Genomic DNA, 117,610 nt, shown 5'->3' with positions numbered 1-117,610 from the left:
TTGACTTTTGGTCTTTCTTTATTGAAATATTCTCAATTCATTTAAAAAACTCACCCCCCCTCCTAAAATAAAAAAATAAAAATATATCCTGTACTGCATACATGTACCATACTCATCTTTCCATCTACCACATGATACAAATCACCACAAAAACACACAAAACCCTCTCCTACAACCGTATATCCAAATCATCTTCCCCAGCAATACAGACAGCCCCCCCCCAACACACCATATCTCCTCAAACATCTCCACACATTTGATCATTTTATAGAACTCAAACTCAACCCTAAGGCGCAGAGACCATCCCATTAAACAGTAGTAAAGGGTCTGTTATCCCCCCCACCTTTGACCCTGTTCCTCCTTGTTAGCCAAATAGCTAACTTTGCCTGAGCAAACAAAAAATTCAACAAAACACATTTTTCTTTCTCCTTACTCGAATACCTGTATCCCATTATAAACATCCCAACAGCAAAACCACCCCCAACCTGTCACACAGACATTCCAACAGAGACATTAATGGCATTAACCTGGTGCACACAGAAAACACATGAATTACAGTTTCTATCATTTGACAGAAAGGACACCCTGCCCAATTCCCGGATCAACCCGTGCCAACCAGCTGTTAGTGGCCAGGGCTCCATGAAGAACCCTCCACTGGAGGTCCCCTGACCTCTTTGGTACTGGGGGTTTGTAGAGCGCCCTCCATCTAAAACCCACCATACTCTCCGCCCCACATTCCCCCTGCCACTGATGTGCCTTCACTCCTGTTAGGCTTCTAATGTTCCTTACCTTAACGCAGAGGTTGTAGAGGGCTTTACCTCCCACATCCTCAAACTCCCCAGGCTCGGAGTGTTAAAATCTAACAAGTCCTCCAGACCCCCTTGCCAGTCCCCAGTCTCTGCCGTCACCTGCAGTGGCGGGAACATTGGTGGCCCTCTCCCTTTGGCCTCTCAAACACCCCCTTACCGGCTCAGACAGTGCCTCCTGGACCTCCTCCAGGAATCTCTCCAGCAGCCTAAGAGACGTTATTCCTGTTTGTTGCGCCAAGATCTCCGGGTTTTCCACCCCTCCTCTCCCAGCAGTCTCAGGTCACCCAGCCTTTGTAAACCCCTGCCATCAGTTGCCTCTGCAGGGTGGCCGACTGAACCGATCTCAAAGGGATGGCTGGGTTGTGGAAGATAGGCTCCTCCCACACCCACTGCCCAGGCTCCACTCCCCTTCTCGTGTGGGCCTTAGCAGCTGCCAGGCCCTCAGCACCGCAGAGTAAAACTCTGAGAGACCTGCTGTACTCAGCCTCCAGCTTCATGAGGAACAGCTGCCGGTCCAACCCTAATCCGCCAGCTCTCCTCAGCAGCGCATGCTGGTTCCCTCCAGCCAACATCAGTGTGGTACAGCAGTCTCTGCACCGCCTTTAGTCGGAAAGCAGCCATCCTGCTCTCCAGTTCCACCAGGCCCTGTCCTCCTTCGTGGACGGTCATGTACAAAACTGCTGCCTTCAGCCAGTGATGTCCCGACCAAAAGAAGTCCACCAGCTTGCGTTGCAGGTCTGCAAGCAGACCGGCGGGGGTTGAGGACAGCCAGTTTATGCCATAAGGAAGATGCCACCAGGTTGTTGATTATCAGCACCCTCCTCTATATGACACTTGGGACAGGAGCCACCTCCACCTGGCCAGTCTTGACACCACTGCCTGTGACAGCCCCTCCCAATTCTTGCTGACCCACCTCTCCGAGCCCAGGTACACCCCCAACACTTTAAGCCCTTCACAACCCCACTGCAAACCCCCTGGAAGCAGAGGAGGAGCCCTATCCCCCCATAACAGAGCTTTGCTCTTTCCCCAGTTTACCTTAGCTGATGAAGCTCCCTCGTACACCTTCAGACTGGTCTCTAGTTCCTGCATATCTTGCCCATCCCTGACCATCACAGAAACATCATCTGCATATGCTGAGACTGCTATTCCTGTCACCACATCCATGCCTGTCCAGCACACTCCCTGCAGTCTCCTGCGTAGCAGTCCTAAAAAAGGCTCAATGGCTAGTGTGTACAGCTGCCCAGATAGAGGGCATCCTTGTCTAATGCCCCGTCTCACCCAGACTGGCCTACTGAGCCCCCCTCCCACCTTAACCATACATGACGCCCCAGCATACAACAGCTTCACACAGGTCACAAAACTCTTCCCAAACCCAAACACAGACATCACATTAAACAGATACTCATGATCCACTCTATCAAAAGCCTTCTCTTGATCTAAAGAGACCAGTCCAAAGTTCACATTAGAACTCTCGACAAGTCCAACATGTCCCTAATCAAGAACAAGTTGTCCGTGATTGAGCGTCCCGGTACACAATATGTCTGGTCCTTGTGTATTATAGAGTCCAGATGGGACTTCAGTCTGTTAGAGAGGACCTTGGCAAAAATCTTGTAGTCCGCACAGAGTAATGCCACAGGCCTCCAGTTCTTAAGTTCACACAAGTCCCCTTTTTTTTTGGGCAGGAGAGTCAGAGCGCCCGACGGCAGCTCATCGGCAACTCTCCTACCCCGACGCATTCTCGCAACACGCAAAAGAAATCCTGTCCAATTGTTCCCAGAATTTTTGTAAAATTCCACTGGAAGTCCATCGACCCCGGGTGCACGACCGGGGACATCTGGCTTACTGCCTCTGCCAGTTCATGTGACAACAGAGGAATGTCCATTTCATCCCTCTGTGCCCGAGAGAGCTTAGGGAGTCCTGCGAACAAGACCTGAGCACACATAGGATCACACATTTCTGCCCTATACAATTCAGTATAAAACTCCACAGTCCGCTCCCGCATCTCCCCCACCACAGAGGTCACCCGCCCATCAGACAGCCGTAGACAATGCATACCCTTGGCTTCACTGCTCTGTCTTTCCAAACCAAAGAAGAAGGAGCTGGGAGCATCCATCTCCTTGAGCATGGAGAACCTAGCTCTTACAAGTGCTCCCTTTGCTTTAACCTGGAAAAAACTGCCCAGGTCCCTACGTAATTCGGCTAAGTTAGCCTGGAGGCCTACATTGCCTTGCCCCACCATCTCTACCTCCATCTCACTAATACACCGCTCTAGTTCCCCCAATACTCTCCTAGCCTCTGAGGATGAGAGAGCTGTGTACTGTTGACAGAAAAGCCGAATTTGCACTTTCCCCACATCCCACCATTGACTCAGAGACTCATACTCCTCTCTTCGCTGCCCCCATCTTTCCCAAAAAGTCTGGAAACCTGAGCAAAAAGTGGCATCTTGTAAGAGCTTTACATTGAACTTCCAATAAGATGCCTGCCGGGGCCCTGGTGAAATAGACAGCCGAGCCATGGTTATGTGGTGATCCGAAAACCCTACTGGGAGAATGGTAGCACCCAGCAGCCTATTGCTCTGATTCCTGGACATGTAAAAACGATCAAGTCGAGCTGCACTCACCCTAGCCCCAAAAACCTTCACCCACGTATACTGTCTTGTGTTTGGATGTTTAGTTCTCCAAACATCCACTAGGTCAAACTGATTAAAAATGTCCCTTAACACTCCCACTGACACTGAATGAGGCTCTTCCCCATTTCTGTCTTTGTAAAATCCATTGTACAGTTCCAGTCACCTCCGATCACCAGCGTCTCCTCAGGCGCTACTTGTGAGAGTTCCTGTCTAAGACTCCCAAATAGAACCCCTCTTTCTCTCCCTGTGTTAGGCGCATACACATTTATAAAGACAAAACACATGTTGTTAATTTCTGCTTTAACAACAAGCAACCTACCCTACACACCTCCTTTGAGGATCAAATTTTTACAGCCAGACCCGGTGCAAAAAGGACTGCCACACCTGCACTAAGATTTGTCCCATGGCTCAACACACTTGCCCCTTTCCACCAGAGCCCCCAATCAACTTCATTCACTACATCACTATGCGTCTCCTGCAGAAACAACACCTGTACTTTTTTTTTTGTTTTACATATTCACCCAACACACTCCTCTTTCCCGCATCTCTGGCGCCATTTATATTGAGCGAGCCTACCCGAAGAGTCTCCATAAGAATTGGGAGAAAAGCAAGCAGAGAAATAGACCAATAGCAAAGCTCAAAAAGCCCCAGTGTCAGTAAGAAATTAAACATTTAAACAGTGTCTGAAGGTAAACCTTTACGCACTGTTGTGACCCACTTCCTCAACCTAAACCGTTTCCTGGGTGAGAGGACACCATGCCCCTCATTTCTCATAGCATGTTGTACTGATCTTACAAACTTTCTAGGATCAGGAAAAAAAAGCCTCAAGATTAACTTTTTCCCCTTAGTCTCATTCAGGAACCTTGTCAGTTCTCTCAACGTGTACTTAGACCCCTCTGGTTGACTAGCTGTCAGCTCCGGGCCAATTGAAGAGGAGTCTGAAAAAAATAACTCCTCATCCTCTTCCTCAGACTCACTTTCCTCCTCTTCTCTATCTCCCACCCTGACCACCTGCTCTTTCTCTCTGGTTAGGGCCTCACCCACAGCAACAGGCAACATTTCCATGGTGCCTTTGTTCACACCCTTTTTCCTTTTCCTCTTGACACCCTCCTCCTCCCCCCCTAATCTCTTACACTTCCCCACTATACTCTCCTCATCCACTAGAATAACCTGACTAGACGCAATATCATCTGCACCACCCTCCATAGCATGACTAGGGCCAGCCTCAGCTACACCACCCTCCATAGCATGACTAGGCCCAGATTAGGGCCAGCCTCAGCTACACCACCCTCCATAGCATGTCTAGGCCCAGCCTCTGCTTCTCCACCATCTCTAGCCTGACTAGGGCCAGCCTCTGCTTCTCCACCATCTCTAGCCTGACTAGACCCAGCCTCTGCTTCTCCACCATCTCTAGCCTGACTAGGGCCAGCCTCTGCTTCTCCACCACCTAGCCTGACTAGGGCCAGCCTCTACACCACCATCTCTAGACTGACTAGGCCCAGCCTCTGCTGTCTGCATCTCCTTACCCCCTGCATTTTGACCTCGATTTCCCCACTTGCGTTTGTACCCTCACCTTTTCTATGGCCTTTATGTGGGCACGCAAAGCTCTTGTGCCCCAAATCCCCACATTCAAAACACCGTAGACTATCTGTGCTGGCAAAACCTGCATAGAGCCCCTCCCCATGCCTCACTTTAAAATGCACATTTAGCTGTTGCTCATTATTGTTCAGAAACATAAACACTTGCCTCCTGAATGAAACAACGTGCTTAACGGCATCTGCATGAAAACCTGCTGACAGTACACGGAAACCGCTAGCAAACTTACCAAAACGACTCAACTCTTTCCTAATTTGATCATCAGTAATAAACGGAGGCAAATTTGCCACTACAACTCTTGTTGAAGGGGTAGAGAGAGGTGAAATTGACACCAACACATCCCTTACAAATATTCCGCTAGCAATTAGCCTACCGACCAAATTAGCCCTTTTCATGAACACAACCACAGCTTTGTTCATTCTAGAAGCAGAATGTATAAACTCAGCTCCTACCTGTTCACCGACCGCGAGCAGAACCTCCTCCACCTTAACTCCGTTCTCAGGAACACACCTGAATCCATGCTGTATCGACAGCGTCTCCTCCGCGCTAGGCTGAGAAGCCATTGCGCACACTACACCTTCCAACCCCCAGGAAAGTTACTCTGTCCTCTTCCACCCTAACTTTGAAAAGAAAAACTTTGGATACCGCTAAAAACAAATATTGCATTAACCCTCCACCATAGAAAATAACATGTAAAGAAAAGAATCAAGAAAGTTAGTTAGGATAGAGCTTCCCACACCAAACACTCAAACTCCAAAAACACCCAGCATGCACCGAGAGAGAGAGAGAGCGAGAGCGAGAGAGTGAGCGAGAGAGTGAGAGCGAGACAGACAGAGTGCGAGCGAGAAAGAGAGAAACAGAGATATATATATATACATACAGAGAGAGAGAGCGAGAGCGAGAGATACCGAGAGAGAGAAAAAGAGAGAGAAAGAAAAAGAGAGGAGAGATACAGAGAAAGGGAGATACAGAGAGAGTTAGAGAGAGAAAAATACACACAGACAAAGAGAGATGCAGATATATATATATATATATATATATATAAAGAGACAGATACAGTTGAAGTCGAAAGTTTACATACACTTAGGTTGGCGTCATTAAAACTCGTTTTTCAACTACTACACAAATTTCTTGTTAACAAACTATAGTTTGGACATGACACAAGTAATCTTTCCAACAATTGTTTACAGACATATTATTTCACTTATATTTCACTGTATCACAATTCCAGTGGGTCAGAAGTTTACATACACTAAGTTGACTGTGCCTTTAAACAGCTTGGAAAATTCCAGAAAATGATGTCATGGCTTTAGAAGCTTCTGTCAGGCTAATTCTCATCATTTGAGTCAATTGGAGGTGTACTTGTGGATGTATTTCAAGGCCTACCTTCGAACTCAGTGCCTCTTTGCTTGACATCATGGGAAAATCAAAATAAATCAGCCAAGATCTCGGAAAAGAAGTGTAGACCTCCACAAGTCTGGTTCAAACGCCTGAAGGAACCACGTTCATCTGTACAAACAATAGTACGCAAGTATAAACACCATGGGACCACGCAGCCGTCATACCGCTCAGGAAGGAGACGTGTTCTGTCTCCTAGAGATTAACATACTTTGGTGCGAAAAGTGCAAATCAATCCCAAAACAACAGCAAAGGACCTTGTGAAGATGCTGGAGGAAACAGGTACAAAAGTATCTATATCCACAGTTAACGTCTTGGGACAGGGGGCAGTATTTTCACGTCGAAATGAAAAGCATGTCCAAAGTAAACGGCCTGCTACTCAGACCCAGAAACTAAGATATGCATACTATTAGTAGATTTGGATAGAAAACACTCTGAAGTTTCTAAAACTGTTTGAATCATGTCTGTGAGTATAACAGAACTTACTTGGCAGGCGAAACCCCGAGGACAAACGTTCAGATTTTTATTTTTTGAGGTCACTCTCTTTTCAATGAGTTTTCATTGGGAATCCAGATTTCTAATCGACTTCCCTGCAGTTCCTATCGCTTCCACTGGATATCAACAGTCTTTAGAAATTGGTTGAGGTTTTTCCTTTGAGAAATGAAGAAGTAACACTGTTCAGAATGAAGGTAGAGAGATGTGTACTATTTGATAGAGGCGCGTGACCTGAAAAGCTCGCTCCACTTTGTTTTCCTCCGGTATTGACACAGATCATCCAGTCTTCAATTTTATTGATTATTTACATTAACAAACACCTAAAGTTGTATTAAGAAAGTAGTTTGACATGTTTGGACAAAGCTTACAGGTAACTTATGAGACATTCTGTAGTCAGGTTGCGACTTGGAACCAGTGTTTCTCTGGATCAAATGCGCCAAATAAATGGACATTTTGGATATATATCGACGGAATTAATCGAACAGAAGGACCATTTGTGATGTGTATCGGACATATTGGAGTGCCAACAGAAGACGCTCGTCATAAGTAAGGCATGAATTCTATCTTTATTTCTGCGTTTCGTGTCGCGCCTGCAGGGTTGAAATATGCTTTTCTGTCTTTGTTTACTGCCATCCTCAGATAACAGCATCGCTCGCCGAAAAGCTTTTTGGAAATCTGACACGTTGGCTGGATTCACTACAAGTGTCGCTTTCATTTGGTATCTTGAATGTGTGATTTCATGAAAGTTAAAATGTTAGTCATTTATTTGAATTTGGTGCTCTGCATTTTCACTGGATGTTGGCCAGTTGGGACGCTACTGTCCCGCATATCCGAGAGAGGTTAAACGAGGAAGAGGCTACTGCTCCAAAACCACCATAAAAAAAGTCAAACTACGGTTTGCAACTGCACACGGAGACAAAGGTCGTATTTTTTGGAGAAATGTCCTCTGGTCTGATGAAACAAAAATAGAACTCTTTGCCCATAATGGCCATCGGAAAAAGGGGGAGGTTTGTTAAGCCGAAGAACACCATCCCAACCGTGAAGCACGGGGTGCAAATCAATCCCATCATGTTGTGGGGGTGCTGTGCTGCAGGAGGGACTGGTGCACTTCACAAAATAGATGGCATCACGACAAAAGAAAATTATGTGGATATATTGAAGCAACATCTCAAGACATCAGTCAGGAAGTTAAAGCTCAGTTGCAAATGGGTCTTCCAAATGGACAATGACCCCAAGCATACTTCCAAAGTTGTGGCAAAATGGCCTAAGGACAACAAAGTCAAGGTATTGGAGTGGCCGTCATAAAGCCCTGACCTCAATCCTATAGAAAACGTGTGGGCAGAACTGAAAAAGTGTGTGCGAGCAAGGAGGCCTACAAACCTGACTCATTTACACCAGATCTGTCAGGAGGAATGAGCCAAAAATGACCCAACTTATTGTGTAAAGCTTGTGGAAGGCTACCCGAAACATTTGACCCAAGTTAAACATGTACGTATGTACACTTCTGACCCACTGGGAATGTGATGAAAGAAATAAAAGCTGAAATAAATCACTCTCTCTACTATTATTCTGACATTTCACATTCTTAAAATAAAGTGGTGATCCGAACTGACCTAAGACAGGAAATTTTCACTAGGATTAAATGTCAGGAACTGTGAAAAACTGAGTTTAAATGTATTTGGCTAAGGTGTGTGTAAACTTCCGACTTCAACTGTAGATACACAGAGGGAGAGATACACACAGAGAGAGAGAGAGAGAGAGAGAGAGAGAGAGAGAGAGAGACAGTTAATTGACCGTGGTGTCGTTCACTGTTCGAGTCAATCTGCATCTTCCTCAGTATTAACTAATTTCTTTAAAGTGACACTCACCTTGGCCAGCCTCTCTCCATCCTCTCTCTTCACCACCCTCTGCTGTGTGGCATCAGCCTGGGAAGAGATCAGAAAAAGAAAAGCAAGAGAGAGAGAGATGAGAAAGGTAGAGATTCTCTGATACCACCATACCACCACCATGCATGACCAGCCTCAGTCTCACTATCATCAATGCAGGGGCTTGTCTTAAAAATCACCTTGTTCCAGAAGGGTTACGTAATGGAAAACAACATATTCCGTACAGAATATGGGATCAGACCTACAATTCTTAATGAGTCTAGATTATGTGTGAGCTTTCTAATGAGCGGATGATTCCCGGTGTGTGGGGACTGTTTAGATTAGACTAAACTTCTGGACCAAGCATCTGTTCCTTGTTCTAGCAGTATGTGGATGGGACTTATTTATAGTAGCAGTGATTTGTTACATCCCTCCTTCATATGTGCTGATCTGGTGTTGTGTCTGTGTTGTTATCTGGCAGCAGATGTGTCAGGGTTAGAAGCAATTCCAGTAGACTAGAGATAACTTTATTGTTCCAATGGACATTTGAATCAGGAAGTAGACACTGAAGTACTCATAGAACATATATAAGTGAATCCGGTTACTAAGTAGGCTCAGATTGATGCTCAATGTTAAAACCAGAATGATTGCAACCTGCCTACATGTTGTTTTAAAGTACAATAGACCAACACAGCTACTGTATTAGGTCAAAGCTGTGTGTTGGAAAACCTTGGTAGAGCATGGGTGGAGTGGGCATTGTGGTGCTCATTTGAATTTCCTTTCTTGTTGAGCTTCAGAAAAATGCGTATTCTCATTTAAAAGGTAGATTTAGTGTTTAGTGTTACACTATGAGGATATACTGTGAATAGATCCTCCAAGTCCTGGGCTACGTTTATACTGTACAGTTGTTTTAGTTTCTCTGTTTATGGCTGTTGTGTCTGTCTGTCTGTCTGTCTGTCTGTCTGTCTGTCTGTCTGTCTGTCTGTCTGTCTGTCTGTCTGTCTTTCTGTCTGTTGTGTCTGGGCTGCCGTCTGATGTGGCTGCAGGTGTGTCTGTCTGGGTTCAGGCCTAACCCAGGAAACCTCACCTTGTTTCCCAGCAGCATCAGGACCACATCCTGCTGGGCGTAATCATGGATCTCAGTCAGCCAGGCCTGGGGTGGAGATGACAACAAGAGGAGAGACATGATAAGGAAACACTCAGGATTCAGAGTGGAGAGTCACTCAGGATACAGAGAGGAGTGTCACTCAGGATACAGAGACAGAGAGGAGAGATACTCAGGATACAGAGAAAGAGAGGAGAGACACCCAGGATACAGAGAGAGAGAGAGAGGAGAGACACTCAGGATACAGAGTGGAGAGTCACTCAGGATAGAGAGAGGATAATCACTCAGGATACAGAGAGGAGAGACACTCAGGATACAGAGAAAGAGAGGAGAGACACTCAGGATACAGAGAGAGAGAGAGGAGAGACATGATAAGGAAACACTCAGGATTCAGAGTGGAGAGTCACTCAGGATACAGAGAGGAGAGTCACTCAGGATACAGAGACAGAGAGGAGAGATACTCAGGATACAGAGAAAGAGAGGAGAGACACCCAGGATACAGAGAGAGAGAGAGGAGAGACACTCAGGATACAGAGTGGAGAGTCACTCAGGATAGAGAGAGGATAATCACTCAGGATACAGAGAGGAGAGACACTCAGGATACAGAGAAAGAGAGGAGAGACACTCAGGATACAGAGAAAGAGAGGAGAGACACTCAGGATACAGAGAAAGAGAGGAGAGACACTCAGGATACAGAGAAATAGAGGAGAGACACTCAGGATACAGAGAAATAGAGGAGAGACACTCAGGATACAGAGAAATAGAGGAGAGACACTCAGGATACAGAGAAAGTGAGGAGAGACGCTCGGGATACAGAGAAAGAGAGGAGAGACACTCAGGATACAGAAAAATAGAGGAGAGACACTCAGGATACAGAGAGAGAGAGGAGAGACACTCAGGATACAGAGAAAGAGAGAGGAGAGACACTCAGGATACAGAGAGAGAGGAGAGACACTCGGGATACAGAGAGGGAGAGGAGAGACACTCAGGATACAGAGAAATAGAGGAGAAACGCTCAGGATACAGAGAGAGAGAGAGGAGAGACACTCAGGATACAGAGAGAGAGAGAGAGGAGAGACACTCGGGATACAGAGAGGGAGAGGAGAGACACTCAGGATACAGAGAGAGAGGGGAGAGACACTCAGGATACAGAGAGAGAGAAAGAGGAGAGACACTCAGGATACAGAGAGAGAGAGGAGAGACACTCAGGATACAGAGAGAGAGAGAGGAGAGACACTCAGGATACAGAGATGGAGGGAGAGGAGATACACTCAGGATACAGAGAGAGAGAGGAGAGACACTCAGGATACAGAGAGAGAGAGAGAGGAGAGACACTCAGGATACAGAGAGAGAGAGAGGAGAGACACTCAGGATACAGAGTGGAGAGTCACTCAGGATACACACAGAGAGAGAGAGGAGAGACACTCAGGATACAGAGAGGATAATCACTCAGGATACAGAGAGGATAATCACTCAGGATACAGAGAGGAGAGTCACTCAGGATACAGAGAGGATAATCACTCAGGATACAGAGAGGATAATCACTCAGGATACAGAGAGGAGAGTCACTCAGGATACAGAGAAAGAGAGGAGAGACACTCAGGATACAGAGAAAGAGAGGAGAGACACTCAGGATACAGAGAAAGAGAGGAGAGATGCTCGGGATACAGAGAGAAGAGAAAGAGAGGAGCTCGGGATACAATGCTCGGGATACAGAGAGAGAGGAGAGACGCTCGGGATACAGAGAGAGAGAGGAGAGACACTCAGGATACAGAGAGAGAGAGGAGAGACACTCAGGATACAGAGGGAGAGAGGAGAGACACTCAGGATACAGAGAAAGAGAGGAGAGACACTCAGGATACAGAGAAATAGAGGAGAGACGCTCAGGATACAGAGAAAGAGAGGAGAGACGCTCGGGATACAGAGAGAGAGGAGAGACACTCGGGATACAGAGAGAGAGAGGAGAGACACTCAGGATACAGAGAGAGAGAGAGGAGAGACACTCATGATACAGAGAGAGAGAGAGAGAGAGAGGAGACACTCATGATACAGAGAGAGAGAGAGGAGAGACACTCAGGATACAGAGAGAGAGAGGGGAGAGACACTCAGGATACAGAGAGAGAGGAGAGACACTCAGGATACAGAGAGAGAGAGGAGAGATGGAGGGAGAGAGAGACAGAGGGAGAGTATTGGGCAGAAGAAGTACAGTCCAAACAGCATCAGCAGTAATAAACCCCTGTAGAGACAAGGCCTGGACAAGGCATAAGGGAAATAATAAAAAGCTTTATTACACACCAGCCCATATAATCACCGTCACCTGGCAACCCAATGCCTCATCATCACAACAACAACAACAGTAACCCTTCTGACCACTGAGCAGCAAGAAGGCCAGGCCATATATCCATGCCATCGTTAATAGGTTTTTAAATCGACTGGGGCATAGATCCACCCCTCGCCAACATAATATCCCTCATCTCAGCTGTATTCTGTGCAGAGCACCACTATAATGATGCTTAATTGCTCCATCCCAGTGAAAAAGTCCACATTGGCTTTCTGACTGCACCGCAATCAATCCTCCTTTCTGTTAGAACATGGAGACAAGAGTCTGGTTCTCCAAGTTGAGACTCTTCTAATTACATCTGGAGATGACCTGGTGGGTGTATGACCTTTAACCCCTCGGTCACATGGAGATGACCTGGTGGGTGTAACGATTTATCCGTGTACCCCTCGGTCACATGGAGATGACCTGGTGGGTGTAACGATTTAACCCCTCGGTCACATGGAGATGACCTGGTCACATGGAGATGTTGGGTGTGATTTAACCCCTCGGTCATGGAGACATATCAACCTGGTCACATGGAGATGACCTGGTGGTGTAACGATTCAACCCCATGGAGATCGGTCACATGGAGATGACCTGGTGGGTGTAAGAGATTCAACCCATTAGAGACCTTGGAAATGGGTGATGACCTGGTGTTGGCACATATTAAGGAGATTCAAGTGACCTATCCTCGGTCACATGGATGATGACCTGGTGGGTGTAACGATTCAACCCCTCGGTCACATGGAGATGATGACTTTAACCCCTGCGGTCACATGGAGATGTGGTCATGTTGGGTGTAACGACTGTTCAAACCCCTCGGTCACATGGAGATGAGTCTGGTGGGTGTAAGAGATTCAATCCCCTCGGTCACATGGAGATGACCTGGTGGGTGTAACGATTCAATCCCCTCGGTCACATGGAGATGACCTGGTGGGTGTAAGAGATTCAACCCCTGCCCTCGGTCAGGTGAAGTCATCATGGAGATGACCTCTGAGAGAATAGTGATGAAGGTGAAGTCAGTGGTCATGTTGGGGTAAGTGTTCAATCCATCCATGCCCTCTGGCAGAATAGTGATGAAGAATAGTGATGGTGTGGTGTAAGAGACTGTTCAATCCCCTCAGAATGTGAGATGAACAGTGGTCTGTCAATCCATCCATGTGCAGAATAGTAGGTGAAGTCAGTGGTCATGTTGGGGGGAAAGAGACTGTTCAATCCATCCATGCACTCTCACATGGAGATGACCTGTGGGAGAATAGTGATGAAGGTGAAGTCAGTGGTCATGTTGGGGTTCAATCCATCCATGCCCTCTGGCAGAATGTGAAGTCAGTGGTCATGTTGGGGTGTTTAATCCATGCCCTCTGGCAGTAGTGATGAAGGTGTGTGTGTCATGTTGGGATAAGAGACTGTTCAATCCAGGAATAGTGAGGAGAAAGAGACTGTTCAATCCATCCATGCCCTCCCAGTGGTCATATTGGGGGAAAGAGACTGTTCAATCCATCCATGCCCTCTGGGAGAATAGTGATGAAGGTGAAGTCAGTGGTCATGTTGGGGGAAGAGACTGATCCATCCATGCCCTCTGACAGAATAGGTGAACCCATTAGAGACCTTACAGGGAAATGGGTGATGACATCAGGTTAACCATGGTCCATGTTGAGCACATATTAGTAGGTCAGACTGTTAAATAGTGACCTATCTGATAACATCTGTGTCACATACTGATGACCTGTTAGTTAGGTACCAATAAAGTGGTCATGGGGGATGTCCATCCATGCCCCTAATGAACAGATCTAGGATCAGCTTCCTGCATATCCTAACCTGGGGGGAACCATTAGTGGGGGAAAAGATCAGTGGTCATGTTGGGGAAACATGTTCAATCCATCCTTCTACCAGATAAAGTCCTCTGACGTCAGTGGTCATGTTGGGGGAAAGAGACTGTTCAATCCATCCATGCCTCTGGCAGAATAGTGATGAAGGTGAAGTCAGTGGTCAGTGATGTTCCAATCCATCCATGCCCTCTGGCAGAATAGTGATGAAGGTGAAGTCAGTGGTCATGTTGGGGGTAAGAGACTGTTCAATCCATCCATGCCCTCTGGCAGAATAGTGATGAAGGTGAAGTCAGTGGTCATGTTGAAAGGGGGTCCATCCAGAGACTGTTCAATCCATCCATGCCCTCTGGCAGAATAGTGATGAAGGTGAAGTCAGTGGTCATGTTGGGGGAAAGAGACTGTTCAATCCATCCATGCCCTCTGGCAGAATAGTGATGAAGGTGAAGTCAGTGGTCATGTTGGGGGAAAGAGACTGTTCAATCCATCCATGCCCTCTGGAATAGTGTTGAGAATAGTGATGAAGGTGAAGTCAGTGGTCATGTTGGGGGAAAGAGACTGTTCAATCCATCCATGCCCTCTGGCAGAATAGTGATGAAGGTGAAGTCAGTGGTCATGTTGGGGGGAAAGAGACTGTTCAATCCATCCATGCCCTCTGGGAGACTGGTGTTCCAGGCAATGCTGACACTTATCCCATCCTTTACAAAACATCATGAATGTGCAACTAGCGTACTGTTTGGGAGAAGAGTGGAGAATCAGGACGTATCCTTTGCCTTAATCTGATGACACACTAGTGTGGAGTTGTCTGGACAACTTTTGTCCAACTGGGGGTGGAGTTTCCATCTTCAAAGCCTCTCATTCCCATTCAACCCCATCATCACCTCTGTAAGGCAATGCCCACATCTGATAGAATAAGGGATGAGGACGCTCTGCAGCCAAATGACCCCCCACCCATCTGCAGCATGTATACACCAGCCCATTGCCACGGCACCCCATCCCCTCACCTGGATCAGCAGCAGAACTGGGTTCAAAATGTTTCAAATACTTAAGATCGATTGAGCTTGCCTTGACACAATTTAACCAATGGAGTAGTCCCAAAACTCCACCCACTCCAGGTAGGCTAACGCTAACTCAGAGTGTTCTAATACTACAGCATTTGAAGCCAGGTCTCAGATCAGCTCCACCTCCAAACAAAGGAAGAAAGCCTGGCTCCCAGCTCTGCCCATCCAGCCACATCTAACACAATGATATCTGAGCCACAATAAAGCAAATTTGCATTGGATGGCCAAACTCAAAGCAGATGCCACAGCACAACAACACTCTATGCTGTGCTGCTCTTTTTCAAATGTTGAAGGCCTATGTCTGGACTTGGTAAGCTTGCTTTGACGTTTAATGTTGTACTGTGCCTTTAAACTGTGAAGCTAAAGGATAAAAGATACTTGATTTGATATCTAATCAAACTTCAATGGATAGTTCAACCAAATGACATATTGGTTTCCTTACTCTGAATCCTGTTTTCTTTGTAATGGGTTCACTATTCCTTTAACTATCCGATAAACCTCTGAAACACATCCCACTGGGCAAAAAACGTATTGAATCAATGTTGTTTCCACATCATTTCAACCCACAAATTCAATGTGATGATGTTCAATGAAAGTGGAAAACTGATTTAATCTATGTAAGATAATTTTGTATTTTTGTCACCTAACTTTGAACCGAAATACAATGACATGGTGATCATTTGGGGGGGATTTCAGGTTGAATTCACGTCATTTGACAACTCAACCTAATGTACGTCAAAACTAGACGTTGAACTGACATCTGCGCCCAGTGGGATGCCATTAGTCAGTCACTCATACAGAATAATAGTGATAAAGGTGAAGTCATTCACTCATTAGAGCACATTGGATACCATGTCAACACTTGAATGAACCTAATGTGAGTCTGTGCGTCTTTAATAGACAACGGGTCTCTCATAGACTCCAGTGGAGTTACTGACAAAACATCTCCATGACTGTACACAGGGTGGGATCAGCTGATCCAAGATCTGTTTGTGTCTTGCCAACTCCTAAGGTCATTGTCATGTTTGGACACAAACAGATCCTGGACCAGGCTAACTCCTCAGCCCAACTGTAAGCGCTGCGTTGTCATCAGCGTTGTGTCAGTGCGACGTTCTAGCTGCTACACAGAGCGTGTTGTTTTGAGGAATGGAAGAGTACCTTTATGTTCCCTACTGTACTGCATCATACTCAGCTAAACCGCGCTAGTCAATGTAGCTAGCTAGCTTGAGTTTCTGCTAGCTGGAAGCTTCTTGACGTCACAAATCTTAGTAAAATAGCCAGTGGTGTCTAGTGGAGGCCATATGCAACCAAAATCAACTTTATTTCTCATTATTTCAATATATCCAATAGAATGAACCTGCATCAGCCTTACATTTTTATTTGAACCTCCGCCATTCTTGAGCTTGGATGCTGCCGTTGGACGTGACGCAACATGGGCAGTATAGCGGCTTTCATTGATTTCAAAGAAAGCCTTCCCCTCAATGGTTTGATGGCTGTAGTGTAGCAGCGTAGCATAGCCACAATGCCCAGTTTGAACATAAAGGGAGGTGGAAACAAGGTGTTCAATTAACGTCTGAGCAAAAAACCTTCTGTGGTGTTGTGAATTTCCACTTCAGCTGTAACCAGAATTAGCATGCACTTTGAAAATCCACTTTGCAAACTCCATAGCACGTCCCTGTGCGATGGTTGAATGTTCATTTTTACATAAAAGGGCATTACTCAGTGCAGCATTACTCAGTGCAGCATTGTGTGAGGACATCCAGGAGAATAGGGTTTCGATGGACTGCTATTTTACATACAGAGTTGAATTCTCCCTTCTCTCCCTCACCCTCTCTCTATCCCCCTCTCTTCCTCCCCATTTCTCTCCCCCTCTCACATCTTGTATTGTGTGGTTGATGGCTATTGTAAAAGGCTTTACGTTAGGCCCAACCAGGAGCGCTAGCCATATTCCCATCAGTATGTCTATCAATGTGTTGTTAAGCCCAGACAGTTATTACTAACTAAATCCAGATGGTTGAGTCTTCGTACACTACAGCCAGGTGTTTTCCATTACCAACCACCAAGGGAAGGCTGCTCTGTTCATGTTGTAATTTGTCTGTGTTTTATTTGTATAGTAATTGAGTGAGTTTGGGTCCCTCTGGTGTGTCTGTAGAGTGTAGAGGTGTAAAGTAATTAGTAACACAGGGTTGAATTGGTGAACGACAGACATTATATGGAGTCTGAAGTATATTGAAGTCTGGCAACTTTATGGTTTAATGCACTTTATTTTGTATTGCTTTTTTATCTTTTCACTTTAATTGCTTTGAATGTTTAATTTAATTTCAAATGTTAATATTATATTTATTTTTTTTACAAATACTTACATTTAAAAATTTTTTTACAGATGTGCCTTCTTGTCTTAGTTCCTACTGTACATTCATTTCCTCACTTTCTATAATGCATGGAAAATATCACGTGTAAACAACGTTCAGGTAACCTTACTGAAATTAGCTAATTGTCAGGGTCAATGTTTTTATTTAACTCAATTACTTTTACTCTACGCACTTTTTATATGAGTCATTCCAGTAATTTTCCATCTACTTCAGTAGGGTATTTCGGTACTTTTTCCAACCCTGGTAGTGTGTAGTGTGCATGGCCATGCATGTTTTTTATTTTTTATTTATTTATTTCACCTTTATTTAACCAGGTAGGCAAGTTGAGAACAAGTCAAGTTCTCATTTACAATTGCAACCTGGCCAAGATAAAGCAAAGCAGTTCGACACATACAACGACACAGAGTTACACATGGAGCAAAACAAACATACAGTCAATAATACAGTATAAACAAGTCTATATACGATGTGAGCAAATGAGGTGAGATAAGGGAGGTAAAGGCAAAAAAAGGCCATGGTGGCAAAGTAAATACAATATAGCAAGTAAAACACTGGAATGGTAGATTTGCAATGGAAGAATGTGCAAAGTAGAAATAAAAATAATGGGGTGCAAAGGAGCAAAATAAATAAATAAATTAAATACAGTTGGGAAAGAGGTAGTTGTTTGGGCTAAAATATAGGTGGGCTATGTACAGGTGCAGTATTCTGTGAGCTGCTCTGACAGTTGGTGCTTAAAGCTAGTGAGGGAGATAAGTGTTTCCAGTTTCAGTGCTTTTTGTAGTTTGTTCCAGTCATTGGCAGCAGAGAACTGGAAGGAGAGGCGGCCAAAGAAAGAATTGGTTTTGGGGGTGACTAGAGAGATATACCTGCTGGAGCGTGTGCTACAGGTGGGAGATGCTATGGTGACCAGCGAGCTGAGATAAGGGGGGACTTTACCTAGCAGGGTCTTGTAGATGACATGGAGCCAGTGGGTTTGGAGACGAGTATGAAGCGGCCATCTGTGTGTGAAAACACCTTCTAACCTCTGTAATGCCCATTAGGACAGACGATGGTCGGCTAGAAGAAGAAAACTCCATGTATTATCTGTATTCAACACTCATTCCTCCTCAGTCCGTTAGGAGAGAAGCCGTCCCTTTGTCTGAGTGGCTTTTAGCCTCCGAGTTCACTATAGGAAATCGGATTTGTGTTTTAATGTACTCAGTGCTAATGAGGTCAGGGATGTTTAGGCAGGGCTCAGTTCATTAGGCTACAAGATAGAAGAAAACAAACTTTTTGGAATACCTTGACTCGTCAATAAGAAACGCTAATTTCCGTTGTTTGGTGCAAAGCGTTTTAAAATGTTTTCCTTTGTGTGCCCTAATATACACAACCCAGGTAATAACCCAGGAGAGAGGCACCATGGGCCAAGGAAGGGAGGAGACCCTGCCCCCAGGTCACCTCTTCAGGCTAATGAATACCATCAGAGCCTGCCTGAGAGTACACAACCTTACTCACCCAGATAAACAGGGAGGCAGATGGAGACAGAGGATGTTAGAGGGGCCATTTACTTGTGTTTACAATGTAAACCAAGAAGCCATTAAAACAGTCATGTCTATGGTTGAGATCATGATTGGGGTCAATTCAATTTCAACTCAGTCAATTCAGGAAGTAAACTGAAATCTAAATGAGGAATTGACTTCCTCAATTGACATAATTGAGTTAAACTTGAGTCATCTTTTTGAATATTATAGAACAGAGTGATTGAGAAGGGTAGAGTGTGTAATACCCAATTCAGAACAGTGTACAAGGTCCCCCACAGTAAATGTGTTCCCCACTTATTTACATTTTACATGACCAACTGTCATTTACTCAATTGAGCACTTTGCTACTTATCGACTAGATGTGAGTACATGGATACAGACCTGAGTAATCGGTGATGGATCGACATATTTTGATTTGAATGTTGTACTATTGATTCATTCTTGCCACTTTATTGCTTGGAACTTGACTGGAAAAGACACAGTGTCACATTGCTCATGGTCAACACAACTCACTCCCCATCAGGGCAACAGAGTAACAAACAGAACTGAGTCGTTGGCTCTCCTTAACCTTGTCTGACTAGTAAAGCACTGCATTTCCGATTGGTGCACCACAGAACAGTACATCACTGCAGAACACCACGAGGGTCCTTATTCCTAACCAGACCAGTTGAGCCAGGGGTAAATAACTCTTATTCTTCAACCTGGCATCCCCGGACATGACCAAACTGGCAACCCTGAATATGGCAACCTTCATGTGTCATAACCTGTTATTCTCAAACAAGAAAAGTTTTAATGGAATACAACTTCTCCTTCTATTGAATAGCTGAGAATAAGGACCATGGTTAGGATATACTCCAACCTGGCAACCTCGAACACAAGGACCTTCGTATCTCAGTCTCATAACAAGAAATCCAGTTTGCCGGAATAAAACCTCTTCTTCTAGATCATGAGGATCTAGAACCGGGCAACCCTGAACACGACCAACCCTCAACACAAGTATCTTTGTGTATCATAACTTGTGTATCATAAGAAATTGTTATTTTCAAACCTGGCCTCCCTAAACATTTATATAACAAGACATTTCTCCAACATGGCAACCTTGAACACACGGCCCTTCATGTCTCATAACCATTCTCCAACAATAAATCATGTTGACTGGAACACAACCTCCCCCCTCTATTCGACAGCTTGCCTATAAATGTCCTTTGGACCCATTTTGACTTGTAATTAACCAAAACCAGTAATTAACCATTATTGAGCTGTTTACGGCTGGTTCCCCCTCGTGGGAATTTCACCACCAAAGCCACAACCATAATTCTTTCCAGGTGACATCTCGTCCCCATCTATCCCGGGGAATGGTAGAACAACAACATCCTTCAGCATGCGGGGGAGGATAAAGTCACTAGTGAAATGGAAAGATACACAGAGAGATTGGATATTAATACTGTCAGGCTGGAATTTAATTCAACAGGGCCAAAAAACTAAATATAATTGACAAATACACTATAGGAGTTGTGAAAACAGAACAAACAGATCTGGGACCAGGCTAGAGGATGACACCAGCAGAAACAGATCTGGGACCAGGTTAGAGGATGAAGACAGGACAAACAGATCTGGGACCAGGCTAGAGGATGAAGACAGGACTAACAGATCTGGGACCAGGTTAGAGGATGACACCAGCACAAACAGATCTGGGACCAGGCTAGAGGATGAAGACAGGACAAACAGATCTGGGACCAGGCTAGAGGATGAAGACAGGACAAACAGATCTGGGACCAGGTTAGAGGATGACACCAGCACAAACAGATCTGGGACCAGGCTAGAGGATGAAGACAGGACAAACAGATCTGGGACCAGGTTAGAGGATGACACCAGCACAAACAGATCTGGGACCAGGCTAGAGGATGAAGACAGGACAAACAGATCTGGGACCAGGCTAGAGGATGAAGACAGGACAAACAGATCTGGGACCAGGCTAGAGGATGAAGACAGGACAAACAGATCTGGGACCAGGCTAGAGGATGAAGACACCAGTGATACAGAGAGACACACAGTGGAGTTCTGCTCTCGGGCTGGAATGTAATTCAAAGCCCAGTATATGTATTCCAACCCCGAAGCACCAGGTATACAGGATACAGTGTAGGCAGACAGCCTGAAGGAAAACATACGAATCCTGACTTTGGAGACAGGTCTTTGATATAAGAAGTGTTTGATATAAGAAGTGACTGGTCACCTGCTAAGGCATTTAGCACACACTGACTACGACTAGCAGGACAGACAATGCTGCTATGTAGAACATCCTGTGACTCATGACAGCTCAAGACTAGAAGAATATAAAGCTTAAAGGGAGGGAGAGAGAGAGAGAGAAAGGGCAGAAAAGAGAGAATGATAAAGAGTGAGCGATTGAATGAGAAAACGAACAGACATTGTAATTAACCTCTCCTTTACCAGTGTTGGAACGTGGGTGTGATGACAGGCCCTAGACGGATAGGAGCCGCGTGATTAACAGCCTATTAGGAAAGGAGACACAGTGGCCTGGTGAATACTAAACAACCACAGGCATTTAGAGATACGGCTAGCTATGCTACAGCCACACAGGGATGATTTAGACAGCAAAGGGCTGTTCCACATTAAAAAGCACTTTAGGGCCCTAAACGAGTGAAACACAAAGAGAGACAAACCTAACCAAATCTAAAATGTTCTCTATTTCACCCTCCCTCTCCGCCTGTTTCTGTATTTATACAAACAAACTGGTATATTTGTATTGCCACTGCAACAGACATTAGCATACTGTTTGAGTAAATAAGCACCATCTCTCCAGCCTAGTGGTGGTCATGACCTGTGTTCATTAAAACAAAGTAAATACCAAACATACTTACAGTTCAGAGAACGTTTCTCTTTTCTTTTCCAGATGAACCTCAAAGGGTATTTTGTGAAGTCGGTTCTCATTCCATTCAACAATTATCCGAAGCTAAGTCAGGACATCTCCCTCCCCTCCCTCCCGCTCCCTCTCTCTCTGGCACTCACTCTTCCACAGTGTTGACACCAATCCATTTTCCACAGCAGCTTTAACATGTTACACATCCTTTATGTCCAATTACACACCTGCTTATCAACCTGTTGGAGAGAGGAGAGACTTTTTACCAGCCGTTAGGACGGTGTAAATAATTCAACGCACTGAATTGAGGTCCTGCTCTCCAATGGTTTCCATTGAACTGAATTGACAAAAGGTAACACCTTCAGCACTGGACAGAGAATACTGATTCTCTTCATGATTAAATGAAATGTCATTTTAATAAAGTGTTATATCAAGCAGAGAGACGTTGGCAGACATATTGTTGGAGGTCAGTCTTCAAAGTCTACAGCTAGTTCACTGAGGAGAAGGTTCTTGAAGAACCTTATGGCTCTTTCTCAGTGGAGAAGGTTCTTGAAGCTAACTAGTTATTCATCTTTCCTCAAGACCTCTCTCCTTGCCTCCTTCTCAAAACACATTGGAGGAGGAGATTCAAGGTCTCTTCCCTTAGGTCTTCTCATCCAATGCATTTTGAGAAGGTGGCTAGGAGAAAGGACACAAGTAACCAAGGAAAGACAAACTGAGAAAGGAGTTACTCCTCCAATAACCCACAATGCACCTGGCATGCTAATGATTCTCTCATTCCTAGGAGGAAATTACATGTTCGTATGGTGCAATCTGGCCCCACCATAAGTGGTTCACCCCGCTGGCAGGAAGTGATGCGCAGGAGGGGGTTATCAGTGTGGTCCAATCAGAACAGCAGGACTCAGTTGGACACCACTTATCCCAGGGGGAGTTATAAACTACACCTCAGACTATGGGTTTAAGGGGATATAGGCACTCCATCATAGGGTTCAAGTCTAATTCTGGTACGGCCAAACGCATATGCAGCCAAATGGCAAATTATTAGGTGACAGAGGGTGGCAGAGGGGGTGATCTATTTCTGGGACCCTGGCTGGCATCAACCCTCCAGCCTTGGAATCAATCCTCCAACCATCCAACAGACAAGGGGAGAGAGAAAAGGGTAGAAGGTGGGGGGGGGGGTAGAGGGTGTGGGGAGAGAGAATGGTAGAGTGTGGGGGAGAGAGAAGGTTAGAGGGTGTGGGGAGAGAGAAGGGTAGAGGGTGTGGGGAGAGAGAATGGTAGAGTGTGGGGGAGAGAGAGGGTAGAGTGTGGGTGAGAGAGAAGGGTAGAGGGTGGGGGCGAGAGAGAAGGGTAGAGGGTTGGGGAGAGAGAGAAGGGTAGAGGGTGGGGGAGAGAGAGAAGGGGAGAGTGTGGGGAGAGAGAGAAAAGGATAGAGTGTGTGGAGAGAGAGAAGGGTAGAGGGTTGGGGGAGAGAGAAAGGGTAGAGGGTGGGGGAGAAAGAGAAGGGGAGAGTGTGGGGAGAGAGAGAAAAGGATAGAGTGTGTGGAGAGAGAGAAGGGTAGAGGGTTGGGGAGGGAGAGAATGGTAGAGTGTGGGGAGAGAGAAGGGTAGAGGGTTGGGGGAGAGAGAAGGGTAGAGGGTGGGGGGAGAGAGAAGGGTAGAGGGTGGGGGGAGGGAGAAGAGTAGAGGGTGGGAAGAGAGAAGGGTAGAGGGTTGGGGAGAGAGAGAAGGGTAGAGGGTTGGGGAGAGAGAGAAGGGTAGAGGGTTGGGGAGAGAAAGGGGTAGAGTGTGTGGGGAGACAGAAGGTTAGAGGGTGGGGGGAGAGAGAATGGTAGAGTGTGGGGGAGAGAGAGGGTAGAGTGTGTGGGGAGAGAGAAGGTTAGAGGGTGGGGGGGAGAGAGAATGGTAGCGTGTGGGGGAGAGAGAGGGTAGAGTGTGGGGGAGAGAGAGGGTAGAGTGTGGGGGAGAGAGAGAAGGGTAGAGGGTGAGGGAGAGAGAGAAGGGTAGAGGGTGGGGGAGAGAGAGAGGGGTAGAGGGTGGGGGAGAGAGAGAAGGGTAGAGGGTGGGGGAGAGAGAGAAGGGTAGAGGGTGGGGGGAGAGAGAAAAGGATAGAGTGTGTGGAGAGAGAGAGAAGGGTAGAGTGTGGGGAGAGAGAGAAGGGTAGAGGGTTGGGGAGAGAGAGAAGAGTAGAGGGTTGGGGAGAGAGAGAAGGGTAGAGTGTGGGGAGAGAGAGAAGGGTAGAGTGTGGGGAGAGAGAAGGGGAAAGGGTGGGGGAGAGAAATTAGAAAAAAGAGAGAGATCTAGCAAAATAGAGAGACTGAAGGGGAAAGAGAAGGTGAGACAGGTGGATGCAGAAAGGAGGAGAAGGAGAGAGAAAGACAGAAAGAGAAAATAGGATGATTGAAAAGGTGAGAAAGGGGTGTTTTTGGTGGCATGTTGTGAACCTGACAGGGGTGTGTCGTGGAGTGACAGGTGGGAGAACGTGAGGGCACTGCAGATACCATGTTTGTTGTTGTTTGTCCTACTTTGCTTTGATGGGAGGGCAGGGTGACAATGTCCCGGGTTTGCCATTGGTTACAGCAACCTTTAATCGATTGTACAGTACAGAGCCAAAAGACATTGCTGTGTTACTCAGTGTTATACGGCATCATACCAAACTCCCAGATGTTTGTGTCCCACTGTTGTGTAAATCTCTGAGGGGATTTCCCCTCGCTGACTGACAGTGCTGTTCTGCCTGCTCTTTGATCATCTAAGTTTCTTCATAAACAGACAGACAGCACTGTGTAATCTGGCTGCTCTTTGATCATCTAAGTTTCTTCATAAACAGACAGACAGCACTGTATAATCTGGCTGCTCTTTGATCATCTAAATTTCTTCATAAACAGACAGACAGCCCTGTGTAATCTGGCTGCTCTTTGATCATCTACATTACTTCATAAACATACAGACAGCACTGTGTAACCTGGCTGCTCTTTGATCATCTAAATTTCTTCATAAACAGACAGACAGCCCTGTGTAATCTGTCTGCTCTTTGATCATCTAAATTTCTTCATAAACAGACAGACAGCACTGTGTAATCTGGCTGCTCTTTGATCATCTAAATTTCTTCATAAACAGACAGACAGCACTGTGTAATCTGGCTGCTCTTTGATCATCTACATTACTTCATAAACAGAGAGACAGCACTGTGTAATCTAGCTGCTCTTTGATCATCTACATTACTTCATAAACAGAGAGACAGCACTGTGTAATCTAGCTGCTCTTTGATCATCTACATTACTTCATAAACAGACAGACAGCACTGTGTAATCTAGCTGCTCTTTGATCCTCTAAATTTCTTCATAAACAGACAGACAGCACTGTGTAATCTGTCTGCTCTTTGATCATCTAAGTTTCTTCATAAACAGACAGACAGCACTGTGTAATCTGGCTGCTCTTTGATCATCTACATTTCTTCATAAACAGACAGACAGAACTGTGTAATCTGGCTGCTCTTTGATCATCTAAGTTTCTTCATAAACAGACAGACAGCACTGTGTAATCTGGCTGCTCTTTGATCATCTAAGTTTCTTCATAAACAGACAGACAGCACTGTGTAATCTGGCTGCTCTTTGATCATCTAAATTTCTTCATAAACAGACAGACAGCCCTGTGTAATCTGGCTGCTCTTTGATCATCTACATTACTTCATAAACATACAGACAGCACTGTGTAACCTGGCTGCTCTTTGATCATCTAAATTTCTTCATAAACAGACAGACAGCCCTGTGTAATCTGTCTGCTCTTTGATCATCTAAATTTCTTCATAAACAGACAGACAGCACTGTGTAATCTGGCTGCTCTTTGATCATCTAAATTTCTTCATAAACAGACAGACAGCACTGTGTAATCTGGCTGCTCTTTGATCATCTACATTACTTCATAAACAGAGAGACAGCACTGTGTAATCTAGCTGCTCTTTGATCATCTACATTACTTCATAAACAGAGAGACAGCACTGTGTAATCTAGCTGCTCTTTGATCATCTACATTACTTCATAAACAGACAGACAGCACTGTGTAATCTAGCTGCTCTTTGATCCTCTAAATTTCTTCATAAACAGACAGACAGCACTGTGTAATCTGTCTGCTCTTTGATCATCTAAGTTTCTTCATAAACAGACAGACAGCACTGTGTAATCTGGCTGCTCTTTGATCATCTACATTTCTTCATAAACAGACAGACAGAACTGTGTAATCTGGCTGCTCTTTGATCATCTAAGTTTCTTCATAAACAGACAGACAGAACTGTGTAATCTGGCTGCTCTTTGATCATCTAAGTTTCTTCATAAACAGACAGACAGAACTGTGTAATCTGGCTGCTCTTTGATCATCTAAGTTTCTTCATAAACAGACAGACAGAACTGTGTAATCTGGCTGCTCTTTGATCATCTAAGTTTCTTCATAAACAGACAGACAGAACTGTGTAATCTGGCTGCTCTTTGATCATCTAAATTTCTTCATAAACAGACAGACAGCACTGTGTAATCTGGCTGCTCTTTGATCATCTAAGTTTCTTCATAAACAGACAGACAGAACTGTGTAATCTGGCTGCTCTTTGATCATCTAAGTTTCTTCATAAACAGACAGACAGAACTGTGTAATCTGGCTGCTCTTTGATCATCTAAGTTTCTTCATAAACAGACAGACAGAACTGTGTAATCTGGCTGCTCTTTGATCATCTAAGTTTCTTCATAAACAGACAGACAGAACTGTGTAATCTAGCTGCTCTTTGATCATCTAAGTTTCTTCATAAACAGACAGACAGCACTGTGTAATCTGGCTGCTCTTTGATCATCTAAGTTTCTTCATAAACAGACAGACAGAACTGTGTAATCTGGCTGCTCTTTGATCATCTAAGTTTCTTCATAAACAGACAGAACTGTGTAATCTGGCTCACAGAAACAGGCACAGTCACGGTAAAACGGCTCTGAAGAAAGCACTCGCTAGTTAAATTGTCTGCATCCCAAATGGCACCCTATTCCCTTTATAGGGCCCCTTGGTTTGAAAAGCAGTGCACCATATGGGGACCATGGTGCCATTTTGGACACAGATCATGTAGAGAATCTAGGCCTCATCTCCAGGGAGGGGAACATGATCGACATGAAAGCTAGGATAAACCTAGCGAAGAAAAGAAAGTCACTTGTTGAGATTACCATGTTTCAGGACATGCTGTTAGTGCTGGTGTATAAGTGCTCTCTACTGCACGTGTATCCCCTCTCACACACACACACACACACACACACACACACACACACACACACACACACACACACACACACACACACACACACACACACACACACACACACACACACACACACACACACACACACACACACCAAACAGTAACTGCTGGTAAACTGTAGCTCATGGTAAACAGTAGCTCATGGTAGACAGTAGCTCATGGTAGACAGTAGCTCATGGTAGACAGTATCTGAGCAGAATGACTGAATGCTCAGTGGAATCAGCCGGAATCACTACATTACACTGCAAATTTTACAAATAGGAAGTAAAAACACATCTAATGACATTTATTCACCTGCCTACAGAAAAAACCTGCAACACAAAACAAAAACTGAAAACAACAAAGTCATCTCCCTCATTGTCTAATTTCTCTGGCCAGGGGCGGCAGCGGAACAAAAGATATTATCGTGTTCATAAAAAAAGAGCTGGCTGATGCTTGAATCTGCTGAGAGGGATGAGAGTGGAGTCTGACCAACCTGCCTTTGACTGAAGAGTTTATGAAGAGTGATGGGAGCTGCCATAGTGTGTGTGTGTGTGTGTGTGTCCGTACAGGCTCTCTCATGTCTCCTCTCCTCTCTTAAGGCAGTATCCAATCAGCAGTCTAGGACAAGTTTAACGACATCCATCCCAAGTTCACTTCTCAGAGGGAAAAGTCCCCGTGGGTGACTGATATTATCAGCATTTTTTCCTAGGTCAAAGAGTAGACCCACTATTAATGGTCTTCAGAGCCACATTAAATCGACTCACGGGACATATTCAGCTCGTGGGTCACAGGTTTGAGATCCAATCAACAAGTAATTGGCCTCCGAGTGAAGTGAAACTGAAAACCAATTCCCTCCCTCCCGCTCTCACCCCCCTGCTCCCTCTCTCTCCCCCTGCTCCCTCTCTCTCCTCCTACTCCCCCTCTCTCCCCCTGCTCCGTCTCTTTCTCCCCTTGCTCCTTCTCCCCTGCTCCCTCTCCCCCTGCTCCCTCTCTCTCGCTCCCTCTGCTCCCTCTCTCTCTGCTCTCTCGCTCCCCTGCTCCCTCTCTCTCTGCTCTCTCGCTCCCCTGCTCCCTCTCTCTCTATATATATATATATATATATTCATAGTTGTGGAGGAGAAACCACCCCAGAGACAAGCATTAGGAAAGTTGAACTTGTCAAAGAGAGGAATAGACCTTGAACAGTAGATGAGAGAGAGAGAGAGACCATACAGACCATTTAAAATGCCTGTATTATTTTGAAAGTCTGGTTGTGAAAAAGAGAGAGAGAAACAGAGACCAAGAGAGAGAGGGCACGATTTATTCCTCCGCTTAGAGACAGCCTTGACAGAGCAACAGAAGGTCTAGCACCCTGTTCACGTTGCATGCCTTTTAGAACCTAAACAAGTAAAAATCTATGCAGAGCACAGTTTAACCCCAACGTCTCACTATCGCCCCAACCTCACAGAGGAGACTACAAAGGACCAGGCTGACTTAAAATAGACTTGACGTGGGATCAAGGAGTGATCAAGACCAACCTCATCACAGAGAGAAATAGGGGAAGAGAGAGAGAGCTAATGAGAGAGAAATATAAAGGGGAGTGATTCAACAAAGGGGTGAGGAGGAAGATAGAGGGGGGTAGAAAGGTAGAGGGAAAGTGATTCTGTAAGAGGGGGATGAAGAGGGAAGAGAGAAAGAAAGAAATATATAATGTCGGTAGATATGGGAGGGGTTGGATTTAGCTTTGCTATTCATTGCTTCCTCTCCTCTCCTCCTTCTTAAAATTCCACACATTCCACATAGGTTGTAATCAATTAACAATCAGTGCACCAAACACACTGCCGCCTGTCCCCAGGCATGCTATCACATGTAACATGATCCTACACCCCCTCATGTTGGTGTCAGCCCCTCAGTGGCACGCTATCACATGTAACATGATCCTACACCCCCTCATGTCAATGTCAGCCCCTCAGTGGCATGCTATCACACGTAGCATGATCCTACACCGCCTCATATTGGTGTCAGCCCCTCAGTGGCATGCTATCACACGTAGCATGATCTCTACACCCCCTCATGTTGGTGTCAGACCCTCAGTGGCATGCTATCACATGTAACATGATCCTACACCCCCTCATGTTGGTGTCAGCCCCTCAGTGGCATGCTATCACACGTAGCATGATCCTACACCCCTTCATGTTGGTGTCAGCCCCTCAGTGGCATGCTATCACATGTAACATGATCCTACACCCCCTCATGTTGGTGTCAGCCCCTCAGTGGCATGCTATCACACGTAGCATGATCTCTACACCCCCTCATGTCAATGTCAGCCCCTCAGTGGCATGCTATCACACGTAGCATGATCTCTACACCCCCTCATATTGGTGTCAGCCCCTCAGTGGCATGCTATCACATGTAACATGATCCTACACCCCCTCATGTTGGTGTCAGCCCCTCAGTGGCATGCTATCACATGTAACATGATCCTACACCCCCTCATATTGGTGTCAGCCCCTCAGTGGCATGCTATCACACGTAACATGATCTCTACACCCCCTCATGTTGGTGTCAGCCCCTCAGTGGCATGCTATCACATGTAACATGATCCTACACCCCCTCATGTTGGTGTCAGCCCCTCAGTGGCATGCTATCACATGTAACATGATCCTACACCCCCTCATGTCAATGTCAGCCCCTCAGTGGCATGCTATCACATGTAGCATGATCTCTACACCCCCTCATGTTGGTGTCAGCCCCTCAGTGGCATGCTATCACACGTAGCATGATCTCTACATCCCCTCATGTTGGTGTCAGCCCCTCAGTGGCATGCTATCACACGTAGCATGATCCTACACCCCCTCATGTTGGTGTCAGCCCCTCAGTGGCATGCTATCACACGTAGCATGATCTCTACATCCCCTCATGTTGGTGTCAGCCCCTCAGTGGCATGCTATCACACGTAGCATGATCTCTACATCCCCTCATGTTGGTGTCAGCACCTCAGTGGCATGCTATCACACGTAACATGATCTCTACACCCCCTCATGTCGGTGTCAGCACCTCAGTGGCATGCTATCACACGTAACATGATCTCTACACCCCCTCATGTTGGTGTCAGCCCCTCAGTGGCATGCTATCACACGTAGCATGATCTCTACACCCCCTCATGTCGGTGTCAGCACCTCAGTGGCATGCTATCACACGTAACATGATCTCTACACCCCCTCATGTTGGTGTCAGCCCCTCAGTCAGTGGCATGCGTCCTCTTCATGGGCCTTATTGAAGCAGGTGTAAATAAAAAAAGTCCTGCATCAGCGCCTGTTATGAGTTACACACACTGACAGTGATGGGCAATTATACTGCAGGAATGTATCAGTTCACAAAGCCTTATGTCTGCATCCCACATGACACCCTATTCTCTACATAGTGCACTACTTCTGACCAGAGCCCCATGGGTCCTGGTCAAAAGTAGTGCGCTACATAGGGTGTCATTTGGGACAAAAGCTATGTCCTTGGCAGAGCACGAGACGCGTTATTACAGTGAATAGGTTTTTCCCCTAATAGGGAATGTATTCACACAAAGTTGGAAACTAATATTTGAAAGTTTTCACACATTTCACACATGCCAAACGTTGAACATTTTAAAATATGTCAGTTCAGTGTCTCTCCAAGTAAGTTGGTTGAATAAAGTGTACCTGGTTAAAGACCTTTACGTTTGAGCTAACCTAGACTGTTGTCTGGTAACAGTTTACTGTAGCTCCCACTCATAAAGTGTACCTGGTTAAAGACCTTTAAGTTTGAGCTTACCTAGACTGTTGTCTGGTAACAGTTTACTGTAGCCCCCACTCATAAAGTGTACCTGGTTAAAGACCTTTAAGTTTGAGCTAACCTAGACTGTTGTCTGGTAACAGTTTACTGTAGCCCCCACTCATAAAGTGCACTTTGTTATGCACTGTAGTGCTGTAAATTATGTACAGAAATATGTGCTCCTCCTTCTCTGAGACACACACATGGTTATTTCAAATGGTTATTTAGCAACGTCTGGCTGCAAATATTGACATAATAGCAATCATATCGAAGTAAACTTGGAGTCACGCGATGACATGTTCTGTGTGGTCCTCCCACTACGTCTCGTCGGAAATCGTACAGTTTATTTTAAGCTACAAATGAAATAAGTTAAGATGAACTTGCAAGGTGATGAACTTGATGCTCCTTTCCAATACATATTGAGGGTGTTATTCTGGTGACATGATAGATATCCCCCTAAAAACTATCTATCTGTCTCTCCACTGTAAGCAAACACATTACGAGACTGATAGATCATTTTGAGGGGGATATTTTATAGTGCCAAGAGTGTTTACCAAGGGTACACGATGAGGAAGGAAACAGCTGTACAGCACAATGACCAGTCAGTACCCAGAACTCTGTCTTGACTTCTGAATATTCACCCCTCATCATTATACAAGGAAAAAAAAAACTTTATTGGCAACAACAGAAGGTGCATTACTGAGCAAATCGAAGACATAACTGCCTCACCAACCTATGTTCAGAGATTAGCCTAGACAGTGCCTGCCAGAACTCTGTCTTGACCTTTTCTAAATATTCATGTTTCATCATTATATGCCTACAAGGAAGAAAAAAAAGACTTTATTGGCAACGGTAGGTACATTATTGAGCAAATCGAAGAGAACTGCCAGACTGACCTCGGATTACAACAATGCTCACCATTCAACTTCCCTCTGCTGGGCTGGAATACAGTCCTAAACACATACTGAGGGGACAGGACAGATGCAACGTCTTCTGGAATTACTGTGAAACCTTCATTGGCACTGTTGGCACAGTCCAAGGCATATTTTAAAACATTTTATATAGATAGCACCTAGATATTTCCAGTTTTTTGGTGAGAGATATTAAGCAAATTAGAGGCCGACCGATTATGATTTTTCAACGCCAATACTGTTTATTGGAGGACCAAAAAAAAGCCAATACCGATTAAAATTGGCCGATTTTTATAGATATATATTAGTTATAATGACAATTACAACAATACTGAATGAACACTTTTATTTTAACTTAAGATAATACATCAAAAAAGTCAATTCAGTCTCAAATAAATAATGAAACATGTTAAATTTGGTTTAAATAATGCAAAAACAAAGTGTTGGAGAAGAAAGTAAAAGTGCAATATATGTAAAAAAGCTCAAGTTTAAGTTCCTTGCTCAGAACATGAGAACAAATGAAAGCTGGTGGTTCCTTTTAACATGAGTCTTCAATATTCCCAGGTAAGAAGTTTTAGGTTGAATTTTTTTATAGGAATTATGACGCGCCGACTATTTCTCTCTGTACCATTTGTATTTCATATACCTTTGACTATTGGATGTTCTTATAGGCACTTTAGTATTGCCAGCCTAATCTCGGGAGTAGATAGGCATGAAGTCATAAACAGCACTGTGCTTCAAGCATTGCGAAGAGCTGCTGGCAAATGCAGGAAAGTGCTGTTTGAATGAATGTTTACGAGCCTGCTGCTGCCTACCACCGCTCAGTCAGACTGCTCTATCAAATATCAAATCATATACTTAACTATAATATAATAAACACACAGAAATAAGAGCCTTAGGTCATTAAATTATCATTTCGAAAACAAAACGTTTATTCTTTCAGTGAAATACGGAATCGTTACATATTTTATCAAACGGGTGGCAATGCTAAATGTCAATATTGCTGTTACATTGCACAACCTTCAATGTCATAATAATGTAAAATTCTGGCAAATGAAGTATGATCTTTGTTAGGAAGAAATGGTCTTCACACAGTTCGCAACGAGCCAGGCGGCCCAAACTGCTGCATATACCCTGACTACGCTTGCACTGAAGGCAAGCGAAGTGACAATTTCCCTAGTTATTATTGCCTGCTAACATTAATTTATTTTAACTAAATATGCAGGTTTAAAAATATGTAGTTGTGTATTGATTTTAAGAAAGGCATTGATTGTGCTTTTTTTTCGCGAATGCACTTTTGTTATATCATCACCTGTTTGGCGAAGTCGGCTGTGATTCGATGATAAATTGCCGATTAATTAGGTCGACCTCTAATGCAAATGTCAAAATGGGTGTAACCTTCACCACCCTGCTGTTCTCACCAATCACTGGCTCACTAATCACTGGCTCACTAAGCAGACAAAGTGCTACACTCTCAGTGATCGTCACACCCTGGAAACACACTCAGCTGGGTCCACACGCTAGTTCATTCCTCACACAAAAACAAATTGAGCTGGTGACTAAAATCAAGTGACATCTTATGAGGAGTCTCCAGACACCCTGTGTGTGTGTGTGTGTGTGTGTGTGTGTGTGTGTGTGTGTGTGTGTGTGTGTGTGTGTGTGTGTGTGTGTGTGTGTGTGTGTGTGTGTGTGTGTGTGTGTTGTGTGTGTGTGTGTGTGTGTGTGTGTGTGTGTGTGTGTGTGTGTGTGTGTGTGTGTGTGTGTGTGTGTGTGTGTGTGTGTGTGTTTGTTTGTTTGTGTGTGTGTGTGTGTGTGTGTGTGTGTGTGTGTGTGTGTGTGTGTGTGTGTGTGTGTGTGTGTGTGTGTGTGTGTGTGTGTGTGTGTGTGTGTGTGTGTGTGTTGTGTGTGTGTGTGTGTGTGTGTGTGTGTGTGTGTGTGTGTGTGTGTGTGTGTGTGTGTGTGTGTGTGTGTGTGTGTGTGTGTGTGTGTGTGTGTGTGTGTGTGTGTGTGTGTGTGTGTGTGTGTGTGTTTGTGTGTGTGTGTGTGTGTGTGTGTGTGTGTGTGTGTGTGTGTGTGTGTGTGTGTGTGTGTGTGTGTGTGTGTGTGTGTGTGTGTGTGTGAAGTGCCATGTTTCACCCCGAGGCTGACGTAAAGGGAAATGGAACTATCCACAGGAGGAACTGTTAGTCATGGGGGATCAATTCTCTGTGACAAAACCCTTTTTGGGATTCTCTCTGTCCATGCATTCAATCAATCAGTCAAGGACATGCAACCATAAGAAGAGGCTATGGAACAGACATGCTAATGACGGTTGGAGCCGGATGTTCTAATCTATAGGATCTATACTGGATCCTTAACTATTATGTTGATAAGTGACACGGTAATGAGCACCGGACGTTACAGTGTTGGGTAATGACACGTCATTAAATGAAATCTGTGTCTCAGTGCTTTGATTTGCCCACAAGCATTATGATGCTACTTCTCAAACAGTTTTACGATCCACCGTCTCCTCAACATCTATTTCCACATGTCTTTTTGACAGGACTCTACCTCCATAAATCAGGGGGAACTCTGTAACTGGATATACAGCACATCATTAACCTATTAAATAACACAAACAGAGCCTGGAAAGGTGAGAACTGCACAGACCAACATCTATTCAATTCTCCTGGAAGCCTCTACTACTCTGTTAGACAGACTAACACTGTTCACTCTGAAACAGCAGGCGGGCATCTGACAGGGTGGCCTGACATTTAAATAAGTGTGCAGAGAAACATGCAGTATTTTAAACTTGAAGGTAGCCCCATGGCCCCCGGGGCACTGTGAGAATGAAGGAAACCTTAGAACAAAAGGTTTCAATTCTGCTGCTGTTACCTTCAGTGGTCTCTCCTCTGCCTGAAGAGTGTGCACACATGCAGGCAGGTGCAAGCACACACAAACACAAACAGACGCAGACAAACACAGTCACACAGCCTCAGTGCAGATAGAACATCTGGAGGGTGAACAGTGCTGATTCAAATTGCACAAGAAAAAAGGTGCAGTTTATTCCGATTGAGTATTCCCAATTCAATTTGGAGACATTGATTGGTCATGTGGTTCTAAAGCAGAGTGGCTTTGATGCTGTGAGCAGAGCAGATACCTGGATCAATGCCAGGTCACAGCACAGCCACCTCTCCATGCACCCTGGGGGAAGAAACTCCAAATGAAAAGCTGGACAGAACAACATTAGGCTCAGTAGCTCTTTTTCTTTATGGTTGAACACAATCACAGATGGGTTTTACTGTAAAAACAAAACAGAATACCTACTGTTAGGTAAACTCCCCATACAGGTAGATGTTTCCAGCCTTGAAAATAAGCCCTGTGTTCATAGGAAGTAAGCTAGTTGGACAACAAAGATAATGCATAGACATTACTATAGCTGGTTGGTTGATATTCCAGCCTGTAACGGCCCTTACTGGACCAGCCTCATCAACAGAACTACTGTACACCATTACATACAGGAATAGGACCACTGACAGTGGACTGCATTTTACAGCAGCAAAGAGACAAATGGACTCTTATTCAGGACTGGATTATGATCTTGTTTCACACACAACCTTACTGACTCGATTAAAAACTGTACAATTGGTTCCATACATATGTCAGATCATGCATGAATTACTTTGGACATGCTTGTTTATATAACCCTAGATGTTCCTCCTTCAAACCTGTCTTCTGATCTAAAAACATTCCTCTGCTGATGGGTCACTGAGGGGTTCTTCCCATTAACATGTCTGAAAGTCACGTATTTGTCCTCTGGTCAGTTTAATAAGGAAAACAATCCTGATTTATAGCAGCACTGACCACAGTAACTAGCGATACGTCTCTGTGGGTCCAACCAGTGATGTAGTGAAGGGTAAACGCAGGTCAACGCTGTATATTTTGCTTGACCCCTTCTTCTAACCTTAAAGAAAAGCTCTTGACTAAAGAATGTATAACATCCATTTATACACTGGAAAGATGCTGGAGATCATGAATATGATGTTAAAAAATGGGCAAAGTGCCCTTCTAAAGGAATTTTAGCAATACCACTTGCTTAGGGATGGATCGACATTTACAGAATGGTTACCTGGAAGAAAATGGGGGAGGGTCATGTTTTTCATTTTCAGTCAAGGGAAGGGTTTAGTATTATTATTTTTAATCTAGTCCAGGGGAGGGTCATGTAATTTGTAATTGATGAAATGTGAATATTTCTCAGTGTTTTAGAATAAGTTGCTTATCTGGCTATATATCAATGTGTGCCTGATGCCGCCCCTCATCTCTGATTCTCCGCTGCGCTCGCAATATTATGTGCACCTAAAGGCTATTTAGTGTGGTCTCAATCAAGTGATCCATAAGCTATTACATACCCGGGATAGACATGACTCTGATGCATATAGCCCAGGAACCCAGAAGCCCAGGAGACAAAAAGTAGACTCTGCTGGGAAGTAATCACTCGTTGGGTTAAGCCACGGAAGAAGTTGGGTTAAACCACGGAAGAAGTTGGGTTAAACCACGGAAGAAGTTGGGTTAAACCACGGAAGAAGTTGGGTTAAACCACGGAAGAAGTTGGGTTCAGCCACGGAAGAAGTTGGGTTAAACCACGGAAGAAGTTGGGTTAAACCACGGAAGAAGTTGGGTTCAGCCACGGAAGAAGTTGGGTTAAGACACGGAAGATGTTGGGTTAAGCCACGGAAGAAGTTGGGTTAAGCCACGGAAGAAGTCGGGTTAAGCCACGGAAGAAGTTGGGTTAAACCACGGAAGAAGAGTAGCCAGCAGTTAAAGCTTACATTTTTCTGCGTCGGTCGGCCTACTTTGTCTGGGGTGGAAAGGTAGGCCTACTCTGTCTGGTGTGGAAATGTAGGCCTACTCTGTCTGGGGTGGAAAGGTAGGCCTACTCTGTCTGGGGTGGAAAGGTAGGCCTACTCTGTCTGGGGTGGAAAGGTAGGCCTACTCTGTCTGGGGTGGAAAGGTAGGCCTACTCTGTCTGGGGTGGAAAGGTAGGCCTACTCTGTCTGGGGTGGAAAGGTAGGCCTACTCTGTCTGGGGTGGAAAGGTAGGCCTACTCTGTCTGGGGTGGAAAGGTAGGCCTACTCTGTCTGGGGTGGAAAGGTAGGCCTACTCTGTCTGGGGTGGAAAGGTAGGCCTACTCTGTCTGGGGTGGAAAGGTAGGCCTACTCTGTCTGGGGTGGAAAGGTAGGCCTACTCTGTCTGGGGTGGAAAGGTAGGCCTACTCTGTCTGGGATGGAAAGGTAGGCCTACTCTGTCTGGGATGGAAAGGTAGGCCTACTCTGGTCTGGGATGGAAAGGGCCTACTCTGTCTGGGATGGAAAGGTAGGCCTACTCTGTCTGGGGTGGAAAGGTAGGCCTACTCTGTCTGGGGTGGAAAGGTAGCCCTACTCTGTCTGGGGTGGAAAGGTAGGCCTACTCTGTCTGGGGTGGAAAGGTAGGCCTACTCTTGTCTGGGGTGGAAATGTAGGCCTACTCTGTCTGGGGTGGAAAGGTAGGCCTACTCTGTCTGGGGTGGAAAGGTAGGTCCTACTCTGTCTGGGGTGGAAAGGTAGGCCTACTCTGTCTGGGGTGGAAAGGTAGGCCTACTCTGTCTGGTGTGGAAAGGTAGGCCTACTCTGTCTGGGGTGGAAAGGTAGGCCTACTCTGCCTGGGGTGGAAAGATAGGCCTATTCTGTCTGGGGTGGAAAGGTAGGCCTACTCTGTCTGGGGTGGAAAGGTAGGCCTACTCTGTCTGGGGTGGAAAGGTAGGCCTACTCTGTCTGGGGTGGAAAGGTAGGTCCTACTCTGTCTGGGGTGGAAAGGTAGGCCTACTCTGTCTGGGGTGGAAAGGTAGGCCTACTCTGTCTGGGGTGGAAAGGTAGGCCTACTCTGTCTGGGGTGGAAAGGTAGGGCCTACTCTGCCTGGGGTGGAAAGGTAGGCCTACTCTGTCTGGGGTGGAAAGGTAGGTCCTACTCTGTCTGGGGTGGAAAGGTAGGGCCTACTCTGTCTGGGGTGGAAAGGTAGGTCCTACTCTGTCTGGGGTGGAAAGGTAGGCCTACTCTGTCTGGGGTGGAAAGGTAGGGCCTACTCTGTCTGGGGTGGAAAGGTAGGCCTACTCTGTCTGGGGTGGAAAGGTAGGCCTACTCTGTCTGGGGTGGAAAGGTAGGCCTACTCTGTCTGGGGTGGAAAGGTAGGTCCTACTCTGTCTGGGGTGGAAAGGTAGGCCTACTCTGTCTGGGGTGGAAAGGTAGGCCTACTCTGTCTGGGGTGGAAAGGTAGGCCTACTCTGTCTGGGGTGGAAAGGCCTAGGGCCTACTCTGCCTGGGGTGGAAAGGTAGGCCTACTCTGTCTGGGGTGGAAAGGTAGGTCCTACTCTGTCTGGGGTGGAAAGGTAGGGCCTACTCTGTCTGGGGTGGAAAGGTAGGTCCTACTCTGTCTGGGGTGGAAAGGTAGGCCTACTCTGTCTGGGGTGGAAAGGTAGGGCTACTCTGTCTGGGGTGGAAAGGTAGGCCTACTCTGTCTGGGGTGGAAAGGTAGGCCTACTCTGTCTGGGGTGGAAAGGTAGGCCTACTCTGTCTGGGGTGGAAAGGTAGGCCTACTCTGTCTGGGGTGGAAAGGTAGGCCTACTCTGTCTGGGGTGGAAAGGTAGGCCTACTCTGTCTGGGGTGGAAAGGTAGGCCTAGGTAGGCCTACTGTCTGGGGTGGAAAGGTAGGCCTACTCTGTCTGGGGGAAAGGTAGGCCTACTCTGTCTGGGGTGGAAAGGTAGGCCTACTCTGTCTGGGGTGGAAAGGTAGGCCTACTCTGTCTGGGGTGGAAAGGTAGGCCTACTCTTTCTGGGGTGGTGCTCAGGTTCCTGACCATGTCTCAGATTGAATTGTTTACAAACAGGGACAGTTTCGTTGCAAACAAGACACACTGATTTGGCATTGGAGAAATATGATAAGATGAACACCTAAGCCTCTCTCTCTGTCCATTCTTAGTCTGTAATTTCATTAATTTGTGTGGTATAAAACAAATATTCTGCTAATATGTCAAATGACATAGAATTGCATGGAATGTTTATGAAAGGCAATTTTTTTCTTGGACCTGCAAATACGATGATAGACTCATGCAACCTTTTTACTATAGAGGAGAGCTTTCCACAGTGTATTCATGGATGCGGAGGGAAGCCAGACTTCCAAATATTTCACCAATTAAAAAACAAATATTATAAAATCATTTATCTTTCCGCTCTCTGGGTTTTCAGAATTTTCCATCAATTCGCCAGTGGCTGAATCTCACCTGAGAAATCAGAGGGAAACAGCGCCCCTCTGTCTCAATATGTGTAGCCCATGTATATGATGCTGTCTGGAGAAAAAAGAGTATGACATGTTGCCGCTGTGGCATTTGAGTGATTAATGTTAGGATGCATTTGGCCTCCCTTGACAAAACAATTATATGGAAGAAGTTTGAACCACCAAGACTCTTCCTAAAGATGGCCGCCAGACCAAACAGTGCAGTTGGGGAGAAGGGTCTTGGTCCGGGAGGTGACGAAGAACCAGATGGTCACTGACAGAGATCCAGAGTTCCTCTGTGGAAATGGGAGAACCTTCCAGAAGGACACCCATCTCTGCAGCAGTCCACCAATTAGGCCTTTATGGTAGAGTGGCCAGACAGAAGCCACTCCTCAGTAAAAGGCACATGACAACCCGCTTGGAGTTTGCCAAAAGGCACCTAAAGGACTATCAGACCATGAGAAACAAGATTCTCTGGTCTGATGAAACCAAGCCTGAATGCCAAGAGTCACGTCTGGAGGAAACCTGGCACAATACCTACATTGAAGCATGTTGGTGGCTGCATCATGCTGTGGGAATGTTTTTCAGCTGCAAGGACTGGGAGACTAGTCAGGAATGGAGGGAAAGATGAACGGAGCAAAGTACAAAGAGATCCTTGATGAAAACCTGCTCCAGAGTGCTCAGGACCTCAGACTGGGGTGAAGGTTCACCTTCCAACAGGACAACGACCCTAGCACACAGCAAAGAAAACACAGGAATGGCTTCAGGACAAGCCTTTGAATGTCGTTGAGTGGCCCAGCCAGAGCCCGGACATGAACCCGATCTAACATTTCTGGAGAGACCTGAAAACCGCTCTGCAGCGACGCTCCCCATCCAACCTGACAGAGCTTGAGTGGATCTGGAGAGAAGAATTGGAGAAATTTTCCAAACACAGGTGTACCAACCTTGTAGCGTCATACCCAAGAAGACTTGAGGCTTTAAATCGCTGCCAAAAGGTGCTTCAACAAAGAACTGAGTAAAAGTTCTGAATACTTATGCAAATGTAATATTTAAGTTTATGTCTAAAAACCCTGTTTTTGCTTTTTATTATTACTGGTACTGTGTGTAAATTGATGAGGAAAAGCCTTATTCCATTTTAGAATAAGGTTGTAACAAAACAAAATGTGGAAAAAGTCAAGGTGTCTGAATACTTTCCGAATGCTCTGTATATGGCCACTGGCCTGAGATGATTGAAGTTCAATATGTAGCCTAGTAGGCTGACGTTAACCAGCTAGCTAACCTAGCTGGTTCATTGTTGCCCATGCAAGGAAGTTAGGCTACCTAGCTAAAATGTTTGCTAGCCTATGAAAACTAAAACTTAAAGCGTACAGAGCCATAGACCAACATGAAAGAAAGGAGGACGGCATTGGCGTTTAAATAGTCTACAAGTAGGGTGAGTCCCCCCCCCAAAAAAAAATGTACTTGCGAACGTACTCGCACAGAAATCAATATTTGCTTTGTGGACTTCACCTGACAGACGTTTCTCTCCGGTTTTGTGATGAAACAAACGTATGTGTAGTTGAATTTATTCCGCCACTGTGACTGTTGTCTTTCTGTTGTCATGGCCTTATTGTATATCACGGTGGCGTATAAATGAGCATCACAACATAGGGTGAAATATGGATGTTTTACTGGCTTGGCTTCCTCAGTGATTTACCCATTTTACCTACCGTCTTCCTCCCCTACTCTTGTCCACGGTGGTCTGCGAACCCACAACCTTCTGTCCTGCAGCCCTGTACACTAGAAAATAATATCTAAATTCCTGTGTTGTCATGTAATGGTTGCAAAACAAAGGACAGTTTCCAAAACTGCATATCTAAGGCTCTGGTCTGTCCAAGAAGTGAGGGTAAACGGTAGACATGTTCTCTGCTATCCACATTGTTTTAATTATTATTAGTTGTATACAGGAAGGTAACTTGCTTTTTATCAAGTGTTCAGGGATTTGTCAAGTGTTCAGGGAGGGTTGAGGTCAAATATATATTGCTGAATGGAGGACCATCCATTTTAATTTCAGAGAGGTCCGGTATTCTCCATGTAATCCTTATTATAAATAACATTCACTCCCTTACAGTTTAAAGTCAGTTAGTTTTGAAGGACACCGTGCATGATCAGTAGCTCTCCCACCGGCCATTCTCAGTCTCCTGTGGTTCTGATGTGTGTGCCTCTCCAATGTCATCTGGGGCGAGACTGAATAATGGCAGGGGCGCGATAGAAGGTTAGGGGGATAGAGGATTGAATGATTGGCCCACCCGATTCTCGCTCCTTCCTCAGCCTGTTTTTGGTATTCATCACCATTAGCATTAATTAACATATATTAGCTCTCGTTATGGTCGTTAGGCAGTGGAGCACCGCTGGGCATCTGCAGCCTGTCAGTGTGTCACCACAGCTGTAATCTTCAGTGACTGAATGAGGATGCCAAGGCAAGAGAGATGAGAGGAGGAGAAGACAAGAGAGGAGAGAGAGGGGACGATGGGAGAGGAGAGGAGGAGAAGACAGGAGAGGAGAGGGAGGGGAAGATGAGAGAAGAGAGGAGGAGGAGACAGGAGAGGAGAGGGAGGGGACGATGGGAGAGGAGAGGAGGAGAAGACAGGAGAGGAGAGGGAGGGGAAGATGGGAGAGGAGAGGAGGAGAAGACAGGAGAGGAGAGAGAGGGGAAGATGGGAGAGGAGAGGAGGAGAAGACAGGAGAGGAGAGGGAGGGGAAGATGGGAGAGGAGAGGAGGAGGAGACAGGAGAGGAGAGGGAGGGGACGATGGGAGAGGAGAGGAGGAGAAGACAGGAGAGGAGAGGGAGGGGAAGATGGGAGAGGAGAGGAGGAGAAGACAGGAGAGGAGAGAGAGGGGAAGATGGGAGAGGAGAGGAGGAGATGACAGGAGAGGAGAGAGAGGGGAAGATGGGAGAGGAGAGGAGGAGAAGACAGGAGAGGAGGAGAAGACAGGAGAGGAGAGGGGAAGATGGGAGATGAGAAGCGGAGAAGACAGGAGAGGAGAGGGAGGGGAAGATGGGAGAGGAGAGGAGGAGAAGACAGGAGAGGAGAGGGAGGGGAAGATGGGAGAGGAGAGGAGGAGAAGACAGGAGAGGGAGGGGAAGATGGGAGAGGAGAGGAGGAGAAGACAGGAGAGGAGGAGAAGAGAAGAGAGAGGGGACGATGAGAGAGGAGAGGAGAGGAGGAGAAGACAGGAGAGGAGAGGGAGGGGAAGATGGGAGAGGAGGAGAAGAGAAGAGAGAGGGGACGATGAGAGAGGAGAGGAGAGGAGGAGAAGACAGGAGAGGAGAGGGAGGGGAAGATGGGAGAGGAGGAGAAGACAGGAGAGGAGAGGGAGGTGACGATGGGAGAGGAGAGGAGGAGAAGACAGGAGAGGAGAGGAGAGGGAGGGGAAGATGGCAGAGGAGAGGAGGAGAAGAGAGGAGAGGAGAGAGAGGGGAAGATGGGAGAGGAGAGGAGGAGAAGACAGGAGAGGAGATAGAGGGGAAGATGGGAGAGGAGAGGAGGAGAAGACGGGAGAAGAGAGGGAGGGGAAGATGGGAGAGGAGAGGAGGAGAAGACAGGAGAGGAGAGGAGGAGAGGACAGGAGAGGAGAGGAGGGAAGACAGGAGAGGAGAGGGAGGGGAAGATGGGAGAGGAGAGGAGGGGAGGAGAAGACAGGAGCGGAGAGGGAGGGGAAGATGGGAGAGGAGAAGAGGAGAAGACAGGAGAGGGAGGGGAAGATAGGAGAGGAGAGGAGGAGAAGACAGGAGAGGAGGGGGGGGTGGGAGAGGGAGGGGATCTGAAAATAGGATATGGAAAGGGAGGAGAGGAAGAGTGAAGAGAAAAGAAAAAGAGGAGAGGTGAGTAGAGAAGAAGGGTGAGGAGAGATGGAATGGCTTCTCTCACCCTCATTTCCAGTGGTAGTGACAGTAATTGAGGGTGAGACACAGCTGCCTCTCCAGGAGAACCTGGCTTTATAGTCCTCATCTCTGGGCAGATGGCCAAACCATATTTCTCTCCTTGAAGTGAGTGGCAATAATAAGAACAACTCTCTTTATCCCTCTGTCCCCTCTTCTCTAAATCCCTTCTTCTAAACGACTCTCATCTCCCTCAGTTTTATAGGAAGACAGCTTTGTGGAAACAACACCAGGTTGTTTGGCACATCATTCTGGACACAGACATGTGATCCTGTGTTGCTCAGTTGGTAAGACTGTGGCACTAGCAACACCAGGGTTGTGGGTTTGATTCCTGGTGGGATCACATATGTATACTAACATGTACGCAGTCTGTGGGTAAGTTTGTATAAAAGCTTCTGCTAAATAACCTCTCCCTTTTTATATAGTGGGAAAAGAAATGCTTTAGATGAATAATATATGCAGGATGTAAACAACTTGCAGATGTCATTGATAACATACCCATAGCACTGAAAGCATTGAAAGCATTGAAAGCAGTTCCACATCGATGGAACAGTAGTGGAGAGGGTAGTAAGTTTGAAGTTCCTCGGCATACACATCACAGACAATCTAAATTGGTCCACTCACACAGACAGCATTGTGAAGAAGGCGCAGCAGTGCCTCTTCAACCTCAGGAGGCTGAAGAAATTCGGCTTGTCACCAAAAACACTCACAAACTACAGATGCACAATCGAGAGCATCATGGCGGGCTGTATCACCGCCTGGTACGGCAACTGCTCCACCCACAACCGTAAGGCTCTCCAGAGGGTAGTGAGGTCTGCACAACGTATCACCGGGGGCAAACTACCTGCCTTCCAGGACACCTACACCACCCGATGTTACAGGAAGGCCATAAAGATCATCAAGGACAACACCCACCCGAGCCACTGCCTGTTCACCCCACTATCATCCAGAAGGCGAGGTCAGTACAGGTGCATCAAAGCTGGGACCGAGAGACTGAAAAACAGCTTCTATCTCAAGGCCATCAGACTGTTAAACAGCAACCACTAACATTGAGTGGCTGCTGCCAACACACTGACTCAACTCTAGCCACTTCAATAATGGGAATTGATGGGAAAGGATGTAAAATATATCACTAGCCACTTTAACCTCTTACATCTATGGGGGCGCTATTTCATTTTTGGATGAAAAACGTTCCCGTTTTAAACAAGATATTTTCTCACAAAAAGATGCTCGACTATGCATATAATTGATACCATTCGAAAGAAAACACTCTGACATGTCCAGAAATACCAAGATATTCTCTGTGCGTGCCCTAGAACGTGAGCTTCAGGCAAAACCAAGATGAGATGGCATCCAGGAAATGACAAGGATTTTTGAGGCTCTGTTTTCCATTGTCTCCTTATATGGCTGTGAATGCGAGAGGAGTGAGTCAACCCTTTCTGTCGTTTCCCCAAGGTGTCTGCAGTATTGTGACGTATTTGTGGGCAGATCATTGGAAGATTGACCATAAGAGACCACATTTACCAGGTGTCCGCCCGGTGTCCTGCGCCGAAATTGGTGCGCAAAAGTCACCTGCCAGTATTTTTCCATGCGATACAGAGAGGAAAGCAAGCTCCACGAACGATATATCAATGAAGAGATATGTGAAAAAACACCTTGAGGATTGATTCCAAACAACGTTTGCCATGTTTCGGATCGATATTATGTAGTTAATCCGGAAAAAGTTTTACGTTGTAGGTGACTGAATTTTCGGTTCGTTTCGGTAGCCAGACGCAATGTAGAAAACGGAACGATTTCTCCTACACACAGACGCTTTCAGGAAAAACTGCGCATTTGGTATGTAACTGAGAGTCTCCTCATTGAAAACATCAGAAGCTCTTCAAAGGTAAATGATTTTATTTATTTGGTTATCTGGTTTTTGTGAAAATGTTGCGTGCTAAATGCTACTCAAAATGCTATGCTAGCTTTGCATACTCTTACACAAATTAGTCAATTTCTATGGTTCAAAAGCATATTTTGAAAATCTGAGATGACAGTGTTGTTAAGAAAAGGCTAAGCTTGAGAGCAGACGCATTATTTTCATTTTATTTGCGATTTTCAGAAATCGTTAACGTTGCGTTATGCTAATGAGCCTGAGGCTTTAGTCACAAACCCGGATCCGGGATGGGGAGTTTCAAGAAGTTAAACAATGCTACCTAATATAATGTTTACATACCCTACATTATTCATCTCATATTTATATGTATATACTGTACTCTATCATCTACTGCATCCTTATGTAATACATGTATCACTAGCCACTTTAACTATGCCACTTTGTTTACATACTCATCTCATATGTATATACTGTACTCGATACCATCTACTGTATCGTGCCTATGCTGCTCTGCACCATCACTCATTCATATCTTTATGTACATATTCTTTATCCCCTTACACTGTGTATAAGATATTAGTTTTGGAATTGTTAGTTAGATTACTTGTTGGTTATTACTGCATTGTCGGAACTGGAAGCACAAGCATTTCGCTACACTCGCATTAACCTCTTACACTTATGGTGGCGCTATTTCATTTTTGGAAGAAAAACGTTCCCGTTTTAAACAAGATATTTTGTCACAAAAAGATGCTCGACTATGCATATAATTGCTACTGTTCGAAAGAAAACACTCTGACGTGTCCAGAAATACAAATATCTTCTCTGTGCGTGCCCTTTAACGTGAGCTTCAGGCAAAACCAAGATGACTTGGCATCCAGGAAATGACAAGGATTTTTGAGGCTCTGTCTTTCATGATCTCCTTATATGGCTGTGAACGCAAGAGGAATGAGTCTGCCCTTTCTGTCGTTTCCCCAAGGTGTCTGCAGCATTGTGACGTATTTGTAGGCAGATCGTTGGAAGATTGACCATAAGAGACCACATTTACCACGTGTCCGCCCGGTGTCCTGCGCCGAAATTGGTGCGCAAAAGTCACCTGCCAGTATTTTTCCATGGGGCACAGAGAGAGAAGCAAGCTTCCATGAACTGCATGTCAATGAAGAGATATGTGAAAAAACACCTTGAGGATTGATTCCAAACAACGTTTGCCATGTTTCATCGATATTATGTAGTTAATCCGGAAAAAGTTTCACGTTGTAGGTGACTGCATTTTCGGTTCTTCGGTAGCCAGGCGCAATGTAGAAAACGGAACGATTTCTCCTACACACAGACGCTTTCAGGAAACACTGCGCATTTGGTATGTGGCTGGGAGTCTCCTCATTGAAAACATCAGAAGCTCTTCAAAGGTAAATGATTTTATTTATTTGGTTATCTGGCTTTTGTGAAAATGTTGCGTGCTACATGCTACACAAAATGCTATGCTAGCTTTGCATACTCTTACACAAATTAGTCAATTTCTATGGTTCAAAAGCATATTTTGAAAATCTGAGATGACAGTGTTGTTAAGAAAAGGCTAAGCTTGAGAGCAAACGCATTATTTTAATTTTATTTGCGATTTTCAGAAATCGTTAACGTTGCGTTATGCTAATGAGCCTGAGGCTTAGTCACAATCCCGGATCCGGGATGGGGAGTTTCAAGAGGTTTTAACATCTGCTAACCATGTGTATGTGACAAATAAAAATTTGATTTGATTTGATTTGAAGTCTTGCTCTAACAAATGAGGCAATCCTCCCCTTCAACGTCAACACAGCAAAACAACGGTTACAGTAGGGGAGAGTTAAATCACTGTCATATATAGATGTCACACTCTTAGAAACAGAGGTGCTATCTACAACCTAAAACAGTTATTCAGCTGTCCCCATAGAAGAACCCTTTGAAAAACTCTTTTGGTTCCAGGAAGAACCCTTTTGGTTCAAGGTAGAACCCTTTTGGGTTCCATGTTAAACCCTTTCCACTGACGGTTCTACATGGAAGCTCTACATGGAACCAAAAAGGGTTATCCTAAGGGGACAGCCAAAGAACCCTTTTGGGTTCCATGTTAAACCCTTTCCACTGACGGTTCTACATGGAAGCTCTACATGGAACCAAAAAGGGTTCTCCTATGGGGACAGCTGAAGAACCCTTTTGGGTTCCATGTTAAACCCTTTCCACTGACGGTTCTACATGGAAGCTCTACATGGAACCAAAAAGGGTTCTCCTATGGGGACAGCTGAAGAACCCTTTTGGGTTCCATGTTAAACCCTTTCCACTGACGGTTCTACATGGAAGCTCTACATGGAACCAAAAAGGGTTCTCCTATGGGGACAGCTGAAGAACCCTTTGGGTTCCATGTTAAACCCTTTCCACTGACGGTTCTACATGGAAGCTCTACATGGAACCAAAAAGGGTTCTCCTATGGGGACAGCTGAAGAACCCTTTTGGGTTCCATGTTAAACCCTTTCCACTGACGGTTCTACATGGAAGCTCTACATGGAACCCAAAAGGGTTCTCCTATGGGGACAGCTGAAGAACACTTTTGGGTTCCATGTTAAACCCTATCCACTGACGGTTCTACATGGAAGCTCTACATGGAACCCAAAAGGGTTCTCCTAAGGGGACAGCCGAAGAACCCTTTTGGAACCCTTTTTTCTAAGAGTGTAGTTCTAAAGAAGTGAGTAATGGGCTTGTAATGTCTGTCAGAAAATGGGTGAAGCATGAGCCTGCTGTAATCACACCATATGTGGATCTCTCTCTCCTCTCTTATACCCTCTACCCTCTCTCATCCCTCCCCTTCATCCTCTCGCTCTCTTGCTTCCCAACTCTCTGCACTTCTCTTACTTTCATCTCTATTCTACTCCATTCCTTTATCCACTTTCAGGGCTCAGCCTATGGTTCTGCCCTGGCTCTGACACAACTTCACACATTGTAGAAATGATAGAACATTTCTTCCCAAGTTTCATTCTAAACACCCTTTCACAATGCTTGGAGAAAATGTTGGTATGGAGTCATAAAAATAAGGAATTTTGGCATTATGGCATTGACATTATGAACCAAATTGCCTTCCTATGTAAGTTAGCAAGAAAGCCCTTTGAAGAAGAGTCCTTTAATGAAGCTATAGCAAGTGATGGCACAAACAGAGGCATGGGACACTACAGAAATACAAGCAGCACACAAGCCTATAAAACCCATCTTACAGTAGTCCTTTTGACCAGTAAGATCCCATTGGTATGAACTCTACAATCCTTCATATCTAATTCACACTGGGGTTGCAAATTGACTCTTTCCCAAAATGTCCAGGCTTCCCAGGAGTCCTGGTTGAAACATTCCTGGAATCAGGCGAGGATAATCCTCCTACCTGCAATTCTGGAAAACCTGGGAATTGTGGGAAAAATACCGACATTTTAGGACCCTACTTCATAACACCAGAAAAACGGGACTTGGATTGCAATGCAATAAATCACATAAGTCATAGATAATGAAGGTCTTCTTTGTGGGTGGTTGGGTAATTCTTATCTATGCCATTCTTCATCCTGTTATCTGGGACCAGTGTTCCTGCTGTTGCTGCCTGGAGGAAGCCAAACCATTCTTCATCCAGAGCTAACAGACATATCTTGGCTCCAGCCATCCCATCCTGCTCATTGTGTTCAGTTTCATCTTGCTCATTTTGTTCACCCCATCCTGCTCATTGTGTTCAGTTTCATCAGTTTCAAGTTGAATACATTAGTTGAAAACAGGTCTGAAATCCGACCTTGAGGGACTTACATGTAAATAGAGTTTTCAAGCAAATCTTCCGTTGGCATGAATACATGATTAACATGTAATTCTTTAGAGTCAAAGACGTTGGAGGGGAGAGGGGAGAGGGGAGAGGGGTGCTGAGGCTGAGCTGACATATGGAACTGTTTTAGGATGGTTATAATATGGACTATTTACCTATTTGATTTTTCAATTTTAGGACCCCTTTACGTATATATATGATGATAAATATTAAGCAATTATTTGATAAAATATAGATTTTGGCCTTTACTACGCATTGAATAATGCATTTATGAATGGCAAAAAAGGATTTGAAGTGTATGTCCTATATCTACGAGATATAACAAATCTCAGGAAATATTTCATTTTATAGATTTTTTTTACACATATTTAACCCCCTTTTTTGGGGTATGCACAAAACTACCTTCATACTTCCATTGTTTAAAAAAACCTGGTACCGGTTACCTTCAGACGAGTCCCGTGACACTTGTGGGGTCCCATTAGTTTGTAGCCCACATGGTTGAGGGCCAAACAGAAGTTGGACTTCAGACGATATCAACTTCAGACGAGACTCCTAACACTTATGGGGGTCATAGAGCAAATCAGAGAACACATCATGTTCATGAGTCTCATCTTTCCATAGAGGGGTCCTAGTTTGTAGGTCAAACCGGTCGGACGCTACAGACATGTACGTGAGAAGACTGATTTTTGGGATGTCTCATGGTCTGACAAACACCACTCTAGCTCTGCCACCATTCACCTCAGATTGAGACACATCCAATGCAAAAAAACTGATATCTCCAGCTTAAAACTGACATTTTGATGGGGATTGTTTTGTTATGCAATTGATGTAAAAGTGCGTCAATCAACTCTAAGGTGTTAAGTTAAGTGTGCACATCTCAAGTTAGGCTTTGTACTGTAATGTAGTGTATGCAAAAATAGCTGAAGTTGGAGACTTTTATCTCCCTCACCAACTTCAAATATCTGCTATCTGAGTAGCTAACCGATCGCTGCAGCTGTACATAGTCTATCGGTAAATGGCCCACCCAATTTTACCTACCTCATCCCCATACTGTTTTTATTTATTTACTTTTCTGCTCTTTTGCACACCAATATCTCTACCTGTACATGACCATCTGATCATTTATCACTCCAGTGTTAATCTGCAAAATTGTAATTATTCGCCTACCTCCTCATGCCTTTTGCACACAATGTACATAGACTCTTTTTTTTCTACTGTGTTATTGACTTGTTAATTGTTTACTCCATGTGTAACTCTGTGTTGTCTGTTCACACTGCTATGCTTTATCTTGGCCAGGTCGCAGTTGCAAATGAGAACTTGTTCTCAACTAGCCTACCTGGTTAAATAAAGGTGAAATAAATAAAAATAAAATACGCAGCATACCTGGGTTCAAATACTATTTAAAATCTTTCAAATACTTTGAGCGTTTGCCTTTGCCTGTCTGGAGTACCAGGTGGGCGGGGTTTACATGGGACATGTCTTTTGGTTCCATTGCAACAGACAAGCTCAATCAAACACATCTTATTAACACTATTATTTCAAATAGTATTTGAACCCAGGTCTGGTAGGCAGCAGGTCCAGTTCATGAACATGAGGTGTAAGGGAAACAATGAATACAAATCAATGTATCACAGATTGCCACAAGTGTTGATGCTTTGGTGTAAAACTTTACCATATCTTTTCAGAAAATTGCAAAGGCTTCCTAAAAACCTTTGACGTTAGAAAAAAACATCAAACTTGAAGGTATGTGGTGAGTAGACAGAACAACACCTGACGTTTCCATCTCGTAGAATCACTAATCACAGGTCTGAGGCAACACCACAGAGTGACAGAAACACGCCCTGTGAGCCACATCCATTCAGTGGCCATCAGCACACTGTTAGAGGCTCCCCTGAGAGCTCTGGTGATGAGGAGAGCGAGAGATAGGCAGGCTGGGAGACGGACGGACAGAAAGACAGACAGACGAATGGTCTTTGAGGCAGCCTATAGGGAGACAGAGTCACACAGACAGCCGGGACTAACAGCACCCCCAAGGGCTAAATCTACACTGTCAATCACACACACAGGGGTACAATCTCTCCCCCTCTCCCTCCCTCCCTATTGCTGACAGGTGCAGCAGCAGCAGATAAAGAAATGACAGGATCTTACATCCCTCCCACGCGCAATATAATGATATATCATTACACTGTTATGGCTTTGTTACAAAATGACACTTGAGAGACATATTTTCTCCATTATCAAACAGACCTCCAAGTCACTTAGAAAGCTTCTAACACAATAATTAGCCAAATAGGTTCCATGAAAGCACTCTTATGTCAGCTTATTACAGGCTATTTTCAGGGCTTATTAGAACCAAAAAAAGAGGGGGGAAGAGAAAAGAAGATAAATGGAGAGTCCTACCTTGATGTTGTCAAAAGATGTTCTGTTGGTCACGTCATACAGCAGCAGGAGAGCTGAGAGAGAGACGGGAGCGAGGAACATAGAGAGAGAAGAAGTGGGAGAGAGCATAAGTAAATGTTAGTGAAGTAGCAGGCCTGGCAGAACCCATTGACAACAAAGAGTTCATTTGAAACTAATTATTGGCTAACGTTCCAATTTGTCCTTTAGGCTTAGCCTCTTGGACCTGTGGCTTCCCAAGTAGTTCACGGTTGACTGAGTTCCTTTATTCATTATTATTGAGGAGGGCACATAGAGTAAATTCTCCTTCTTGCTCTCTGCGGGCCTGATTAAGACAGGCCTGCCCTACACAGCCAGTGAACCTGCCCAGGCTCAGAGAGGACAAGGCCTAGAATTGTGTAAACATTCCTTTTCAGATATATCCTTTATGACAAGCAATTCTTACATAATACATATTTCAAAAGACCTATCAAACATATCACATGCTCCTGTTTATATGATAGATGATCCACAGACAGTGTGATAGATCGCTACCCATTAAACTGATCCAGACAGTGTGATTATTAGTTACCAGACAGTGTTATATTAAACTGATTCAGACAACACCTGGAGGTAGGTGGAGAGTTGAGAAGAGAGAGATGGAGAGAGATGGAGGTAGAGTGGAGAAGAGAGAGATGAGAAGAGAGAGAATGGAGGTAGGAGAGATGAGAAGAGAGAGATGGAGGTAGAGATGAGAAGAGAGAGATGGAGGTAGAGATGAGAAGAGAGAGAATGGAGGTAGAGTTGAGAAGAGAGAGATGGGGAGAGATGGAGGTAGAGTTGAGAAGAGGAGAGATGGAGGTAGAGTTGAGAAGAGAGAGATGGAGGTAGAGAAGAGAGAGAGAGATGGAGGATAGAGATGAGTAGAGAGATGAGAAGAGATGGAGAGATGAGAAGAGAGAGATGGAGGTAGAGATGAGAAGAGAGATGGATAGAGATGGAGGAAGAGAGATGGAGGTTGAGAATCAGAAGGATCAGGTTGGGTCCGCTCTACAGCGCCCCTCTCTCCCGCAGAGGGGAACATGGCCGTTTTATGACAGTCATTGCAGTACCGAGAAAGGATTTACTCTCTAGAACAAAGACATTCTTCCTGACAAAACTCCATCCTCCAAAAGTGTATTATTATATTTCTGTAAATCCAAGCGGTTGGAGTGGTAGTGGGTACTCAAAAAATAATTTTGTCAGATCAGTTGTGTTTGGGTATCTCATGAAGGACAGTATAACAACATAACTGTATCTCTGAATGTATACATTTCTCAGTTGTCAGGGTCACATCCAAATGTGGGGGAACGTATATGATTAAATATGAAACTATTTGTGAGAAGATGTAATGTGAAGTCAGCCTTCTAAATGAGAGAATTGTTTTTCATATGAAGTCTTAACCAAGTCAGTTCTACCAGAACATCTCTACAAAACTAAAGACTACACAGGAACATTCAGTCTGCAGCTGTTTAAGTACTTTAGTCTGGTAAACATGACCAAGAACTACCGGGTGGTACTCTGAAAGATCCATTCTGGAAAACATTAAATATTTATAGTAATTTAATTTGAAGTTGTCGAGGTGGGACGCTAGAAGTTTTAAGAGTTAATTCTGGAAAACGGTAACTTGTTAAATAAACTTTTTCCGTGGTGCCCCAAGATTGTGAATGAGTTAATTGTTGCGGGATTAATTTAATGATCATACTAATTAAACATTGTTAATAGATTTGATAAAACAAACCGACATCACATTAATGATAGTCAAGACAAGACAATAGAGATACTGAGAGATGGAGGTAGACGCGCGCACAAACACACACTCTCTCGTCACAGAATACATCCATAACTATGTCCCTAAAATAATACACCCCTCCCACTCTTCATCCCACTCCTCCCTCTCTAAATTGTAAATCACCAAACTCCACCACACTCTACACTGGTCACCATGCGGAACACACCAGCCTAGCCTATACCCAGTCTAGCCACAGCTCTCCTTCCTACAGGAACATCCACAGATAACAGCACATTTAATTTATTATGCTCCTCTGTGGCTGAGTGTGCTGCCACTCCGAGAGAAGACGGTCTTTTTCCCAAATTTCTCCCTCTCCCTCCCTCTCCGATTTAAGAGGCTTTATTGACATGGAAACATATGTTTACATTGCCAAAGCAAGTGAAATAGATAATATACAAAAGTGAAATAAACACACAAAAATGAACAGCAAACATTACACAAAGGTTCCAAAAGGATAACGACATTTCAGATGTAATATTATTTCTATATACAGTGTTGTAACGATGTGCAAATAGTTCAACTACAAAAGTGAAAATCAATAAATATGGGTTGTATTTACAATGGTGTTTGTTCTTCACTGGTTGCTCTTTTCTTGTGACAACAGCTCACAAATCTTGCTGCTGTGATATTTAACCCAAAACATATGGGAGAATATTAAATTACTCTCTCTGAGCAATGACTGTAGATTTCCGTAGGATGGTAAACAATTAGGGAAAGATGATGAAAGATTAGAGTACTGAGAAAACAGAGGAGGGGAGTGTTTGTTCTCCCTCTAGCTTTATCTCAGATCTGTTTGTCCTGACTTGCCATTTCCTGAGGTCATTGTTTGGGAGGAGCTGGCAAGACAACACAAACAGATCTGGGACCAGGCTATTCACCATCTAAAAACCAGGATGATTAATTTAGCCACTTCCACATAAATCCCTGTCTAAGTAGAGCGAGTGTAGGCTAGGCTATAGTAGTGCCTCTCTACTGAGCTATTTGTTTCTAGTTGATGTCCTGTCTCTCTTATCTGTCTGATTGCCAGACATGGTTCTCTTCAAAGGGAGAGAATGGAGAATGGAGGGAGAGGAGGAGAGAGATAATATACATAGAGAGAGGAGGAGATTATATACAGTGCCTTGCGAAAGTATTCGGCCCCCTTGAACTTTGCGAACTTTTGCCACATTTCAGGCTTCAAACATAAATATATAAAAATGTATTTTTTTGTGAAGAATCAACAACAAGTGGGACACAATCATGAAGTGGAACGACATTTATTGAATATTTCAACCTTTTTTAACAAATCAAAAACTGAAAAATTGGGCGTGCAAAATTATTCAGCCCCTTTACTTTCAGTGCAGCAAACTCTTTCCAGAAGTTCAGTAAGGATCTCTGAATGATCCAATGTTGACCTAAATGACTAATGATGATAAATACAATCCACCTGTGTGTAATCAAGTCTCCGTATAAATGCACCTGCACTGTGATAGTCTCAGAGGTCCGTTAAAAGCGCAGAGAGCATCATGAAGAACAAGGAACACACCAGGCAGGTCCGAGATACTGTTGCGAAGAAGTTTAAAGCCGGATTTGGATACAAAAAGATTTCCCAAGCTTTAAACATCCCAAGGAGCACTGTGCAAGCGATAATATTGAAATGGAAGGAGTATCAGACCACTGCAAATCTACGAAGACCTGGCCGTCCCTCTAAACTTTCAGCTCATACAAGGAGAAGACTGATCAGAGATGCAGCCAAGAGGCCCATGATCACTCTGGATGAACTGCAGAGATCTACAGCTGAGGTGGGAGACTCTGTCCATAGGACAACAATCAGTCGTATATTGCACAAATCTGGCCTTTATGGAAGAGTGGCAAGAAGAAAGCCATTTCTTAAAGATATCCATAAAAAGTGTAGTTTAAAGTTTGCCACAAGCCACCTGGGAGACACACCAAACATGTGGAAGAAGGTGCTCTGGTCAAATGAAACCAAAATTGAACTTTTTGGCAACAATGCAAAACGTTATGTTTGGCGTAAAAGCAACACAGCTCATCACCCTGAACACACCATCACAACTGTCAAACATGGTGGTGACAGCATCATGGTTTGGGCCTGCTTTTCTTCAGCAGGGACAGGGAATATGGTTAAAATTGATGGGAAGATGGATGGAGCCAAATACAGGACCATTCTGGAAGAAAACCTGATGGAGTCTGCAAAAGACCTGAGACTGGGACGGAGATTTGTCTTCCAACAAGACAATGATCCAAAACATAAAGCAAAATCTACAATGGAATGGTTCAAAAATAAACATATCCAGGTGTCAGAATGGCCAAGTCAAAGTCCAGACCTGAGGACCTGTGGAGACACCTGAAACCCCACCTCTTCAAGGAATACCTAGGATAGGATAAGTAATCCTTCTCACCCCCCCTTAAATGATTTAGATGCACTATTGTAAGTGGCTGTTCCACTGGATGTCAGAAGGTGAATTCACCAATTTGTAAGTCGCTCTGGATAAGAGCGTCTGCTAAATGACGTAAATGTAATGTAAATGTAAATGAAAGAACTGAAAACTGCTGTTAACAAATGCTCTCCATCCAACCTCACTGAGCTCGAGCTGTTTTGCAAGGAGGAATGGGAAAAAATTTCAGTCTCTCGATGTGCAAAACTGATAGAGACATACCCCAAGCGACTTACAGCTGTAATCGCAGCAAAAGGTGGCGCTACAAAGTATTAACTTAAGGGGGCTGAATAATTTTGCACGCCCAATTTCTCAGTTTTTGATTTGTTAAAAAAGGTTGAAATATCCAATAAATGTCGTTCCACTTCATGATTGTGTCCCACTTGTTGTTGATTCTTCACAAAAAAATACAGTTTTACATCTTTATGTTTGAAGCCTGAAATGTGGCAAAAGTTCGCAAAGTTCAAGGGGGCCGAATACTTTCGCAAGGCACTGTATATATATATATATATATTTTTTTTTATAGCTACAAGAAAATAGAATTTCACTGCGACAACCATTGAGATATATGAAAAAGTGAAGTGGTACAGTAGAACTCTTTGCTTTTGCTGAGAATTTCAGTGAGGTCTGCCGAGTAGTGGGAGGCAGTGACTGGCTGCCAGGGGTTTGACTGTATTTGCTTCACTAAAGCTATAGAAATCACTGAAGCAGTCCCTCGACTAATGTCTGCGCCTCATTGACTTCAAAAGCAACTGGATGTGGCGCAAATGGCACCATCTTCCCTATGTAGTGCACTACTTTTGACCATAGCCCTACGGGACCTGGTCAAAAGTAGTAGTAGGGAATAGGGTGCTACTTGGGCTGCAGTCACTGACTTCCTATCTCGCAGGGTATCTGAGGAGTTGTTTGGGTTACAGAAACGTCCCAAGGAACCATATCAAAAGCAAAAGCTTTGGGGTTATAACCACATTCAATTGATGTGGAGGATGTGTTTATGTGGCAGGGTGTAGAGGCTAAAACATACACCCATCATACCTGATCAAATGGCTGAGTGGAGAGCTGGAGCACACATTTTAGTCACTTACTGTAGCAGGAGCTCTTATCCAGAGCAACTTACAGTATTGAGTGCATACGTTTTTGTATTTGTCCCCCGTGGGTATCCAGAGGAGAGGTGTTTCTCTTCTTAAAACCATTCCAATACCACCTGGAGTGGTATTGGCCGGTAGCTAGCTAGCTACAACAAAATAGAATGTCACTGCGACAACCGTTGATAGACTTAGCTGGTAAATCCGCTCTGGCTAGCAGACCACGGGTAAGATAGTCTAGCTAGCTACATTTTCAGATATGACATGTTTCTAGTTTTGACATAGTCTTTTCATTCCAAGTTAAAGTGTACTGTTAGCTAGCTAGCTAAAGTTAGCTGGCTGGCTCGCGAGCTAATGATTTTTTCTCATTTAACTAGACAAGTCAGTTAAGAACAAATTCTTATTTTCAATGATGGCCTAGGAACAGTGGGTTGACTGCCTTGTTCAGGGTCAGAATGACAGATTTTTACATTGTCGGCTCGGGGATTCAATCTTGAAACCTTTTGGTTATTAATCCAACACTCTAACCACTAGGCTACTTGCCGCCGCAGTGTTACATGTATGATCTTATTATTCGTATCTCAGAGCCATTTGCTTTGCTTGTAAAAGCCTAATGTTAGCTAGCTAACATTGAACCTAGTAGTAACGTCATGAGTTTTGATTATGATTCATTGTTTAGCTAGCTAGCTACATGTCTTAACCATAGACTCCACTATGCAAGTGTCCATTTTAATAGAATGTCACTGTGACAATTGCTAGCCAGTTAGCTTTGGTGCTTTGACTGCTGTTGTTAGGACTGAAAGCTCAGATCAACCCTTAAAGAGATGGGTGGAGCTAAAGCTTAACAGGGTGTGAATGATGTTGAATGGGTGTAGACAAAGAAGAGCTCTCCAGTAGGTACCAAAACATTCAAAAGTGTGGTTACAAGTTAATCATCATTCATTGCAGAACTACTTTCCAATTGTTCCTAATATGCAGTGAATAATATAAAATTTTGTAGCTCTGTGTCGCGGCTTTTATCCAATGTAAAAAACTATTTCAAATGTTGCTAAATAAGACGGAATCAAGGCGAACACATGCTTTTAAGGAGACTGTAAACGGTAGAAACATGCACCATGTGAACATGCTATATATCCACCCATCCATCTATCCATCCACCCATTACTCATCCATCCATCCACCCACCCACCGACCCATCTATCCATCCATCTATCCACCGACCATCCACCCACCGACCCACTTGTCCACCCACCCACTTGTCCACCCACCCACCCACCCACCCACCCACCCACCCACCCACCCACCCACCAACCCACCGGCTCATCTAGCCACCCACCCACTAAACCACCCACCCACCCACTAACCCACCCAACCACCCATTCATTAACCCATCCATCCACCCATCTATCCATCCATACACCCACCCATCTATCCATCCACCCCCCCATTCACTCATCTATCCATCCACCCATCTATCTATCCATCCACCCACTGACCCACTTATCCATCCACCCACCCACCTATCCATGCACCCACCTATCCATCCATACACCCACCCACCCATCTATCCACCCATCTATCCATCCATTCACACACACACACCCACCCATCTATCCATCCACCCACCGACCCACTTATCCATCCACCCACCGACCCATCTATCCATCCACCCCCCCATTCACTCATCTATCCATCCACCCATCTATCTATCCATCCACCCACTGACCCACCTATCCATCCACCCACCCACCCATCTCCATCCACCCACCCATCTAGACAGTCATGCATTCAAGACAAATGGTAATAATCAAATTGCATTCTCACCGACATGTAAACAGTGAACCATACATTTTATTCAGCTAATTTACATATCATCCTAATCTGCATTTAAATGTTATGAAACTCAACACTTTAAGTAACATATAATGCAGCTCGTTTCTTAATGAGGGAGAGAATCCCTCTGGTTTCTGTCACCACAACAGATGTAGCGGTATTGAGACAGAATCACACAAGTGTGTTTGTCTGGGTGTGAGAGAGTAAAAAGAGGAAGTGTGTGTGTGTCTGTCTCACCATTGGCGTCACGGTAGTAGGCGTGTGTGACGCTGCGGAAACGCTCCTGTCCAGCTGTGTCCCAGATCTGGAGAAAGAAGAAGGAGAATTATTAAAGGTAAATGTATAATTTCCTATTGGGGTGCATTCTAAGTTCTCAGTGATGTTGCAGTGATGTCAATGGGAAGTTAGGATTCACCTCTATAGGAATGAATCATTTCACTACCACTGTTTCATTGCTTTACATAAAACTCCTTTGAGGTAAGACATAGATTTAAAGTCTCACAAACAAAAATTGAAATGGCATTCACTGTAGATCTTACTTAACTTAAAGTAGGGGGTTGGGGCTAGGGAGTAGAGGACCAATTTAGAATTGATGTTAGGAAAGTTTTGAACTTGGATTCAAACTGGGGGGAAAGCTTGATAATGAATATGGAGTCTTAGTGACTTCCCAGCATGCTGTGCAGGTAGGTGAAGCGGGCATAAGGCATCAGGTCATACTCATGAATATAAACTAGTGGTTGCCTCCGCCCTGTCACCCCATTAGTCCAACCTCTGTGGAATTTCTGCTAATTTTGCCTCTCAATCTCCTCCAACATTTGTTACTGTCCTCCATTACCTCACCACTGGTACTGCCCCCCCCCCCCATCACAACAGGTCTCCAGTCCAGGGGTTTGCTTACGAGGTGTTTGCATCCCTCGACCCTCATGTTGGTTTATAATGAAATACATTTTAAAAGTGATTTTTTTGTGTGCAGTGGAATTTCAATAGATGGTGGCTGGCTCTGTGTATATGAGTTTTCAGTTGAGTAGTGTTTTTCTTTCCTTCTCTCCCTCTTACTTTCTGTTTCCATCCCACCCCAATCATACAGGTACTAAAGGCTGCTACTCCCCCCCCCATACTCATGAATATAAACTAGTGGTATAAACATTAATATAAACTAAATCGTTGACTGTGTGCAGACTCAGTGAACATAGCCTTGCTATTGAGAAAGGCCGCCAAAGGCAGACCTGGCTCTCAAGAGAAGACAGGCTATGTGCACACTGCCCACAAAACAAAAAACAAATCCAATGTACTGGCTTTGGCAATGTAAACATATGTTTCCCATGCCAATAATGCTTCTTAAATTGAGAAAGAGAGAGGAGGATGAGAGAGAGACAGAGAGAGACAGAGGGAAAGGGAGAGAGATGGAAAGAGATGGAGGGAGAGAGAGAGGGAAAGAGAGGGAAAGAGAAAGACACACAGACAGAGAAACAGAGAGCCTCTGCAGTGAGTGACTGGGGTCAGGAGAACATTGGGCTTAGTGTAGAAGATTCATGGAGATATAACTACTGAATCATAATTGTTTTTATTAGTTATTTAGACAAAAAATTAGGTTATTGATTGTGCAATTAATCTGTGGTGATAACCCTGATACATCACTGTAGGAGAGATGGGACACACACACACACACCACACCTGATGGGGTAACAGGGGCTGTATCGTTTGGGCATCACACTGGTGAGGATTGAGAAATAAGGACAGATTATAGAATCCATTATAAGGCTCTTACCTGAAGCTTCACCTTCAGTCTGTCAATGTTCATCACTTTATTCTGGAGAAGGAAAGCAGGAACACATGAATGTCATTAATGAGACATACAGTGCATTCGGAAAGTATTCAGACCCCTTGAATTTTTCCACATTTTGTTACGTTACAGCCATGTTCTAAAATATATTAAATTGTTCTTTCCCCTCAATCTACACACAATACTGTACCCCATAATGACAAAGCAAAAACTGGATTTTTGACATTTTTGCAAATTAATTATTCAGACCCTTTACTCAGTACTTTGTTGAAGCTTGCCCGGGCAGCGATGACAGTTTAGTCTTCTTGGGTATGACGATACAAGCTATACGATATATGCACACCTGTATTTGGGCAGTTTCTCCCATTCTCAAGCTCTGTCAGGTTGGATGGGGAGCATCAGTCCCTGCCACTGAAAAACATCCCCACAGCATGATGCTGCCACCCCTATGCTTCATTGTAGGGATGGTGATAGGTTTCCTCCAGATGTAACGCTTGGCATTCAGGTCAAAGAGTTCAATCTTGTTTTCATCAGAACAGAGAATCTTGTTTCTCATGGTCTGAGAGTCCTTTAACTCCAAGCAGTCTGTGGTGCCTTTTATTGAGGAGTGGCTTCCATCTAGCCACTCTACCATAAAGGCCTGATTGGTGGAGCGCTGCAGAGATGGTTGTCTTTCCAGAAGGTTCTCCCATCTCCACAGAAGAACTCTGGAGCTCTGTCAGACCATCGGGTTCTTGGTCACCTCCCTGACCAAGGCCCTTCTCCACCGATTGCTCAGTTTGGCCACAAGGCTTGGTATTTGCTCTGAAATGCACTACCAACTGTGGGACCTTTATAGACAGGTGTGTGCCTTTCCAAATCATGTCCAATCAATAGAATTTACCACAGATGGACTCGAATCAAGTTGTAGAAATATCTCAAGCATGATCAATGGAAACAGGATGAACCTGAGCTCAATTTCAAGTCTCATAGCAAAGAGTTTGAATACTTATGTATTTTCAAACATTTGCTAAAATTTCTAAAAACCTATTTTAACTGTCATTATTGAGTATTGTGTGTAGATTGAAGAGGAAAATGTTTTATTTAATACATTTTACAATAAGGCGGTAACGTAACAAAATGTGGAAAAAGTCAGGGGGTCTGAATACTTTCCAAATGCACTGTACTTAAATAGCTTAGGTAACAAAATCAAATGTAGATGACATTCTCTTTCTCCATGTGTTCATGCAGCTAGTGTGTGAGAAACTTCTCCCCATACTTGACTAATCAGGAAGAGAGATGGAGAAATCCTTCCCTTCGCTTCTCTCCTTCCTGATGGCATAATAGCCTCCACCTGTCCACCTCTCCTTTCTCTCTTCCTCTTCCCTCCATCAATAATGCAGTGTTCCAGGTCCCTTTGTTAATAACGTTGGCCTGTTCCTCCAGAGGATCTCCTCGTCGCCCCGCTCTCCCCTTGTTCTCCTCCTTCTCCTCTCCCCTTGTTCTCCTCCTTCTCCTCTCCCCTTGTTCTCCTCCTTCTCCTCTCGCCTTGTTCTCCTCCTTCTCCTCTCCCCTTGTTCTCCTCCATCTCCTCTCCCATTGTTCTCCTCCTTCTCCTCTCCCCTTGTTCTCCTCCTTCTCCTCTCCCATTGTTCTCCTCCTTCTGTCCTCTCACCTAACCCTGTTTTTCTCCCTCTCCTCCTTCTCTCACCTAACCCGGTTCCTCACCCTCTCCTCCTCCTCCTGCTCCTCTCACGTAACCCTGTTTTTCTCCCTCTCCTCCTCCTCTCACCTAACCCGGTTCCTCACCCTCTCCTCCTCCTCCTGCTCCTCTCACCTAACCCTGTTTCTCTCCCTGTCCTCCTTCTCTCACCTAACCCGGGTTCCTCACCCTCTCCTCCTCCTCCTCCTTCTCCTGCTCCTCTCACCTAACCCTATTATTCTCCCTCCCTCCTCCTCCTCTCCTCTCACCTATCCCTATACCTCTCTCTCATCTTCTCAGTCCTTATTCTATAACCCAGGTCTCTAGTGATGAGCTCCACTACATTCCACTCCTCCCTCCAGAAACAGCATGCATACAGTCAGCATGGCTCTTCCCCAAGATCAACACCTCCATGCCACTTAGTGAAGGGAGCAATGTACATGTAACTGCAAAACGAAAGGAACACCAACACCAAGTGTCAATAGGGCTTTGGGCCACCACAAGCCACAAGCCACCACAAGCCAGCTCTAATGCGCCTTGGCATAGATTCTTCAAGTGTCTGCAACTCTATTGGAGGGATGCGACACCATTCTTCCCCGATAAATTACATTATTTGATGTTTTGTTGATAGTGGTGGGAAAACATTGCTCCAGAATCTCCCATAACGGGTGTTCAATTGGGTTAATATCTGGTGACATACATAAATACACACACACACACACACACACACACACACACACACACACACACACACACACACACACACACACACACACACACACACACACACACACACACACACACACACACACACACACACACACACACACACAGCGCCATTGAGACACCTCTTCACTGAGATCTCTTCTAGCCATGGTACCCAAAATAATGGGCAACTGGTCATTTTTATACATGACTCTATACATGCTGGGATGTTAATTGCTTAATCAACTCAGGTTACCACACTTGTGTGGAAGCACCTGATTTGAATATACTTTGTATCCCTCACTTCCTCAAGTGTTTCCGTTATTTTGGCAGTTACCTGTATATTGACCATGCATTCTAAGTAGTACGCTAGTGTGGATATTGGAACTCTGCCATCGGTGACTCAGCTCAACGTGGATGTTCTCTAAGATCCTACAGCAACAAAGTGACAAACGGCAAAGTTCAGCTCATGGCTACAGCAAGGTTAAATACCACAGACAGGTCTGGGAAGGCATCTATTCTTCCATCGATCACAGGTCAATGTGACTATTCTACAGGGCATTGTCCTGGGAAATCTCCAAACTGGTATCTTGAGTTTTGCAGAATTACTGTCACTAGGCCTGGGATTCAATATGATCGATCACATGTTGCCGACAATGCAGCTTTGAAAAGAATGTTAGCGCTTTCGGGGAGATTGCATTCACAGTAAAATGCTGCAGATGTCAGCGTGATCAGAAATGACCTTTAAAATGGTGCATAGTCGACAAGCACAATCAGATTGAATCCCGGATTAGATGTTTTAGGTCAATAAAATAAAAGCCACCAAAGGTACAATACGTATTCATGATATTAACTTCACTAAGGTAGGGGGCCCAAATTAAACTGCCTGCTACTCAGGCCCAGAAGCTAGGATATGCATATCATTTGATTTGGATAGAAAACACTCCAAAGTTTCCGAAACTGTTAAAATAATGTTTGTGAGTATAACAGAACTGATATGGCAGGTGAAAACCTGAGGAAAATCCATCCAGGAAGTACTATTATTTTGAAAGGCTGTTTATCCATTGAAAGCCTATCCAACATACAAAGACTTAGGACCCAGTTCGTGATCTCTATGGCTTCTTCTACATGTGGCCAGTCTTTAGGCATTGTTTCAGGCTTTTACTCTGAAAAACGAGGGAGATACAATGAGTGGACTGTGGAAATTTCCAGACATGAGTCCAGGGCGTGATTGGGAGCTCACATTTCTTGTTTCTCCTTTTCTATTGACAAAGCTTTTGTCCGGTTGAAATATTATTGATGATTCATGACAAAAACAACCTGAGGATAGATTTTAAACATTGTTTGACATGTTTCTACAAACTTTTATTGTACTTTTGACTTTTCGTCTGGAGGTTGAGAGCGCACTTTGTGCCTTTGGATTACTGAACTAAAATGCACCAACAAAACAGAGGTTTTAGGACACGAAGAGGGACATTATCAAACAAAACAAAGGGACATTATCAAACAAAACAAACATTTATTGTCTAACATGAAGACCTGGGAGTGCCACCAGATGAAGATCATCAAAGGTAAGTGATTAATTTTAACACTATTTCTGACTTTTGTGAACCCTGTCCTTGGTTGGAAAACGGCTGTATGGTTTTCTGTGGCTAGGAGCTGACCTAACATAATCGCATGGTGTGCTTTCGCCATAAAGCCTTTTTGAAATCTGACACAGTGGCTGGATTAACAAGACATTTATCTTTAATCCTATGTATAAAACATGTATTTTTCATCAATGTTTATGATGAGTATTTATGTAATTTGATGTGCCTCTGAAATTTCACCGGATGTTTGTTTGAGACAATGATTACTGTACATAACACGCCAATTTCAACTGAGGTTTTTGGACATAAAGATTAACTTTATCGAACAAAACACACATTTATTGTGTAACATGAAGTCCTGTGAGTGCCATCTGATGCAGATCAAAGGTTAGTGATTAATTTAAATGGCTATTTCTGACTTTTGTGAGCCCTCTTCTTGGCTGGAAAATGGCTGTATGGTTTCCTGTGACTCGGCGCTGACCTAACATAATCGCCTGGTGTACTTTCGCCTTTTTGAAAATCGGACACTGTGGTTGGATTTACAAGAAGTTTCTTTAAAATGGTTTATAATACTTGTATGTTTGAGGAATTTCTGCTGTTTTGAATTTGGCGCCCTGCAATTTCACTGGCTGTTGTCGAGGTGGGACGCTTACCGTCCCACTGGTTCCAGAGAGGTTAAACATATCCTTTATTTAAAATACTTTATTCTTTAAATCCTGAACAAAAACAGTTGATTCACACAATTTGTTTTTTTCTCAAAGACCCATTCCATATCCATGGTTACACAAAACACTGACCAATAAACTCAATTAATCTCTGTATCCAATCTATCAGGGGACACGTCCTAGTTCCTCCTCATCAATTAACATCTTTAAAGTGTGTATACCTGTGTACCGAGGGAGGGAAGGCATATATAAATTACAGTATAAATCCCCTCAAAAACTATTCAATCTCTGTGATCTCACCTCTGTTCACAAGCTTACATCAACATTACAATGAAGCAAATCAAAGCACAAACAAACATGCAGATCTGATTCATCACTAATGCCATGGCAACCACATGGCGACGCTCAGAAAACCTTCTCAGAATATCCCTTGTTGCTGTGAGATGCGCCTGACCCCCTGCTTTCCCTTCCCTGGGGAAGCAGCAAAGATGCTCTACTCCTTCAAGATCGCCTACTCCGCCCACACAGAGCACTACTGATAAAGATAAAATCTTTGATGACTTGTTGATTTACCCTCCCAGGGTTCCAGTGAAGAGGACTCATACATATTCAGTGGTGGTGTTCATTCGGCACCAAACAGAAGACAACAGACTGAAACAAGGACGGACTACCTGGATGGGTCCAATAAAAAAGAAGAAGCTAATTTTCATTGCCCGTTGCAAAATGTTGAAAAATATTTTCCATTGCGTGCCCTAATGAACACCACCCTGGGTTGTTCCTCCCAGTAATCACAATCTAAGACATGAGTGGAGACTGTGTGTCTCTATCTGTCATGAAAGACAGCTCACACAGTGCTTCAGGCCTGTTGAATATTCAGTGACCCAGAGAAAGCACAGTGTAAAGTGGTGCCCAGTGGGGTTTAGGATACAGCTCACTAGAATCCACTGATAGATGGGATGACTAGGCCTAATCATCATGTCTAGGTCCACTCAGCCTGATGGCATTAGAGCAGCTGAAACTGCCACAGGACTCCAATAGGCTCTCTCTCAAAAGGTTGATTGCGGAGGCACTGCCAACAGGTATTGTATAATGGTCAATAGATCTGTCAATCTACTGGGGCTGAGAGAAGCTGTGTTCTCCTCGCATCAATCATTTTCAGACACATGGATCAATCTAACACCATTTTAACAGGCTATGAATGTTTGAAAAACACATGACTGAACATGAATTATTTTGAATGATTCTGTGATAAAAGAGCTGGATAGAGATCTCTCCTATTTGCACTTAATATATAAATAAATCCCAGACATATTTCTCAGAAGAGTTGCGGAGAGTGCATTTATAACACAAGATTTAAGGCATGTGCTTTCACAATGTACTGACTGAAGGCCCTTCAAGGTATGAAACTAAAACACTGATAGGAGAGTAAGCCCTGTTAGCTTTCCTGCCTTTTAGTTCCTACAGAGTGGAGGAGATGAATTAACAGTGATAATACAGTACTAGTGGAGGGGAGAGAGAGAGAGAGAGAGAGAGAGAGAGAGAGAGAGAGAGAGAGAGAGAGAGAGAGAGAGAGAGAGAGAGAGAAAGAGAGAGAGAAATGAACAGTGATAATACAGTACTAGTGGAGGAGGGAGAGAGAGAAAGAGAGAGAGACCGAGAGAGAGAGAGCAACCGACCGAGAGAGAGAGACCGAGAGAATGAGACCGAGAGACACACAGAGAGAGAGACCGAGAGAGAGAGAGACCCACAGAGAGAGAAAGAGAGAGACAGATAGTATTTTTTCTCAGTAATTACTGACAGACCCACAGGGGTCTAGGCTAGGCTGAACTGTACATCTCCAGAGCGGCTTGTCAGAGAGCACAGTAATGGGGAAATAAACTCAAAGACTGAGGCCCTCAGAGATAGGAAGGCCCTCTTTGCTCCTCTCCTTTTTGGAGACCTGTCAGGATTTGCCAAACGGTACTGTGCACGCTCAAAGACACACAGATACACAAACACACACACTTACCATAACCATTTGGAGTGAATGCCTAAACTTAACTTTAACACAATTATAATTTTAAGGTCTGCAACAACTTCAAACTTTGACATTTGAGAAACATGGATGAACGTCTAATTCTGATGTGAGACTGAGTGTTAGTTGCCCAGACCACCATTCATCTACCACCAGGCCACAGGACAGGTCTCATCTACCACCAAGCCACAGGACAGGTCTCATCTACCACCAAGCCAGAGGACAGGTCTCATCTACCACCAAGCCACAGGACAGGTCTCATCTACCACCAGACCACAAGACAGGTCTCATCTACCACCAGACCACAAGACAGGTCTCATCTACCACCAGGCCACAGGACAGGTCTCATCTACCACCAGGCCACAGGACAGGTCTCATCTACCACCAGGCCACAGGACAGGTCTCATCTACCACCAAGCCACAGGACAGGTCTCATCTACCACCAAGCCAGAGGACAGGTCTCATCTACCACCAAGCCACAGGACAGGTCTCATCTACCACCAGACCACAAGACAGGTCTCATCTACCACCAGACCACAAGACAGGTCTCATCTCCCACCAAGCCACAGGACAGGTCTCATCTACCACCAGGCCACAGGACAGGTCTCATCTACCACCAGGCCACAGGACAGGTCTTATCTACCACCAAGCCACAGGACAGGCCTCATCTCCCACCAGGCCACAGGACAGGTCTCATCTACCACCAGGCCACAGGACAGGTCTCATCTACCACCAGACCACAAGACAGGTTTCATCTACCACCAAGCCACAGGACAGGTCTTATCTACCACCAAGCCACAGGACAGGCCTCATCTCCCACCAGGCCACAGGACAGGTCTCATCTACCACCAGACCACAAGACAGGTCTCATCTACCACCAGACCACAAGACAGGTCTCATCTCCCACCAGACCACAAGACAGGTCTCATCTCCCACCAGGCCACAGGACAGGTCTCATCTCCCACCAGACCACAAGACAGGTCTCATCTACCACCAGACCACAAGACAGGTCTCATCTACCACCAGACCACAAGACAGGTCTCATCTACCACCAGACCACAAGACAGGTCTCATCTACCACCAGACCACAAGACAGGTCTCATCTACCACCAGACCACAAGACAGGTCTCATCTACCACCAGATAGGCCTCATCTCCCACCAGACCACAAGACAGGTCTCATCTACCACCAGACCACAAGACAGGTCTCATCTACCACCAGACCACAAGACAGGTCTCATCTACCACCAGACCACCAGACAGGTCTCATCTACCACCAGCCCACAGGACAGGTCCCAATAGCCTTTACAAGTAACTTAAGACACACTGGGAATGAACAGGCACAGGGGCAAAACAGTAAATCCTCAGTCCTCTGGCTGGTAAATACTGTATGAAACATGTTATACGATATACTGTATATATTTGAGGCTAGAGTCTGCTGTTGTTCTGTACAGCCATAACAAGCTAAATATCTCAGCCAAGTATCTCAAGATATACTGTATATATACACATACACACGATTCTTCATTCTCTCTCTCTACCTCTTCTCTCCATCTCTCTCCCTGTTCTCTAATCTCTCCATCTCTCAAGCTCTCTCCTCAAATCTTTCTCCCTCTGCCAGATCTCCCCCTCCTTACCTGTCCATTCCCTCTTCCGCCTTCTCCCTCCCTCCCTCTACTCCCACCATCCTTCCCATCTCTCAGAGGGCCTCAGTCTTTGAGTTTATTTCCCCATTACTGTGCTCTCTGACAAGCTGCTCTGGAGATGTACAGTCCAGTCGAGCCTAGACCCCTGTGGGTCTGTCAGTAATTACTGAGCAAAATAACACCAGCTCTCCCTCCCTCCAGTAAGTGTTGTTAAATATTAATGTTCCTCTTCAGGGTCGGCCTCTTTGCATCCTGGTGGCATTAGGACAGCAGGTGGCACAGCTCAATCTCACTAATTAGAAACGCTACCCCAGACAGAACACACACACATAAATCTGTCATTTTAATAAAACATACTGGTGGAAATACTTTCCTATGTAACAGTAACTTCAGCAACAAACTTCAGAGTGAAATAATCTGCTGTTCTAGAACTTTGTAAAGACTTAAGCTGTCATAGCTCCAGGATCTCTGGAAGTTCAACATCTCTGCGGTTTTGAAATGTCTTTGTTGACTCATATCCTTATTCCTCCAGGAAGGGCAGGTGTACCCAGGGACCCAGTATGTCGATGGACGTGGAGATTGTGGGCATCGTCCTGGGAGTCATAGGATTAATCACCACCATTGTAGTGTGTGCACTCCCCACCTGGATGGAGACGACCTTCACAGCAGCTATCTTTGTCACCACGGAGGTGGTCTGGGACGGCCTGTGGATAAGCTGTGTGAAAAGGAGCACGAGCCACATTCAGTGTGAAGTCTACGACTCCATGCCAAGCTCCGCATGGAGCTCCAACCTGCAGGCCACCAGAGCCATGACCATCATGGCTATTATCCTGGGGTTTCTGGGAGTCATGGTCTCCATGGTCGGGCACAAGACCACCAACTACATTAAGGGCAAGATATACAAGTTGATCGTTATAACAGGAATATTCTTCAACCTGGCCAGATTTCTCATCCTCATTCCTGTCTCCTGGAAGGCCAGGGCAATCCTCAGCGACTCCTCCAATAAGTTGACTAGAGAGAAGAGGGAACTGGGGGATCGCTCTACTTCGGCTAGGGGGCTGCAGCCTTTCTCCTGATTGCTCCCTATAGTGTGTTCAGTGACTCAGTCAGTCATTTAGGTGAAACATGGATGTGAAAAATACCTTTCTATGACTTCTCTATAACTTTGAAATAGACGAGGCTGTCAAAGCCATAGAATTAGAATACAAGAATGGACATGAATGTTATTATGACAGTATAAAATGTCAGCCATTTTGGTCAGGGAGTAGGTCAGTTGGTCCTCCCCTTCAACTACACCGATTGAAGTGGATTTAAGTAACATCAATAAGGGATCATAGCTTTCACCTGGATTAAACTGGTCAGTCTGCAATGGAAAGAGCAGGTGTCCTTAATGTTTTCTACACTCAATGTATATTTTAGATGCTATTTATACAGAGTTGGTATAAAACCTGTATGAACTATAATTATATGAGATTATTTTAGGGTGACAATTATATATCACATGCCTTACTTTTATTTTCCTGCATAAGTAAAAGCAGGAAAGGCATCACGTATGACTAGACCCGCACAGAACCTGCGCATGCAGAATTCTGACGAAAATCCGCAGAATTTCCAATAAAATGCATAGGATTCTAAAGCTAAAAAGCTGCCAGCTGATAGCAAAGTTAAATAAAATTGAATTGTTGAATAACAGTTTTTCCACCGTTTTCATTGATGTATCTCAAATTGATGTATCTCGAATGAATGACAGCGTTCTGAGGAAAGAAGTATCAGATTAAAAAGAACAGATTAACAGCAGAGGAGCTGAGGAGTAAATGTTTGGCGACCAGAATAACAGTCAGGGACAAGGTCAGGGAGTTTCCAGCTGAACTGTACGAGGATGGAGGAGTACTTGTCTGCAAAGTCTGTCAGCATTCAATACACATACGGTGTCAAACTGAGGTGGAGCACCTGAGGTCGCTCCGACACAAAAATAGGAGGGCTAGTGGACCAGGTAAACATTTGGATGCTTTAGCTAGCGACAGATATATAAACTAGCTAGTAGGTTTGTTGTAGTTAGCTAATATCTGTTCTTCGTTGTAGTTAGCTAATATCTGTTCTTGACAAATCCATTTGTCTGTATCTACATAGTAGCTTCTTCAGTGTGCCCCTGTTTCAGCTAAGTCAGCTAGTTAACGTTAGCCTGGCAAGCTTTCCACGCTGTCACTTTCCATGCTGTCACTCCAGCTCCATCACATCATTTAGCCTAGCTAGCTAACTTAGCTGAAGTAATGTTAGCTAGCTAACAAAAGTGATGTGGTGGAGCTATCAAAACAAGTGACAAGTTAGGAAAGACAAAAGCAGCAAGTCACAGACATATTTAGTGACTTTTTTTGTTATCTTTCATTGTTTGAAAATATTTTTGTGTGAGAGACCTTCTGTCAGGTTTATGGGCTGTGTGTCTGTTTCTGTGTGTTCAAGGCCTCTGTCACGTTTATGGGCAGTCTGTGTGTGTGGGTGGCTTCAGGAGAGAGTGTGCTCAGCTTCAAAGATTGAGATCCATTGTAGGCCTGCTATTGAACTCAACCTGAGAATTCTTATTTTACCAAATGAACCATTTGTTATTTATTTTCTAAATTGTTTTCCAGTCCAAACAAGAACACAGCCTCTGACCTCCTGTCTGTTAAAGATTCCCTCCACAGCTGAGAGAAAGGAATTCATCTTGGACTTCTCAAGATCATTAATCAAGGCAAACATACTTTGAGAAGGGGCCCAAGTTGCCCACATTTCTGAAGAAACACTGCAAGCAGGGAGGGTCTATCCCAGCGCCATCCCATCTGAGTACAGAATACCTGCCAGAGCTCTATCCACAATATGTGCAGGACATCAAAGATGCTGTAGAGGGAAGGACATTTATGTCATCCTTGATGAGACAATCGATGCCTTTGGAAGACTCGCCATCCTACACCAGCCGGTGTGTGAACGACCTGTTGTAGCAGATCTTTCCATGTGTTTGGTGCCATTCCGTTTACTTCGTTCCAGCCATTATTATGAGCCGTCCTCCCCTCAGCAGCCTCCACTGAGCCTCACGATCTCTCTCCATAAACGGCCGCTGTTAATTGGATATTTGAGTGGTATAAAATTAAAGTGAATTATACCTGACAATTAAGAGTGGTTTAGGTGACATTCCCATCCTTTTTGGGCTCTGCCTGTCAAGCAGCAGTGGGGTGTATTTGCCGATGTACTGTTAACTGATCATGTTTACTTTGCAAGCTACCGGTAGAAACCCTTTGTACAGTTGGCTAAACATAGTGATAAGTAGACCTAATGTGCTAAGGAAATGTTTTGTTGGCGAGTATTTTTCTATGCTTATACAGGCGCAATAAAGGCCTAGTGTACAAATATTTAATTAATATCTATATTTTTTTCTTGTGATTTATCAAAGGGGTGCTGTAGCTATGGATACAAACCACAACCACATACTGACCCAATTCTGTATTAACAGGTTATGTTTCCATGATGAAATGAGTGACAAATTGTTGATCGGCGAGAAGAGGGAACTTGGGGGGAGCGCTCTACTTCAGCTGGAGTATCTAAAGCTGAAGTTATTAACTCTGCCGCAATATTGTTCATCATGGCTGGTATCATCCAGCTGATCGGTCTTCTTTTTTGCCCTCGACTTAACACAAAACTCGGACCGGGACAACGTCCTGCGGAGTAATGCCCTCTGCTGCTGATAGGAGGGACCATGCTCTGCTGCTTCTGATAGGAGGGACCATGCTCTGCTGTTTCTGATAGGTGGGACCATGCTCTGCTGTTTCTGATAGGAGGGACCATGCTCTGCTGCTTCTGATAGGATGGACCATGCTCTGCTGCTTCTGATAGGAGGGACCATGCTCTGCTGCTTCTGATAGGATGGACCATGTTCTGCTGCTTCTGATAGGAGGGACCATGCTCTGCTGCTTCTGATAGGAGGGACCATGCTCTGCTGCTTCTGATAGAAGGGACCATGCTCTGCTGCTTCTGATAGGAGGGACCATGCTCTGCTGCTTCTGATAGGAGGGACCATGCTCTGCTGCTTCTGATAGGAGGGACCATGCTCTGCTGCTTCTGATAGGATGGACCATGCTCTGCTGCTTCTGATAGGAGGGACCATGCTCTGCTGCTTCTGATAGGATGGACCATGCTCTGCTGCTTCTGATAGAAGGGACCATGCTCTGCTGCTTCTGATAGGAGGGACCATGCTCTGCTGCTTCTGATAGGAGGGACCATGCTCTGCTGCTTCTGATAGGAGGGACCATGCTCTGCTGCTTCTGATAGGATGGACCATGCTCTGCTGCTTCTGATAGGAGGGACCATGCTCTGCTGCTTCTGATAGGAGGGACCATGCTCTGCTGTTTCTGATAGAAGGGACCATGCTCTGCTGCTTCTGATAGGAGGGACCATGCTCTGCTGCTTCTGATAGGAGGGACCACGCTCTGCTGCTTCTGATTGGAGGGACTATGCTTTGCTGCTTCTGATAGGAGGGACCATGCTCTGCTGCTGCTGCTTTAAAGTTGCACTATGCAGAAATCTAAAAAGTGTGAATAGTTCGCCTAATTTCAGTTTATGTAGAGAATCATTGTACCATCTAAACCACCGTGGAACATATTTTCCATAACCAAAAATATTGTACTTTCAGCTGTTTGAAGCTGGTGTACAAAACGAAAGTAAAAGACACAAAAACAAAATGTAAGAACAGGAAGCATAGAAATAGCGCAAATAGAACATATATACCACTCAGACTTACTTTCAATGAAAATGACAGATCTATAAACACACATTTATGTATGAATTTGGTTGGGTCGCCCAAAAAGTGACAGTTATTTACAATAAAATGTTATTATTCAACTCCTAACTTAATGTGTTCATTGGGTGGAGCTGTATATTGCACTTGGTTTTCAGCCATGTGGATATCAACCACAACCACAAACTGCCTCAATGTGTTGTCATGGAAACACAACCTAACAGCATTGAGCGGTTACACAGAGGCCTACTGAGTGGCTCAATTCTCTTATCTTACAGAAGACCTCAGCAACAAACTTCAGAGTGAAATAAGCTGCTGTTCTAGAACTTTGTAAAGACTGAAGCTGTCATAGCTCCAGGATCTCTGGAAGTTCATCATCGCTGCTGTTCTGCAATCTTCTTCAATCTACAGGAGCATAATGTAGCATCATTATATTGTATTATTTCCATGTCTTGTTCTACAGGACCATAATGTAGCAGTGTGATATTACCATTCAGACTGATGCACCACAATAGAGCATAACTCTGACAAACTTGCTGCTAAGTCGGTCCAAAAAAAAGCAGGATTTATATCCTATTATGCTAAATGATGATGGTGATGATGATGGTAATGATGGTGGTGATAATGATGGCGATGAGGATGACGATGATACAGTTAGTCTTCCCGTCTCGAGTGAAGCACAAACAGAAGCTGTCTCGAGACGACTTATTCTTATTTTCCGATTGTGCATGTGTTAAAAAAGCCCCAACTAATCTAAATCCAATTCCCAAGAATAAACATTACTGTAACTCTGAGAAGTGATTAAGACTGGGTCTATCATTTCACAAACCCTCAAACAAGTGAGAGGATAATAGAGAAAACACAGGCACGCACACACACAATATCTTCTAGCTAAAGGATGGGGCTGGGCTTACAAGGAACTAAAAAGGACGCACACTCCCAGCTTTGCGTCCTCCTGTGAGAGAGCCGAACTTCAGTAAGCCTCGGTTAAATCAGTCTATTTCACTGCCTGGCTGGTGTTCATGTTGGTTAAATCAGTCTATTTCACTGCCTGGCTGGTGTTCATGATGGTTAATCAGTCTATTTCTCAGCCTGGCTGGTGTTCATGATGGTTAATCAGTCTATTTTGCTGCCTGGCTGGTGTTCATGACGGTTAAATCAGTCTATTTCACTGCCTGGCTGGTTTCCATGATGGTTAATCAGTCTATTTCACTGCCTGGCTGGTGTTCATGATGGTTAATCAGTCTATTTCGCTGCCTGGCTGGTTTCCATGATGGTTAATCAGTCTATTTCACTGCCTGGCTGGTGTTCATGATGGTTAATCAGTCTATTTCGCTGCCTGGCTGGTGTTCATGATGGTTAATCAGTCTATTTCGCTGCCTGGCTGGTGTTCATGATGGTTAAATCAGTCTATTTCACTGCCTGGCTGGTTTCCATGATGGTTAATCAGTCTATTTCACTGCCTGGCTGGTGTTCATGATGGTTAATCAGTCTATTTCGCTGCCTGGCTGGTGTTCATGATGGTTAAATCAGTCTATTTCACTGCCTGGCTGGTGTTCATGATGGTTAATCAGTCTATTTCACTGCCTGGCTGGTGTTCATGATGGTTAATCAGTCTATTTCACTGCCTGGCTGGTGTTCATGATGGTTAAATCAGTCTATTTCACTGCCTGGCTGGTGTTCATGATGGTTAATCAGTCTATTTTGCTGCCTGGCTGGTGTTCATGATGGTTAAATCAGTCTATTTCACTGCCTGGCTGGTTTTCATGATGGTTAATCAGTCTACTTCACTGCCTGGCTGGTTTCCATGATGGTTAATCAGTCTACTTCACTGCCTGGCTGGTTTTCATGTTGGTTAAATCAGTCTACTTCACTGCCTGGCTGGTTTTCATGATGGTTAATCAGTCTACTTCACTGCCTGGCTGGTTTTCATGTTGGTTAAATCAGTCTACTTCACTGCCTGGCTGGTTTTCATGATGGTTAATCAGTCTATTTTCACTGCCTGGCTGGTGTTCATGATGGTTAATCAGTCTACTTCACTGCCTGGCTGGTGTTCATGATGGTTAATCAGTCTACTTCACTGCCTGGCTGGTTTTCATGATGGTTAATCAGTCTACTTCACTGCCTGGCTGGTTTCCATGATGGTTAATCAGTCTACTTCACTGCCTGGTGTTCATGATGGGTTTTCACTGCCTGGCTGGTTTCCATGATGGTTAATCAGTCTATTTCACTGCCTCTGGTGTTCATGATGGTTAATCAGCCTGCCTGCTTCTTATCATCCTCCCACATGTTGAAAGCTACAGTCCAGTTCTTTTCTCCTCTGGTTTTCTACCTAGTTTTTTTACACACCTCACAAGACACACCTCTCTTATAATAATTGAAAGACAGTGGAGCTGCTTCTTCCTGAGCTTTCTAAGGCTGGGATTCAATCCGTAGTGCAGCATCCTGGGACAGACAAAAATGCTACTTTTAAAAGGCATTTTCTTGGGAGATGGCGTTCATGGTAAACAATGTTCACGTCAATATAGCACTGATTTAGATTAAACCCATTCCTAAGATTCTGATTGTGTATACAATTCAACCCTAGAAAGGTCACGAAGCAGCAGCCTAACCATATCAAATGTCCTGGACTCCTTCCATACAAAGGTCATCAGTTCAACAAGTCAACATTCACAGTAATTTTTCCAAATACAAGAACAGAATATAACTTGTCCACTGCAACAAAACAGTTAGCATATATAGATATATGTAATGCCTTCGCAAAGTATTCAGACCCCTTGACTTTTTCCAGATTTTGTTATGGTACAGTCTTATTTGAGGCACAGATCTGGGGAAGGGTACCACAAAAATGAGATGAAGTGAGGAAGAACAGATATCACTATGGTTCTGTCTAGCAACAGAGATGCATTGGCTGTTCAGATGTGTAGGAGGAGACTCAGCCTAGGAGAAAGGGTTAAATATCAGTGCTTGTGTGAACAACGATCGATCGTGCATTCGGAAAGTATAGATAGATAAGATAGGGATGTGGCCGTGGTTTGCAATATAAATCAATCAGTCAGGCATTCAGTTACTAATCGATTGAACATTAGAATGGGCAACAACGAGTGACCTACTGTAAGTGACTTTCAGTGTGGTATGATTGTTGGTGCCAGACACGCCGGTTCCAGTATATCAGAAACGGCCTCCTGGGCTTTTCACGTATGACAGTGTGTAGTGTTTACTGAGAATGGTGCGACAAACATAAAACATTCAGTCAGTGGCTATCCTGCAGCCGAAAACAGCTCGTTGATGAGAGGTCGAAGGAGAATGTCAAGAATCGTGCAAGCTAACGGGCCACAGACAGACAAATAACGGCGCAGTACAACAGTGGTGTGCAGAACGGCATCTCAGAACACACAACTCGTCGGTCTTTGTCACAGACGGGCTATTGCTGCAGACAACCACACCGGGTTCCACTCCTACCAGCTAAAAACAAGAAGCAGGCCACCAACACTGGATAATTGAGGAGTGGAAAAACATTGCCTAGTCCGATGAATCCCAGTTCCTGTTGCGTCATGCTGATGGCAGAGTCAGGATTTGGTGTGAGCATCATGAGTCCGTGGCCCAATCCTGGTGGGGAATGTTTTCCTGGCACATGTTAGGCAACTTGATAGAAATTGAGCAACATTTCCATGCCCCGAAGAATTCAGGCTGTTCTGGAGCAAAGGTGGGTTCGAACCAGTACTAGCTGGGTGTACCTAATAAAACGGCCACTGAGTGTAATGTAATGGCCTTTGTAGGGACTTTGTGAGGTGTTGTATAATGCACACTGACGTAATATAGTAGTGTAATGTAGTACTACTCACAAGAAAGTTAAGTTATAAGCGTTTTGATGACCTGTTGCAGATTGGGTTGGGCACGGATTTCTTTAGTGCTGTGGATCTTTGTTCCACAGATACAGACCCTTGTTTTGTTGTTGTTTTTTATTCCACTTATCACATTGAATCACAGCTGAAATGCATGTGTGATTTCCATTAGCAGTCTCGCACCCACACATGCACGTAGGTACGCAGGCTGGGGTACTTGCACGCACGCACACACATCCCCCTCCCCTCCACAGACTGGGTCTCCAATGACACATTATTTGCCATATAGTGCACTACTTCTGATCAGATACCCTACCCTTATGTAGTGCACTTAGGGATAGGGTGTCATTTGTCGTTAGCCCAATTGTTTGAGGTCAGAAAGAAAGTGTGGATGCCTGGACAGTGTCTCCCAACAATACAGGTAGATTGATTGGCAGATGAGTGTAAACCCTGATTAGAAGCATCTGTTGTTCATCGGTTGTTCTTTACAAATGCTGTTTTGAATGAAAAGAAAATTGTACCTAAATGCTGAAGAAGGCTATAAAGCCAAAACGTCTGTGCACACTTTTTCAAAATCAAATAATGGTGTAAGCTTTATGCGACATCTTTCTGAGTGCAAACCCATTACACCTTTTTGAGTGTCTCACAACACCCATGCTATGACCTCTGACCTCAAGCTATATTGCCTGAATGATTTACATTGTTTGACTAACTCTTTGCAGTTACAGGGTGCTGCTTGTCCATTTCTCTTTAGTCAACCTTGAGATGTGTGTGTGTGTGTGTTTCTGTAATGACTCAAGTGGATGCTAGTCATCTCCAAGAAGGAGTTCATTGTTCTGATGATGATGACGAGAGGAGAAAGGGAGGGAATCGATCAATCGTAAACACAGTGAATGCCATGGTCTTTGTTTGATGTGCAGTTTTTATTCCATCTGCCTATTATACCGTACAGTATGAAGCCAATGTCTCTATATTTTGCTATGACTCATGCTTGGGTGAGAGAAGGAATCAACCATTCACAATATTTCTTCACAGCCCATTTAGGTTCAGATGTAGGATCACTCGGTCTCCCGAGTAGGGCAGCGGTCTAAGGCACTGCATCTCAGTGCTAGAGGTGTCACTTCAGACACCCTGGTTCATATCCAGGCTGTATCACAACCAGCTGTGATTGGGAGTCCCATAGGGTGGCACACAATTGGCCCAGCAATGTCCAAGTTTGGACGGTGTTGGCTGTCATTGTAAATAATAATGTGTTCTTAAGTTCTTAACTGACTTGTCTAGTTAAATAAAGGTTAAATGTCAAAATAAAGAAATATTTGAGCCACTTTGCTACAGCAGGAAAATAACCATGCAGCAACAGGAAATGGTAATAATTATGTGGATTATGGACATTTGTGTAGGGGTTGATACATTTTTCGTAAGGCAAAATCAAGTCTGACAAAGTGGAAATTCAACAACAGAAGCCATTTTTAAACCTTGAATACACTACAAGTTAAAAATGTCCTGCATTGCAGTTCTCCTGCAACAGGCTGATCAAATTAAAAGCCTAGATCTGTACAACACAAGGTTAGGGTGTGTTCTAACTACAGTCTGAAATGTTATTGTCCCTCTCTTCTGCTTTCAACATTTCTCTGCAGTCCATTTAGCTACTGAGCCGTCATCAATAGTAATCCCAATTCTCCCACAGGTGCCAATGAAGCATTACTAGGCCCTATAGCCACAATAACACAGCCCTGGGCCTTGGTGACACAGCACACCGAGGTCCAATGGTTTCCTCACATTTAGAAATCAAGGGTCAAATGAAGAGGCAATTTCTGCATCAATCTTCATAGTCAGCAAAAGTGATACTCAAACTAGCCTGGCCTACTGTTAAAGCTACTTCATGACAACTGCTGATGTAAAAAGGGCCCAATAAAAAAAAATGGCATTGATTGACAGAAATCTGGCAAGGAAGAGAACAAGCCGTAGATATGCATTTTTCTGTCTAAAGTTCAGAGGAAGTCACTCTTCAAAACACAACAACTCCACTGGTGAATAGGCTCCATGTCCTCTACGGTGTCCATGTTAGGACAGCCCTAGTCTACGCACAACTTTGTTCAATCTAGAAGTTGTGATGAGACCGAAGCTATCCTAATGTGGACAACGTACTCTAACCCCTCACAGAGTACATGGGTAGCGTAAACTAACAACCTCATCTCCATCACATCCTACCTGACCAAAGGAGAGAGATGACCAAAGGTAAGAGATGAAATGTAAGTTGGGCTTTGAAAACCCTCTCTCTCGACTATCTATTTCTGTTCGGATGCAATCAGACAAGGTAACATGCTGTGTATGTAAGAGCTCTTGTTTATGTTCTGAAGCTGTGGCGCTCCTTATAATGTTGTGAGTGTGTGTGGGTGCTTTGAGTGTTTGTTTTAGTTTGTCTACATTAGAGAGAGAAAGTTTGTGTCTGTTGATTACAGTATGTGTGTGTGTCGTGAGTGTTGATTGCATGTTTACAGTATGCGTGTGTGAGCGCGGTGGTGTGTTTGTAGTCTGATGCTCTCTGATTACCGCGCATGGCAGTGCTATAGATTAGACCAGCCTAGACAGCTGCTCCAAACATAAGGCGGGCTCAGTGGTTCAGCGATCTGCTCCCTCCATAAGACTGGCTCAGTGGTTCAGTGATCTGCTCCCTCCATAAGACTGGCTCAGTGGTTCAGCTCCCTCCATAAGATCTGCTCTGCTCCTCCATAAGACTGGCTCAGTGGTTCAGTGATCTGCTCCCTCCATAAGACTGGCTCAGTGGCTCAGTGATCTGCTCCCTCCATAAGACTGGCTCAGTGGTTCAGCGATCTGCTCCCTCAATAAGACTGGCTCAGTGGTTCAGTGATCTGCTCCCTCCATAAGACTGGCTCAGTGGCTCAGTGATCTGCTCCCTCCATAAGACTGGCTCAGTGGTTCAGTGATCCGCTCCCTCCATAAGACTGGCTCAGTGGTTCAGTGATCCGCTCCCTCCATAAGACTGGCTCAGTGGTTCAGTGATCTGCTCCCTCCATAAGACTGGCTCAGTGGTTCAGTGATCTGCTCCCTCCATAAGACTGGCTCAGTGGTTCAGTGATCTGCTCCCTCCATAAGACTGGCTCAGTGGTTCAGTGATCTGCTCCCTCCATAAGACTGGCTCAGTGGTTCAGTGATCTGCTCCCTCCATAAGACTGGCTCAGTGGTTCAGCGATCTGCTCCCTCCATAAGACTGGCTCAGTGGTTCAGTGATCCGCTCCCTCCATAAGACTGGCTCAGTGGTTCAGTGATCTGCTCCCTCCATAAGACTGGCTCAGTGGTTCAGCGATCTGCTCCCTCCATAAGACTGGCTCAGTGGTTCAGTGATCTGCTCCCTCCATAAGACTGGCTCAGTGGCTCAGTGATCTGCTCCCTCCATAAGACTGGCTCAGTGGCTCAGTGATCCGCTCCCTCCATAAGACTGGCTCAGTGGTTCAGTGATCTGCTCCCTCCATAAGACTGGCTCAGTGGTTCAGTGATCTGCTCCCTCCATAAGACTGGCTGTGGTTCAGTTGAGACAGCATGCCACATCACTGGCTTCTCCCTTTGGTCTCTTCTCCTCAACCTCTACAGACTGAGTGACACCTCACTCCAAACCTTTTGCACAGTTCTCCACATAAACACACACACACACACCCCACCTCCTTCTTCTCTAACATGGGAAGGCTGCTTACAGATGCCGTATCTTAATTTGAGCCAGTTTCACACAGCAGGAAAATAATCCTGCAGCAACAGGAAATGTGAATTGGATTGTGGATTATAATTAATGGAAACGTTTTATAAGGGTTGATGAAAAAAATTTGAGAAAATCAAGGCTGACATTTTCAATCAGAAATTATAAACGTCAGAAGCCTTTTTAAGTCTCTAATACACAAAGTTTGCATTTCAGGATGATGAAATTAAGAGTCGGCATCTGTACAGTTCACTATGATTAAAATATGTTCACCCAGACAGAATCAGTTGCATTCATATCTCTACAACCACATTTAGAAACTTCGGTAACACTGTCCTTGAAGATCACAGGTATTTAAAGTCACTGGGTATAATGCTTTAAGATGACATAACATTCTAAGACCTGTCATAAGCAAGCATGAGCTAGTGTTGTGACCTGGCTATTTCTTACAAAACAAAATGAGTTTTAGTGCCCACAACAGTTATTCATAAGTTGTAGCTACTGTATAGCAGCTTCTCAAAGAGCCTAAGATGAAAACATAAATGGTACAGTAGATCTGTCATGATAGTGAGATAGCAGCATCAGTTCCGGTTCTTGGGTTTTTCGTCCCTGGTTATTTGGACAAATCACAATTTCACAGGGGTTAGCATCTTTTGAATTTCGTAAGGGGAGGGGACATCTGGCCCATAGACTTGCCAACAACTTGCAAAGAGAGAGTGTGGAGCGCTTCATTCCGGTTCCCATCCTCCTTTCTCTTAAGTATGCACCCAGAACTTACTCGTGCATCTGACCAATTACACAAGACGTTAATTCTGGGTTAAGTGAGATAACTTTAAGGCAGAAAAAGATAAACATTAAACATTCACTAGACTACAAAGCAGTGATGGAGGAGACACTGGAGAGGAGTTCAGAGCCCTTGTGTAGTAGAAGAAGAATCCTCCAATCAGCACATCACCCTTTGATCAAGGTTAATACACCAGGGACGCCAGAGGGAGTGGGTCTCTCTCACTCACCCTCTGTTAACATGCAGACGATGTGGCCTGGGGACAGGTGCAGAGCGGGGAGGGGAACAGTGGTTGAAGGTCAGGCACAGCTCAGTGTGACTTTGGGATGGGGAGAAAGAAGGAGGAGGGAAAGAAAGATGAGGAGGAGAGAAAGAAACAGCGAGGAGGAGAGAAACGCACACTCACTCCTCATATCTGACCACCCCGCAGAGGCCAAAGACTCATTTTTAAAGCATCCGGCTGCGAGGTGAAATGGCACGACTGTTTTTCTATTTTCCACCAAACTGCATATCAATAAGGTGAGAAATGACATCTTGTGTTGGGCCAAAATGGACTGTGTCCTTAGAAAGTGAATGGGAAAATAAGGAAGACACTTCTGTAGTGTATGTGTGAGAGTGTTTATGGGGGTGATAGATTGAGTGACCCGGGAGAGGAGGAATCATTAGAGGATGAGTAGTAGGAAGAGGAAGGCTAACTGTGAGCGTGACATTTAGACAGACCCTGCAGGTGCAAAGCAATTGCCTTTATACTCATGGGGATAGAGACAGACACACAAAACCTCTCACATACACTAGCCTAGTGCACTCACCTACAAGTCAACATTCCACAGATCCTGTCACAATTAATTCCAGCAGAATGACCTAAAAATATATCCTAAACATACATGTTTGGCATATGAAAAGGAGTTGCACCTGGTAAGGAGTAGAATGAGAACACAGACAGGTCTGGTTCCCATGGCTACTAAACATACACTCCAATATACTAACAGCTGCAACTTCCCTGTCAGAATGTGCTAAGCTCTGTTCGGTCTCATCTGAACAAGGGGAGAAAGAAGGGAGGAGAGATCGATTCTACACAACACGCCCTCTGCTCATCCACTTCGTACTCTGAAGCCCCGAGGTGCCGGGGAACAGGGCCCCTGATGATCTATCGCAGGAGCCACTTGATAGATCAACACATCTGACACTTGAGTATGTTCCAATTCTGCAAAGTATTGCAACATTTAAGAATCACAGGAACATGATATACCGATCCTATAAACTGCACAGAAGGCCCCAGATATCCTCACAGAGGTCAGTCAGTGCATATCTTTATCTGTTAGTCAGTATCTCACTCGACAAGTTACTAAATCAGACCCAGGCAACGCTAACAGTAACAAACATTGAGACATCCAGAACACACTGCAAAACCTAGCATCTATAATGGCCATGGTGTCCTAGATCACAGAGACCCCCACCTCACTTAGACTGTAGAAAGAGTCGATGGCAAAGATAGCTGGGGGAGCCCTTTATCCACCTCCATGGCTGGTCTCTATAGGGCGGACAGTTAGATCCCCAGGACACCTGCAGCAGTGTAAAAGACCAGCCCTACAGTCCATCACTAAGACAACGCTTCTCTGTGACTGCTCCAGTGTATAAAAGCTCCACTGACAGATATAATGCACTAAAAGTGTTTTGTGACCGCTAAAGTAGTATTAATTATCTGACACTGGAGTGCCGTAGTGCCTGCAACTGTTCGGATAAAAGAAAACCTTTCCCTGTGGTAAGTGTTTTGTTCTTCTGGGTTTGTTAGGGCCAACAGGTCAGAGGCATTACCTATAAGGGCCCAGAGTTGTCCAGCAGGTATATTTCACTGGTCACCCCCAAAGGCAATTCCTCATTTGGTCATCTTTCCTTCCAGTTCTCTGAGCCAATGACTGGAATGAAAATGAAAACTATTTTCTTATTGGACTGCATAAGGAGACAACCACATATCAGGAACAACTCAGAGCTAGATTGACCTATAGGTGGGGTAGTCTAAGGACAAGCAGCTAGACACTTCTAGCCTCCTTGTCCAAGATGGAGGAGCCAATGCCAGGAGGATTATGGCATTGATGTCAACCATCAGGGTTGCGTTCATTCGGCACCAAACAGATGTAAAAGGATTGACACAGAGGGACTACCCAGACACTTGTCCAATAAGAAAATAGTTTTCATTTTCCCACTACAAAACGTTTTCCATTGTATGCCCTAATGAACACGATCCAGGTAATCTATCCCCAAGGGGGAGAGGGAGGGGGAGGGCAATAGTTATCCTATGGGAAACTTGCTGATAACTACTTTATTGAGGAAGAATGTACTTAGTACCATTGTGACATGTGGTTGTCTCACCGCAACTATTTTAAGATGAATACACTAACTGTAAGTGGCTCTGGATAAGAGTGTCTTTTTATTTATTTTATTTCACCTTTATTTAACCAGGTAGGACAGTTGAGAATAAGTTCTCATTTACAACTGCGACCTGGCCAAGATAAAGCAAAGCAGTGCAACACAAACACAGAGTTACACATGGAGTAAACAAACATATAGTCAATAACACAATAGAAAGGTCTATATACAGTGAGTGCAAATGTAGTAAGATTATCTGGGAGGTAAGGCAATAAATAGGCCATAGTAGCAAAATAATTACAATTTAGCAATTAAACACTGGAGTCATAGATGTGCAAGTAGAGATACTGAGGTGGAAAGGTGCAAAAAAATAATATGGGGATGAGGTAGTTGGGTGGACTGTTTACAGATGGCTATGTACAGGTGCAATGATCAGTAAGCTGCTCTGACAGCTTACGCATTGATGTAAAGTTAGTGAGGGAGATATGAGTGAGGGAGATATGAGTCTCCAGCTTCAGTGATTTTTGCAATTCATTCCAGTCATTGGCAGCAGAGAACTGGAAGGAAAGGTGACCAACTGAGGAATTGCCTTTGGGGGTGTACAGGTGCAGTACAGGTGCATCAAAGCTAGGACCGAGAGACTGAAAAACAGCTTCTATCTCAAGGCCATCAGACTGTTAAACAGCAACCACTAACATTGAGTGGCTGCTGCCAACACACTGACTCAACTCCAGCCACTTCAATAATGGGAATTGATGGGAAATGATGTAAAATATATCACTAGCCACTTTAAACAATGCTACCTAATATAATGTTTACATACCCTACATTATTCATCTCATATGTATATGTATATACTGTACTCTATATCATCCACTGCATCTTTATGTAATACATGTATCACTAGCCACTTTAACTATGCCACTTTGTTTTTATACTCATCTCATATGTATATACTGTACTCGATAACATCTATTGTATCTTGCCTATGCTGCTCTGTACCATCACTCATTCATATATCCTTATGTACATATTCTTTATCCCCTTACACTTGTGTATAAGACAGTAGTTTTGGAATTGTTAGTCAGATTACTTGTTGGTTATTACTGCATTGTCGGAACTAGAAGCACAAGCATTTCACTACACTCGCATTAACATCTGCTAACCATGTGTATGTGACAAATAACATTTGATTTGATTTGGCCAGTGAAATATACCTGCTGGAGCGTGTGCTGCGGATGGGTGCTGCTATGGTGACCAGTGAGCTGAGATAAGGTGGGGCTTTCCCCCAAAAAGACTTATAGATGACCTGGAGCCAGTGGGCTTGGCGACAAATATGAAGTGAGGGCCAGCCAACGAGAGCACAGGTCGCAGTGGTGGGTAGTAGTGGTGGGCTTTGGTGACAAAACGGATGGCACTGTGATAGACTGCATACAATTTGCTGAGTAGTGTTGGAGGCTATTTTGTAAATGATGTCACCGAAGTCAAGGATCGGTAGATTAGTCAGTTTTACGAGGTTGTTTGGCAGCATGAGTGAAGGATGCTTTTTTTGCGAAATGGGAAGCCGATTTTAGATATAATTTTGGATTAGAGATGCTTAATGTGAGTCTGGAAGGAGAGTTTACATTCTAACCAGACACCAAGGTATTTGTAGTTGTCCACACATTGTAAGTCCGAACTGTCCAGAGTAGTGATGCTAGATGGGCAGGCAGGGATCGGTTGAAGAGCATGTATTTAGTTTTACTTGCATTTAAGAGCAGTTGGAGGCCACGGAAGGAGAGTTGCTAAATGACTAACATGTAAATGTATGACCTGTCACCACAGACACACCACAGATCATTAGAAATGCCACGCATGTCGATATAGACTGAACTATTACACACAAGCTCAGAAAGGCTGGGATCAAGGGAAGGGACGACAGCCACCGAGGTCAACAGTGGCCTTGCACTCTAATCAGAGATGGTGATGAACAAACACATGCATCGACAGACGCCGCTCTCTCACACACAGGTGTACATAAATACAACAGCTGTCAATAGAAAAACATTCATGCACTCAACCAAGGAGAGACACTGGACATGACAACAGTTGAAGAGACATATGTCTAAGGACAAGAGAGGTCAAGCTCCTGACATACCCAGCAGGACCTGAATGAGAACAAGACAGACAAGTAGTCTAATCAAGGGGACTTGGTGATTGGGAACGTTTCTTGTGGACCGCCACTAACAACACTGGTCTCTGTGAAGACTATCAAAATGCCTATAGGGATGCATAACAAGAAACACCACCAGGGTTGTCTCAGAATAGGAGCGCTGTTCTAGGACTAGTTCAGCCTTTTAGGTCATAATGAATATGATTACAAGGACAGGAGGGGATCTGTTCCTAGATCAGCACGATTTCTCTGGATACGGGCCCAGAACCCCAGCTTTGATCTCAGATCCACATGAGCTTCCATCAATTCCACTGATACCTTTTAACCAACCGACTTTATACATGATGAAACAGAACATTTGTCTCGTCCCGAAAGGCATACATCTAGGCTGTGTCCCTATGGGCCCCAGTGAAAGGTAATGCACTGAATAGGGAACAGGGTATCATTTGGGACGTAGCTGTATAATGCCAGGAGATGTCACTCAGGGAGGGAAAGACAGATTTATGCAGTTAGAAGCTGACTTTTTTTCCCCAACAGGATCCGACTAGCGTTTGTGCGTTTGAATGAGAGCAGTAGGATTGAGAGAGTTTACTTCTACACAGGAGAAGAGGTGAGGTAGATTATACAAAGAAATGGGGAGGTAGGGAGGGAGAGCGAGAGAGTCTGACGCTCAACAACAAATCAGTAATAAACATAGAGCCCATCAGAAGAGGTTGTTATTTGGCTTGGAAAGAGGAGAAGAGGGGAGAAGGAGAAGAGGAGAGAAACAGGATATTGCTCTATACAATCTGCTCTCCACCTCTCCCTTGTGTCTTTTCATGCTCTCATCCTTCCTTTCCCTCAATGCCTTTTAAGAGGACGTACGCACCCACCGCTGTTGCCATCCAATGGGGACATTTCCTTGACCCATTATGGTTGTCATGGGAATATTGGTTGTTAAGGGAATTATCAACTCCTCTCGCTCAAGTTGAAGACATGTAAGGGTAAATGCTAATGTTGATAGTATTCGGTGCACTGAGTGCAGACCTGGGTTGAACATTTTAAATTTGTTGTTTTCTTTGAAATATTTAGGTGCGCTTGATTTAGCTTACCTGAAAGGACTGTTTTATTGGTTCCATTATACCAGACAAACTAAATCAAATGCTTCTAAAGTATTTCAAATAAAACATGCTATTTCTATCCTGGTTTGCACTGAACAAATACCAGTTAGACCAAGCCAAATTGATCAAATTCGGCAAGACGGTATAGTTTCTCTCTGCTGTAATGTGTTGCTATGGGATTTACTGCTGTTGATGAGATACTGTATGATTCCATTTCCCCACCAGTATCTTTGGGGAGTCAACAACCGTCTTCCACTCCTCCTCACACATATTATTCTCAGCAATGAGATATATAAATATCCAAAGTGCAATCTGGAGAATAACTGAAGTGACGTGACAATGTTTCAACTCTCAGACAATGATGGATGAGAACAATCACAATGTGAGGAGAACAGTGAGTGAGTGTGTGTGTGTGTGTGCAGCACATTGATAGGTTGAAACATTGATTGCTTGTATCTGTTGGTAACAGAGTTGATGAGCCTGACTGGAGCGTCTGACAGTCTAATACATAATGTTCACATCTGGACCAACTCCGAGTCTGTCCATAAAGTCATTGATTGATGTGCTTTGAGTGCTTGGTGAGACAACAGACAGATGCATACACAACAACTTAGCTTCCTCCAATTTCTCTCATTGGAATATTGCACTTTCGCTTGCACAAATAGGCTACCCTGGGGCGGCAGGGTAGCCTAGTGGTTAGAGCGTTGGCCTAGTAACCGGAAGGTTGCGAGTTCAAACCCCCGAGCTGACAAGGTACAAATCTGTCGTTCTGCCCCTGAACAGGCAGTTAACCCACTGTTCCCAGGCCGTCATTGAAAATAAGAATGTGTTCTTAACTGACTTGCCTGGTTAAATAAAGGTTAAATAAAGGTAAAATAAAATAAAAAATAAAAAATGCAAAAACACACACGTGGAAATGGCAATCTGCTGCCTAATAAACCACGTGGAAATGGCAATCTGCTGCCTAATAAACCAAATGGAAATGGCAATCTGCTGCCTAATAAACCATGTGGAAATGGCAATCTGCTGCCTAATAAACCAAATGGAAATGGCAATCTGCTGCCTAATAAACCAGGTGGAAATGGCAATCTGCTGCCTAATAAACCAGGTGGAAATGGCAATCTGCTGCCTAATAAACCAGGTGGAAATTGGAGACGCATCATAAAGTGTCTAGAATCAGGTCAAATCTGGACACATTATGCATCTAGCATTCTTCGTAATTACAAGGGCTTGAAACCAGAAACCAGTTCTAACCTCGCTGCAGAAACATTGCCCAGCAACCACAGTTGAGACTAAATATGGACTAGAAGTGCCCACCCCCCTCACTCCCTCACTCTTCATTCGCTGTCACATGAGTAGTTTGATAACCTATTTCATAAAGGAAAATTAATTATACGAACGACAATCATTGAAATGTTGTCTTTCCTATTGAAGATGTGCCAGGAAGCTGCAGCAGCCACTGCCTCTCTCTTTCTCGTCAATAACAGATTTGTTTATGTTCTTCTTAATAAACAGAGTATGCAGATTATATAAGAAATTAATGAATAAAATAAATAAAAACACAATTAATTGCATCAATCAGTATCCCTCTCTTATGTAACCAAACCAAAACCCTCCTGGGAGAGCATGCCTGGGAGCGTCCTAAACCAATAGAAAATAGGAGCTGAAACAAGCTTACATAACCACAACAAAAATCTAGCAACATTTAAAATGCATGTTGGACATTAATCAGCATTCTGCTCTTAAAGAGGCAGAACACAGAGAATACCAAACATTAGGAACACCTTCCTAATATTGAGTTGCACCATCCTGGACATGAACCTAGCCCTGACACTGGAGAGGCAACAGTTACATAATGGAGGGATAAAGGGAGAGTCAGGGAGGTAGGAAAGAGAAAAAGGGGAAATATAGAATGGGGAGAGGGTGATACAGAGAGAGAGAGAGTTGATGTTCAGCTATGTGGGTATCAACTAGTTCAATATACATCTGCGTGATCAACTAAAAACCCCAGTGTCTACAGCTACACCTTGATGAGACATGTTATCCCTGTCCAGAAACAACCCGAGCTATGAGGAAGAACATAGTTCCACCCAATGAACAAATGAAGTCAGGAGACAGCACAGGAGTTGAATAATAACAGCATTTATTATTCAGAATAATGGAAAAACAATGGATTTTGGAGTCAGTTCCACAACCTATAAAACATTCCACCTCAGTCAGCCCTATACAACATGCTGACATCTACCTTTCAAGTGTTTGGACAAGTGGTGGGCAATCTTACCCTGCAGGGTCCAGTGTGGGTCCAGACCATGAAGCGTATCCATCACCAATCATCTAATTACTTACAACTATTTGCTTCTCTCAGATTCACTAACATGTAAGATACGGTTTAGGCCAATAGAGTCAATGATCAACTCAGGCTTTTCTTTTTAAAGCAGCAGCAGCAGCAGAGTATAGTCCCTCCTATTAGAAGCATTGAAGCAGCCCACCTAACGGGTTCAGCTGAAAACATAAGGCCATTACTCTGCAGGAAGTTGTCAGGGTTTTGTGTCAAGTCGAAGGCAACAAAGGAGGTAAAGATCAGCTGGGTTAAACCAGCCATGATGAACAATAGTCCAATAAAGTTAATCACTTCGGCTTTAGACGGATTCCTCTTGATGCAGTTAGTGCACTTTGATCTGTAGAGGAAGAATATCAGCCCTATAAATAATATCAGCCCGAGCATAAAGGAGAAGGAGGAGAAGGATACAATCAGTTTCCTTCTGTACTGCAGAAGGTCTAACATTCCTAAAGCACATGACCAGGTCACCATGGAGATTATCCATCCTATGACCCCCGTGGTGATGGCCGCGACCTCTGTTCCACTTGTATACAGAGTTCTGCTAAGTATGGCCCCTCCAATCAGGAGAAAGGCTGCAGCCCCCCAGCCGAAGTAGAGCGCTCCCCCCAGTTCCCTCTTCTCTCTAGTCAACTTATTGGAGGAGTCGCTGAGGATTTCCCTGGCCTTCCAGGAGACAGGAATGAGGATGAGAAATCCGGCCAGGATGAAGAATATTCCTGTTATAATGATCAACTTGTATATCTTGCCCTTAATGTAGTTGGTGGTCTTGTGCCCGACCATGGAGACCATGACTCCCAGAATCCCCAGGATAATAGCCATGATGGTCATGGCTCTGGTGGCCTGCAGGTTGGAGCTCCATGCGGAGCTTGGCATGGAGTCGTAGACTTCACACTGAATGTGGCTCGTGCTCCTTTTCACACAGCTTATCCACAGGCCGTCCCAGACCACCTCCGTGGTGACAAAGATAGCTGCTGTGAAGGTCGTCTCCATCCAGGTGGGGAGTGCACACACTACAATGGTGGTGATTAATCCTATGACTCCCAGGACGATGCCCACAATCTCCACGTCCATCGACATACTGGGTCCCTGGGTACATTTCTCTACACCTGCCCTTCCTGGAGGTACAAGGATGTGACTCAACAAAGACATTTCAAAACCGCAGAGATTTTGAACTTCCAGAGATCCTGGAGCTATGACAGCTTAAGTCTTTACAAAGTTCTAGAACAGCAGATTATTTCACTCTGAAGTTTGTTGCTGAGGTCTTCTGTAAGATAAGACAACTGAGCCACTCAGTAGACCTCTATATAATCGCTCAATACTGTGATGTCGTCATGGAAACATAACGTATCACTACAGATTTGGGTCAGTATGTGGTTGTGGTTGAACTAGTGCAATGTACCGCTGTGTCTTCCTGGTCTATTTAAAAGTTACTGTTACATAGGAAATTATTTCCACCAGTATGTTTTACCAAAATGTCAGATTAGTGTCTGTGTGTGTGCATGCATGTGTGCATGTTTGTTTGTCTGTGTGTGACTGTGAGGTGTTTTTATGATACAAAAGGAGACATATCCCTCCCTGAAAAAGCTATCTGATACACAATGCAAATTGCTACAAACGCCATTGAACTGTGAGATGAAGAAAGCATCAGATGTCCATTTCACCAGGTCTCTGGGAGCTCAACTGAAAACATTTCAATAGCAGAAGTCTAAAGTCATTTACGCCCACAAACACACACTATGGGACCAGACACACACCTCCCATTCAGAGCCGCTGTCCATGACCTGCTAACGGGAGTCTGAGAAATCATTTACGGGGTCTGTCATGATCCAGGCACTCCAGAGGCCAGAGCAATCAAGCACAGAGCAATCTCCTGGTCTGTGTCCTACATGGAGCACTACCCTACATGGAGCACTACCCTACATGGAGCACTACCCTACATGGAGCACTACCCTACATGGAGCACTACCCTACATGGAGCACTACCCTACATGGAGCACTACCCTACATGGAGCACTACCCTACATGGAACACTACCCTACATGGAGCACTACCCTACATGGAGCACTACCCTACATGGAACACTACCCTACATGGAGCACTACCCTACATGGAGCACTACCCTACATGGAGCACTACCCTACATGGAGCACTACCCTACATGGAACACTACCCTACATGGAGCACTACCCTACATGGAGCACTACCCTACATGGAACACTACCCTACATGGAGCACTACCCTACATGGAACACTACCCTACATGGAGCACTACCCTACATGGAGCACTACCCTACATGGAGCACTACCCTACATGGAACACTACCCTACATGGAGCACTACCCTACATGGAGCACTACCCTACATGGAGCACTACCCTACATGGAGCACTACCCTACATGGAGCACTACCTTTAACCAGAGCCCTATGGGCAAAAGCAGTGTACTGTGTAGGGAATAGGGTGGCATTTGGGACGCAGACCAGGCCTTTCAGCCAATCGCAGCAAGGTAAACAATCCCCCCCACCACCCGTGGATGGCCTTCTGCCACAGCAGACCCTCTCATCATTTACTGATGAGGATAGATTTTATACCCTTCTCTCTCTCCTGCATAAACACACATACTTAGACTGTAGACACACATCCATCCCATACTTAAAGCCAACATAGAGGCTGACACATAAGTTATGATTGTTTTTAGCAAGTCCTGCAACGCATTATGATAGTATATGGAGAAGGCACTAACATGGCCAGAGGGAGTGGTTTCTACAGCATGAAATTACATATAGAATACCACTAGTGGTGCAAAAATGGTGTGGCCCAGTAGAGATATGAATGTTCTATGCCTGCTATATCTAGGTTCATCCAGTATGAGAATCAACAAAAGCCACAACTGTGACCATTTTATGAGAAATAGTGAAACATAGAAATATAATTACTTGAATATCAGTTATATTCATTCAATTTCCTTGGTGTGAATCGTAAAGGTTTTACACGCTGGATGAATCTAGTTGATGAACCCTGCTGTAGAGGAACTGTCGTACTGTAACAAGAGGCCATGCAGAGGGGAGCCAGGGAGAACCTTGAGGGTAATAATGACAAAGGATTTGAAATATAATGGCAATGAAATACATTTGATTTAATAGGATTGAATGGGAAGGTTTTATGGTGTGAATCACAAAGGTTTTACAAGCTGGATGAGATCCAGTAGAGGAACGGTTTACCAAGAGGCCATGCAGAGGAGAGCCAGGGAGAACCTTGAGGGTGAAAACGTAATCACGAGGGTCTCACAGCGCAGCAACACAATTAAATAACCAATCAATATGACATGAGCAGACCAGGCAGTAAGCCTTTATGTTAGGAGTTCAGAGCCGCTGTGGCTAGTCAGATAATGCTACAGCATGTGTGACCACTCTAAAGGAAAGGCTTTAAGGGCTATAGCTTGCACTAGCCTTGAGTCTATAGGGTCCGAGGTTAAACGTACTGAAAAGAGATTAACAAAAGCAGTGCAGTAGCATTACATCATTAAGCAATACAGAAACACAATGAAGGAGAAACCAACCAGGAACAACACACATGCACACACACGCACAAATGCAGGCACACATACACACCACAGGAGGCTGGTGGCACCTTAATTGGGGAGGACGGGCTCGTGGTAATGGCTGGAACAGTATAGGTGGAATGGTATCAAATACTTCAAACATATCACTGCATTCCAGCCATTATTATCAGCCGTCCTCACCTCAGCAGCCTCCACTGACACACACATAAACACCCCCCCCTCCCCCCAGACTCATTGGAAATTAAATTCCAGAACCAAGACTCATTCCTAGATGTATTTCTTTCTGCCCATGGGGGGCCGTGGATTTGGCACAGGAGAGGAGATGCCAATCAGCAGGGGACGGTTCCTAAATGAAAGCATGTCAAACTAATTTAAGAATCGATAGGTCTTCCAGAGAGAGACTGGTATCCACAGAGGAAACACTTCCAGCCGCAGGGCTTAAGGACACAGGAAAAGCTCTGTTCCGGAAAAAATCTATTAAAAGTTCAGCCAGGAATGGACCCATTTTATATACAAATATGAGGTATGAAGGACATTGATTGAACGTTACCCTTTTTATAGAAACGTGTGTGTGTGTCCATGTATTATCCATCCCCACTCACCCTGAAGTCGATGCCCACAGTAGAGATGAAGCTTCCTGCCAGGAAGGCTCCGTCTTTGAAGCGCACCAGCAGACAGGTCTTCCCCACACCGGAGTCTCCCACCAGCATCACCTACAGCACAGCAAGAGGGACAAACTGAATGAAAGGGGTTTTAACACACATCCCACAAAGCTGCACAAAGGAAGGTTAAACAGTAAGTGAACATTCCCTTTGTCTCAATGTAACAAGGACAAACTGAACATGACAGGTTCCAGCACACTTCCCCAGAGAGACAAAACAGTTCAATAGTATTTCAGCACAACCCCCAATCTCCTCCCTCATAACGTCCCTGATCACAACATATTGGTGTGTCCCAGCCGCATTGTTCCAGCCGCGTTGTTCCAGCCGCGTAGCCCCAGCCGCGTTTCCCAGCCGCGTTGTCCCAGCCCCGTTGTCCCAGCCGCGTTGTCCCAGCCGCGTTGTTGTGTTGTGTGTCCCAGCCGCGTTGTCCCAGCCAGCGTTGTCCCAGCCGCGTTGTCCCAGCCGCGTTGTCCCAGCCGCGTTGTCCCAGCCCCGTTGTCCCAGCCGCGTTGTCCCAGCCGCGTTGTCCCAGCCGCGTTGTCCCAGCCGCGTTGTCCCAGCCGCGTTGTCCCAGCCGCGTTGTTCCAGCCGCGTTGTTCCAGCCGCGTTACATTTACATTTAAGTCATTTAGCAGACGCTCTTATCCAGAGCGACTTACAAATTGGTGAATTCACCTTCTGACATCCAGTGGAACAGCCACTTTACAATAGTGCATCTAAATCATTTAGCTGGGGGGGGTGAGAAGGAACAATTTATCCTATCCTAGGTATTCCTTGAAGAGGTGGGGTTTCAGGTGTCTCCGGAAGGTGGTGATTGACTCCGCTGTCCTGGCGTCGTGAGGGAGTTTGTTCCAGCCGCGTTGTTCCAGCCGCGTTGTTCCAGCCGCGTTGTTCCAGCCGCGTTGTTCCAGCCGTCCCAGGTTGTTCCAGCGCGTTGTTCCAGCCGGTTTGTTCCAGCCGCGTTGTCCCAGCCGGGTTGTCCCAGCCGGGTTGTCCCAGCCGCGTTGTACCAGCCGCGTTGTCCCAGCCGGGTTGTCCCAGCCGGGTTGTCCCAGCCGCGTTGTCCCAGCCGGGTTGTCCCAGCCGGGTTGTCCCAGCCGCGTTGTACCAGCCGCGTTGTCCCAGCCGGGTTGTCCCAGCCGGGTTGTACCAGCCGGGTTGTCCCAGCCGCGTTGTTCCAGCCGGGTTGTCCCAGCCGGGTTGTTCCAGCCGCGTTGTTCCAGCCGCGTTGTCCCAGCCGGGTTGTCCCAGCCGGGTTGTCCCAGCCGGGTTGTCCCAGCCGGGTTGTTCCAGCCGCGTTGTTCCAGCCGGGTTGTTCCAGCCGCGTTGTCCCAGCCGGGTTGTCCCAGCCGGGTTGTTCCAGCCGCGTTGTTCCAGCCGGGTTGTTCCAGCCGCGTTGTCCCAGCCGCGTTGTTCCAGCCGGGTTGTCCCAGCCGGGTTGTTCCAGCCGCGTTGTCCCAGCCGCGTTGTTCCAGCCGGGTTGTTCCAGCCAGCGTTGTTCCATCCATACTCCAGGTTAAGAATCCAGGTTAAGAATCACTGCTGTACACAATGGCTATGTTCACTACAGGAGATATCAGACCTCTAGCCAACCATTATAACTCCAATCACTTATGTGACTTTGGGTCAGTCTCTTAACACAGGTAAACATCAGGACCACAAGTGGCCATAAGGAAGTCACCTAGACATTATTGCACATCTGGTCATTTGTTTTGTTCAGCATTATTATTAGATTCTCATTAAACCTTATAATAAATGGATTAAAGCGGTCTCGACATGTTGGTGTTTGGCCAGTAGAGATGAGTGTGACTGGGCATCTGGAAATTAGGTTCTGCTCTTAATTTTGGTCAGATAGCAATACTGAATTATGTGCCTGTGCGTGTGTGAGAGTGTCCTGCTGCACACATTCCCCTCTTTCTGGGGCCTAATGACATTATAGAGTTGATGTGTTTAGTGTAATCAGTAGAGATGCAGTAGAGATCTAGCCAGGTCAGGTCAGGTTGATAAAATCTCAGTGGCATCTTCATTCCTCTAATCTTCTCTCCTGTTCCCACATCCTCTCTTATCCTTATCTACCCCTCTTCTCTCTTCCCCTCTCATCTCCTCCTCTGTTCTTTCATCCTCTCCTGTCTTTTACTCTCTGTCTCCCACTTAAAACAGCAGTATTTTAAACAGACCCAGGCAGAGTGAATAGAGCAGGAAGTGAAGTACCCTGTTTTTCCTCTGTTAATCATCTCCCAGACTATGCGCTGCTCTACAGAGTGTACAGTGAGTGACATATGGCAGCTGCCTCAGCACAGATGAGCTGTAATAAAGCAGGCTCTCGCAGGCCGCCAGCCCCCGCACACAGCGGATCCAGTGGCGCACCGCAAATCAAACCCTTTTGTAGGGTGCAGGCTACATCTCATTCCTGGCCCAGTAAAGTGACTGGAAAACGCTGTGGTTTCGCTCTCAGTGTCTATGAGCAGAGTTTCCCTCAGCACACAGAAAACTCAACTTCTCTCTGATGTTTGAGTCAGTGACTCGAACATCAGAACATTGGAGTTTTTTCCCACACTGGTTTTAGCCGTTGATTCAACTGATATTTCACTCAAAAACTGAACGCATCTTCATCATAGAGCACTTTCAGGACAGAGCAAAACTACCTTGTGACATGCTCATTGTTTTGGGAATGTATTAACAGTGGAATAATGAACTAAATATCTAAATATAGTTGAAGTGAAGTGATCCTTCAAGGCTCTTGTTTTTGGGCTTGAATGATGAAATTAACAGCCTCCAGTTGGCATAATGCTTGTGAGCTCAACTGAGGTGAGCAATGAGTGAAATGCTACAAATGAGCTCCACTGTGCGAGTATTTCTGGGTAATAGTCTCAAGGGTGCCAAATTGAATGACATTTTGTAAATCTGTAACTCTCTCCAGGGGTTGGGTTGTTGCTCTAGGCCTATCCTTTTCAAGAGCTGCCACATTTCTAACTGACTAAAACAAAGAAGGGTGTGGTTGCGAGGCCGGTTGGACATTCCTGCAGTCAGCATGCTCCATCAAAACTGAACAAAAATATTAAAACGCAACAATTTCAATGATTTTAATGAGTTACAGTTCATATAAGGAAATCAGTCAATTGAAATAAGTTTCATTAGGCCCTAATCGAATGGGGCCACAGTGTCTCCTGACCCCTCCTGGCTCAGCCTCCAGTATTTATGCTGCAGCAGTTTGTGTGTCGGGGGGCTAGGGTCAGTTTGTTATATCTGGAGTACTTCTCCTGTCTTATCCGGTGTCCTGTGTGAATTTAAGTATGCTCTCTCTAATTCTTTCTCTCTCGGATGACCTGAGCCCTAGGACCATGCCTCAGGACTACCTGGAATGATGACTCGTTGCTGTCCCCAGTCCACGCTGCTGCTCCAGTTTCAACTGTTCTGCCTGCGGCTATGGAATCCTGACCTGTTTACCGGACGTGCTACCTGTCCCAGACTTGCTGTTTTCAACTCTCTAGAGACAGCAGGAGCGGTAGAGATACTCTTAATAATCGGCTATGAAAAGCCAACTGACATTTACTCCTGAGGTGCTGACTTGTTGCACCCTCGACAACTACTGTGATTATTATTATTTGACCATGCTGGTCATTTATGAACATTTGAACATCTTGGCCATGTTCTGTTATAATCTCTACCCGGCACCGCCAGAAGAGGACTGGCCACCCCTCAAAGCCTGGTTCCTCTCTAGGTTTCTTCCTAGGTTTTGGCCTTTCTAAGGAGTTTTTCCTAGCCACCGTGCTTCTACACCTGCATTGCTTGCTGTTTGGGGTGTTAGGCTGGGTTTCTGTACAGCACTTTGAGATATCAGCTGATGTACGAAGGGCTATATAAATACATTTGATTTTATCTATGGATTTCACATGACTGGGAATACAGATATGCATCTGTTGGTCACAGATACCTTCAAAATAAGGAAGGGGCGTGGATCAGAAAACCAGTCAGTATCTGGTGTGACCACCATTTGCCTCGTGCAGCACAACACATCTCCTTTGCGTAGAGTTGATCAGGCTGTTGATTGTGGAATGTTGTTTCACTCCTCTTCAATGGCTGTGCGAAATTGCCGGTTATTGGGAGGAACTGAAACACGCTGCCGTACACAGATCCAGGGCATCCCAAAAATGCTCAATGGGTGACATGTCTGATGAGTATGCAGGCCATGGAAGAACTGGGACAGTTTCAGTCTTCCAGGAATTGTATACAGATTCATTTGACATGGGGCCATGCATTATCAAACTGAAACATGAGGTGATGGCGGCAGATGACTGCTACAACAATGGGCCTCAGGATCATCACTGTATCTCTGTGCGTTTAAATTGCCATGTATAAAATGCAATTGTTCTTGTTGTCTGTAGTTTATGCCTGCCCATACCATAACCCCACCGCCACCATGGGACACTGTTCACAAAGTTGACCTAATATTGCCCCCAGCACGAGGTGCACCTGTGTAATGAACATGCTGTTTAATCAGTTTATTGATATGCCACAACAGTCAGGCGGACAGATTATCTTGGCAACGGCGAAATGCTCTTTCATTTCAGCTCATGAAACATGAGACCAACACTTTACATGTTGCATTGATATTTTGGTTCAGTATATCCTCACTCTTAATGGAGCAACAGGAGTATATCAGAGAAATAGACTACCATTCAGACAGCCTAACTAACAGTGACTCATCAACAGGATGGGGATTGGTAATAAACCATGTTGGCTCTTCCTAATAATCACTGCTTCCCTTTGTTTAATCAGTTGGCTCGTCCTAATAAATCAGTCACTTCAAAGACAGAGGGGCACATCACCGGAGGGACAGCCAGAGGGGAGACAGTTTGGCAACACATTTAGGCTTGGCACAGAAAGGGAAAGAGAGAGAAGGAAATGGTGAGAGAGGAGAGGAAAAGGATAAGAAAGGAGAGAAGAGAGAGAGAGATGGGGTAAGGAAGAGAGAACTTTGAAGCAGTGGCAGGATGAATTGACAGCCATCACAACCTGTTGTTTAGCCTTAAGACGACACGGCTTCACTAGTACACAGAAAACTGCCAAATAGAGAATACATTATGAGATGTGTTGGCTCTTGCTCCCATATGTGACCGTCAATGGTTGCTGAGGTGCTATTGATTGTCTTTAGTGACACAGCTGTGGCAGAGGCAATAGCTCAGTTTGATGAATGAGTGTTTTGTGGTCTTGTAAAACACCCCAGGCTTGACAAGGTGAACACAAAAGGTCACTGTGGTGATTAAAGTTATACACAACATAATGTTTACATCTCATTAGTCCTTTCAAACATGTAGGATAACCTAGGTCTTGGCCTACTTGCTTGATGCACATTCACACATTACATGTATTATCTTATCAACCTGCCATGTGTAGCCCATCAACCTGTCATGTGTAGCCCAACCTGTCAACCTGTCATGTGTAGCCCATCAACCTGCCATGTGTAGCCCATCAAACTGTCATGTGTAGCCCCATCAACCTGTCATGTGTAGCCCATCATCAACCTGCCCATCATCACCTGTATGTAGCCCATCATCAACCTGTCATATGTAGCCCATCATCAACCTGCCATGTGTAGCCCATCATCAACCACCTATATATATAGATATGTGTTGTTGAATAATAATAGCCTAACAAACTAGCAATTTACTGAGATAAAATAATAAAGTGACCTAATGTTATTGTTTACAAATAATGGCTATCATAGCATAATGCTCAGGTGCATTTACCTTGAATGCGATGTCATAAAACTCGCTGCTGTTGCTGAGTGAGGGTCTGCTCGGATGAACCATACCGTTCGCCTGCACCACGCTCCCCGTCCCTGCGGTGCTCTTCCCAGTTTCCCCCTTCTGGTTTCCGGTGGAGATGCCTGTCGTCGGACTGCTGTTGGCGTTTTTGCCCTTACCCGCCTTTTTGCGGGACATTGTTTTCACTCCAAACAGTTTATAGTTTTTGAGAAAGTGTGACGTCTGAGAGAGTGGCGCGAAATATCTGAGCGTTCGCGGACGATAAACAAGATTAATTATTGTTTTTTGTTTTAGAAGTTGTGCAGTGGGACTGAAATAAAAAACATCTTCTCCGGTTTCACCAGCACGTTGAGATCATGGCTACCGACACTTTTCTCATGTCACAATACAACAAGTGAACGGTTCGAATTGCGTCTTCTCTCTGTAGAGCAGAAACCACACTGCTCGGCAACCTCCCGAAGCACAGGTGAATTGCGCTCTTGTCCTTGTTCCGGTCCCTCCTGCTTTTGCATTGCCAATGGTGAGACTGGGATTTCAGAAGCCTTTTTTCCAATAGCCACAGGCAGCCGGCGTTTCAAGCAACGCACTAACAAACTCCACCGTTTGAGCGCGTGCGGTGAGCGAGGAGATAAGCGAAGTTTTGAGCGCTGCTGGACAACATTTCGCGGGTTGCTTGTAGGAATTCTGAAACACTTTCAAAGGAACACTGCATTTTAACAGCCATTCAGCACCATGGAAAGCGCCCGCTGCCCTTTCAAATAAATCCACCGGATATCTGGAAAGTGGAGCAATACTGAGCTGTTTAGGCTAAAACAGTATCCGTTTTGTTGTTATGAGTCAGTAAAGTAGACCTACCAGTTCTTGGGATGACAAGAGTAATAATTTTAAAATGTTCATCAAGAATCAATCAGTTCACTATGCACACATCAAATCAAATCAAAATGTATTTGTCACATACACATGGTCAGCAGATGTTAATGCGAGTGTAGCGAAATGCTTGTGCTTCTAGTTCCGAAAATGCAGTAATAACCAACAAGTAATCTAACTAACAATCCCAAAACTACTGTCTTATACACACACAAGTGTAGGGGGATAAAGAATATGTACATAAAGATATATGAATGAGTGATGGTACAGAACGGCATAGGCAGGATACAGTAGATGGTATTGAGTACAGTATATACATATGAGATGAGTATGTAAACAAAGTGGCATAGTTAAAGTGGCTAGTGATACATGTATTACATAAAGATGCAGTAGATGATATAGATGTATATACATATGAGATGAGTATGTAAACAATGGCATAGTTAAAGTGGCTAGTGATACATGTATTACATAAAGATGCAGTAGATAATATAGAGTACAGTATATACATATGAGATGAGTATGTAAACAACGTGGCATAGTTAAAGTGGCTAGTGATACATGTATTACATAAAGATGCAGTAGATGATATAGAGTACAGTATATACATATGAGATGAGTATGTAAACAACGTGGCATAGTTAAAGTGGCTAGTGATACATGTATTACATAAAGATGCAGTAGATGATATAGAGTACAGTATATACGTATACATATGAGATGAATAATGTCCTTATGCCAGTGAGTGAACAATCATTATTGTTCTTGTTGTTCTGGGCTATCGATGCACGTTACCACAGCCACAAAGTCAAATTGGCTATAGGCATATTGTAAAAATTGTATTTTGGTATTTTTGGTCTTAATGAAAGGTTCGGGTTAGGTTTAAAATCAGATTTTAAGAAGATACGTTTAGAAATAGGCGAGGTATGGCCATAATTATGACTTTATGGCTGTGGTAACTACCAGCTGGCTGTAGCCTACCTTTCTTGAATGGAAAGGAACTTGCTTTAACACTGCACATGCACAGCACGGTGATCTAATCTCGAAGTGATTCAAAGTTCATTAGTCTATGGCTATTCAACATGAATGCATATGTAAATTCACAAGTCAAAGTGGTACCCATTTGCTGTGCTTCCTGTGTTAATAACCAACACAACTTTTTGAATAAGCAGACACATATCTCGCAAGTATTTTCTTTACTCAAAAACCAAGATAACGTAAAACACAGACCTAAATTCATCCCGAATAGGAGAATTTAATTAGTGCTCAACGTTTGCCTGCACACCAGCCATGCTATTTCAACATCAACTGTGTTCAGACTGTATCCTAGACTACCACGCAGAGCCATGGATCTGTTAACCACGTTATATCTGCATGATAACTTAATACAGTTGGAACAATGAAGACTGCACCTGATAAACTATGATTGTATTGTTGATTGGTCATCAGGATCAGTCTATTGAAGTTTTTCAGTGATTTGAATGTGATTTTAGTGAAGCGCCACCAGAGGGAACTACAGGCCAGACATTACATTTGGAATTGGAAAGGCAAAAGAAAGAGCGTTCAATTAGCATGTTCATATTCACTTTATTTTAATTTCACATTAATATGTTTAGTACTTTTGTTGTTGTTGCTCCAGGCATCACAATGTTAAAACAATGGGAAAGCTAATGGCATATCACAGACAAATGAACAGGCCCATCTACTGGAGATGCTTACTGGACAACTTTTATTTGTATCGCTTTTAAATCTTTTTCATGAATTTATCTTATTAACACTTTGTTCTAGCTAGCTATTTGTGTAGGTAGCTATGAAGTAAACACAATGTTTACAATCCATGCAGGTGACTGAGTGCTTTTTTTACCTCCGTTACTTTGTTTTTATAATGTTACTTACCCTACATTATTCATCTCATATGCATACGTATATACTGTACTCTATATCATCTACTGCATCTTTATGTAATACATGTATCACTAGCCACTTTAACTATGCCACTTTGTTTACATACTCATCTCATATGTATATACTGTACTCGATACCATCTACTGTATCTTGCCTATGCTGCTCTGTACCATCACTCATTCATATATCCTTATGTACATATTCTTTATCCCCTTACACTGTGTATAAGACAGTAGTTTAGGAATTGTTAGTTAGATTACTTGTTGGTTATTACTGCATTGTCGGAACTAGAAGCACAAGCATTTCGCTACACTCGCATTAACATCTGCTAACCATGTGTATGTGAAAAATACAATTTGATTTGATTTGATTTATATGTTTTCTTTGAATTACTTAGTTCAGTTCAAAAAGGTGATCTGTCTGCCTCCACACACACACAGACGGCAGGCAGGCACAGGCAGGACAGACAGCAGACAGACAGGCAGACAGGCAGGCAGGCAGGCAGACAGACAGACAGACAGGACAGGCAGACAGACAGACAGGCAGACAGACAGACAGGCAGGCAGGCAGACAGACAGACAGACAGACAGGACAGACAGACAGACAGACAGGCAGGCAGGCAGGACAGGAGGCAGACAGACAGACAGACAGACAGACAGACAGACAGACAGACAGACAGACAGACAGACAGGACAGGACAGGGACAGACAGACAGACAGACAGGCGGGCGGGAGGCGGACAGACAGACAGGCAGGCAGGCAGGCAGGCAGGCAGGCAGACAGACAGGACAGACAGACAGACAGACAGACAGACAGACAGACAGACAGACAGACAGGAGCAGGAGGCAGGCAGGCAGAGACAGACAGACAGACAGACAGACAGACAGACAGACAGACAGGCAGGCAGGCAGACAGACAGACAGACAGACAGACAGACAGACAGACAGACAGACAGACAGACAGACAGGACAGACAGACAGCAGGACAGGCAGGCACAGACAGACAGACAGACAGACAGACAGACAGACAGACAGACAGACAGGCAGGCAGGCAGACAGACAGACAGTGTCTTTAGACCGTGTTACCCCACAGCACTCATAGAAATAAAGAAATGAAGTTCCTACTCCTTATGGACTCAGGAGACATTTTATTGGTCAAACCAGTGAGTTGACCCTGCTGCCCAACTCAACGGTCTAGTGAGAGGGACGAGAGGGACTGTCTGGACGCACAAGGACAGCTGGCAGCCCAGGCCCACCTCTCCTTGGCCTCAAAACTGCTGTCTGTCAGCATTTTTAGACCTCCACTCTCCCTTGCTCCAACACACCACCCTCTCCCTACCCCCACCACCGCTACCTCAGAGAGGGGGACAGAGCCAGAGGCCTCTCCCTGGGACCACATCCCCCTCTTGCCCCACTCACCCCCTAAACCCTCATCCCCCACCTCTCCGTCACCCCCTCTCTCCTCTGACAGCTGATTGGTTCCACTCCAAACGCAGCTGTCTCCACTTGGAACAGCTGGACATTTTAGAGGCAAGGAGGAAAGCAGGAGAGAAATGCTCTTAGAGAAATGACCAGCCTTGTCAAGGCGTGTTCAATATGACCTGTGAGTATACTCCTGAATACTGGCGTTTAATTGCCATGTGTGTGCATGTGTTTCAGCATGCGTGTGCACAACTCCTTACAGTTATAAGAGACCTGCTTGAGTGTCATGTTTTTATTTCATTTTGATGTCAATGTGATAACTGTGACACAACATTATGTTGTTTGTGGTCAAACACACCACAGATAATACTATCATTACTCCCACAGTTTAACATCACACGAGCCACACCTTGGGTGTGAAGTGTTGCCAATATCACCACCAACACCCTGAAACTTCAGACCTGGGTCCAAACAATATTTTATATAATTTAAAAATGCATTATCTGTTCTTGATTGAGCTTGACTGGTGCAGAAACCGCCCACATGGCACTCCAGGCAGGCTAAAGCAAATGCTAAGAGTGTTTGAAAGATTTCAAATTGTAATTGAACACAGGTGTTTTCGACAGTAACGAATGCCAGCAGGTCCTTGGTCAGGTGCTTGGGTACTAGAAACGTTGATTTGAAAGTGATGGGGGACATAGGGGCAGTGTGCCATACCCGTTGCTGTGAAGTCAGAACACACTCGGTGTCACAACACACAGCACGTCCATCTACGTCCAGAGAGCCCCAGGCATGTGTGTGTTTACCCAGGGTCAGGTGCCCTGAGCGTGGGTTAAGAGGGGCTGCAGCCGCCCGGGCCAGCCGCTCACCCACCCCACCCAAAGACCTGTCAAATGTTGGGGGGTGTGAGGGGGGAGGGGTAGCATTTTAATCTTCACTCACTTCACTCACTCCCTCAGCTGCCCCTACAGTACCAAGTGGTGTGAGGGCCGAGGGGCAACCTGCCAGTGCACGCCCCTCTCCTACGACTCTCAGTCAGTGCCCTGCAGGGTGACCACCACTGGACTGCCGGGCACTCACTCTCTCCCTCCTTCTCGAGCTCATTCTATTCCTTGGGTGTCTTGAAGTGGACAGAGAGAACAAAGATTACCAGAGACGGAGAAAGTCTTTTAGCATGGGTATGCGTTATTGTTGTTTGAGACTCAGCTCAAATGGTGTTTCCAGGTAGTAACATGTGTTTGGTGAAAGGGGCGAAAGCTAAATGGTGGAGAAAGGGAGAGTACACAAACAAACAGCAGGGAAAACACATAACACAGGCCAGATTACATACAGAGTGGTGGTTATGTTACAGGCTTTAATGTTGGGTAAGATAGGTTAACAGATGGATTTAGATAGAGAGAGAGGGAGAGAGAGAGAAGGAGAAGAAAGAGAGAGATGGAGAGGAGAGAGAGAGATGGAGAGGAGTGGGAGAGAGAGAGATGGAGAGGAGAGAGAGAGATGGAGAGGAGAGAGGGAGAGAGAGATGAGGAGGAGTGAGAGAGAGATAGAGAGAGAGATGGAGAGGAGAAGGAGAGAGAGAGAGCGAAAGAGAGAGATGGTGAGGAGCGAGAGAGAGAGAGAGAGAGAGAGAGAGAGAGAGAGAGACCAAAATTAGATTAATAATAAGAATAGAAGCTTCAAAGCCATGGCAAAGCAGTTTTAACAAACTCTCCATAGGATTGTTTTCCATGCTATTACTTTACTCATAAAACATTCAACTGTTTTCATGACATCACCTTCACACATACATATATACTGTATGGGACTTTAAAGTAGCACCGCACTAAGAATAATGACAGCTCAGGAGCCCAGGCAGACCTCAAGACTGGATCAAAACACAATCAATAAAGCTAGTGGAGTGGAATGGATGGAGTTGATCCATGTACACGAGCAGGTCTTCATTTTGACTGGTCGAGCCACGGGTTGTGTTATATGTCACCATTTTGACTGTGTTATTTTCAGCCACTCTGACTGATATACCCCACAGATACCAAGCCAATAACAACTTCACACTGGTGTGATATTTCAACTCTTTCCCTTCTCCAGTGAATAGTTAGTATAATAGATGGTATATTCCCATACTGTATAGTGCCCTACGTCTGACCAGGGCTAGGTGGTATATTAGGTGGTATTTTCCTACACTGTATAGTGCCCTACGTCTGACCAGGGCTAGGTGGTATAATAGATGGTATATTCCCATACTGTATAGTGCCCTACGTCTGACCAGGGCCAGGTGGTATATTAGGTGGTATTTTCCTACACTGTATAGTGCCCTACGTCTGACCAGGGCCAGGTGGTATATTAGGTGGTATATTCCTACACTGTATAGTGCCCTACGTCTGACCAGGGCCAGGTGGTATATTAGGTGGTATATTCCTACACTGTATAGTGCCCTACGTCTGACCAGGGCCAGGTGGTATATTAGGTGGTATATTCCTACACTGTATAGTGCCCTACGTCTGACCAGGGCCAGGTGGTATATTAGGTGGTATATTCCTACACTGTATATACGTCTGACCAGGGCCAGGTGGTATATTAGGTGGTATATTCCTACACTGTATAGTGCCCTACGTCTGACCAGGGCCAGGTGGTATATTAGGTGGTATATTCCTACACTGTATAGTGCCCTACTTCTGACCAGGGCCCAGGGCTCTATGAAGGGAATGAGGTGCCATTTTGGACGTACCCTTAGACTTGCCATTGTGTCAGTTGCAGTCTCATACACCAACATCATGACAATAATGTAGCCTAGTGCAACATGGCAATCCCCCCTGCTTTGGCCTGGGCTTTTCATGTTGTATTTAACAGTAACCCAGCAGGAGGCCTCAGAGAGCTGTATCTGGGGCCTAATCTGAGGTGTTGAGAATAATACATGCTCATTACTCCATGGACAGGTAGGCAACAGCCTGGGTACCAGGACGGAAAACTCAAATAGTGGCAGAGTTATCATCAAGGTGAAAATATATCTGCTACGCATTTATTCAGCTCTCTCTTTTACTCTCGTTCTTACTCTCTCTCTCTCTCTCTCTCTCTCTCATTCTCTCATTTTCTCTCTCGCTCTCCCTCACTCTCACTTTCTTGCTCTCGCGCTCTCTCTCTCTCGCTCTCTCTCTCTTTCACGCTCTCTCCCTGTGTCTCTCTCACTCTCAGATAAATCTCTTTCTGATTTATCGACTAGTGCTAACCACCACTTGTTGTCCTCTCTACAAGGAGGGATAGGAGAGATGCCAGTCACCTCTTAATGGGGTCATTCTCTGCATTCAGGGCTTCCCGGGGCCCCACTGCCATAAATCCCCCACACCCAGGGTGCTTCCTGAAAGTGTCAGTGTCACCGTCTCCCGTTGCAGAGGTGACGTGATTTGTGACCTCACACATGGCGCTAGCCGCTAACGGTTGCTGAGCGATGTGGTGACAGGGAGAGTACACAAGCAAACAGCAGGGAGAAATGCAGCGTAAAGCACAGGCCAGATTACATACGGAGTGACGGCTATGTTACAGGCTTCATCGCTGGGTAAAATGTGAAAAAGGTCATTCAAATAACTAAATTCAACCTAGCTAATTTCCGATTTATACGAAATTGTTTGACTACAGAGGTAGCAAAACTGTACTTCAACTCTATGATACTCCCCCCACTTAACATACTGCTTGACTAGTTGGGCCCAAGCTTGCTGTACAACATTAAAACCTATTCAGTCTGTCTACAAACAGGCTCTCAAAGTGCTTGATAGGAAGCCCAATAGCCATCATCATTGTCGCATCCTTAGAAAGCATGAGCTCTTGAGTTGGGAAAATCTTGTGCAATACACCGACGCATGTCTTGTATTCAAGATCCTTAATGGCCTGGCTCCCCCTCCACTCAATATTTTTGTTAAACAGAAAACCCAGACATATGGCAGCAGATCCACAAGATATGGCAGCAGATCCACAAGGTCTGCCATGAGAGGTGACTATAGTTCCCCTAAGGAAAAGCACCTTTAGTAAATCTGTATTCTCTGTGAGAGCTTCCCATGTCTGGAATACACTGCCATCAGACACACATAACTGCACCACATATCACACTTTCACAAAATGCTTGAAGACATGGCTAAAGGTCAATCAGATTTGTGAACATGGTCCCTAGCTGTGTGTTGCCGCTTTCCATGTTGTCTGTTGTCTGTAGCTTGTGAGGTGTGGAAACACTGTTGCTTTTATGAATTTTGTCTTGCTGCTTTTTGCTCTATGTTGCTCTGTCTGTATGCTACGTCTTGCTTGTCCTATGTTGCTATGTCTTGCTTGTTCTATGTTGCTATTGTCTATATTGTAATTGTTTTTAATAACCTGCCCAGGGACTGCGGTTGAAAATTAGCCGGCTGGCTAAAACCGGCACTTTTACTGAAACGTTGATTAATGTGCACTGTCCCTGTAAAAATAAAAATAAACTCAACTCAACTCAACTCAAATAGACTAAGAGATGGAATGAGATAGACAGAAAGAAAGAGAAAGACGAAGGAGAAGATATTCCAAGTACCAGGCATGTCAAAGGTGTTGTGTTCACTCCTCTCTTTCCTCTAGGAGTAGATTCTAAGCAGATTGTGTTTTAGGTGGCAGTAATATTTCACAGTACTGAGGAGGCCCCAGTAAATGGCTCAGTAAAAGGTCATGAGTGTGTCCCAAATGGCACCCTATTCCCGACATAGTGCACTACTTTTGACCAGAGCCTTATTAGCCCTGGTCAAAATGAGTGCACTTAACAGGGAATAGGGTGCCATTTGGGAAGCAGACCATGCCTTTCCTTTCCTTCTGACTCAGTGCCACTTTGCTGGGCTCAGTTGGAAGCTTGCATGGTACCATGGCACTGTGAGAAGGTGACACACACACACATACACACACACACACACACACACACACACACACACACACACACACACACACACACACACACACACACACACACACACACACACACACACACACACACACACACACACACACACACACACACATACCAGATTAGGTTCAGAGTGGGCAGATTAGGTTCAGAACTGGAATGAAAATGGTGTGTGGGTGGTTGAGTGTGTGTATTTGTGAGGGTGCATATGTGTGTTTGTAGGGTTTCTGCAGTGGTGACAGCTGGGATGTGTGTGTGTGTGTGTGTGTGTGTGTGTGTGTGTGTGTGTGTGTGTGTGTGTGTGTGTGTGTGTGTGTGTGTGTGTGTGTGTGTGTGTGTGTGTGTGTGTGTGTGTGTGTGTGTGTGTGTGTGTGTGTGTGGAGGAGGTGCAAACAGAGCAAGTGTCTAGTTATTTTAGTCACATGCATGTTTAAGTGTGCGTGGTTGTGAGCAGTTTCGTATGACCAAACGCTGTTGTGTGTATATCGTAGAAAAAGCATTTTGTGGAAGCCTGCCAGCTTACATGCTCAGTGTGTGTGCTGAGTAGCCAATGGTTGACTGTTGCTATGACAACCACTGCAGAGCCACCTGTAAGTGTTAAGGCTATAAAACACACGTCTGTGTGTTTCACGTGTGTCTATATGTCCACATCAAATCAAATCAAATGTATTTGTCACATACACATGGTTAGCAGATGTTAATGCGAGTGTAGCGAAATGCTTGTGCTTCTAGTTCCGACAATGCAGTTATAACCAACGAGTAATCTAACCTAACAATTCCAAAACTACTGTCTTATAAACACAAGTGTAAAGGGATAAAGAATATGTACATAAAGATATGAATGAGTGATGGTATAGAACGGCATAGGCAAGATGGAGTAGATGGTATCGAGTACAGTATAAACATATGAGATGAGTAATGTAGGGTATGTAAACAAAGTGGCATAGTTTAAAGTGGCTAGTGATACATGTATTACATAAAGATGCAGTCGATAATATAGAGTACAGTATATACATATGAGATGAGTATGTAAACAAAGTGGCATAGTTTAAAGTGGCTAGTGATACATGTATTACATAAAGATGCAGTAGATGATATAGAGTACAGTATATACGTATACATATGAGATGAATAATGTAGGGTATGTAAACATTATATTAGGTAGCATTGTTTAAAGTGACTAGTGATATATTTCCCATATTAAAGTGGCTGGAGTTGAGTCAGTGTCAGTGTGTTGGCAGCAGCCACTCAATGTTAATGGTGGCTGTTTAACAGTCTGATGGCCTTGAGATAGAAGCTGTTTTTCAGTTTCTCGGTCACACACATACATGTGTCTGTGTGTGTACCTTCACATGTTCTATGTGTGTGTGCTGACTAGCTACGGCTGCCTGCTACAGGAATAAGCATTGACAGCCTCTGTAGACTGGCTTCTAACTCATTATTTTGGCTATTCATGTTTACATGTTTAAATCTCCTCATACATGTGCCTGTTTATTCCTCAACATGTTCTGTCAGCAAGTGCTGAGCAGCCAACGGATGCCTGGCTGGGGCAGTAACGAGCGATGGCAGCCGCTGCAGAGTGCTCTGGGCCAGGCCCGGGTCGAGCAATGATGAGGTCATTCAACAGGCGGGATTAGGGGCCGTGACAACTGGTGCAGCACTACGGCCAGCGCCAACTAATGTGTCAGGGCCAGTTGTGTTGACGCTGGCTTACGACCAGCCCGGCCTCACTCCATCATGCCAGCCTCACCCCATGTTGTTTTCTCATTACTGGCGGACAAGCTGTGGCTTGCCAGGCCCGCAGCGGCAACTCACAGTTGGCATTGGCTCTCGCCATTCTCGCTGTGGTCACATGCTAGACCACAGGACTGGGAGTACCACAGCTCTCTGGGCGAATCTGATCTAGGATCAGATTACTCAGGAGAACAAACATTCGTTAAGTAAATTATGAAAGTCCGGTTTGGGATCCTTTGATAGGTGGTTGAGGCTTATTGAGGCGGACTAACACCATGTGAGAGAGAACTGTGGTGGTGTCACATGCTTGAGTCACAGCCTGATGAAGGAGGACAATAAGGACTGGCGGTGAAGGGGAAGAATATGAGTGGGGGCACTTACAACTGAGAGAGAGAGAGAGATGTCAACCAGTGTGTGGTTGAAAATGCTGATCAGCTTCAATATAGTTCTCGGTCATCTGATGTGAAATATAAAATACTTGGTTTCTAAAAAAACACATTATACAACCTGATATATGGTAGAGGGCAAGGCACAGACCCTGTTGAAATATGTGATCAGCTACAATCTAGATTCTAGTTCAATATAAATCCTTTAAAACATGAAACATATGAAATGCTCTGTTTCTGTAAAACTTCATTACAGTATTTGCCATAGTTTTAAAACATGCCAAAAGTAATTCAATCATTTATTGCCTTTATTTAACCTGGTAAGTTAAATAGGCCGACATGTTGAGCATCTGTTGAATTCATCCATTTTCAGGCCGCAGTAAGTGTGGCGTTAAATTAGGTGACTTCACTCTGGGTTAATTTCTCTGGGTTTTATGAAAATAATTAATGAAAATGCATAAAACCAAACAACCCTGTGTTCGTGCCCAGTTATTTTTCAACGGATGCCGGCCATAAAAGTAAAACCATTAGTTTGCCCGCCGAGACCAATTATCCCAACATGGCTAAACAAACCTCGCTCCCGCTTTTACGACGTTCTCTTCTACACCCCCCTCCGTCTCCCTCTTTCTCTCCATCTCTCCTCTCCCTCCACAGGGTTGGGCACCTAGCAGTAAGGTTTTAGACTGATGCCGAGGCCTTTTCTTGGTTGGTCGTAATTAATGATTAATCCTTCATTTTCTGACACATGCACGCGCACATACACGTGCACGCAGGCGCACATTCACACGAGCACGCACCACCCCTCCAGTCTTTGCCAGGGGCCTAACCATGGAGCAGGGGCCAGATGTGGGTCTGAGAGTGATCAGGTTGGAACTAGATGTGTCGTGGAGGAGAGTGAGACCACCAGGCTCATCCAGACAGACAACAAGGACTATATAGGATTAGGTGAGAGCTTGACTTGTCTTAATCCGCAATCCTATAAAATCAGACAGTCGGGATTAGGGGCCGTAAGTTCTGTAATATGTCTCAATTTGATTATTTAATCACACATTTTACATTCCATAAAATGAGTACAACTTTACTCCTCTGCGACACATAGGCTGCACAGGAGGTTGGTGGCACCTTAATTAGGAGGACGATCTCGTGGTAATGGCTGGAGCAGATGCCATCCGTCTGTTTGATGCCATTCCATTCCAGCCCCTCAGAAGCCTCCACTGGAAGTCTGTGTTCCCACATAAAGCCCAATTCCAATCATTATTTTCACTAAGTGGTATTTTCACCAATCACACCAGATATTTTCACGTCAAATATATTTCAGAGCCGATCTTTGGTCAGAAGTCCAATTAGTAATTTTTTTTACCAGAATTGGGTTCCCAGAATAGCGCAGCGGTCTATGGCACTGCATCTCAGTGCTTGAGGCATCACTACAGACACCCTGGTTCGAATCCAGGCTGTATCACAGCTGGCAGTGATTGGGAGTCCCATAGGGCGGCGCACAATTGGCCCAGCGTCGTCCGGGTTTGGCCGGTGTAGCCCGTCATTGTAAATAAGAATTTGTTCTTATCTGACTTGCCTAGTTAAATAAAGGTTACAATTTAACAAAGAATAATGTGTAACGCAGCTACAGAAGTACATCTATCAGATATTCTCTCTGAACTGTAATGCCCACTAGGTGGCAGTATAACTACAGAATCACACTGCAGTGGGGAGCACTAACACCTGCCTGCATATTTGGGCGACCTCAGTAGAATCCACTGTCCATGTCAATACATTTCTCTAGCAGTAACATACATCCTATTATCTGAAACAGTTTCCCATTCCACATAAAGCTCACAGATTGTGTCTTACTGAGGAGAATGTTGAATATGGCTCACTGCTGTGTTAGTTTCTGCTGGAGTCCCTTAGCCTGGAATCCAAACTGATGTACTCAGGTTCACTGTTCTATTCCTTTAGGACATTGAGACATTTAGCGGACACTCTCATCCAGAGTGACTTACAGTGGTGTATTCACATTAAGGCACAGTAGTTAAGAGAGACAACCACATCTCACAGTCATTTAGCAGACGCTCTCATCCAGTGTGACTTACAGTGGTGTATTCACATTAAGGCACAGTAGTTAAGAGAGACAACCACATCTCACAGTCATTGAGCAGACGCTCTCATCCAGTGTGACTTACAGTGGTGTATTCACATTAAGGCACAGTAGTTAAGAGAGACAACTACATCTCACAGTCATTTAGCAGACGCTCTCATCCAGAGTGACTTACAGTGGTGTATTCACATTAAGGCACAGTAGTTAAGAGAGACAACCACATCTCTCAGTCATTTAGCAGACGCTCTCATCCAGAGTGACTTACAGTGGTGTATTCACATTAAGGCACAGTAGTTCAGAGAGACAACCACATCTCACAGTCATAGGAAGCATCACTGTCAGTTTCGACTGCTTAGGGGAGGACGGCTCATAATAAAAGCTAGAAAGGAACACAAGAAATCGCATGTAACACAAGGAAATCATGTGTTAAATGTATTCAATACCATTCCACCTATTCTACTCCAGCCATTACCACGAGCCCATCCTCCCCAATGAATGTCCACCAACCTCCTGTGATCACTTCTTATATACATACAGCGCATTCGGAAAGTAATCAGAGCCCTTCCCCTTTTCCACATTTTGTTACGTCTTATTCTAAAATGGATGACATTCTTTCCCCTCATCAATCTACACACAATGCCCCATGATGACAAAGCTACAACAGTGTTTTTTTGGTTGAAATGTTCATGAATTTAAAAATACATTTTTAAAAAAGAAATTCCATATTTACATAAATACTTAGAACCTCTGCAATGACACTCAAAATTGAGCTCAGGTGCATCCTGTTTCCATTGATCATCCTTGAGATGTTTCTACAACTTGATTGGAGTCCACCTGTGGTAAATTCACTGATTGGACATGATTTGGAAAGCCACATAACTGTCTATATAAAGTCCCACAGTTGACAGTACATGTCAGAGCAAAAACCAAGCCATGAGGTCGAAGGAATTGTCCTTAGAGCTCCGAGACAATATTGTGTCGAGGCTCATAGTCACACTCGGATCTTAGAGATCCTTTTTATGTCTCTATTTTTGTTTGGCCAGGGCGTGAGTTGGGGTGGGCATTCTATGCGTTGTGTTCTATGTGTTCTATTTCTGTGTGTTTGGCCGGGTGTGGTTCTCAATCAGAGGCAGCTGTCTATCGTTCTCTCTGATTGAGAACCATACTTAGGTAGCCTTTTCCCACCTGTGTTTTGTGGGTAGTTGTTATCTGTTTTTGTGGCTGCACCAGACAGAACTGTTTCGGTTTCATTCGTTCTCTTTGTTATTCAGTGTTCAGTTCTATTAAAATATCATGAACACTTACCGCGCTGCGCTTTGGTCCACTTCTTCAAACAGCTGTTACAGAACTACCCACCACCAAAGGACCAAGCAGCGTGGTGTAATGGACTCCTGGACATGGGAGGAGATCCTGGACGGGAAGGGACCCTGGAGGCAGGCTGGGGAGTATCGCCGTCCACAGGAGGACCTGGAGGCAGGTTGGGGAGTATCGCCATCCACAGGAGGAACTGGAGGCAGGCTGGGGAGTATCGCTGTCCACAGGAGGAACTGGAGGCAGGCTGGGGAGTATCGTCCACAGGAGGAACTGGAGGCCGTCCACAGGAGGAACTGGAGGCAGGCTGGGGAGTATCGCTGTCCACAGGAGGACCTGGAGGCAGGCTGGGGAGTATCACCGTCCACAGGAGGAACTGGAGGCAGGCTGGGAGTATCGCCGTCCACAGGAGGAACTGGAGGCAGGCTGGGAGTATCGCCGTCCACAGGAGGAACTGGAGGCAGGCTGGGGAGTATCGCCGTCCACAGGAGGAACTGGAGGCAGGCTGGGGACCGTCCACAGGAGGAACTGGAGGCAGGCTGGGGAGTATCGGGTCCACAGGAGGAACTGGAGGCAGGCTGGGGAGTATCGCCATCCACAGGAGGAACTGAGGCAGGCTGTGGAGTATCTCCACAGGAGGGACTGGAGGCAGGCTGGGGAGTATCGCCATCCACAGGAGGAACTGGAGGCAGGCTGGGGAGTATCGCTGTCCACAGGAGGACCTGGAGGCAGGCTGGGGAGTATCGCCATCCACAGGAGGAACTGGAGGCAGGCTGTGGAGTATCGCCGTCCACAGGAGGAACTGAGGCAGGCTGGGAGTATCGCCGTCCACTGGAGGAACTGGAGGCAGGCTGGGAGTATCGCCGTCCACAGGAGGAACTGGAGGCAGGCTGGGGAGTATCGCCGTCCACTGGAGGAACTGGAGGCAGGCTGGGGAGTATCGCCGTCCACAGGAGGAACTGGAGGCAGGCTGGGAGTATCGCCGTCCACAGGAGGAACTGGAGGAGGCTGGGGAGGCTCCACAGGAGTGGAGGCAGGCTGGGGATCGCCGTCCACAGGAGGACCTGGAGGCAGGCTGGGGAGTATCGCCACCCACAGGAGGACCTGGAGGCAGGCTGGGGAGTATCGCCGTCCACAGGAGGACCTGGAGGCAGGCTGGGGAGTATCGCCGTCCACAGGAGGACCTGAGGCAGGGGTATGGGGAGTGGATCGCTGTGGAGTATCGCCGTCCACAGGAGGACCTGGAGGCAGGCTGGGGAGTATCGCCGTCCACAGGAGGAACTGGAGGCAGGCTGGGGAGTATGCGCCGTCCACAGGAGGAACTGGAGGCAGGCTGGGGGAGCTATGCGCCGTCCACAGGAGGAAATGGAGGCAGGCTGGGGAGTATGCGCCGTCCACAGGAGGACCTGGAGGTCAGGCTGGGAGTATCACCGTCCCAGGAACTGGAGGCAGGCTGGGGGAGTGCCGTCCAGGAGGAACTGGAGGCAGGTCCTGGGGAGGAACTGGAGGCAGGCTGGGAGTATCCATTCCACTGGAGGAACTGGAGGCAGGCTGGGGAGTAGTCACTGGAGGAACTGGAGGCAGGCTGGGGAGTATCGCTGTCCACAGGAGGGACTGGAGGCAGGCTGGGGAGTATCTCGCCATCCACAGGAGGAACTGGAGGCAGGCTGGGGAGTATCGCTGTCCACTGGAGGAACTGGAGGCAGGCTGGGGAGTATCGCCATCCCAGGAGGAACTGGAGGCAGGCTGGGAGTATCGCCGTCCACAGGAGGAACTGGAGGCAGGCTGGGGAGTATCGCTGTCCACTGGAGGGACTGGAGGCAGGCTGGGGAGTATCGCCATCCACAGGAGGAACTGAGGCAGGCTGTGGAGTATCGCCGTCACAGGAGGAACTGGAGGCAGGCTGTGGAGTATCGCCGTCCACTGGAGGAACTGGAGGCAGGCTGGGGAGTATCGCCGTCCACAGGAGGAACTGGAGGCAGGCAGGAGGAGGACCTGGAGGCAGGCTGGGGAGTATCGCCGTCCACAGGAGGAACTGGAGGCAGGCTGGGGGAGTATCGCCGTCCACAGGAGGAAGGCTGGGGAGTATCGCCGTCCACAGGAGGAACTGGAGGCAGGCTGTGGAGTATCGCCGTCTGGGGGAGGAACTGGAGGCACAGGAGGACCTGGAGGCAGGCTGGGAGTATGTCGCCGTCCACAGGAGGACCTGGAGGCAGGCTGGGGAGTATCGCCGTCCACAGGAGGAACAGGAGGATCGCCGTCCACAGGAGGCAGGGCTGGGAGATCGCCGTCCACCACAGGAGGAACTGGAGGCAGGCTGGGGAGTACACCGTCCACAGGAGGAACTGGAGGCAGGCTGTGGAGTATCGCCGTCCACAGGAGGACCTGGAGGCAGGCTGGGGAGTATCGCCGTCCACAGGAGGACCTGGAGGCAGGCTGGGGAGTATCTCCGTCCACAGGAGGAACTGGAGGCAGGCTGGGGAGTATCGCCGTCCACAGGAGGAACTGGAGGCAGGCTGGGGAGTATCGCCGTCCACAGGAGGAACTGGAGGCAGGCTGGGGAGTATCGCCGTCCACAGGAGGAACTGGAGGCAGGCTGGGGAGTATCGCCATCCACAGGAGGACCTGGAGGCAGGCTGGGGAGTGGAGGAATCGCCATCCACAGGAGGAACTGGAGGCAGGCTGGGGAGTATCGCCGTCCACAGGAGGAACTGGAGGCAGGCTGGGGAGTATCGCCGTCCACTGGAGGAACTGGAGGCAGGCTGGGGAGATGCTCGCCGTCCACAGGAGGACCTGAGGCAGGCTGGGGAGTATCGCCGTCCACAGGAGGAACTGAGGCAGGCTGGGGAGTATCGCCATCCACAGGAGGACCTGGAGGCAGGCTGTGGAGTATCGCCATCCACAGGAGGACCTGGAGGCAGGCTGTGGAGTATCTCCGTCCGACAGGAGGAACTGGAGGCAGGCTGTGGAGTATCGCCGTCCACTGGAGGAACTGGAGGCAGGTTGGGGAGTATCGCCATCCACAGGAGGACCTGGAGGCTGGAGGCCCACAGGAGGAACTGGGGGAGGTGGGATCGCCGTCCACAGGAGGAACTGGAGGCAGGCTGGGAGTATCGCTGTCCACAGGAGGAACTGGAGGCAGGCTGGGGAGTATCACCGTCCACAGGAGGAACTGGAGGCAGGGCTGGGGAGTATGCGCCGTCCACAGGAGGAACTGGAGGCAGGCTGGGGAGTATCGCCGTCCACAGGAGGAACTGGAGGCAGGCTGGGGAGTATGCGCCGTCACACAGGAGGAACTGTGGAGGCAGGCTGGGGAGTATCGCCAGGAGGTCCACAGGAGGAACTGGAGGCAGGCTGGGGAGTATCGCCGTCCACAGGAGGAACTGGAGGCAGGCTGGGGAGTATCGCTGTCCACAGGAGGAACTGGAGGCAGGCTGGGGAGTATCGCTGTCCACAGGAGGAACTGGAGGCAGGCTGGGGGAGTATCGCCGTCCACAGGAGGAACTGGAGGCAGGCTGGGGAGTATCGCCGTCCACAGGAGGAACTGGAGGCAGGCTGG

At 45.3% G+C, this 117,610-nt stretch overlaps 3 protein-coding genes across 3 annotated transcripts; 1 reads left to right on the top strand and 2 right to left on the bottom strand.

The window, feature by feature from the left end:
- Nucleotides 1-1,289: 1,289 nt before the first annotated feature.
- On the bottom strand, nt 1,290-99,609 carry LOC135553872 (ras-related protein Rab-26-like). The gene is made up of 10 exons (XM_064985799.1): nt 99,413-99,609; nt 93,603-93,713; nt 60,061-60,102; nt 58,530-58,596; nt 51,133-51,185; nt 9,880-9,945; nt 8,796-8,852; nt 4,416-4,608; nt 3,602-3,682; nt 1,290-1,546 (listed from the first exon to the last, which is right to left on the bottom strand). Exons 1-10 carry the CDS (start codon nt 99,605-99,607, stop codon nt 1,290-1,292), a joined length of 1,122 nt encoding a protein of 373 aa, XP_064841871.1. The 5' UTR covers nt 99,608-99,609.
- Nucleotides 68,935-69,450, top strand: LOC135554842 (claudin-3-like). The gene has a single exon (XM_064987285.1). It carries the CDS (start codon nt 68,935-68,937, stop codon nt 69,448-69,450), a length of 516 nt encoding a protein of 171 aa, XP_064843357.1.
- Nucleotides 89,510-90,700, bottom strand: LOC135554841 (claudin-3-like). Its single transcript, XM_064987284.1, has one exon. It carries the CDS (start codon nt 90,587-90,589, stop codon nt 89,510-89,512), a length of 1,080 nt encoding a protein of 359 aa, XP_064843356.1. The 5' UTR covers nt 90,590-90,700.
- Nucleotides 99,610-117,610: the final 18,001 nt, after the last annotated feature.

This window comes from Oncorhynchus masou, chromosome 14, assembly GCF_036934945.1.
Source record: "Oncorhynchus masou masou isolate Uvic2021 chromosome 14, UVic_Omas_1.1, whole genome shotgun sequence".
Classification (NCBI taxonomy): Eukaryota; Metazoa; Chordata; class Actinopteri; order Salmoniformes; family Salmonidae; genus Oncorhynchus; species Oncorhynchus masou.
Note: the sequence above shows the minus strand (reverse complement) of the source record. Positions and strands in the feature narration are given on the sequence as shown.

Coding starts and splice junctions, on each gene's coding strand:
- LOC135554842 (XM_064987285.1), top strand. CDS start 68,935: ATGTCGATGGACGTGGAGATTGTGGGCATCGTCCTGGGAGTCATAGGA.
- LOC135553872 (XM_064985799.1), bottom strand. CDS start 99,607: ATGTCCCGCAAAAAGGCGGGTAAGGGCAAAAACGCCAACAGCAGTCCG. Junction 9,946..51,132: donor CATCTTTTGACAACATCAAG/GTAGGACTCTCC, acceptor TCTCCACCCCAG/GCCTGGCTGACTGAGATCCA. Junction 4,609..8,795: donor ATGGAGAGAGGCTGGCCAAG/GTGAGTGTCACT, acceptor GCGTCTAGTCAG/GTTATTCTAGTGGATGAGGA.
- LOC135554841 (XM_064987284.1), bottom strand. CDS start 90,589: ATGTCTTTGTTGAGTCACATCCTTGTACCTCCAGGAAGGGCAGGTGTA.